The sequence below is a fragment of the Syngnathoides biaculeatus genome, chromosome 10, assembly GCF_019802595.1.
Source record: "Syngnathoides biaculeatus isolate LvHL_M chromosome 10, ASM1980259v1, whole genome shotgun sequence".
Lineage (NCBI taxonomy): Eukaryota > Metazoa > Chordata > Actinopteri > Syngnathiformes > Syngnathidae > Syngnathoides > Syngnathoides biaculeatus.
The window spans coordinates 5,910,923-6,040,918 of NC_084649.1; the positions used below are offsets into that span (position 1 = coordinate 5,910,923).

The 129,996-nt window shown below is 41.9% G+C and overlaps 2 protein-coding genes and 1 non-coding gene across 6 annotated transcripts; 1 reads left to right on the forward strand and 2 right to left on the reverse strand.

The window, feature by feature from the left end:
- The first annotated feature begins 5,017 nt into the window (after positions 1-5,017).
- slc25a26 (solute carrier family 25 member 26) lies at positions 5,018-65,666 on the forward strand. 3 transcript variants are annotated; one of them, XM_061832019.1, is made up of 11 exons: positions 5,081-5,105; positions 5,509-5,618; positions 9,144-9,300; positions 9,515-9,633; positions 19,246-19,350; positions 20,263-20,310; positions 46,775-46,819; positions 51,167-51,236; positions 53,315-53,379; positions 55,519-55,592; positions 65,274-65,666. In XM_061832019.1, exons 2-11 carry the CDS (start codon positions 5,586-5,588, stop codon positions 65,371-65,373), a joined length of 816 nt encoding a protein of 271 aa, XP_061688003.1. In that variant the 5' UTR covers positions 5,081-5,105; positions 5,509-5,585; the 3' UTR covers positions 65,374-65,666. The 3 variants fall into 3 exon arrangements, with proteins under 3 accessions (XP_061688005.1, XP_061688003.1, XP_061688002.1); XM_061832021.1 differs by lacking the exon at positions 5,509-5,618 and having other exon boundaries at positions 5,018-5,105; XM_061832018.1 differs by lacking the exon at positions 5,081-5,105 and having other exon boundaries at positions 5,437-5,618.
- A 1,474-nt stretch (positions 65,667-67,140) lies between these two features.
- On the reverse strand, positions 67,141-113,420 carry lrig1 (leucine-rich repeats and immunoglobulin-like domains 1). Of its 2 annotated transcripts, none has more exons than XM_061832017.1 (18): positions 113,350-113,420; positions 100,954-101,025; positions 97,872-97,946; positions 91,968-92,105; positions 91,564-91,707; positions 90,364-90,507; positions 89,364-89,507; positions 84,176-84,319; positions 80,896-80,976; positions 78,695-78,766; positions 77,161-77,232; positions 76,870-77,033; positions 75,190-75,546; positions 74,162-74,443; positions 71,408-71,842; positions 70,706-70,840; positions 69,083-69,334; positions 67,141-67,916 (listed from the first exon to the last, which is right to left on the reverse strand). In XM_061832017.1, exons 4-18 carry the CDS (start codon positions 92,057-92,059, stop codon positions 67,705-67,707), a joined length of 2,730 nt encoding a protein of 909 aa, XP_061688001.1. In that variant the 5' UTR covers positions 92,060-92,105; positions 97,872-97,946; positions 100,954-101,025; positions 113,350-113,420; the 3' UTR covers positions 67,141-67,704. The 2 variants fall into 2 exon arrangements, with proteins under 2 accessions (XP_061688001.1, XP_061688000.1); XM_061832016.1 differs by having other exon boundaries at positions 112,450-113,413.
- On the reverse strand, positions 91,183-91,255 carry trnai-gau (transfer RNA isoleucine (anticodon GAU)). Its single transcript has one exon. It is a non-coding gene; the product is annotated as a tRNA-Ile (tRNA).
- Positions 113,421-129,996: the final 16,576 nt, after the last annotated feature.

Below are 129,996 nucleotides of genomic sequence, written 5' to 3' on the forward strand. Positions count from 1 at the left end.
CTGTGTGTACCGACCTTCGTCCGTTCTCCGACCAACCTTGTAAGCCTGACTCCTTGATCCTTCTACCTGCGTTGATTGTTTCCCCGTGAACCGACTACTGCCTGCCTGTTCGATCCCCGACCTCTGCACACAATAAACGTGTCTCTTCTTGAACTACCTTGTGTCTTCCAAGTTCCTGCATTTGGGTCCTACCTCTCGTTCCGATGGGACGTGACAGAACGAACTGGCCATCACAGGACCCAGCAGGAAAGACCCGGCGTCGCCGGGACCGACGCAAGGTAGACCATCTGCCGGAGGACCAAGCCTGTCCAATCCAGGTAGGCTCCCTGACGTCCTCCACTTCCGTGTCTTACGCTCCGCCAGCGAGGTATGAATACGTCCCGAACACAACCCGTCCGGCTCCTCATATTCTTCTGGACTCTGACTTTTCGGAATATGAGGAGGACCACGATTTGTTTGACCGGCTGTCTGAGTACGACTCCGATTATTCTGACTATGAATCTGCTCGTCCGATCTTTTATCCCAGTCAGTTTGTTTCACCTCCCCGCGTTTCCAGGACCCGAACGTCTTCACCCGGTAGTCAAAGTACAACAATCGGTACGAGGGAACCCGATTGGCCATCTACCCGGGACCTCCGCAGGGCGGCCAGAGGAGACACCCCGGCCGGGCGCTTCCTGGTGTCTCTCGCTGCGCGGCAACGAAGACACAGTCCTCCCACTCCTCGCCGGTAACGGTGAGACCGGCAGACCCGTAGCTGGTGGCGAGGCATCCAGCCCAGATGGAGGAGGTGCCGCCAAATCACGAGGTGTTCCGCCGCGAACTGCGGGTGGAGATTGAGCGGCAGAGCGCGGAATTGGCGGCTCTCACGGCCCAGGTCCGGCAAAGATTGGCGAACCAGCCGAGCTACGCTGACGTCGCAACGGCGACGGACTCACTGGTGACTCAGGTTCACGTTGCCGTGGAAACCGACCCGCCCCCTTGCCAAGTGCACGCCACATTGGGAACAGACTCGCCACCTCGCCAAGTGCACGTAGCTGTGGAGACTGACCCGCCTCCTCGCCATTCCCACGTCGAGGTTTTGGCGGTTCCGAGCAGAGCTCACGCGGCAGTTGGAACTGACCCGCTCCCGAGACACGCCCACGTGTCAGTTTCGACTGACTCCCCGCCTACTCAGGTTCACGTTGCCCTGGAAACGGATTCGCCACCGCGCCACGCCCACGTTGCTGTTTCAACGGATGCACTGCAAGCTCACGTGGCAGTGCGGACCGACCCGATACCGCCTCACGCTGCTGTCCAGGAGGTGGCGACGTCTCCACAGCCGCTTCTCGTCCGTGCTCTGCAGTGGCGACCGGCCCGCGGACGCTCCACACTCCTGCTCTGTCGGCGACTGGCCCGCGGTCGCTCCCCGTTCCTGCTCTGTCGGCGAGCACGTTCCTATCCAGGAGGTGGCGACAGTTCCCCAGCCGCCTCACGCTCCCGTCCAGGAGGCGGCGACGGGGTCGCTGCCTTCTCACGTTCCTGTCCAGGAGGGGGCGGTACTGGCGCCGCCTTCTCACGTTGCTGTCCAGGAGGGGGCGGTACTGGCGCCGCCTTCTCACGTTGCTGTCCAGGAGGGGGCGGTACTGGCGCCGCCTTCTCAAGTTGCTGTCCAGGAGGGGGCGGTACTGCCGCCGCCTTCTCAAGTTGCTGTCCAGGAGGGGGCGGTACTGGCGCCGCCTTCTCACGTTCCTGTCCAGCAGGCGCTGGGGAGTTCTGTGGAGCCACCCAGGAGCTGGAGAGACTTCAGGGTGGCGGTCATGGCTCTGGTCCTGCTCTCCATCATCTTCTTCACTCCTGAGTTCGCCCAGCCGCTTCAGGACCTGGCCTCTTTGGCGACCAATCCCTGGTCATCTTGCAACGACGGCGTGGGAGGTTCTCGTCTGGAGCAGTGGCCTGCCTCGCCGTTTGGTTCCTCACAGAGGTCGTCCGCCCGAATCGCCCCGTGGGGACCCTGGTGCTTGGCGTCCGGGTCGTCCTCCTGACCTGTCCGCCCGGACGCCTCGTGTTTGGTGGCCTGGATGGCCACCAGTCTGGGGTTCGGGGGGGGCGTGCCCTCCTCCGGACCCCCTTCCGCCCACCCCTGCCTGTGTTAATTAGTGTCTGTTCTTTTTCGTTTAGGCACGTCTGGGAGCCATGCCTTTGAGGGGGGGGGGTACTGTCATGATCCTGCCGCTTCAGCACGAGCTGTGCGGCTGCGCTGATTGGGAGGCACACACCTGTGCCTCATGCGGCCTGATCATCCCCCGTATATATAGGACCCGGTGACGACTGGTCCTCCGCCAGTTCGTTGAGCTTTATGTCCCGTTCCAGCACTCTCGTACTCCTGATTGATCCTGTGTGTACCGACCTTCGTCCGTTCTCCGACCAACCTTGTAAGCCTGACTCCTTGATCCTTCTGCCTGCGTTGATTGTTTCCCCGTGAACCGACTACTGCCTGCCCACTCATCCGTTCTCTTCGCCCGACGTCACAACTACCGCTGCTGCACCGGACTGCCTGTTCGATCCCCGACCTCTGCACACAATAAACGTGTCTCTTCTTGAACTACCTTGTGTCTTCCGAGTTCCTGCATTTGGGTCCTACCTCTCGTTCCGATGGGACGTGACAGTTTCATGAAATTTAACCCTAACCCTAACCCAACCCTGATCAACATGATGATCATGAGGATTGATGAGAAGCCGATGAAGCCACCGGAAACTAAAATCCCCTTCATGACCAAGGTTGCCAGACTACAAAGTCAAATGAAAAAAAGAACAGCAGACATCAACTCCTTGTCATGTTATTTCTGAAGCAAAGGGATCAACCAAAGAGACACATATCCTCTCACTGAAGATGCTTTTTGAGAAAATCAGGGCCTCCTTTGGGGTTGTGAAAGGTAAAAATGATATCCACACAAGTACAAGAATAATAATTGGCTACTCTTCAAAAGTTGAAGGGCAGAGTAACATAACTTCTTTGTTAACGGGTGCTAGAAAAAATGACTTTTTGCAAATTTACATTTGGAATAATTTGTTCCATCCAATATGTTTGTAATGTAACAATGCAAAATACAATAACTGAAATCAATCAATTTTAACATTTTCAAATCATCAACATCATCAAAAACAATGAAAAGCCTTTAATGTCATTATGTGCTGTGCATACAACAAAATGATGAGTGCTTCTCCACATGGTGTCACAAAACACCGGTATGGGGCTGAACACAAATGCAGGACTCCGAGACGTGGGCATGATGTTAGGCAGTTTTTTGGTTCGCCAAGAAGTCTGTCGCCACCGCAACGTGGATGTGGCGTGGCAATGAGTCAGTTCCCACTGCGGCATGAGTTTGGCTCGGTAGCAGGTCAGTTGCCATCGCAGCGTGAGCGTGGGTCAGCAGTGAGTCTGTTGCAACCGCGATGTGGGTGTAGCTTAGCCGGTTATCCAATTCCCACCGAACCTGGTCCATGGGGACCTTAAGTTCGGCACTTTGCTGCTCTATTTCCACCCGCATTTCGCGATAGAAGACCTTGTGATCCTTACGTCGCTGCACCTCGGGAGTTGCGGACCCCTCTTCCATCTGGGCTGAAAGTCTTGCCATCAGCTCCGGTTCCACTAGGTTGGTCGTTGCTGGCGAGGTGTGGATGGACGATGGCGCTGTCTTGGTCGCCACGCAGCGGGAGGCACAAGGGGGCACCCTGCTTGGACGCTGCCTTGTCGGCCGTGGTGGCTCATTTTCGCCGCCGAGGTGGCTTATCACGGCACTGGGCTGGGCCGCTTTACGACGTTGTCTTCGCTCACGGCAGACTGCGCCATAAACAATTGTATTTCGCTGTCGCCATCGGCGGTGTTGTTCATCGCAGACCACGTTGGCGGCTATGAACAACCCTGTCGACAATGGCGCACTCAGCCGCATGCGATGACAACACCGTAATGCAGCCAGGTTCGGCACTGTGATAAGCCACCTCGACGCCGAAGATGAGCCACCCCAGCCGAATCCGTGACCGGTGGACACGGCGAAGGCTGCTCAGCCTGGCTGACAAGGCCGGCGGCTGGGGTGGCTTGTCGCTGCTGGCTGGGGCGGCTCATTTTCGGCGCCGAGGTGGCTTATCACGGTGGCGAGCCGGGCTGCCTTACAGCGTTGTCGTTGCACGCGGCTGAGTGCGCCATTGTCGGGAGTGTTGTTCAAGCCGCTGCCATTCGCAAGCTGACGTGGCAGCCTTCGCTGGCAAGGCGACGCAGCAGCCTCGCCGGCGAGCCTGACGCTGTCAGATGTGTACATCGACACATTTAGCACCCCTGACTTACGTACGCAGATCTTTTGTTATGTTCTGAGAAGATTACGTCGCCCCCCCGTCCCCACCAACTAGTATTTTTTTTTAGTAGCTCTATACACACCTACCTGTCATTTGGAATCCACAAAGCTCTCATCCATTGCACCTGTGCAATCCATTTTTCACGACGAACCGGGTCTCTTGGAAATCAACACATTTCATACGTGGATCTTTTGCTACGTTATGAGAGAGATCGATTACGTGGTCCGCCCCAAACTATTATTTTTTTTTAGTCACTGTATACACAGCGACCTGTTATTTGGAACCCACGAAGTTCTCGTCCTCTGCACCCGTGCAATCCATTTTTCACAACGAACAGGGTCTCTTTCAAACTTATAAAGCGTAATTGTGTTCAAGCAATGTCCAGCAATGCAATGAGCTGACATTTTGATTAACATGAAGGAACAAAGCGCTACCTTCCCAGAGGTAAAACTAATGGAAACAAACAGTCCACAAGGGGGCGCCGCTGTCCGTTACGTCACTTCCTGCTTCTTCTCGAAACCAAACCCCTGAGAGGATTTTCATGGCAGGAGTTACAAAAAGCTGTATAAAAAACACATTGGACCATATTTGCTGTGGGTTTTTCCATTAATAATATACCAAAAATCATACGTTTGACGACACTTGACCTTTAATTAATTACAGTCCCAATGTGAAACAGCTGTGAGGGGTGACAGGTATCACCGCCCAGGTAGGTGGCGTGGCCACGCCCTCTTGGCAGCAGTGGCCAAGTCTTGCCCATGAGACATAGCGAATACGTGAGTAAAAATAGACGAGCATCTTAGGTAAAAACAACAGATAAAATATTTAAATCAAGGCACAGTTATTACTAAAATAAATAAGTGGGCATAATGTAATTTTCAGTTTTATGCTCCCTGTCCAGGCTTTGGTAGAGTATTAAACCAAACAAAAATGCAGTTGCATAATATTACATTACAGTACTGTTATGTTCAGTGTTTTGAGAAATTCAAAAGAGTCATTTACTTTTTTAAATGTTTTAAAATACATTAACAGTTACTTCCATAACAGTCCGTAACAGTTGCGACGAGACTTTCCTACAGTTTTGTAGAGTTTCGTGTCATGTGACTTTAGACGTCATGACGTACACGGAAGTATTTACGTCAATATGGCGGCGCCCTTGACGTCGTGTTTTTATTTCAGTTTTCTCTTAAACATGACCATATGTTAATACATTGCTGCTCTGCGTGGCGGACGACAGGAAAAATTGACAGTCGATAATGGAGCAACGAGAGTTCATCGCCTCCCTTGTGGTATGAATTGCTCAGAACTTTTAATTTTGATAGTCGAATCTAATAACTCATAGCTTCGAATCGAGACCGGAATTTTCAGTAACCGCGACAACACAAAAGTAAGTTTCATAGTGGTTCACTCTCCATATATATTAGCGATACTGTAGTAAATAATCTTGGCGCAGGGAACCGCAACATATTGTTTTAAATAACATTTTTCAGGGTCAAGCTTATCGCAATTGTAGAAGTTTAGATAAAAATGCACAGGTATGGTTACAGGATACAACCCGAGGACGATTTGACTGTACAGTTTCTCACCTTAGTCAGATTCCACACATATGACATAGATATGATGTGTTGATGGATCCATTGAAACATTTTTACGTGTTTTGGTATTGTTACGTCATCAAAATGAATAAGAATATCTATCAGTAAAAATATCTCTAAAAATATACTAGCATTGTAATGATAATTGCCCTAGTTTTTTCTCTCTCAAATATCTGCGATTTGAAGGACAAACATAGTAACGTACACTTGCTCACATCAGTGTGTTTTAAGGGGGATGATCCTGTCTCATGCCCACAAGACCCAAATGACCTTATGCCGCTGCATTGCATTGCAATACTGTTTACTGACGTCACTATAGTTAGTGAGTCTTCAGAAGAGCAAAGTTTTTTCCACAAGGTGACTAGTGACTTTTTCTGGTGTTATTCGAGATTTTTTTTAGGCTTTTCAGACTCCCACCTAACAGTAGTCAATGGTGGTATTCACATATATTTATAGTATATTTATCTCTCATTCTTATTTGTGCATGCAGCACTGCATCACCTAATTCAAAAATGATACTTGACATGATTCGACCCATGTAAGGGTTAGGCTTAGAAAATGGATGGATGGATGACTTCACATGTTTCTGCTTAGTCCAGCTATAGCTTAAAAATGGCTGCTCTTTACCCAACCTTGCTTCAAAGTTATGGGTGGAAAAAATATGCAAGAGTGACACTATGTAAATTACCCTTTTGTGGCACAGGTTGGAATTCATAATGGCTTGGAGTAGATAGTTGTCAATCACATAATTGGAATTTGTTTGTCTGCCATGTTGGAACTCCACATTGGGGGGATATGCTTGGCTTGAAATGACAATCGACAAAGTTGTGTTCTTTTTTTATAATCAGTTGATATCAGCTGTTATAAATTTTCCAATTTCCTTAGATGTGCTAAAAAGTTGACAAAATCTAATAAATATAGAATGAATGAACAACAACAATCTTTAATTGATTTTTGGTTGTTTTTTTATGATAATGCCTTTCTGTAGTGGTGGACAGTTTAATTTGGATACCAATAAAATCAAATGTGTTTCGCCTGGTCCTTAATGTCTTCCTTAAAGAATTGTACGCATCTTACAAATTCTACCTGGGTAATCAAACACATTAGCACAACTGTCTTCTTCTTTTCCTTTCGTCTTGTCCCGTTAGGTGTCGACACAGGGTGTCATCTTTTTCTATCTAAGTCTATCTCTTGCATCTTCCTCGCACGTCTTTCCTCACAACATCCATCAACCTTCTCTTTGGTCTTCTTCTTTTGGTCTTCTCCTCAGCACCCTTCTACCAATATACTCACTCTCTTGCCTCTAGACATGTCCAAACCATCGAAGTCTGCTCCCTCTCACCTTGTCTCCAAAACATCCAACTTTGGCTGTCCCTCTAATGAGCTCATTTCTAATTCTATCCAATCTGCTCTCTCCTATTGAGAACCTCAACATCTTCATTGCTCTGGATTGTTGACCCTAAGTATTTGAAGTCGTCCACCCTCCCTATCTCTTCTCCCTGGAGCCTAACTCCACACCTCTCATTCACTCACGCACACACACACACACACACACACACACACACACACACACACACACACACACACACACAACACACACACACACACACACACACACACACACACACACACCACACACCACACACACACACACATGTTCTGTTTTACTTCAGCAAGTCTTCATTCCTCTCCTTTCCGGTGCATGCCTCATCTTTCTAATTGTAGCACAACTGTTTGTATTCTAATTTATTAAATAAAAGGGCCCTGAATTTCAAAATAAGATCAAATCAGTATTACATGTTCAAATGAATTGCTTAACTTCTGAATGATATAAACCCCCCTCACCTAAAAAAGGGACACAGTTATGTGATCATATGGGTAGAAGCAAAATTGTGCATTGTAAAAATGTATTGTTTTTGTAGAATTTTCATGTTCTCCCTGTGCCTCCATGGCTTTTCTCTGGGCACTCCAGTTTCCCCCCACATCCTAAAAACATGCATAATAGGTTCATTGAGGACTCTAAATTGCCCATAGGTATGAATGTGAGTGTGAATGTTTGTTTGTTTGAATGTCCCTTGCGATTGGCTGGCAACCACTTCATGGTGTATCTTTCCTCATGCCTGAAGATAGCTAGGATAGGCTGCAGCACTCTTCACCCTTGTAAGGATAAGAGGCCTAGAAAATGGATGGATTATACATAGGTAAAAAGGTTTTCTAGAATTTCAATGTTAACCTTGACTGTGCATATTATACATGGAGTATTATACATGAGAAATTATGGATATGTACAATATACACTAGAGATTTTTTTTTTACTGTTTTTGGGGCAGAAAGTTGTGCATTATACATGAGACATTGCGGCTCATCAGTGTAATTGAGTCATTTTAGTATTAAATACGCCCTGTGATTGGCTGGCAACCAGTTCAGGCTGTACCAAGGCTCCTACCTGATTGTTCCTGCACTCCTGCGACCCGTGTGAAGTCGGCTCTGAAAATGGATGGATCAATAATATTAAATACTGCCACAAATATGGCAGACACTAAGCAAAATATGGATACTCAAATTAACATAGTCAAGCAATGATGAAAAAAGATTAACTTCCTAATTTGAAGTTTTCCGTTCACATTCCATCTGATGCACTCCTTTTTTGAAATGTCACCATTGAGGAGGTATGAGACTGAGGCAGCGAACATCCCACAATTTAAGGTAACTCATGGAAAATTTGCGATGCTTGAGCTTCCTTCCTCCATGCTGGAGGAAATTCTCATATATCAGTCAAAAAAAAATTGTTAAAAATTAAAAAGTGTGCATTCTAAATACGTAGGTATAGGCGAAAATGGGGAAATAAACTTTCACATTTTATAAATATATGGCACCACCCTGAGGTATTGAAAAAGGTGCACACTTTCATTGTTGTATGCCACCTAGAAGTTATTAAAACAGTGTAGCCTATGCTTTCTTTCCAATATGGGTTACATATGACTGAATACATGTAGACTTGTGCTCATAAATCTATTTATTTGTGAAGTGCCGGTTTTTAGCTCGTGGAAAATTCTCATTGCTTGAGCTTCTTTCCTCCATGCTGGTTTAAGACAAGACGTTGTTGATATGATAACTTCCACGTCATCCTCAATGTTATGGGGAGTGAGGAGCTAGGAACGATGCATTGAAGAGACTTGAGATCCACTCAAAGTGTCAATTTACCCTCATCTTACCTAGGCTGGAGGGTGTGCCGGAATATGTGTGGATCTCACCCTTTTCCCCCTGGACACCATTAAGACCAGATTGCAGAGCCAGGAAGGGTTCTACAGGGCTGGGGGCTTCCGGGGTATCTATGCAGGGGTTCCATCTGCTGCACTTGGCTCATTTCCTAGTGGTAAGACAGAGATGGTAAATTGGTGATTGTATTTCCTTATACTGCACAGCGAACTAAATCTAGCCTGCTGCAAATGGACATTATTTTATGTTTCTTGCAATGAAACTTACAAAAACACAATCCTGTCTCATTCAAAAGTAGTGAGACAAATTGAATAATGGTATTGGGGTTGATCATTGGTCTCAAAGGTCTGTTTGGTTTTGCTTGGTTCCAGCGGCTGCCTTTTTTGTCACCTATGACTGTGCAAAGTCCCTCCTCGGTTCTGGTGGAGTGCTAAAAGAACCATCAGTGGCTCCAGTCTCACACATGCTTGCTGCCTCTTTGGGTGAAATGGTAAGTGTGACTCTCCTGCCTTTTGTTTCCATACTGTTGTAAAATATTACTTTTAGGTAGCTCAGTTGTGGCTATAGGCCATTGGGTCCATCTGAGTGAGTTGCTTCCTCTGGGTTATCCCTGCATCTGCCCCACCTGCTGGCTAAAAAAAGGATTATTGAGTAAGTTGTCGGCTCTGATACACCCAGACTCGCCGGTGACTTTAATTTAGGAGCAGTGGAAATTCCTCAGATCATCCTCTCTTCAGTCATTCTCACTAGGCCTCTGGTATTTGTATTGGCATAAAGTATGGAAGTAGAAGGATAGGGGATAAGGAAAAGGGGACGCCCTCCTGCTATATGACAGTCCAAGGTTTTCAGTATTCATGACTTTTAGATGGATGTTATTTACCCAAGTTTTGCATGTTTATGAAGCAGGGTTATTCCCTGTCAGTCTGTGTCCCTGTGGTGTCTCACACTGTTGACGCTCACATTAGTGCAAATTTAGTCAAAACTATCATTATAACAGAGCCATCACTGCAGGCGAGCGTCACCTAGAAAAATTGCACTTTGTTTCAACTTTTTGTTCATGGCTGAAGTGTGAAAGCTGGGGCTGAATTTGGGACTAGCTTTAACCCATTTCCCGCTGTTCTGGATTTGAACACATCAAAGATTCAAATCCTCATTGTGGAGCAGAGCAGTTTATGTATCCCACTAGCGTCTGACTTGCGCTCTCTTCAAAGAGAGTAATCTTAGAACTTTGCTGTGAAAAGACTACTTTACTGCTTCGACGTAGCCAAGGTCTAAACTATGATGCAATCACAGACACATATTGTGTCTTCAGGCATCATTATTAGTCTGTTTTTAAAGTTATTGCACTGAACGCCTGTAACAAGTGTGACAGCTTGACAAGCTTGAGCTTGTGTGGATGTAATAAAAAGTGTTAGTGGAACATCTGTGTGTGAGGAAAATGATCAGTTGGGTTAAATTAAAATTTGAGCATGTTAGTGCGAAATGCACCCGAACTATGCTGCAACAAAATTCAAAATGCTGATTAAAGTTGTGTACAGGACACTGATGGGTAAATCTGTGCCTGAATAACATTACTTACAATAGCTTTATAATTTTCTTTTCATGGTAAGCAAGTTTTGTTTTGTTATTAACATGCTAAAATTCCTAGCTTGGAATATTCTATTTTTCTTCTTTTTTATTGGGCTTCACATAAGTTACCCCTGCCAATTACATGGTGAAACACATCAATTACAACCAAAACAGATTTTGTCAAACAAAATAACCTCACAATATAGGACTGATTTGATGTCAATTAAAAAAATCAAAACAGCAAAATCTTTCCCATTATGATCCATCCATTTTCTTAGCTGCTTATCCTCGCAAGGGTCACGGGAGTGTTGGAGCCTATCCCAGCTGTCAACAGGCAGGAGGCGGGGTACACACTGAACTGGGTGCCAGCCAGTCGCAGGGCACATGGAGACAGACAACAGTCACACTCACAATCACACCTAAGGGCAATTGAGTGTCCAATTAATGTTGCATGTTTTTGGGATGTGGGTGAGTCCCCGGAGAAAACACGTATGCACGGGGAGAACATGCAAACTCCACACAGACGCTTTACAGCCGCTGTCACTGTGCCCCGTACTATGATGATAGTTTTACAACAAAAACAATATCGTCATTTGATTTCTTGTCTATCTATGTATTTGTTTTTTTAAATAAGTAATTATTTAAGGCGGCACGGTGCGCAACTGGTTGGAGCATTGGCCTCACAGTTCTGAGGCCCGGGATCAAATGCCGGTCCGGCCTGTCTGGAGTTTGCATGTTTTCCCTGTGCCTGTGTGGCTTTTCTCTGGGCACACTGGTTTCCTCCCACATCCGCAAAATGCATTAATTGGAGAAGCTAAATTGTCTGTAAGTGTGATTGTGAGTATGAATGGTTGTTCGTTTATGTGTTCCATGTGATTGGCTAGCAACCAGTTCAGGCAGTACCCTGCCTCCTCTCCGAAGTTAGCTGGGATTGACTCCAGTGCTCCCATGACCCTTGTGAGGATAAGTGGCTCAGAAAATGGATGAATAGAAGTAATTATTCAAAAAGATGTGGATGTATCATCACATTAAAGTGTATGGAATGTCGAATTTCCAACATAAATTATCTTATCTAGACAAAAATATATGTTCAACTGTACCATAAAAGCATAACGTTTTTGATGTTTTTACCAAAAAATATAAGTCTTTATGAATTAGTAAGTGAACTTTAACCTAGTTTCCTGTGTCTGGGAAAACGTGTGTGGCTGACCTCTGACGTCACGACAGGTACACACATCGTACTGCAGATAGTTTCTCATACAGCAACAGGCAGATCATCGTCCTGTACAATGAACGGCCGTGTGGTTGCGTACCTATTTACTAAATACGTGGCGTTTGCATAATTTTAAAACAAGACTGAAAACTTCGTATATGCATTCAGGATATCGAAGCCTTTACTATTTATCAGTTTATAGCTAACTAAACCAAACGAGAACTGAACAAATGCTTACTACTCTTTGTTTCCAACACGAGGCATATCCTGCTCCCTGCATGCTCGGCACTTTCTTTATGGCCAGCTATTTCGTCTGCATTCAAACGTGTGTGCTGTCTAAATGGCTCAAAGTGATAAACTGTAACGCCTTTGTAAAGCTTGCATTCTTCACCATCTTCATGGGACCCTTCAGAATAGTGTTCATCCCTCGAAATATCGGAAAATTCATCGCTGTTCTTACAATATATTACAATGCTCGCCATTGTTGTCACCGGTTCTGACGTCACATTCCTACTCTGCTGTGTCCGCTTTGTTTTCATCTGTTTTCGGCGGATCCGGCATTGTACGATAATTTTTTGCCGATAATCGAAAAATATAAGTTTCCTTCATAACGGACTTTGTATTCAAATTCTGCATAAAAAATGTATAACATTAGCAAAAAGGTGCATTAAGGACCTACCATTCACTTTAAGTAATCAAAGGGCACGTAACCTATAAGGTCATTTTAGTTAAATTTACTGGAAAACCGCAGAAAACTTATACATTTGATTCCTCTGGATCAGTGTCTATTCTCAGAAGGCACACTATTGTGTACAGACGTGCACACACACACAGTTGAAGCCAAAGGTTTACATACACTGCAAAAACACTCATTTAATTTTTTTAACTCACTGTCTGAATTCAAATCAGACTAAACTTCTCCTGTTTCAGCTAGATAATAATAGTAGTAATTAATAAATAATAATTTTCCCACATATTAAGTGAAGCTGGACAAAATCCAGCAACACCCATCTTTCCTGGCACACTAATGTTCCCTGGCACCATGATTGTGAATCATTTACACACAGCACTATTAAAAGGTTTAGAAACTCCTTGTCATTTATAACTTGAGCAATTCCAAGTATTTGACCTTTTATTATGTCCAGAACTGTTAGTCATTTTTTTTTTACAACTAATTAATTAATAACTGGATGAATTATTTCTATACTAACATATTTGTTGGGTGTCGTAACATCTTCTTTAAATAAAAGTGTGGTCTAATGTACTGTAAACAAAAGTGTTGTGTGTGCTGGGGGCACGCTGAAGAATTTATTGGGAGAAGCTTTTAGGGGTTAAAACGGTGACAAAAATCCCCCCTTAAAAACCTTTTGTGCGACAGTGACTGTGGGATGCTTCCATAAAGAATGTGCAAGATGATGGTGGCTAACAGGCTCTTGCAGGCTGTTATCCAGCTATTAGATTGGATTTATCTTCATTCCCATTCTCGCGACATCTGGTGTGAAAGCTCATTTGTCAAAGGTAGGCAGCGGCCTTCTTTCTCAAGCTCGCCACCACTCCACCGCACCATCCCCTTTCTTTTATGAAACATATGTGGGATAGTGTACATGAATATTTTGTTTGGATTTTTCAGCAGTAAAATTGGCAGCTACTTGAAGTTGCCACTGAAAAATAATCCATCCCTGCCTTAGAGCAGCACTGTCCCCTGCGATTTTTTTTTTTTTTTTTTTTTTTTGAGAAATGCAATGTCCTCATCGTACCTTGCTTTTTTTTCTTCACTTATCCTCCCATCTTATTTATTTATTTATTTTTTCCTGTATGGTTTATGGATATAATGTATGAAGTTCAGAAAGGCCGTACCAATTTGTGTCCAAATAGGTTAAAGTTTTCTTCCAGGAGGAAATAGTCAGTTGTCCTGGCAATTAACATAGCTTCCCGTTTAAAGTTTATATTCTATTATAAATGAGCAATTAAATGTAGACACCATAATGTAATTGGCTTTTAAAGACTGTTACCTTTTTCTCCTGTTTCTCTGTGCCAGTGGGAACATTTGTCTTGTTTTATAGTTTTGTCATGATCGGATTCATAGTCAGAAAGTGAAAGTGTTAAACCAAAGCATTACAGGACACTGGGGATGTTGTGACTGTATGCACTGATGTATTGGTCATGCCAATAAAGTTCCGAGTCTATTTTAATTTTCCAAGGCTAACAGTGTTTTGCCCCTCATTGACCATCAAATTACTTTGTTTGGGGCCTGCATTGGAAATTCAATTTCTGGTTCACCATGTCAGGCTGACAGTGGGAGGCTGCAATGTCATGCAGTTTTGGCTTTTTTTTTTTTTTCCCTTTTTAAACACTGCTGCTTGGATGGTTGAGGGAATTATATGTGGGTATTTTGTTTGGTTTGAACAGGAATGAGAGAGAGAGAACGAGGTAGTCGAGTCTGTTTTTGTGACATTTTTCTACTTGCATTTATGTGCTGGCAATTTGATGGTTTAAAGCGGTGTTTCACAACCTTTATTGAACAAAGTGCACATATTTTGCATTACAAATTTCCCAGAGCACACCACCAAGCAATAATGTCAAAAAAAATGAAACGTTTATGTATCTTCTGCCTCGTGGAAGAACCTGTAATTATTCTGCCTCTCACGGTAAATTGTTGGTCTGGATAGATGAACAATGATACATTAGTAGTAGTTTATAAATAATCATTTTCAGTCCATCCATTCATTTTCTTAGCTGCTTATCCTCACAAGGGTCGCGGGAGTGCTGAAGCCAATGTCAGCTCTCATCAGGTCAGGAGGCAGGGTACACCCTGAACTGGTTGCCAGCCACTCGCAGGGCACATAGAGACAAACAATCAATTGCTCTTACAATCACACGGATGGGCAATTTAGAGTGTCCAATCATTGCATATTTTTGGGAAGTAGGTGGAAACCAGAATGCCTGGAGAAAACCCACGCAGGCAGGGGTAGAACATACAAACTCCACACAGATTGGGCCTGGATCGAAACCCGGTCCTCATAACTGTGAGGCCAATGAGCTACAGCTGTACTGCCCATTTTCAGACCAATGAATAGCACAAACCAGTGCAATCTGTAGGCCAGTCCCAAGCCCGGATACATGCAGAGGGTTGCGTCAGGGAGGGCATCCGGCGTAAAAACTGTGCCAAACAAATATGAGCGTTCATCTAAAGAATCCCATACCGGATCGGTCGTGGCCCGGGTTAACAATGCCCGCCCCCGGCACTGCCAACCTGCAGGGCGTCGGTGGAAATTCAGCTACTGTGGGTCGAAGACAAAGAAGAGGAGGAAACCAGATCTGTCGTCAGAAGAAAAAGAGGAATGCACAGATCCTACAACTGAGTGTAGGGACTTTGAATGTTGGGACTATGACAGGAAAAGCCCAGGAGTTGGTTGACATGATGATTAGGAGAAAGGTTGAGGAAGGTAGTAAGGCTAGAGGTTTAGCAGCAGGGTTTAAATGTAAACGGAATAGATGGGAATAGAAATGGAGTAGAGGTTATTTTAAAGGAAGAGCTGGCTAAGAATGTCTTGGAAGTGAAAAGAGTATCAGATCGAGTGATGAGACTAAAATTTGAAATTGAGGGTGTTATGTATAATGTGGTTAGCGGCTATGCCCCACATGTAGGATGTGACCTAGAGTTGAAAGAGAAATTCTGGAAGAAACTAGATCAAGTAGTTCTGAGCATCCCAGACAGCGAGAAAGTTGTGATTGGTGCAGATTGTAATGGACATATTGGTAAAGGAAACAGGGGTGATGAAGAAGTGATGGGTAAGTACGGCATCCAGGAAAGAAACTTTGAGGGACAGATGGTGGTGGACTTTGCAAAAAGGATGGAGATGGCTGAACACTTATTTCCAGAAGAGGGAGGTACATAAAGTGACCTACAAGAGTGGAGGTAGAAGCACGCATGTGGATTATATTTTGTGCAGACGATGTAATCTGAAGGAGATTACTGACTGTAAAGTAGTGGTAGGGGAGAGTGTAACTCGACAGCATAGGATGGTGGTGTGTAGGATGACTCTGGTGGTGGGTAGGAAGATTAAGAAGACAAAGGTCGAGCAGAGAACAATGTGGTGGAAGCTGAGAAAGGAAGAATGTTGTGTGGCCTTTCGGAAAGAGGTAAGACAGGCTCTCGATGGACAGCAGAAGCTCCCGGAAGACTGGACAACGACAGCCAAGGTAATCAGAGAGACAGGCAGGAGAGTACTTGGTGTGTCTTTTGGTAGAAAAGGGGAGAAGGAGACTTGGTGGTGGAACCCCAAAATACAGGCGATAGGAGTACATTGAGATGCGATGTAGGGCAAAGATAAAGGTGGCAAAGGCTAAACAAGAGGGGCATGAAGACATGTACACCAGGTTGGGCACGAAAGAAGGAGAAAAGGATCTCTACAGGTTGGCCAGACAGAGGGATAGAGATGGGAAGTATGTACAGCAGGTAAGGGTGATTAAGGATAAAGACAGAAATGTGTTGACTGGAGCCAGTAGTGTGCTAAATAGATGGAAAGAATACTTTGAGAAGTTGATGAATGAAGAAAGTGAGAGAGAAGGAAGAGTTGAAGAGGCAAGTGTGAAGGACCAGGAAGTGACAATGGTGAGTAAAGGGGAAGTCAGAAAGGCACTACAAAGGATGAATAATTGAAAGGCAGTTTGTCCTGATGACATCCCAGTGGAGCTATGGAAGCAATTTGGAGAGATGGCTGTGGAGTTTTTGACCAACTTATTCAACAGAATACTAGCGGGCGAAAAGATGCCTGAAGAATGGAGGAAAAGTGTTCTAGTTCCCATTTTTAAGAACAAATGCGATGTTCAGAGCTGGGGGAATTATAGAGGAATAAAGTTGATGATATTGTGATATGCAGTGAAAGCAGGGAGCATGCAGAGGAACAATTAGAAAGATGGAGACATGCACTGGAAAGGAGAGGAATGTAGATTAGCCGAAGTAAAACAGAATATATGTGCGTGAATGAGAGAGGTGGAGGGGGAAGAGTGAGGCTACAGGGAGAAGAGATTGCAAGGGTGGACGACTTCAAATATTTAAGGTCAACAATCCGGAGCAATGGTGAGTGTGGTAAGGAAGTGAAGAAACGGGTCCAAGCAGGTTGGAACAACTGGGGGAAGGTGTCTGGTGTGTTATGTGACAGAAGACTCTCTGCTAGGATGAAGGGCAAAGTTTACAAAACAGTGGTGAGGCCGGCCATGATGTACCGATTAGAGACTGTGGCACTGAAGAAACAACAGGAAGCAGAAATGGAGGTGGCAGAGATGAAGATGTTGAGGTTCTCGCTCGGAGTGACCAGGTTGGATAGGATTAGAAATGAACTCATTAGAGGGACAGCCAAAGTTGGATGTTTTGCTGACAAGGTTCGAGAGAGCAGACTTCGATGGTTTGGACATGTTCAGAGGCGAGAGAAGGAGTATATTGGTGGAAGGATGCTGAGGATGGAGCTGCCAGGCAAAAGAGCGAGAGGAAGACCAAAGAGAAGGTTTATGGATGTGGTGAGGGAAGACATGAGGGCAGTTGGGGTTAGAGAGGAAGATGCAGAAGATAGGCTTAGATGGAAAAAGATGACGCGCTGTGGTGACCCCTAACGGGACAAGCCCAAAGAGAAGAAGGATAGAAAATGTACAATTTTTCACATCACACCTGATTAATTCTCATATGTGTCATAAAGCATTTGTTAGGAATCACTGTTTTAGGGCCCATAAAAGACAGTAGCCTTCTTCCTCATATCTAGTCTGAGAACTGCAAGCCCAACCTTTTTCTTGTACTGTTTTCCTTCATTTATATTAGTTTTCAGTGATCCAAAACAGTCTTTAGTAATGCTCCCAAACAAGTCCCAAATAAAAAGTGTCCCCAGTCGATTTAATATAATCCCTAGCAATTTCTGTCTTCACTTACAGTGACAGGAGAGGAAAGGGTGTCTCAACTTCAAGCACCCCTTCCAATTTTGTCAGTAATTACTTGTCATGGACACTTTATTTCTATTAATCCTCCTTAGTTTGATCCTTCGGAGAATTGGTTCAGGAAAAACATGGCATGCAATGTATTATAAATGGTTACTTGACCAAAGCGAGGGTAAATGAGATAAGATGAATGCATCTGACATCAGAAGGTCTGGCGTGTGGATATTTGTCCACTTGGTGGTGCTGGTGCTCCATGTTCAAAAGAGTAAACGGCATATTTGGTAGCCCCATGGTCAAATTCACTTTATGGTACCATATAGAAAGAACAAACAATAAAAAAAATACAGTTTGACTTTGAGTCAGTTGTCATACAACAGCTGTGTGTGGTTGCACACTCATCATGTCAGTTCTACTTGGTAATTAAAGACCTGTTCCCAAACCACCTTTTTGTCTGGCTGTGGATGACTGAATTGAGCCCTCGAACAGCTGTTAGTATAGCCTTTATCTCCAAATTGGGTTTAAGAGCTATATCCTCAAGGGACAATCTCTTCAAACTTAAGTTGGTGCTTGAAACTAAAAAAGGAGATGAAGCACAACCGTAGTTAATTTTCATGGCAAGTCCTTGTGCATTCTTTCCTCCATGCAATGGTGAGAGTGAAACTGGCAGTTAGGCAACTGTTTGACTGACTGGAGCCACGGCTGGAAAGCTGTCCACCTATGGGTCCCACTCTGATTTAAGATAAGTGGGAAATCAAGTGGGCCTTGCCTGTTTTTAGAGTGGTGGGACTTAATGAAGGGTTAGGTTAGGGTTAGGATCTTCACTATCTGTTGGCAGCCCATTTTTGTTTTTGACGTACGGTTGATGAGTTTGAACCATTGGCCCTGAAGTGTGTTTGTAGGTTTCCCAGTTTAGCTACATGTTAGATGGTAGCGCATGTTGTTTGGATACAGACATTGTATTCCAGGTGACCTTTTTACCTGTTGACAAGGTGCAATATCTACTGTTTTTTTTGTACATGGTAATTGACTAAAATCTGGATAAAGCACCTTTTTGCCTGCAAATGCTCATTTGGATGGAGCACAGTAGTTGAGACGCATCCACAACCTATAACCATGTACTGCAGGACGAACTAACTACATTTCTTTCTGGTTCACTTCCGTTGGGGCAATTTATTTCTACATGGAGTGCTGCATGCGACTACACAATATTAGTCCGTGTAGGAAAATATATCACTGCAAAATGTCGTGGCGGAGATTATGCTTTGACCTTTTTTTAATCACATTATTTGATACAATTGAGTAATTATTGCAGGCATTCCACTGCAAACCTTACGTGAGATCATTGTTGAGTAAACCAGAGTTTAAAATGAATTTGTTTCTTCTGTCCTGTAGGTGGCGTGTCTGATCCGCGTGCCAACAGAGGTGGTAAAGCAGAGGACACAAACGTCTCCTTCATCCAGCACATACCACATGCTTAAAGTTGCACTCAGACAAGAGGTACAACTCTGGAGGCACTTTTTTTTGTTTTTACGTCAAGAAAAATGGTTAAGTGTCCAAAACATACCGTCATTTCTCAAGTATAATGCATCCTGAAGTATAATCCGCACCCCCAAAATTGACCTAAAAAAAAATCAGGAAAACCCTTCTACCAATGTACAATGCGCACCACCAATTTGTTGCTATCCATATGCTAAAAATATTAGGAATTATCTGTATTTATATATTGTTAGGTTTGTACTTGTATTGTTTTTCAAAAACTGTCTGTACAACAATCATTAATAATAATCATTGTGCATGTGCTGATGTAGCAGTAATATATAACTTGGAACAGGCCACAGGACATGCTTGTCCTGGGCCCTGTAATTGTCACAACAGAATTCCTCAACAGACAAAATGAATGCTCAATGATGGCATAACATTTTATTCATACTGTTGAAAACCCATATTATGACAGCTTTAAAAATAATAACTATTAACATTTAACTTAAATATATATTTTATATATTTTTTGCATTAAATATTTGTGCATAATCGTTTGTGCATAGTGCAGTTTATCCTCTACATTACACAACCTTGGCCAAGACTTCAAAAGAAGCATCTAAATTATCTCCAATCTGAAAAATATCCACCGTAGCTACCTTTGGTGCATCACTGTGGAACTCATCATTGGTGACTTGGTAGTTCCGGTGCTTCTCTAACCCTTTTTTTAACACTCTATGTACCTGTATACGACTATACAGTGTGATTGTATTTTTTATTTTTCATCCATACCTAAATATAATGCGCACTGTTAACGTTTAGAAAATATTTTTGTAAAAAAATTGCGCATTATTTTTGAGAGATTACGGTAGTTTTTTCTTGGATTTTGTTTTATATATTATATACATATTTTTCTGTCTGATTATACAGGGTGTTCGAGGCTTGTACAGAGGATTTGGGAGCACAGTTCTCAGAGAGGTGGGATTATATCTTGTTTTCTTATTCCTAATATTTACACTGAGGGCCAATATTTATTGCTCTAGGGACTCTATTCATTGTTGTTTTTAGTTTAAGATGTTTTACTTGTATTTAATTGAGTTGCTATTTCTGTTTACTGAATTTAGCACAAATTCTAAATTGTCAAAACTAGTTTTAGAAAACTGTTTTACCTGGATACCTCTTATTTCTGATGGAAATTATGATCAATGATTTTTAAAATAGTTTTACAACACATTCATCAAAATACTTTAACATTAAAACTAGTTTAACTTATTTCTTTATTGTATTTTAATATAAAAAATGAAAAACTTGATGACTTCTTTTAAGACATTTTCCACCAAACGTAGGCATTTGATTTCCAAGTTTCTGGAGTCTAAAAAGGCTCCAGATAGTCAAATCTAACTTGATTTCACTTCCAGCTATACTGAGTACATGAGTAAGAAAGTATGAGAAACAAAGAAGTATATGAAGGTGACACTTGTCTTTCTGTCTTTTTTTTGGGAGGGTGGGGGTGTGTTGAGTTGAGAGAGAGCGTAATCTAGTCCCCTCCACTGTGCTAGCCTGTACTTATTTTCTGCCTCACTAAACTGATGTTATTCACGCAAATTCCATCTGGACAGCTGGGGGGAAAAAGGACAACAAGACACCGTGATTTCTCTGAGGGACTCAGAATAAATGAATACATTTGTAGTGTGGCGCACAACCTACGTGCATACTAACACAGGCAGATGAATCGCAGCGGTGGCAGCAGGGATATGTGGCGCAGCAACAGCAAGGGATCCTGTGTGGTGATTGGCTTTGACGTTTGTCAGGAAGGTAATCCATTTTCTCTGTGCCCCCTTCGCAAGCCCCCCATCTCCCTCCTTTGGCCACTCTGTCAAGATACGTTTGTGCTATGGCACGCCACTTTCCTCTCTTGCTCGCTAACTAATTGGGGTCCTACCTTTGCGATATATTCATTACATAGCCTTCAGAACTCATTCCTGATGGGCATGATACCACATTAAGGAATGATGCAATGGGGCCGAGCACAGGGATTGAGTTACTGAAGTAGGAAGGTGGTTTGTGTTATTTGGGACTGAACCCGTGTTGGTGCAAATTCGGATCATGGTACCTGCAAACAAGTTTTAAACCACTGTGTTGGTCCATGATTAATTTTAGATTCAACAACCTTTTTTCCATTGCATGAATTATTTTCACAACTGTATGCAATCAAGCTTAAACATAGTCCACCAGACCTATTATCGATTCATCCATTTTCCCCTGCTTATCTGAGGCTGTACCCATGATCTCGTGCCACAGCTCATGACTATCGGTGAGGGTAAGAACATAGTTCAACCAGTAAATTGGGAGCTTTCCCGTTCAGCTCAGCTAGACCGATAGTCCACGTCACTGCAGACACTGCACTTATCCGCCCATTAATCTTGCAGTCCATCCATCCATTCATCCATCCATCCATTTCGTTCACCACTTATCCTTACGAGGGTCGCGGCGAGTGCTGGAGCCTATCCCAGCTGTCAACGGGCAGGAGGCAGGGTACACGCTGAACTGATTGCCAGCCAATCGCAGAATCCTGCACTCCATTCTTCCCTTACTCGTAAGCAAGACCCCAAGATACTTAAACTCCTCCACAGGGCAGGATCTCCTCCCTGACCTGCAGAGGGCACTCCACCCTTTTCTGATGGCTTCAGATTCGGAGCCGCTTATTTTGATTCTAGCCGTTTCACACTCTGCTGCAAACCGTTCTAGCGAGAGATGAAGATCACTGCTTGATAAAGCCATCAAAACCACATAAATCATCTGCAAAAAGCAGCGATGTCATACTGATGTCACCAAACCAGACCCCCTCAATACCATAACTGTGGCTACAAATTCTGGACATAAAGGTAATGAACAGAATCTATGAAAATGGCACCCTTGGTAGAGCCACAAAAGACATGTAGACTGCTTGGGCAAACTCCCATGGACCCTGCTGAGGGGGTAGAGCTAGTACAAGGTCAGAAACAGTGGACCAGCTCTAGGTAGATTGATGACACATGTTCCCTTGGGTGTTCAGTTGAAAACATTTTTTAGGTTGCAACCACTACGAAAAGTTTGCCGAGACTGGGATTGCGTCACTACACACGAAAACTTATTTTTCACAATTGTTGAGACTTTTTTGTATTATAAAACATGATGTATATGCCCAAAGCCTGTCCTGTTCAATAGCTTTTGCCAATCAGTATGAGTGTGGTAAACTTCACTTCTCCAGTTTTAGTTTGCACTGAACATTTATTTGGAATGCCACCTCACAATTCATGGTTTGAAACAGAAAATGGACAACAAAGACGGCAATGACAAAAGATAACAGAATATAAACAATTGGAACGACAACAAAAGACCAATACAAAATGACAGTGAGATATAGACACTTTCCCCCCCAAAAATCTGAATATTCCATAATTACATTCAAAAAGTTAGACTTTCATAGATTACAGATTCAGGACTCACAATTTAAACAATTTCAAGTATTTATTTATTTTTACAGAATTTGAGCTTCCAGCTCATGAAAATCAGGAATTGAAAAATGTTAATACTGTTAAGAAATCACCCCAAATATTGCAGGCCATATTAACCTTTTAATGATTATTTTCTGTTTGGAGATGATGTCACACAATAATCTACAAACCACAAAGCATCTGCATAGGTTTCCTGAGGTGTCATAACAGGACATCATTGATACCCCCCATAGGACGAGTAAGCCACAAACGTTCATAGCTCAGGAGGCCCGACTGTTAACACAGTGATGTGTTCAAGCTTGTCAAAGGAAACTCTAGTGGAAGTTACAAAATATGGCAGGAGAAGATGGGCCAGGAAAAGACATTATCATGGGCTTCAGACAGAAGATTTAAGAATCTAGTAGGGATCCAGAAAGAGTGGAATGAGGCGGAAGTCACAGCTTCAAAAATCACTACATTCATATGCATCTGGGAGATGGGCTACAACTCTCAGGTTCCTTGAGTCAAGCCGCTTCTAGATAGGAAATGTCTTAACAGGGCCAAGGAAAAGAAGGACTTGACTGTTGGTCCAAGGTCCTCTTTTTTGATGAAAGTAAGGGTTCGGAGGAAGATGGGTGAAGAACAGAACCCAAGCTTCTTGAGTTCCAGTGTGAAACATCCACACTCAGTCATGATTTTGGGTGAAATGTCCACTTGCAGGTGTTGGTAAACTCTCCTTTCTTAAGTCGAAGGTCACCGCAACAGCCGACAAGAATATTTTCGAGAACTTCATGATTCCTTCTGCTGAGGATCTGTATGGAGATGCAGATTTCTTCTTCTAGCAGGATCTGGCCCCTGGTCAGACCGCTAGAAGCACCAAAACCTTGTTGCATGCACATGCCATCACTTCACTTGACTGGCTGGGTTTGTCGTTGGATCTCGCCGAATGTATTATCAGAGGAAAATGAGGGGCACCATACCCAAAAACAAAGAAGAAATCTTTGCTTCCATAACTCCCACAGAAAGCAACAGGTTAATTACCTCAATGCCACAACGCATCCAAGCGAGTGATTAAGGCAAAAGGATTCCCAACCAAGTATTGAAGATTAACATCTGATTTTGAAATACCATATTTTGATTGGTTTAAGGTGATTTTTTTTTTTTTTTTTTTGGGTACAAAAACTGAGAAATAAACGATTTTTTCACAGTATTCACAGTTTTTGAACTCCTGATTTCCTGGGTATTGTGAGCTGGGAGCACAAATTATGTAAAAATAAACAAATACTTAAAATTGTTTAAATTGTCCCTGAAAGTTTAAACTTGAACTTTTCCATGCTACTCCATTTCTTTAGGAAGGGTCTGTAGTTGTGAAATACTCTCGTGACCAGCTACAACAGTGACATTAACAACAGATGTATTGCCAATACCATATTGTACACCCTTAATTACCCACCTTCTGAATGTTTAGTTCAAGTGGGGGGAAAAAAAAACAACTTATCACAGCACAAAGTTTTGTGAAAATTCTATGGCACTTTTCATAAACAAACCAACTCCCTAAAATAATTGACACCACTGATTTGGCCTGACACCATGAGTTGTACGTTTTGTATTCTCTCATTATACCACAAGGTGTCAGGCTAAGATCAGTGTTGTGCAGTCTGATTTTGCTCACTTTAACACTTTGCTCTTCTCTTCCCTCCACATTTCCCTCCCTACCTTATCACACTTAAGTTTGGAGTATCAGCCAATTCAGTGATTATGTGCCCTCAGATTTTTATGTAAGTTTTGTTAGGTGACGTTCAATTTGATACAAACTGCACCAATTTAAAATAGCGTAATGAGTCAGAGATGAGCTATTACATGATTTATTGATGTAGTGGGTATGATAACTGTAGCTGGAAGTGAAACTGACAGTTTCAGGCACCTTGAACCCCAGATGATTGACTATTGAGTGCAGTACTCCACACTATTTATCAAGTTCCTATACATAGACAATTATGATAGCTATGCAGCAACGTTAAAGCAGCTAAAATGTCTTCCTGTGGTCTCTTTACCCGGTTAAATCCTTCATCAGGTGTATTCCCAATGCGTTTGAAAGCTTACCCATGAATACTTTTGGTGAGACCTGGGAACTCATAGAACACAGTGGCAGCCTAACTATTTGTGAAATTGGAGAAAATATCTCTCTATATGTATCCTATCTTCATGTGTCCTTTGGTTAATCTTTTAGAAATGACTAACATTTTAACAAACTTAAACTTATCAGATCACAGCGCAACAGTATTCTTTAATTAATTATTCCAATTTAGCAGGGGTTAATTAAAATAAAATGACAATTTGTTTCCAATGAATAATTTATGGTGTACTCTGCTTTAAAAGAAAAAAAAAAGATCTCTTAATCTCTTAGTATATATTTTTGTGTTTAGCATGTGCAGCTTCAACCGGTGCAATGGTGGCTACGTGTTGTTATATATGCTGCGTTACAGCTGTCATACAAAGCCATGATAGGGGGCTCCACTTCTGTTCAGATGCTAAAACGATCCCACTCAGCAAGCATGAGATTCAAACTCACCCCTAAATGTCCTTTTCAGTCAAGGCACTTTTCATCATCTGTGCTGTAGCTTGAAAAGGAAAGCTGATAATTACTCATGTCCTCTTTTCTATGCACACTGTTACATACATTTTCTTTATCCACCCTCATATGACCAAGATGAAGCAGAGAACGCAAAAAAAGGAAGAATGGAAGTGTTTGGGAAGGGAAATGTGTTTTTCTTTAACACACTCAAAATGACTGCTGTTGGACTCATGCAAAACAATTTGTGCCTGAGTTGTTGGTGATGGCAGGGGAGGTTACAAGCGTATGTGCTACTGTCTTACCTTATCTATAGTGATGAGTAGCTTGATGACCTGTTGACTTTTGGTGATAAAGTCCTTGACATGACTTGACCTGACGAAGTGTGGTTGAGTGCGTTTCTGTGATCTGCAGTGACAATATGTGCATGTGCCATTTGTTACTCATAGTTTTTTGAATCTCTGTATGATCTCCACTGTGTAATCATTGTACTTACCAAGTACAATATTACTCCAATGTCATGTCTATGTTGTTCACATTGGATGAAGGTCATATTTCCACAGTAATTGGTGTCATTGTATTATAAGATGGACTAACCAATGCTATAGTCAGAAATTCTTTTCTTCAGGTGATATTTTGGCTTTTGGCCCAGTTTATATTGGAGTGCCTTTTCATTTCTTGTTGAAAATTGAATCCTAAGTATTCCAGACCTGCCTGTTTAATTTAGTAGATTTGTTTCCCTCTCAATTCCGGCAAAGTTGACAAACCAAAGGTTTTCACTGTTGATGTAAATGAGTGTTTCATATTATTACTGATAGCAATACTGCGCATATTTGAGTTCTGAAGTATCAAGGATGTTCTCAGGGTGTTAGGGAAGGCAAAAAATCATGAGCATCTTGAAGAATAAATATTTGCATACTTCCTGTTACATTACATGGACTAGACACGAAAAAAAAAAAGCAGTTTGTGATGTTTGATTAATAAACTGAACAACTTGGCATAAAAACCTGAACAAGAAAAATGGATAATTTTCAGATTTAGTGCTGCAAAATTGTAACTGTTGAAACAAAGAAGATATTACAAATGGTTTTTTTCCCGTAACCTAGTATTATCGTTGTTTTTGTCTTAATATGGTTAAAACAAAATAGACTGTCCCCCACCCTTCCTTCCCAATGTTCTAGTCCATCTATTTACTGCCCATCTGCAGACTTGATTCAGGAATATGAAACAAAACTTTTGTCGTGATTGTGAGGAAAATGACGCAGCAGCCTCAGTCCATACATTCTAAAATGTTACTTCCCTTAACAGTTTGTATAACTGGACCAGATTAACCTAAGTCTGTTCAGAAGAGAGGTGAAATGAAACGTTTTGTAAGACCACCAGAACAGTCCAATTGTGCTTGATTCAATGACCTGAGAATATACACGGGCCAGAGATTTAAGATCTGCTTTGAACACGAGGTCAGAAAAATACCAGTTACCAGTTTATCAGTTGTTAATGTGAGGTTGCTACTTTTATGGAAAATAGTTTTTGTGTGTGTGTTTAGGTGCGTGGGTGGTTGCAGCTGACTAGACAGCACATCTGCCTCACAGTTCTCACACAAATCCCGCTCTTGCCTATGTGGACTTTGCATTTTCTCCATATGGCTGCATGTTTTTTTCCGGTTTCCTCGCACATCCAAAATATATATACAGTGTACTGCACTCCAAAGAACCATTTTCAGAGTTAGGTCCCTCAAAATAAAGAAAATGAGAAAATACATTTTAAGTTATACTGAAAGTGTCAAAAATTGGCAAACAAATTTGGTGGACAAAAAAAAAATCTGAAAAAGTGAACCTGTAGTGCAGAGTATGTGGGGCTCCATTCTACACCACTCTGTTTGGCTCAACTTGTAAATTTGTAATTCTGACTCAAATATCAGTGCCTCACTATTTATAAAACCCCACCAAACGTCATTAAGTGTCATCGTTGATTTGGTCACTTGAAAAGATGGTGGTGTTAGTAGTGTTGCTTTACCAGAATCCAACACTTCTAAGATTGACTCCTTTTAACATTGGATAACTGATGGAAAGGCCTCTTGTCACATTAATTGTACACACACATCATTCACATTGGTGTTTCTGAATTTAGACTGATTTTTTTCCTGAGCTGACACTTGACCAGAGAATAATAATACATACAGTTCTTTTTAGTTGCCTTTTTGCATGTTCACATGTGATTTTTGGCTACATTAACTTTCAGGGTATGTTTTCATTGAGAACCTTCGGTCCATGTTTTCTTCTCGCATCTTTTGTCGTGTCAATTCATGCACAAACCTCTGATGTCCTGCACATGTTTTTAATAATGTCTGGCAAGAGAGTTGTGGTAGGTGGAGGATGTTTACTGGGGGGAGGAAGTTTGAGAATGGAGAAATCAAGACCAAGAGTGTATTGAATTTCATGTCAGAGGAAATTAGTTTCAGGAATATGCCTTTATTGGTTGGAATTTAGTGGCAGCAAATTAGATTGAAGGTTATCGGTAATCCCCGCAACAGCAATATGCAAAAATAATGTTTGAAATGAATGTCTGTTCCACTTGAATTCAGCACACATATAACATGATACCAAGTAATATCAGTTTGTTGACCATAGGGAAGGTTTTTAGTCTACAGAACTTAAAAAGCACCTAGGTATTCAATAGTGTTTTTATTATTTTGCTGCTTGTCTCTTTTTCTACACATATATAGACATCTTGATTGACCCTTTCCACAGACACTGACATTTTTAATCAAATTGGGCATTTATCTTGTGTTTAATTCGATCATATTGAGTGGAGTTGTGTTGGTAACAGCCGTTATTCTCCGCTAGTTATTTGAGTCTCTCCAGAAGCGGCACCTGCTCTGCCAACACACTCCAACCTCCCACCCCTCTTTGCTCAGTATATGCATGCCCCTGTAACCTCTACCTCAACCATCATCTTGCTCACAGCAGGGGCACTAATGACCCAGAAGCATCTGGAAGAAAACGCCTGAAAGTCAAGGGGCACTCTGTGATGTCACTGCATAATGTCTAATGGAAGAAAGAAATATAAAGTGTCAGTCGCAGCAAGAGCATTACCTCTCTCAACCCCAGCTGAGGTTAGCAGTTCAAACCAATTTGTTTCCCTTTCATGGCACTGGCTGTGTAGGAGTTTGACTGCTTGAGGGGTTTATATGTAATTTTTTTTAATTTTTTCATTTAAATTACTCTACAAAAGTCAAAGACAATCACTATTTCTTTCAGCATTGACTTAATATTTTTTTTCTTAGTCCGTTCAGTATAAATAGAATACAATTAGAAACCGTACACATCTAAAAAGGATTTTTATTTTTATCACGCTATGATTATGCCTATTCAGTGACATGAAAAATGTTTGTCGGGGGAGGGGGGGTTCCATCTGGAGGGCCTTTTTAACAGCTGCAGAACCCAAGTGTACTTCAGCTTGAGATCACAAACTAATGGCTGAACATTCTCCTTCAGGACTTTCTGTGAAAGAGTAGAATTCATGGTTTCCTCAATCACAACAAGTTGTCCAGGTCCTGAAGGAGCAGTGCAGCTCAAGTCCGTCACATTACCACAACCATGTTTGACTGTTCGTATGATGTTCTTTTTCAGAAATGCTGTGTGACATTAACACCAAAGACACACACATTCCAAATGGTTCAACTTTTGTCATCAGTCCCATTCCCTTTGGAATCTTTCAGGTTTTTTTTTTGTACATTGCATAAAATTGAAATCAAAACTATTTTAGAAATATGGAAATTGCAAATATAAATAATTCTGGAAGTGATTTTTTTTATGGAATGACATTGCTCACCATTTGTTGATTTCAAGGATTTTGTGATATGAGTCCATTTTTTTCTCATGTTTATCAGTTTTAAAGCAACATATTTTCAACCTGACCTTTCTGCTGCTTCATCTACCGTTGCCGTTTTGTGAGGGGTTTGATTTGTCAAACAATTGACCTTTGTCACCTTTTAATGACTGATAGGTCAGATACATGCCCAATGAGTGTACATACGGCACCTGCATCGAATATGTATCCGATTTACTCTATAGGCACATACTGTATGAAAGAGGTCTGTGTTGGATGTGAAAATATTAACCTAAGCGACAAAGCTCTGATGACAGTCATGCTGGTTGATCAATTGTTAGACTGAATGGCTGGAATATTTTGTAGAAATATTTGTGGTCCCTTTTTACTTTAGTAAAGCTCAACTTCTTTAAGAAATTACTAGTTAGGGTTTTGGCTTTCAGATAAATATTTTCCAAAATAAAATAATTTGCCAAGACCCTTCCCCTTATTTTGTCCAATGGGTTTCTATTTTACCCATGTTTGCCTTGAATAAAGATGTAGTTTAGCATTACATTGTGCTTTGCCATTCTTTAGGCCTGCAACAGACACATTAGGCCCATACGTGTTTTTGTTTGCGTGTGTGTGTGTGTGTGTGAGTGAGCATGAGTGAGATGATTTCAAACTGCACTGCCAGTGAAGACTTCTCTCACCAGATTTGGTTGTTTCCAGCTGTGCTTCTAATTCCCAATGGATTTTGACGTGTTATGAAACCACAAAAATAAAAAAAAAAAAAACATTGCAGTTGGCCCTTAGGGTCGCTGAAACAATTGTCATTGCTGTGGGCGCTGGTTCCAGAACAAATACTGTATTGCGTATGGTTCATGTCTCTACTCGTCATCCATGTAAGGATTTGTTCAATTTATTTGTTAGAGAATGTTCATATTGTACAGATTGGTACTGCTTTTACTTTGTTCCCTCTCTTTTCCTATTAAGGCAATTTCTTGCCCAGTTACTTTTGTTTTGTTCTAGTGTCACACTTTTGTCATATGTCCATAAAATGCCTTGCGAAACACCACCACTTGCATGCAAATACTCTTAGAGGTATAAACAAAGTTTTGCATGTACAGTTAAAATTCAAAATATTTTAAATCTCTAAAATGATAAAGATTAGCAGTGCAACTAACAAGTCTTTCCACTACTAGTTTTACTCATTATGACTTTTGGGATGTACTCTTTCTTTGTAAATTACACTCTTGTGTGTCGTGTTAAAAAGTCAACTTATTTGACCACTAATATCAATGGGTTGATTTGAGTCTGTGTTGAAGCCCTTTGCTCAACTTAGGCTCACTTATCCAAGCTAGGTTTTTGCTGCTGGCCCTGCCAGTTTTGATCTGTCATTTTAGGAGAGCTGGTACCTCAATTACATACGAACCGCTGTTGATTTTTTTTTTTTTTTTTTTTTTTATTTATTTTTTCTTGGCCAAGGCTACGTGAGTGTGGTGTTGTGTTATGTGTTCTTTTTACCTACAATGAAGAAAAAAAGTATTTGAACACCCTGCTATGTTGCAAGTTCTCCCACTTACAAGTCATGAAGGGGTCTGAAATTTTCATTGTAGGTACATGTCCACTGTGAGAGAGATCATCTAAAGAGAAAAATCCTAAAATCACAATGTACGATTTTTTTTAATGTTTTATTTGTGCGATAGAGCTGCAAATAAGTATTTAAACACCTGTCTATAAGCTAGAATTCTGACCCTCAAAGACCTGTTTGTCCCCCTTTAAAAGTCCACCTCCACTCCATATATTATCCTGAATCAGATGCACCTGTGTGAGGTCGTTAACTGCATAAAGACACCTGTCCACCCCATACAATCAGTCAGACTCAAATTTGTAACATGGCAAGTCCAAAGACACCAGAGACAAAATTGTACAACTCCACACGGCTGGAAAGTGCTATGGAGAAATTGCCAAGCAGCTTGGTGAAAAAAGGTCCACTGTTGGAGCAATCATTAGAAAATGGAAGAAGCTAAACATGATGGTCAATCTCTATCGGAGTGGAGCCCCATGCAAGATATCGCCTTGTGGGGTCTCAATGATCCTTAGAAAAGTGAGGAATCAGCCCAGGACTACACCACAGGACTTGGTCAATGACCTGAAAAGAGCTGGGAAAACCGTTTCCAAGGTGACTGTTGGTAATACACTGAGACGTCATGGTTTGAAATCATGCATGGCACGGACTGAAGGTTCCCCTGCTTAAACCAGCATATGTCACGTCCCGTCTTAAGTTTGCCGATGACCATTTGGATGATAGAGGAGTCGTGGGAGAAGTTTTTGTGGTCAGATGAGACCAAAATAGAACTTTTTGGTCATAATTCCACTAACTGTGTTTGGAGGAAGACAAATAGAGTTCCAACCCAAGAACACCATCCCTACTGTGAAGCATGGCGTTTTTAACATCATGCTTTGGGGGTGTTTTTCTGCACATGGGACAGGACGACTGCACTGTATTAAGGAGAGGATGACCACGGCCATGTATTCTGAGATTTTGGGGAACAACCTCTTTCCCTCAGTCAGAGCATTAAAGATTGGTCATAGCTGGGTCTTTCAACATGACAATGACCCGAAGCACACAGCCAAGAAAACCAAGGAGTGACTCTGTAAGAAGCACATCAAAGTTCTGGTGTGGCTTCGCCAGTTTCCAGAGTTAAACTCAATATAAAATCTTTGGAGGGAGCTGAAACTCCGTGTTTCTCAGCGACAGCCCAGAAACCTGTCTGGTTTAGAGAAGATCTGTGTGGAGGAGTGGGCCAAAATCCCTCCTGCAGTATGTGCAAACCTGGTGAACAATTACAGGAAACATTTGATCTCCGTAATTGCAAACAAACGCTACTGTACCAAATATTAACATTGTTTTTCTCAAGTGTTCAAATACTTATTTGCAGCTGTATCACACAAATAAATCGTTTAAAAAATAATGCATTGTGATTTCAGGATTTTTCTTTTTAGAAAATCTTTCTCACAGTAGACATGCACATATGATGAAAATTTCAGACGCCTTCATGATTTCTAAGTGGGAGAGAACTTGCAACATAGCAGAGTGTTCAAATACTTATTTTCTTCACTGTATTTGTGGAAGGGAAATCACAAATTAACTTGCATGGCTTTTTTTTTTTAAAAAAAAAGGTTGGACACTCATTTATTAATTCACATTCTCAAACTCACACACGTACACACTATGCACTATGTACTAAATATGAACTTGTATACTGGGGGGAAAAAAGAAGGGTCATTTGCACAAACACTGCACACAATGCTTGGAATACTGGATGTTGTCCTCAAGTGAAATGAAGGAGTTCCTCTTTTAGTTATTGAGAAGTCTGAGGGGTACCCACAATATAAAAAAATTGTGGAAGTGAATAGTTTGTGCGCTTAGGTTTTTTTTTTTTGAAGATACTTTTTATTCATGTCAGTGATACGTGGTGAGGTTGAACACAAGATATTAAGGTGTTATGAAAAGAATGATGAAGTAAAGAGTTTTTGTTTTCCATTTTTAAAAAGTTCAACATGCATATCGCGTCACTGAAACATCTGTGTTCATTATTGTATTAAATGTGACTCTTGCACTTCTATAAAATGACAATCTTCCTGTTTAGAACAACAGAAAATAAGTGAGACACTTATGTTTTAGTTTTTAGTTTCCAAGATGAAGTAGTCACGCAAACAAGTGGTTAAAATTTTTGTAAATAATTCTTCATAGTGATTAACCGCTAACTGCCACCATTTTTATCTCCTGGGTTGAAACAGTTTAAAACTTTGCCTCTCTTTTAGTGCTTATCCTGTTTTCAATTTTTTTATTTATTTATTATTATTTTTTTTTTCAAGATTGGTTCTGATCTATGACCAGCACTTTGTTTCCAGATATGGTTGTATTTAAAGTGTTTCATAAATTAAAGTTGAGTTGCTGCCAAATAAAATTCAGGTAATATGCACGACATGGGTATCTATGTAGGTGTACAATTTGATGGTCTAACATACTGTAAGATTCAGATTGTTGTGCATCCTACATTCACACTAAGACTCTTATTTAGCAACTCAGTACACTTAGTCTTCAAAGTGGAGATGGTGCGTTTTCATTGAATCCAAACTTGCAATATTAACTCTTTGGACTCAATAGCTAGTAAGACAGTTTGATCGTCTTAGGGACTCTCTAGCAACCGTCTAATACCTCATTTACCTTTTTCTCTTTGTTTGACCTTCAGGCATACTCATAGCTCTCATCCTGTCATCAGCTTAATTGGTTAACCCTGCAGGGTTCCTGTGTCATGTCACTCTTTCATTCATTGCCCAATATGCACACTGCCACTGATTCCTTCTTGGTGGTTGACAGATCTTGAAATGTTATATCCCTTTGTTGAGTTGCTTTATGAGCAATATGTAAAATAGTGTACCACAAAATGATGCCCACATGCCACCAGGGCTTGCATTAAAAAGGCATCTGGCCCTTTATTTGTAATACATAGTTGATGAAGTGTTCTGTTTAATGTAAATTATCAAATTTATATGTCATGGTAATTCTTGCAGGTGGCACGGTGGTTCTGAGGTCCTGGGTTCAATCCCCGGCCCGCCCGTGTGGAGCTTGCATGTTCTCCCCGTGCCTGCGTGGGTTTTCTCCCAAAAACATGCAACATTAATTGGAAACTCTAAAATTGCCCCTCAGTGTAATTGTGAGCGCGGCGGTTTGTCTCCATGTGCCCTGCAATTGGCTGGCAACCAGTTCAGGGTGTACCCTGTCTCCTGCCTGTTGACAGCTGTGATAGGCTCCAGTACTCCTGCGACCCTTGTGAGGATAAGCGGTTAAGAAAATGGATGGATGGATTGATAATTCTTGCAGAGAATAGGGAGTTGTCTGCTTTTATCTATTCAGTATCCATCACGTTTGCATTGAGGCTACACAAAGCTGCACACAGGTGGGAATCCCAAAAAAAAAAAAAAAAAAAAAACCTGAAACATCACTAATGCGGCACAAGCATTCTATAGTGTTACATGAAAGTGTTTCTCTCCTGTTTATGGAGTTAGTATTTTATTTATTTATTTATTTATTTGCTGGACTATTGTTTGTAACCCTCTCAATGCCACCTCATCTTTTAGTTAGCTCCCTTGTCTCTTCCTCTTCTTCAAAACAAGTCCTAAATTGTTGTAAGTAATACTGCCCCATACCGAGGTCGGTGGGGATGCGATAGCTTTTTGGCGACTGAGGACAGTGGTTTGAGTGGCTTATGGGAAATGTGCTGCTTAAACCTTTTCTCCAGCTTGGCTTGTTGAAACATGCGCACCCACGCACACAGAGTGCAGCCCTTGGCATTCAAAACTGTCAGGTGGAATTCCTCAGCAAGTGCTGTCAGACATGTTCTAGTTCGTACAGTATAAGGAAGTTGGAAAAGGCTCAGATGAGTGATTGCTCATTGCTGAAGGGTGAACACCCCTCACAGTTACACTGTAAGGGTTCTAAAACGGCCCCTTGCTCTTGCTGCAGGAGGGATAACCTCTAACTCAGCCATGACACATTTGTTTTTTGAGAAAACACAGCTCAAGGCTCAATGCTTTGTATTCATTATGCATTTGAAAACTCTATATTCAGCACAGTGATTGGCAATTTCAGCTAGCCTGTTGTTTTACTAGCTGCTGTTATTCTCTTTCTGAACTTAGAACTAGAAAGTGGCTCCAAGTGAGTCGCACATCAGTATTCCATCCACTGGAACAAAATCTGCGAGTGGATGGCGGGGTCCACCTTGCTTCAATGTGCCAGTTCACAAACTCTGTACATCACCTGAATAACATGCATTTTTTATGGTGTTCATTCACTCGTGAGTTGCTTGGCTGCAATATAGCCGGGGTGCCCAGTGCCTCGATCGTGATCCGCCAGTCGATCTCCGAGGCAGTTGCACCCCCCCCCCCCACACACACACACAAAAAAAAAGAAATGCATCAGTCTATTGTCCATCTCATCGCTTGTTTCAGGTGTGACCAATATGTTGATCACGTGGGTATATTGACTGACATGCAGTTTGACCAATCCTGGCCTCTTCTGAAATGTCACTGCGCATGTGCACATAATGGTGTGTTCTAGGAAGCTGGCTTCCTATTTACCATCTGTCTCTTGCTTTTTCCACAGCAGTCGCTGTGATATCTAGACTATTGTTCTGCTGTTGTTTGCACACCTATTGAGACCAGCCTACAGTTTGCACTGGCTTGTGCCCCTCATCGGAGCATTACAAATCTTACCACTTGTATTACAAATCTTTGCCATACTCATTAACCCTTTTAAAATGATGGCTCACTGGTGACAGCGCGCGTGTATGTGAAATTACTTTGCGCAGTTGTAATCATCCAAACTGTCCCTGCACGCTGTAAAATTATTATGTTGCTTTCGGGATTAAAACCATGGTAAAAATATTTTTTTAATTCTTTCACTATTTATAAATTGAATGCAACTATGCGACAAGTGTGGTGATGTCAGTGTGGCTGGAAGCAAAACTCAACCTCAAGCTGAATCCTCCAGGTAGGACCTCAATCATTTAAGGAGCATTCAATTTTGTCCTACCTACATTTCCTACCTGTTTAGTAGTATATTGTGATCTACGGTATCAAAAGCTGCACTAAGATCCAACAAGACCAAAATGGACACCTTTCCTAAGTCAGTATTCAATCTTATCTCATTTAGCACATAGATAAGAGCAAATTCAGTGATAAGTTCAGAAACCAACTTGAAATTTGTCAAAAAGCCAATTTAAATTCCAGAAATTGGTGAGTTGATTAAAAATAACTTTCTCCACGATCTTGGCTATAAAAGGGAGTTTGGAAGCGTCCAGTGCTCTGTTTTTTTTAGAAGAGGCTTAACAGCAGCTACTTTAAGAGCTTTAGGAAACTCGCCAGACTGAAATGAGCTATTTATTTGTTGCAAATCAGGTAGCACTGATTTTACAATAGTTTTGAAAAAGTCAGATGGTATTGAGTCAAAGGAGATCGTTGCTGGTTTCAGCTGCTGGACAATTTTATACAGTTCTTTGGTCAAGTGTATCAAATTCTGACATGGTAATAAAGCGTTCCCTGGGTGGCTTCAGATGTCATATCATTGTATAATTTTGGTGATGTTCTGATGACATTTAACCTGATGGATTGCGTTTTTTCACAAAAATAACATTCAAACTAATTGCACTTATCAGCTGTTTTGCTTTCTAGAGCTTTCTGATTCAGGGGGTTATGAGCTTGTCAATCACAGCAAAAAAATGTGAGTATTTTTGAGGTTGTCACTGATGATTTCAGAAAAACTGTTGCTGTCCAGCCCTGACTAACTCTTGGTTAAAATTAGAAAGACAGACACTGTCTGCAGAGAATTTTCCACCTTTAGAGGTTTGGACACAGGCAGCAGTGCATTTCCAATCGGTTATGGAACAAAAGTAACGAAATAAACAGCAGAACATTCACACACAACCTGCTGTTTGCCACAACTGATGCTGAGTTAATCAACATGCAAGGTGGTTAGCCAGTTAACAGCTAGCCAACTCTACACTCACATTGATTCCAACATCAGGCCACAGACCAGGCCTCCCCTTCTAAACTTTCTAATTTCCAGATTATAAAATGCGACTTTTGTTACATGCTTTCAACCCAGAGGCTTATGCAATAATGCGGCTAATTTATGGATATTTCCTAACAGACGCCAGGGGCGCTCCAGCAGAAACTGTAAGAGTGAGACAGTTGGAATATATGTTTCGAGGAAGACGCTAGTTTAATGTAACTTCGCACTTTGTGCATGAATAAAATTAGCATCAACAGACCCTCATCATGGAAAATGTAAGAAGAAATGCATGTGACACAGCATTTAAAGTCAAAAACAATCTAGCTGGCCAATAAAGAAGGAACCAGAGTTGCTGCACATAAACTTGGCATAAATGAATCGATGGTGAGACGCTGGAAACAGCAGCGGGAAGCAATGTAAAAAGATTTCAGAGGTAATAAAAGCAGGGTAGCCTGGGCTGTGTTTCTGCTGTGTTACTGCTGCGTTTCAGGGACTGTTTGGAAAGAAAAGCTCAGGTATATTATTAAAACTGTTAAAACTCTTTGTGTATTGTCTTTCTTTGTAAATATCTCATTTCAATTAAACTTATTTCTGAAGTATAACTTGTAAGTGCAGTAGCCTATTTGATATAAATTTCACTCAGTCCACATTTTTATGTTTGAAGTTTGGCAAAATGATTTGGGTTGTTTGGACTCATATTTTAAGTTTTCAAAATATTATGATTGTCCTGTATTTACACATTTACACCAGAGGTCACCGTTTAACAGTGTGTTTAAAAAAAAATAATAAAAACTTGTGCCCAAAGGGGGGCGCCCCCCCCCCCCCCCCTTTGAACCCCCCTACCTCCCCCGAAGACAGACATTTTCTGTGTTTTACCAAATTGGTCATTCTCATCCCTGAAAAGTCCAGCTCCACTCCATGTATTATGCTGAATCAGATGCACCCGTGTGAGGTTGTTAGCTGCACAAAGACTTCTGTCGACCCCATACAATCAGTAAGACTCAAACTTTTAACATGGCCAAGACCAAAGAGCTGTCCAAAGACACCAGAGACAAAATTGTACAACTCCACATGGCTGTAAAGGGCTACAGAGAAATTACCAAGCACTTTGGTGAAAAAGGTCCACTATTGGAGCAATCATTAGAAAATGGAAGAAGCTAAACATGATGGTCAATCTCTATCGGAGTGGAGCCACATACAAGATATCACTTCGTGGGGTCAATGATCCTGAGAAAGGTGAGGAATCAGTGCCAGGACTACACGACTGGACTTTGTCAATGACCTGAAAAGAGCTGGGAGCACCGTTTCCACAGTGACTGTTGGTAATACACTCAGACGTCATGGTTTGAAATCATGGATGGCACGGAAGGTTCACCTGCTTAAATCAGCATATGCCAAGGCTTGTGTTAAGTTTGCCAATGACCATTTGGATGATACAGAGGAGTCATGGGAGAAAGTTTTGTGGTCAGATGAGACCAAAATTTAACATTTTAGTGATAATTCCACTAACTGTGTTTGGAGGAAGATGAATGATGAGTTTAATCCCAAGAACGCCATCCCTACTGTGAAGCATGGGGGTGAATGCATGGGTGTTTTTATGCACATGGGACAGGACGACTGCACTATATTAAGGAGTGGATGACTGCGGCCATGTATTGTGATATTTTGGGGATTAACCTCTTTCCCTCAGTCAGAGCATTGAAGATGGGTCGTGGCTGACCTGAAGCACACAACCAGGAAAACCAAGGAGTGGCTCCGCAAGAAGCATATCAAGAATCTGGCATGGCCTGGCCAGTCTCCAGACCTAAACCCAATTGGGAGGGAGCTGAAACTCCATGTTTCTCAGCGACAGCCCAGAAACCCGTCAGATTTAGAGAATGTTTGTGTGGAGGCGTGGGCCAAAATCCCTCCTGCAGTGTGTGCAAACTTGAACAACTACAGGAAACCTTTGACCTCAATTGGAAAGAAAGGCTACTGTACAAATGTTAACATTTGTTTTTCTCAGGTATTCAAATACTTATATGCAGCTGTATCACACAAAAATATCGTTTAAAAGAATCGTACACTGTGATTTCTACTTTTTTGTTTTAGATTATCTCTCACAGTGGACATGCACCTATGATGAAAATTTCAGACCCCTCCATGATTTTTAAGTGGGAGAACTTGCAGTATAAGAGGGTGTTCAAATACTTGTTTTCTTCACTGTATGTTGTTTGAGCTGTTGTGTTGCATAAAGCAACAGACGGTTCATTTTGGTGTATTCATGTCAAAATAGCTCTCCACAGAGGCGTTCGCAAAGCGGAGTTTCCACCAATATGCACATTCAGACAATCAGATATGTCCAGAACCGGCCACATTCTGAAGGAAGACTGAAAGATGTGTGCTTTTGTCATATGGAACTTTTTCTAAGAATGTAAACAAAGGGCTAAACAATCAGAATGGTATCCAAGATAAATAGTGAAACTTCTTAAAATTAGGGTTAGGGAGCTCTTTTTATAGATGAGAACAAAGATACACTAGTGTTCAAAATAATAGCAGTCCAATGTGACTAACCAGATTAATCCATGTTTACAGTATTTTTTTTTTTTTTTTTGAATGCTCCATGTCCAACAAGTTATCAGTTGGTGCATTAGATTCTAAGAAAACCAACAAGACCCAGCATTCATGATATACACCTGCTGAGTCTGAGTCTTTGATGATGCAGAGTGAAACTCTCCACTGGTTTGGCTCTTGGCTATCTCTTCTGATTATTCTTTGGACTACTCTGGCAGAAATCATGCTGGGAGCACCTCAATGAGTCAAATATGTGCTGGTGTGATTGACTTTCCACTTATGTACCATGGCTGCAACCGTGCTCACTGGAGGGTTCAGAAACATAAATATGCGCCTGTAACCAATGCCCTCAGCTTATGCTCAGCTCAGTTATGTTTTGCAACACTTAGTTCGCAATGGTTTTGAGACAGCTCTCTGCTCATACCCATCATGAGATGTCATGACTCACACCTTGGCAATGAGACCGTTTTTAGCCCATCAATAGGATTGAACCATCAGAAATTCCTTTGCACTGACGAGGATTGGATTGGATTTGATTGCTGTTTGATTATTGATCAATTTTACGTGTCTTGACTTCTCATGCTTTTTTGAGACTCCTTCTTCACGTGTTCAATATTTTTTTCACTGTGTTCTAGTGACGTGTCGTATACTTATTTCAGCCACTTTATATTGTCAATCATTTTTGCAGGTCTGTGTGACCTTGAAAATGGAGCTGCCCAAAACACCTACTGTGTCTCTGTTGTTTTCTGACTATCTCGTTTCATCACATCATGAAAGTTTCTTATCAAACAGTCAGTCCATCATCGTACTTTACTGACATGCCGTAGGTGGAATGTTGTTGCATCAGAATGCTTCCGTGAGTATGTTTGCAATGTGTGGATCTATCAAAACCTCTACAAACCACTGTTCAAATGATTGATTTTTGTGAAAATGAGATAGATAATTTAATAACTTTTTTCATTGTTTATGTGACCTGTAAGATCTACACTTTAAAAAAACATTCAGATAGGTGTAAATAAAAATAAAGACAAAATGTGGTGATACAAGTTGTCACATGCTTTTATAACATTAGGTTTTTGTTCAGAATTAACCAATCACATGAAAAATCACACCTACCACCATTTTAAAGTGCCTCTGATATACCCAAAATAAAGTTCAGCTTGCCTTGTAGTCCTTTAATGACATTTTTGTTGTCAAATATTTGCCGCACACCAAGCAAAGTGTCAAAAAGCAGCTGAAGTGGACCAACACAAAAATAAAAATAGCATGAAACTCTTTGCCACATATCAAATGATTAAGTACCACAGATTAGATCGATACAGTACAACGGATAAACTGCAACACTATATTGGGTTTTGAGGCTGCACAAACAAAATACTGTAGCATACCATTTTAATTGAGCCACACCCACTGGAAAAATACACGATGCACAGCTTTTATAAATCAGATATATATTTTCCGGGCGTGTAGTCTCTGCTGTTGAAGTACACAGCTGCAGGAAGTCAATGAGATGAGCAATCATTGACAGTTCTTCGTTGATGCCTAACCTGATACTCCGCGTGGTCAAATCTTCCAAGGAGTGACGCGCCGAGGGATTCTAACAGTCATTTTATGATCCATTTTGTAATTATCACACCAACATTTGTCTTCTTCTCACCAAGCCTCTTGTTCATGGTCTTGTAGCCCTTTTCAGTCTTGCGCAGGTCTATAATATTGTCCTGATGTACTTGGAAGATTCAGTGGTCTTGCTCATAATGGAGAGATTGGTGTCTGATTGATTGATTGATTGATTCTGTGGATAGGTGTCATTATACAGTTAAGAAGTTGAGATGGGTATCTCTCATCAAGTTAACGAGTTTAGATTAGGAGTTCTTTGAAGCGAGCCGTGACGTAACTCAGACGTCTTTGTTGTTGGTAGGGGATCAAATACTTATTTCAAGGTAATGGAATGCAAATCTATGAGATTTTTCTGGATTTTCTTTGAGATATTCTGTCTGTCACTATTAACGTGAGCCTACTCATAATATTATAGACCGCTCATCACTTTGTCATTGTGTGAATTTACAAAATCAGTGAAGGGCCAAATTATTTTTCTCCACTTTACCCAAGGTGTGCTGGGAGTGTCCGGTCTGGAGTAGGGTTCAAAATAATTTCCATGGCATTAAATATCCCATGGAACAAAAAGAAGACAGTCATCATCAAGTGCAGAAAAACTGGTACAAGCAGTGATGTTGCCAAGAACTGGAGGCCTCTCCAAAATTGATGAAAAGAAAATGGGTCAGTTTGGCTGCCTAAAGGCCAAGAGCAACATTGGAGGAGCTTCAGAAATTTCTGGCAAGTCGTGGCTGGTGACCTGTGACAACAATCTCCCATCTACTTCATTTGTCTGGGCTATATCATAGGATGCCAAGACTCCAGCTTTATCTTACCAAAGTAAGTAAATAACATTTAAAAAAAAAAAACACTTAATCTTCCAAATGAATGTTGGAAAAGAAAAATTTTAGGCCATGAATCTAAAATATAATTTTGGCACAAAGACTGCACTTTACAAAAAATAAATATATACTTACTTACAGTGAAGCGAGGTGGAGGCAGCATCATGCTTTGGCACACTTTTTCGCAAACCTGAGGTGGAGGGATTTGTGAACAGCCTTACACAGTAGTCCATGTTTGCACAAAACTCGGGTTTTTGCTTAAAACAAAAACAGTCAGGAAGAGCCTGCTAGAACATCTGAACTGTATTTGAAGTTAAGATGCGCGGTTAATGATGGCAGTTGTGTACTGATTCCAATTTAATGAGTTTGAATGTTATTGATTTATACTATTAATACAGGCAATTCGCCAGTTATAAGAGGGTGGGCAGGCTCACTTGAGCAACCACACTGTTTCAGGTGTTTATTTTTATGTCCGCTCTTTATTTTTTTTTTTTTTTGCGTTAGATGGGTTATAGGTCACTGTAATTGTGTCATTTTTGGCAATAGCATGATTTTTGTACTGGGGTATGTCAACATATGAAGTGGGTGTGGATGTGGGTGCTTGGATACTGGTATTGTTTTCTTATCATGTTGTCTTATTAGATAAATGTGGACTTAAGTATATAATAGTTTGGTGTTCACATGGCCTACATTCATTCGACTTCTTGACATTGGCTGCTGCTTGATGGGTTTGCCATGTGACTGCCATCTGGATTTTTAGAAAACATTTCTCCACATGCAGCATGTCTCTTCTGTTTCCTCACTTTAGTGTAAAGATATTTGTTCTATGATCATCACATTTGTTGTTGATGTTAATCATCAATGATCTTTGTGACATTACACAACATCACATTGTTTCTCACACACTGCTTATCCCTCTGTGAAAGAGTTGGATTGCATATGGGGCTACAGTTGTATGTATACGTATGGCGTGGTGCAATTGGAAACTACTTAATACTGCACCATCAGAACTGTTATCTTAATTCTCAATCAACTCAAGATTCTTTTGAATCAAGTTTTGTTAGGTCATTTTGTAAATTCAATTTGAAATTCCTAATGCTATCAAACTCATGTGTTGGATTTCAAATCTAGGGGCTTTTTGAAATTTTTGACAGATGGATTTTCAGTGACCATTGGGTATCACGTACTAACATCGGATCCAGCTGCATTCTCCGGCTCATGAATCATTTGCTCCACATCTGGTGGCAAGCGTGGAACAGACTCAGCAAATACTTGTTCGTGATCTGTTTTCAAGGTTTGACTTTCTTTACTTAGGTGGAGTTTGGTTGGTGATTGTCATTCTCAAATTTTGAAGGGAATGTATGGAGAAAATTCACTTATTTACAGTACATACAAAACCAAAATGAAGTCAAATCAAGAGCTGTATCACAAATTACAGTCTACCTCTGGCCTAGAATAATAATGCTTTTTATATAGCCTGACACTGACTGACAAAAAAATACAATTCATTTCTTATGATACAGTTGTAATGATACTTTTACAATCTGTGGGTGTACCAAATGTTGTTGCTAGCGAGTTCCACCCAATCTTTAAACTGTTTTTTCATACCAGTATTGCTGAACACTAGACAAAGTGAGATGCTGCAGTACTTTTTCTGACACATGATTAAGCATTTCTCTTGGTTTTGTCGGCCATTCATTTGTAGCAACAGAAAAAAAGGCAGAACATTTAAGGATAAGATATTTGAGGAAAGAAGAGCTCTTAACTGTTGGCTTGGCCATCTGTACATACTGTACACATTTGTCTACTTGTTTCTGTCTCAACAGCCATTATCTTGCCTTGTTTCTTTTAAAACGTCATCAGTATGCACAAGCTGCAGTATGACCTATTAAAAGTCATTTGTCAAATTGCAGCCCTCTAGCTTGTCCTACAATCAGGCTCATGCAGAATATATTTTGGCACGTGTTTTTCTGCCCTCCACTGAGCGCTTAAGGACCTGTGACAAGCTGAAGCCTCTCGGAATACTAATAAAGTCCTCACTAATACAGTTGGCAACCACACTTTGTACACACAACCTGGAATTGTGTCAACAGATTGACGCAGTCCCACATCTCAATGTGAACCTGATATGCAACCTGACGGGAAACACAAGTGGCCCTGTCACGTTCGATCAGCCACAAAATGTGTCAGAAGTATGTATGATGCGTCATCTTAGACACACATGACTCAGATGACGTATGATCGAGTCTCATGACATTTGGATGCAAAAAATGTAAGATAACTAACCGTATGCAGGATGGCAGGTTTGTGGGAGAGTCATTTTTTCCATTTCCTAGCCATGGAATCTTCTCCTTGCAAGCCAGCCGGATGACATAGATGTTTGAGGGCTTTGGGAGCAGATGGAGCTGAGCTCCTGGAACAGAGTTTTTAATATGAAGCCAGGATGCAGAGCCTTATTTTGACAGGGTTTTTGCCAGAATATATGCAGCTTTACACAATTTCTCTTCATTTAGAGATGGATCTGTTTTTATTGTAGTCCATGCCAATCAACTATGAAGGATTTGGACCCAGTCCAGTATTTTAGCCAAGTCTGTTGAGGTTTAGAAAGGTCTGATTTTCAAACTTCAAGATATTATTTCTTCGTCAAAGCAAGAATCGTACTCAACGCAAGATGACCATGGTTGTTGAGATCTAAGAAAAAAAAATCAGTCGTTCTTCTGCTCTTTACCAGGACCTTTCTGATTTTCTTGGGAAACGAAAATGTGTCAAGAAATAATCCAAAATAATTCCAAGAAAATATAGTTGTGTTAAAGAAGAAAACTGATTCATATGGAGTACTCTGCCTTACAACTCAATGATCAAAATTTGTGTGATTGGTTTTCTCTCTTTGACACCAAACCAAACCATAAATCTGGTACTTCTTTTCAAATCCATTGCAGAACCCATTTGTCTTTGATCTTGTCACACCTTGAGTGTACTGTGTACATCCATCCATTACCTCTACAGGTTATCCTCACTAGGGTCGGAGGCCAATCCCAACTATGTTTCGGGAAAAGGCGCGTTACACCCTAAACATATATCGCAGTGTACTGTTTAAGTATATTTTTGTTTTGTAGCTTTTTTCATCTAATTTAGTTGAAGTGATAGAAGTAATGTATAAATCTAACACTTTTCTCTTACTTAATCAAAGCCGTTACTACTATTAGTAGTATTATTAATTGTAATGTTAGTATTATATCATTATATTGCAACTGAATTCCACAATCTGTGTCTCATTAAGTCAGTCTCTCTAGTCCTTGTCTCCTTTTCATGGAACATTGCGAAACTCTTTGGGGTAGTAATAAAAGACAGGTGCACTTTTATTCTTTTTAAAAGTTCACTCTCATCTGCTCACAGCTGGAAATCGGGGGTGGGCATTCATTCCTCATATTGTATTGGCTGGACACCAACAGACCTACATCTAATAAGATTGTAAATCCTCTCTAAGGAGTGACAGAATTTTTTGGTCTGCCTGGATAGGACAGAGTAGCCTGACAACAGTATTTATTTTACTGTAGGTTTATGTTCAGACTTTATCCACAGAAAACATTTAAAACTGCACAAATCTTATAGCCTGTAATATAAGATGAAAGTGTACTGCATTTAAGGAACTGCCACACACCCAGAAGTGTTAACTACGTAATAACAATCAATCAGGTACCTGATACAGACTGTGTGTAGCACCCCGTCCATGCCCTCATGGTCAATAATTAACCCACAATGCAGTGTGCGCTTAACATGGCAGTCAGTGCTTTTCTTAATAGGTAAAAAAAAAGAAGTAAAAACGATCTCGGTTTTTACGAGGGAAAATAATAATAGTGTGGCGACAGCGAATCTGTACATTTCTTTGCAATGTTATATTCACTACCACTTCAGTGTCCATTTTATGATAAACGGTTACCTTGCAGTCATTTTCCTCAATACGTTTGAACGGAAACTAACAGACAGATGGGCCGCTGCTTCTTCACGTCAACAACTACAAATGTTTGCTTGGTAAGAAAAATTGTTGACTGAATATTAACTATTATTGGTTGATAATGTAACTATTATACGATTACATTTCTGGATTGTAACATGTTACTGGCGTCACTGCAAGCTGATGGAAATGAGTGGTGATGTTATAGCGTAAGTCTACTAAGAAACGCACACTGACCATTTAACTGCCGAAAACAACACCTAACTCTCTAAACTGAAGCGAATATTATTCCTCGAGACAGTCATTTGTTATACTGATAGAGTGGGGACATTCTTGTTGAGCTCAGTAAAATCACTAAACTGTTACTGACCTGCTCCTGAACTTGCTTTATTCTGATTCTCAAGACAAGCACATTACTGAAAACCACCTTATTAGGAGTCACTATGACATTGTTATGCCTGTAAACCCCCAATTCAGCTACAAACCTTGTCAACTACAAATAAAGCTCCAATTAGTTGTAAATGCATCGCAAAGCTCTTGGAAATTGTTCTTTTCTGCACTCGGAGAGCAGATGGTGTAGATACACTGAGTTTGACTATGTCCAGATTGTTTATATGAGGTCAGTTTGCTTGGGACCAAGTGTTTAATTAGCTCATTGAATGGCGTAAACACAGTTGTGCCGTTGTAGTCTGATGAAACAGATTTGAGCAGAGGCACAGATGAATGAGTAATTTACCCCAGTTGCTGTGATCACACAACAAAAGGATCAAACTTTTTTTTCCTCTCTCTCTCTGTTTTACTTTTTTGGTCTTCCTTTCCATCGCTGCAAAACCTACAGTGCATGATGGGAGTTTGCGCATGGTCGTACACATGAAAATAGATGCTGCTGTATGTTTTGTGCAGGATTTTCCTTTTGACTTGGTCTCTCCAATGATAAAAAGTCCTGTGTGCTGAACAATTCTTTCCTGGAAGGAATGGCGCAGGCTGCTGCTGATTTGCAGGTTAACGGGTTTTGAACACTACTGCAGATGTTCAATATTTCAATCTTGTGTTTTTCAGATTCCATTCTCTCTAGTCCAGTTTCCACTTTGGGAGTGTTTAAAGGTACGTATTATGTATTTGCTTTGCTTTTCCTCATACTGTACAGTATGTTAACTTTGCTTTGTTTCCTTTTTGCATACATCTAATGCAATATCACTCAGTATCATCAGTAATGGCCAGTGATTAATACCCATGTGATGTTGTTCCATCCTGGTTTAATGGGTTCTGCACCTGCCACCATCCTAGCTCACAATTCATCACAAGTCTCTCCCTGGTTTTTCTTTTTCAATTATATTTTTTAATGTGTTCTCTCACCCGTGTTTTGTCCTCTCTCCCCTTTAATAGCATGGGTCTGGACACATTAAAAACTGTTTCTCTTTGAAAAGATGTCGTTTCGTCGGGATGACATCATGTCTCAAGGGGCCTGAGAGGCGCACAGTCTAACATTCCATGGATCTTAGGGACTAATGGCTCAGCTAATATTCCCAATTGTGTGTGTGTGGGTGTGTGGGTGTGTGGGTGTGTGTGTGTGTTGGGTGGTTTTTTGGTGTAGGTGTAGGTTGTAGGTGGGTGGGTGGGTTTGCTTTGGGTTTGTTAGTTTCTGACGGTTGGATTTTGGTATCCACCACTGTGTCTTTGTCCCTTCGTTGAAGGACTTCTCTTTCTGGGCCCTCCCGGAACCAGGACTGGAATCTCCATCTCCTACTGTCATTCTATTTTCTGTTTAAAAAAAAAAAAAAAAAAAAATATATATATATATAATATATATATATATATATATATATATATAATAATTGAAGTTACTGGTTCTATTTTTGATGAAAGAAAAGGATACAATCAGTAAATAATATCCAGAAGAAAATGTTTGTAGTCTCTAAAATAGAAGAATTTCCTGAAAAAGATTAAGTGAATCTTAACTATCATAAATGTGCAGAAATGAGTTAAGCATAGGCCATTCATCTTCTCCACCACTTATCCTCACTGTCACAGGTGAGCTGGAGGCCATCGTAGTTGACTTTGGACGATGGGCTGAGTACACCCAGAACTGGTACAATTTTGTGATAAGACGCACTACATTAGTACTGATTATTTATGCTTAATATACTCCATTAATTTGACTTAAAACACGGAAATGTATTTTCAGTGTGAGTGAACGCTAGTGTATTTATGATTGGCTGTTTTTGGAATGTCGGAGGAAACTGGAGTACTTGGAGTTGAACCGGCGACCTCAGAAAGGGAAGTAAAATGTGTTTACCATTTGGCAGGCATGTTAAGCATAATAAGCATTCAAATGTTTAAAACTCTTCCATTTGTAGGTATAAGGTGAATGTGCTTCATGTCACAGATGCACTTCGCAACATTCTTGCAAGCCTAAAGAGCAGCTAACTGCATTAGAATAAAAAAAAGCTCAAACATTTTGAATTCGGACAAACATTTTGGTACACCACTGGGGGATGCATGGATGGATGGATACTAAAATCAAAGACAAAACACACTCAGTTAATTTCCACAGAAGTAAGTTCTGCTGCTAAAGCTCATCCTCACTCACTCAGCAAATCCACTGAAAAGGTTGCCGGCGAGACAAATGGGATAATGCAAGAAAGCAATTCCAGACTTAGCAGTATTAAATTCGAAATCTGTACTGCAGCGATTTTGCATTGTTGTCAGGAGGGAAAATGTCAGCCAATGAACAGCATACCAGATCAGAGTTTATGGTCCTGTCTCAGCCTTGATGAGTATCGGGAGTGATGAAAGGGGCCGGTTCCGGGGAATGGGTCCCTGCAGCTGTGCAACCTCCCGAGCGCTAGGGCCTGAAGTGGTTCGTGAAAGACAAACTAATGGGAGAGTTTAACTAAAAAAAAAAAAAAAGATGAACAAAGGAATAGGACATGCATAGGAGATTCTCTTCAACTACCTCGAGAATTTTAAATGCATTTGCATGGATAGAGTGGAAATACTGAACAATTTGACTTATCACAAGTTCAGTTGATACACGTACACTGACACTCCCTGGTTTCACCATTTTTCCCTTGCAAAATGTTGCTCTGAACTGACCCGTTTCCAGCAAATAATCAGTATTCTCTTCCTTTGTTCTTTGTACTCCTATTACTCTTCTAGAAACGGTTAAAATATTTGGGATTTGGTCTAAAATGTGACAAAAATTTTAGCTGACCAACATAGATCAACAGAATTGCTCTGATTTTGGTTCTTGGCCATGTTCCTAATTTTCCAAGCCAGAAAGATGTGCAAAGATTTGAGACGTGTATGTATTTGTGTGGCATCACGCTTCTGTTCAACTGTGGGTTGGTAATGTGCTGCATGATGGTTTTTCCCAACTGTTCTACACAAGCCAACTCAGGTGCTGGCAAAGAGGAAAATTGAGAAACAACAGCAATATATGACTTGATCCAATGGAAGAAGACGAGGGCAATTGAATGTGTTCATTAATATAGTTCAATAATGTAGAACATTTGGCTCTTTTTAACCTTGAATTTTTTTTGTTTTTATCACAGGGTTAGGTAAATTGTTAAACAGAATTACTTAAAAAATTATATGAAAACGGATTAAAGCGGCTCAGAAAATGGATGGATAGATTTAGTTTTTAATTTATTGCACCACACTAGGGATAAGGTGAAAACTTCCTTGTACAAAATGAAATATAGTGATAATTGCAAGATTACTTACTTTTATCAGTCTGCTTGAAACCTGCCTGTGAATATTCTCATTCATCCAGGTCATGCCAGATCAGTGAATAGATCCAAAATGTTCTGGTTGTTGTAGAAAAGGAGTAGGTGCTGTCCTAACTAACCTGTTGTACTAGTTAGTTAAGAGACTACAGTGGACTGGGCCCACCGTGATTAGCAAAAATCTGTAAATAAGTAACGGTCATTATAATTACTATTAAATTATTTTACTTTTGGAAAAAAAGTTTCATAATGAATCGGGAATAAGCAGCGGTTGGGGTCATAAAGGCACCAATAATCAGGGGATCAGGAAAAAAAAAACTGAAAATAAGTGGAGGATAACGTGATGGGTTCCCCAAAAAATTCTGAAAATACGTGAAGCTCTGAATCCTGGACCAAGACTGTGTACGTCTACTGTACCGGAAACCTATAAACACATTCATGTTTTGCACACAGGCCTATCAGCCTTTGTGCGGACATTCTGACCCTGACACAAAAGTTCGAAGCTCACTTGAGTTGGTTTTCCCAGCTTTTATCCTCTGATTTAAAAAAAAAAAAAAAAAAAAAGACAGAGATCGCACAAGCAAGGAATCCATCAGCCTCATGCCTTTTGATGTAGGAAATGAATTTTTCTTGCTTGACCATCGAACAGAATGTACATAACACATCCTTTGCATGCGCGCACACACAGACTTATCATTTCCTGTTTATGTGCATGTGTGCTAAAGAAATGCACACGCACACACAGACAAATTTAAGGAACACAGTCTTTTGTGATGGCCCCATGTGTGAAATGGGAGGAGAGAACATGCAGAAGATTAACTTGCAGAAGAAAGAGGTGGAAGTGGGAGATCTAAAGAAAATAGTAATTGTCCATGTGCTCGCTCCATTGCTTTCCCTGACACATAATCATAGCTCTCGGTGCCCAAGGTAACCCAGCTGTCCACAAGTATTTTGCACAAAGGTCGACCTCATATAGACTAAACCCTTGTCGCTAAAACTTCCAGGGGAAAAATCCAAGCGAAAAAAATACCTGTTCTTCATGTGGTGTCTGAAACATTCATTTGATATCAAGGCAAGGCCTGCATTGTCTCAAGTAATTTTGAGAACTTTTTAAATGAGTTCCACTCACTTCTTTTTGAAAGTAACTGAGGTTGACATGAAATACTGCACACTAACCAGTCATTACTTATAGCGTGGTACACCTGCCCAATCATGAGACCCAGTATAAGAGATGGAGCAAATATTTGACTCTTACATAGACAACAAAAGTAATGAACGTCACAAAGACTTCGGTCCACTGGTATTTTCACAATGTCGACATGGTCCACTATACTCTGAATCAATGCTTTCTCCTTTGGCCAATCTGACACACTGTCACAAAAGTTTGCAGAGATTGTTTTGTGCGAAGGTTTTCTAAGTGACATATGCCTATTTTGTTACAGATGGTGTAAAATAATTACAAATGGAAATACAGGGCCATTTAGATTTTGGGTGCTTTGATTTTGTCACTACAATGCCTGAAATGGCTAATAGTGAAAGGAATTGCAAAAGTAGTAAGGTAGCACAGTTTACACCTGGATGAATATTTTTTCAAAATGTTTATCACAACAAATGACTTCTCACTTTGACCCTTCCATGTTTTTCCCCCCATTTGTCTGTTCTTTCATTATTATCCTTCCTCACCAACTCTCTCTCAATGTCTCTCGACTTTTCTCTCTTCCAGACTCAGTGGTCACAGAGGCGAGGTCACACGCTCCACTCTTGGCAGGCTGCTGTATGCGGAGCTTTTGCAGGTGCAGAGGATTATGGGTGCTGCTTTGGGAAATGGTGGAAGGGGAGGGGTGGTTGGACAGGTGAAAAGGTGGCTGGGAGGCCAATGTGGACAAGTCTTGTGGGTTTCCACCGAGCGGAGTCCTGCCGCTAAAGCTCACCCTCAGTCACACAGTAAATCAACTGAAGAGGTTCGCGTAAAGACAAATGGAGAGAAAACACAAGAAACCAATTCCAGACTGAACGGCATTAAATCTGTACTACGCCGAATTTGCGTTCTTTTCAGGAGAGAAAATATCAGCCAACGAAAAACATACCACGTCAGACTTTATGATCCGCTCTCAGCCTGTATGAGTATGAGGGGAGATGATAGGAGCTCGTTCTAGGGAATGCATCCCTGCAGCTGTGCGACCTGCTGAGCACTCGGGCCTGGAGAGGTTTGTGAAAGACAGGCTAGTGGGAGGGTTTGCTGAAAAATAAAATGAATGAAGAAATAGAAAATAAGAGTACAGGATCTTCAACTACAACCTGAACAAGCATTGTAAATTCATACTAGATAGTGGGAATATCGAGATTCACCCATTTGTGTAACCAGTTAGCTAGTTAATCATCTTTCTTAGTTGCTCTAACTATTATATATTATTATTATATAGCATTTTTACATGAAAATGTTTGCGTTGAGCAAAGGAATATGCTACAGAAATTCAGTATTCTTTTCCTGTCTGGTGTGTTTTAAATTCCCATTTCTGTTCTAAAAACTATTGTGAGTCACTGTACAACAAACGTAGTAACAGAAATACAGGACACTTTTGCAGACAAACAGAGCTCGAATTGGTCTGATTCTTCTACGTGGTCATGTTCTGAATTTTACCACCTCATAGCCCTCATTTAAAACTTTCCCTTCGCCCAATGAAAACAATGGCATATACCCATAACATCCACATTCCTGGTTGAGTGGGAGTATACCAGCGGTAGATAGTTTTTGGGAACAGAAAGTCAGTAGGCACAGATTATGAAAATGATGCAAACAATACTAAGGAATATAACACTTTTCCACACGTTATATATTTTCAATTGTCAGCTCTTGAATGCCAACTGGTTGATCTAAGTGGGCCACTGACCCATGTGCCCCTATTGCAGAATCACCGAGGGTACATGGTTTCTCTCCATAGTTCGTAGCAACTTTGAAAACAATATTTGTTACTCCAATTCAAATGGATGTTCTGCTGTCAGCAAAAGTGCATTATGCCAGATTGTTGCAGTCATTTTGTTTAAAAAGCACAATATGAAGGAGTTCCTTTATAACTGAACGTGACTTATTCTGTTGCTATGATAACAGCCTAAAGGGGAAAAATGCAATAATTAAAAATACACTTTAGTGGCATTTTATAAAGTGTCATGAGGAGGTATCAAGAGCAACTCATGTTTATATTTGCCTACGAAAGAACTTCAGTTTCCAGGAGTAATCTTTGGGTTTCAATGCCTCCCTGGCATTAAACTTCCCTCTCTCTCGCTCTCATTGACTCAAGTTCTTGACTTTGGAAATCCTTATGCAGCCATGTTTAATTATCCTAAATAGTGGTCGTGACCTTGCTTGAACCAGCAGACGATGAGGCAGGATTACACTATTAAGGGGATTTAGGTCTAATTGTCACCTTTTTTCAGTTAAGACAAAATTCGGAATACTCCTAAGTAGTGGCAAAGACATACTTTGAAGTGAAGCTTAAACTATGAAATAATTATAATCAGCAGTTTTCACACTATCGTATCACTACCACCAACACTACTATAGCTACTAATACTACAACTAATACTACTTCCACCACCCCTACAAGTCTCATGTCATCACTTGATTGCGTGTCGCCCAAGGGAGGATTGAGTCATTTGGATTAAAAGCGTGTCTGCTTTTTGTAAGGTAGCTCCCAGATGGATAATAATATCATCTGCAGAACACCATGACGACGCTTCATTGTTTATGGCTTCTTTAATACTGTATATTGCTTTTACTGTGGCAGCGACTACGGCTCCTTCTGTAATTATTTTGTATTGAACACTGTACCTTTTAGCGTGGCACTTGACTAACATTTGTTTATCACTGTAGGTGCGGTGGCAGCACTTGTTACCACTCCTCTTGATGTTGCAAAGACTAGGATAATGCTCGCAAAGGTATGCAAAGGTTTCTTGGTCTCTCTCTCTCTCTCTCTCTCTCTCTCCTCTCTCTCTCTCTCTCTCTCTCTCTTCTCTCTCTCTCTCTCTCTCTCTCTCTGTCTCTCACACACACAGATGCGCGCACACTTTTTTTTTTTTTTATACAATCCTGTCAGGTGATGCCTTGCAGGCTGCAAACTGAATGAGGTAGAACCAAGACACTGAAAAAGACACAAACACACACAGCATTAGTGGATGGTTTGTGTTAGAGGGGAGGACCAGAGAAGACTGCATCAGAAGAATTTCCCTCTCAAGGCTGCTTGTCTCTGAGAGGTGAAGCAGAAGTTTCCATGTTTAACTCTTCACAGGACGTCCTCTTATGCTGGACACTTATGTACACACGCATTGACTAGTAGCTTCCCTCTCTGAGCCCCCTCTTTTCTCCTCTTTGGGCCTTGGCTTCATCCAACTGTCTGGCTATGCTCCTTGTTCTTCCCTGTGTGTATTTATGGTAATGTGTTCAGACTCTAATCAGGCAACACACACACATTTGCAGTTGGTTCTTGGCTCAAACAGAGCGTTCCAAGCCCTCTCTACCCCCAAGTTTCCAGCTCATGAGATACTGGAATTAACAAAGAAAAGTCTTGATTTCTTTCAACAAAAAACAATTTACTTGAAGGCAATCACTTTGCACCGTTGTGTAAACAATGTGAAAAGTGGCTGCTCTGATTTCCCATCAGCATGCTATCACACACACCACATTTGTTTTTGTTACATAAACATTTTTTCAGCTTGTCCCAACTACGTACTGCATTTCAATCATGAAAACAGTTGCCATCTAAGTGAAAAACCAAAATGACATAGCGAAAGTTGGAGCGTGTCCTGTTCAAGATAGTAAATGTCGCAGACACATTATGGCCATAAATCAAATTGTCAACCCCAATACACAGAGTAGTGTATAAAAAATGCACGAGAGGAAGAAGATGATCACACGCTGCTGTTAATACTCTGAAGTAGAGGGCGACTTGCCCTGCACACTGCAAGGGAGAAAGTTCATCTGTGACCTTGTTCAATATGGTGTTTGGATAATTAAACTGTATATAAATGTCATTTCCATTCCGATGTCATTTCAGATTTTTTTTTTTTTTTTTTACCTTCAACTATGGAATGACTCATCGCAGATTAAACTTTTTTAAATGTCGAACCAGCCCAAAAACGAAAAAATCGATAGGGCTAGACAAAAGTGGGAAAGTAGAGAAGAGGCTTGAAGCTGATTTTGTGAAACACAGCTGAATGTTTGTATCCTCCCGGAACTCTATGCCACACGAGTAGCACCGACATGCAGAGTGACTTGCTGCGGCTGCTACAACAGTCATTTCTGCCATTCAAGTCACAGTTGATGTAACATTTGGAAAATGTTCTCCAAAGGAAAATATATTGTCTTATTTGATGTATATGGGATGTTTTATTTGAGTTCCGGCTGCCTCTTCATCCAACTTTCCAAAGGCAAAATGTCTGACAAGGAGAGAAAGGGGGTGTTGGTAATTGTGATCCTTCAGCCATGTGATACCAAATTGAAAAATAATGGACTTTTTTTTTGTTTTGTTTTGGTATCCTCTCACATGGATGAAATGTGGGAATCTACCTTTCGTTCCAGTAGATGTGGTCGTCAGGATTCCTAGCAGACGCTTCCCACTGTTTCTTTCATGCTCAGTGACCCACACACATACATACTGACTTTCCGTCTCTCTGCCATGTGTGCTGACTTCATCCTCACCACCCTACAGCGATGGATGCAAAACTCTCCGGCCGGCTAAGCTTTGTTGTGTAAATAAGAAGCACTAGACTGTAGATGTCTGTGTGCGTGCAGTGCACACTGTGCACATGAGCTTTTGTCTGTGTGTGTGTGTTTGTGTTTGGCTGTACAAATGGCTGACTGGGTTCTTGAGTAGGTGTTTGGCCACGTGCTGGAGTCGTCACCTGGCTGACACAGCTGCCATGAGGATAAAATGGTACCGAGGAGGGTAGATGAAGGAAGCTCAGCTGAGGAAGACTAAACAGTGTCCCTCTCTGAGGATCAGGAAGTGAAGCAGACCTTTTTATCCATCATCACACCTCTATTTTCTGTCTCACTCTCTGTCTTTCTGTCTGTCGTAGGCTGGGTCAAGCACGGCGAGCGGCAACATCCCACTGGTGCTTTGTGATGTGTGGAAGAGTCGAGGGCTTACTGGGTGAGTGTGCAAAGGCCGTCAATGGCTGTTTTAATAGTAAATAGTATCCAAGGCACCTTTATCCCAGCTCCTTTAGAAATGTCCTTCCTGACATGATTTGCTCTCACTTGGCCTCGTCCCTCATGTAAGAAAGTTTAAAAACAGACAGAGGCCTTGCTGTGAAAGGGGGTGGAAGTGTAACCACAGCTGAAAATCCTGGCGTACAAAAGATTTTTCTGCCAAGTCTTGTCGCTGATTTATGAGGACGGTGTTACAAAGGTCAACTGGAAAGGTTTATTTGCTTTATGATGTGTTTATGTTGCTAGTCGAACAAAAGGCTCAGTCTAATAGGTCACTTAAAACTGCCAGCACGACTACCGAGCTCGATTCACTAAGCCCTGGTCTGGAGTCTGTTTCCGCCACGGGGGATGTACAGTAGGTGGAATGGTTACAATTCCTTCATATGAGTTGCAACAGTGGAACCAGGCAACCAAGAGAAATACAGTGCTAAAAAATAAACAACCAGTGGAGGACATTCAGATTTGTTCTTTCTTTCACTTGCGTCTGTTTATTGTTGAAGGGAAGCTTTGTTTGGATTGGAGGGGGCTGACTTGTTTGTCATATTTCATTTCTGTTTTTACACAGAAGTGATCATCCTGTATCAGCCAATCAAAGGACTGCACCCCGTTGGTTACTTGCTACTGTACTCTAGCCCTGGGGTGTCTAACATGACATGAGACTTTTTTTTTTTTTTTTTTTTTTATCCTTCAACTTTTGACATTGAACAACATAAATTTTGTACCAAACCAAAACAAATTGAACCGGATTACAATATTGCCTGCATTCAGTATTTCCTTGAATGCTGGCCTCTACTTTAATAGAAGCCATGTCTCAGTAAGTCACCAGATGTGTCTCAAATATATGCTAACCCAAGGAACAACCGATGACTCAACCAGCTAGTTGTAAATGATCTTTACTCTAGTGACATTCCGATAAGGCGGTACATTAATACAGTGCAGTTTGATATGCTTCACCGTGGTTTGGTTCGAGTGTGTCTTGCAGATGTGTAGCTGATGGCACATCAGTTTAGCAGATACCACATGAGCTCTGTAACATCATAACGAGCTCAGCATGGGTCAGTATGTCTCAGGGGATAGTCGTCTACCAACCCTTCATCCCCATGAGCATGGCGCATGGTGTACTTGAGCAAGATACTGACCCTCCCCAGTTGCTCATGATGTTCCATTATCATGACGGTGAAGAAGAAGACTGTGTTAAAGGACTAACTCTACATTTAGGGAAGAACAGGACTATAAAAGTTAAAGCCCATTTACCATATAGCATGTAACTCTCCAGTGTACTCAACAAAGACGATAAGAAACACAATGGGCTTTATTTCCAAGAGCAGCTTAAATTATAAATAGACAGAAGTAGGTTAGACCAGGTTTTCAATCTGCACGGTTGTGGGAGTTAACTGACTTCAGTCGCCACCAAACAAAGCGGGTCTAGCTTCTTTCATTCCCTTTAATGTGCTGCAATAAGTCACGCATTGAGACATCGCTATTTGGAACCGTAACTTGTATGTGACAGAAACATTGTCACTCCTCTCGGCCTGTGTGGCATCGGACAATGTGACAATGTGTAAATACAGCATACAGTAATAACCATGGGCGACTTATATATGTCTACTGACCTCACCTCACCAATATTGCATTTATAAATTGCAATATAAATGTTTTTGTTTTCATCATTTTTTATTTTATTCAGTAGTAATACGTCTTATTTTTAAAGTTACTTTATCTAACCAAAGATATAAAATTTGCATTTTTTGTCAAGAATCAACAAGTGGGACACAATCGTGAAGTGTAAAAATTTATTGGATATTTTAAACTTTTTTTAACAAATAAAAACCTGAAAAGTGGGGTGTGCAATATTATTCGACCCCCTTGTATTAATACTTTGTAGCACCACCTTTTGCTGCAATTACAACTGCAAATTGCTTGGGGTATGTCTCTATCAGTTTTGAACATCGAGAGACTGAAATTATTGCCCATTCTTCCTTGCAAAAGAGCTCGAGCTCTGTGAGGTTAGATGGAGAGCGTTTGTGAACAGCAGTCTTCAGCTCTGCCCACAAATTCTTGATTGGATTCAGGTCTGGACTTTGACTTGGCCAATCTAACACCTGGATACGTTTATTTGTGAACCATTCCATTGGAGATTTGGCTTTATATTTTGGATCATTGTCCTGCTGGAAGACAAATCTCCGTCCCAGTCTCAGGTCTTTTGCAGACTCCAACAAGTTTTCTTCCTGAATGGTCCTGTGTTTGGCTCCATTCATCTTCCCATCAATTTGAACCATCTAACCTGTCCCTGCTGAAGAAAAGCAGGCCCATCCCATGAGACTGCCACCACCATGTTTGACATTGAGGATGGCATGTTCAGGGTGATGAGCTGTGTTGCTTTATCACCAAACATCGTTTTGCATTGTGCCCAAAAAGTTCAATTTTGGTTTCATCTGTCCAGAGTACCTTCTTCCGCATGTTTGGTGTGTCTCCCAAGTGGCTTGTGGCAAACTTTAAATGAGACTTTTTATGGACATCTTTGAGAAATGTCTTTCTTCTTGCCACTCTTCCATAAAGGCCAGATTTGTGCAGTGTACGATTGATTGTTGTCCTATGGACAGACTCTCCCACCTCAGCTGTAGATCTCTGCAGTTCATCCAGAGTGATCATGGGCCTCTGTGCTGAATCTCAGATCAGTCTTCTCCTTGTTCAAGGTGAAAGTTTAGAGGGACGGGCGGGTCTTGGTAGATTTGCAGTGGTCTAATACTTCTTCCATTTCAATATGATTGTTTGCACAGTGCTCCTTGAGATGTTTAAAGCTTGGGAAATCTTTGTATCCAACTCCGGCATTAAAATTCTCCAGAACAATATCTCGGACCTGCCTGGTGTGTTCCTTGGTCTTCATGTTGCTCTCTGCACTTTAAACAGAACCCTGAGACTATCACTTTAAACAGAACCCTGAGACTATCACAGAGCAGGTGCATTTATATGGAGACTTGATTACACATAGGTGGATTCTATTTATCATCATCAGTCAACATTGGATTATTCAGAGATCCTCACTCAACCTCTGGAGTAAGTTTGCTGCACTGAAAGTGAAGGGGCTGAATAATACTGCACGGCCTACTTTTCAATTTTTCATTTATTAAAAATGTACGAAATATCCCAAAAATTTCGTTCCCTTCACGATTGTGTCCCACTTGTTCATTCTTGACATAAAAAAATAAAAATTCTATATCTCTATGTTTGAAGCCTGAAATATGGCGAAAGGTTGAAGGGGGCCGAATACTTTCACAAAGCACTGTAGGTCAGTTTTTCTGTTACCTATTGGTCAAGTTCTGTTGGAGTGATATCACTTCATCAAACTTTTTCCAGTCACTGCACCCATGTGACATTGCACTTGCAAATCTGCACAGTTGAACATGAAAAATCACTCGCTTAAAATTTGTTACGAGAAGAAATACATAGATATTGAAAGACGTCACTTATTTTGTGTAGTCTTGAACAATGTTCTGTCTCAGCTGTGCCACTGCACAATTGCGCACTTGTCGCATACTAAGCGCACATGAAAACATGACTGACCACACCCATACATTTTTCAAATGTGAGTGACTGCTTTTCTATCATACTATACAACAAAATCAGTGAAGTACAATTATTGTCGATATGGGGTCAGACCGATATTGCTATGTGGCAAAACTCAAGGTTGCAACATCTGAATCGAATCGGAAGTGAAAGCATTGAATCGGGACATCTCTGGCTTTGTCACATACATCAGGACTAGTTAGCTGGGAAGTCTTGTTTTAAGTCTGTGGTGTGTCTGTGGGCTGAGGTTTGGCTGGCCTTTATGGAAGAGGCTCATTCCTCTAACAGCAGTAGTAACCAAGCAGTAATGTGGAGGCGAAGCCCTTGATGGTGGTTCCATCTTCTTTGTTTTAATGCACATGTGCTGTTTATGTAACTCAGAAAGAACAGACGACTCAAAGACATCAAGCGAGAGTAAGAGAATAAGACGAGAGAGTGGAATTGATACGCAAAAGTGAGTGTGTCATCGGCTGAAGGGGGTGCCATTGCACCGTGGAGCCAAAGGCCTGGGGGTTCCACTCGGGCATGGCTCGTACAAATTGCTGAGGCTTTAAAGCAGTAATTATGTTAATGGCCCCAATTGCGGTGTAGTGACGCTCCAAAATGCTTCCATGTGTGTGGCGTTCCCCAGAGACCTCAGGCGAGGAGGCAGCAGCACGGCACAGCAGACGCTCTCGGGAACCACAACAGCAACCGGCCTAACAAGCTTATTGTACGGCACGTCTTTCTAAGAAGACTGGAGAAATGTAAACATGTTGTAACCATGAAATCAGGCATCAGAGATAATTCACAGTTGGGCGGCACGGTGAGTCAGTGGGAAGGCGTTGGCCTCACAGTTCTTGGGTCCCGGATTCAATCCCGGACCCGCTCGTGTGGAGTTTGCATGTTCTCCCCGTGCCTGCCTTGGTTTTCTCCGGACACTCCAGTTTGCCTCGCGACCCTTGTGAGGATAAGCGGGTAAGAAAATGGATGGATGGATAATTCTTAGTTAACAAGAATGATGAATGTAATCCACTGACCAGCCACTTGCACAATTTAACGATACAATGATGTCATGATGGCTATGGTAGCCCATTTGCCCAAAACAGAGTGGGCCATGCAATTTTGGCCTCCCCCCGCTGCGTTCATCTTGCTCAGTTTTCTCACAGTCTATCACTTTGTCTATGACTGGATGAGGGGTGGCGAATCCCAAAAGCTCACAGGGAAACTCCCAGACCGTCACATCGTGATCGGGTCCTGTCACGTTCTGTTGATACTTTCCATGGACAAAAGCTATTCTGCCGGGTCCGGCACCGAAGTTGGCGTCAGTGTGGGGTCACATTTCTACTGCTTCTCAATAAAGGTTCAATAAACAACTCAATAATCCACCTATTGTACCAAAACATACAAGAGTCCAGAATCAGAATACCTCACAAACACACTTTCAGTATGAACACAGATCATTTTCCACTTGAGACCTTTTGAGTCCTGGGATACACATGTCCTGGAATCAATGAGTCCCAACTCGGGAACAATGAGTCACTGCAGCTTATCGTTACAGAATACAGATACAGTAATCCTCCGCTACTTCAGTTCTTTCTTTGCTTTCTAGCCATATTGCAGATTTTTTTCTTCTTTATTTTTTTATACTGTTTGTACAATATTTTCGTGTTATCCATTGCGCTTGCTCGCTTTCAGTATATTATATGTATTTGGGCCTGTCATGACAGCAAACCTTTTAGGACATAATGTATTTTCCCCCAAAACTATCAGGACATGATATGGCTGTTTTTCAAGCCGCTGATATAATGATTGTAGAGCATAATAATTAAAGTACATCCATTTTAAGAACAATTCACTTTTATTCCAGTGTGAAGAGTAATGAACGTTAACAGTTTCATGTAGAATTAAAAAAAAAAAAAAAAAACATTTTGGAAAATAAAACGGACTCAGGCTCTGTTTACAAAAATTGCTCTTCAACAAATATTAAAATTTGGCACAGAGGAATAAACAGCAATTATTGCTTTAACATGGTCACTGATGGTGTAGTGGCACACATCTCTGACTTTGGTGCGAGTGGCGTGGGATCGATTCCTGCTCAGTGATGGTGTCTGTGTGCCCTGCGATTGGCTGGTGAGCAGTTCAGGATGTAGCCTGTCTTTTTCCCGAAGTTAACTGGGATAGGCTCCAGCACTGCCGTGAACCTTGTGAGGATAAGCAGCTTGGAAAATGGCAATATACTGCCAATCAAGTTTCCATTTGGTGAAGAAGAATTACCTTAATAACCTTAATAACATCACGTGTACATCAAAGTCTGTTTGATTCAAAATTTCTCCTAATTTTCAAAAGTCAACTGTTTGGTCAACATGTTGAAATGGCTTCATCTCTTACAATAGTGAGTAAGGTTAACATGTGAGCATATGTGCATCATATATGCTGTCACCTTTTTATTTGCATCGTTCCACAATTGACAGCTGATGGGAAAACGGGAAATGTGTAACCGTGTTTTTTTTTTTTTGCTTGCATCTGAAGAACTTGTTTAGTCAGGATTTAGTCACCTTGAGGTTTTAAGCTATGCTGTCTTTGTTATGACGTCATACAAATGCAATATGGCAGCTCGACGGCGTTAGCGAGATAGCTGGGTTCAACAGGCTTAATCAAAATGTTCCGGTATCGTCACAGTGGCTTTAGACTTTGGAATTAATACCATTTATGCTGCTCTCGAACTGCAGCTACCGGATCACTGTCAGAAAACGTCGTTTCATGTACACAAGTGCGTGCATTTCAATACGTATGCAGTCAATCAGACAGAGCTTCCCAACTCCGCACTTACGCTGATTTCGGCTGATAATTGGGATTTCTTTTGGGTGATGGGGTGATCGGTTTTTAGCTCATAATATGCCAATCTGATCGATGACGTCGTTGATCAGCTCTGAGAAAGACATTCAAGCCAGGTCGCTGTCGTGCACAGTACATTTTTAAACTGTGATTTGAACTCCTTTCTTTGCATTTTGCATCACTTTTGGGAACGAAATGTAATTATTTTTGGGCCCGTATACAGTGCAGTACACGGGAACGGGCCCACCAATCAAGTTTTTTTCTTCTTTTTAAAGTCTCTTGTGTTCCTCTCCACTCGGGTATCACCGTGAAACTATATTTAGGCCCGGTCCTCAGGAGAGGCGATTTGGCTCTTAGTTGGGGAATGCCAGAGTGCAGCAGCGGCTCAGATTGTGATGTCACAGTGAGTCAGAGTGTGCAGGGGAGCTGAAGAAATTATTTGAACTCGGACATCTGAAGTCCGCTGGTGGGCCCAGTCATTCCCAGACATAAAATGTTATTCTAGATGAGACAAAACAAGATTGATTAAAGATAAAAATGTAGCCGAAAAAAGACCATCGCAGAGGGGGTTTAAATATGCTGCTGTTTACGTCTGGAGTAAAGATAAGTGATTATGCTCGTTCATGTTCTGCAAATTTCACATTGACCTACAGCAATATGGTGTGCTTTGTTTTAATATTTCTGATTATTTGACATGCATAGGTAACAGCTCACGTGCCATCTTTTCAAATCCCTGACCGGAGATATTTGGATCGTAATATCGCTGAATCATTAGAATGGCTGGGCTTCATCAGAAAGCTTTTCAATTATTTAATTTCATTGTAACCCTTTTATACACATGCATGGATTTCCAGTTCAAAAATGTGATTTTTTTTTTTTTTTTTTTTTTTTTAACAATAAACTTAACGTCTGGAACCCTGCCATACCTCATAGATGTGCATGCTTAGAGCAGATTGTATGTTCTTGGTGTCCTCCACTGAATGTATAAATGAATGAACATAGTCTTTGATCAGGATCAGTAGTTTTTCCTATGATGGGGGTTTCACCTGGCCACATTTATCGCGTACCTGCTGCTAATGCGGTCAACAGCAATTGTTCATAAAAATAAGCCCGGTTGCAGCAAGAATTTCTAAAGTTTATTGCTGCACATGTGGAGAAAGCAAATGCTGTTCCCATTAAAAAAAAAAGATACATAAGTGAATTGAACTTTAATTTTACAATCTAGAAATTGTATTATTTACTGAGATTATTCGTCATGATTTTCTCATTTATTTTTATATATGGTGGCACGGTGGATCAACCGGTAAAATATTGGCCTCGCAGTTCTGAGGTCCCGGGTTCAATCCCGCCCCCGCCTGTGTGGTGTTTGTATGTTCACCCTTTGCCTGCGTGGGTTTCCTCCGGGCACTCCGATTTCCTCCCACATCCCAAAAACGTGCAACATTAATTGGACACTCTAAGTTGCCCCTAGGTGTGAATGTCTCCATGTGCCCTGTGAATGGCTGGCAACCAGTTCAGGGTGTAGCCCACCTCCTGTCCGTTGACAGCTGTGGTAGGCTCTGGCCCTCTCTGCGACCCTTGTGAGGATAGGCAGCAAAGAATATGGATGGATTTTTATTTATTCCATTTGAATGTAGAATATACTGAATATGTTGCAATGGAAATGTTTTCTTTGGTTTTGCAAAATTATTTTTCTGTATTATTTGTATTTATTTCATTCAATTGTAGTTGTATTATTGTTTAAAGTTACTTAATTTAACCCATCGGTAGATTCTAAATGGGTTGGGGTTTTTTTTTCTTACACCTACTGTTGCTGATTATTGTTCTTTGTTTGAATATATCGCTTTTCTAATATTGCATACTACAAAATAAGTATCGATTATTGCTGATATCGGATTGGACTGATATTGATAAATTCACGCGATCTGGCTCTTGACGATCACTATGGCACAGAGACGCATAAAGGAAGGGCCCCTGGGGGGGGGGCGATTGAATCCAAATCCCTAAGACAGCTGTGGGAAACTGCGATGAGCTTTGAGCATCCTTTGACCTCTGGAATACACACACACACACACACACAGCATTTAATTTAGCGACCGAGTGGTCTTAGGGGTAGTGGTGTAGCTCGTGTTCCGGAAGGATTTCAACCCGCAATTTGTTTGGTGTCAGTGGACCCTGATTGGTTGTTTTATCCGCTGCTGCGTGGCCAACCTGGAGAGTTCCAAGAAGAACTGAATTTTTGGCTTGTCTACTTTAACAATTGTAAACTAGAGAGTATGTTATAATGGAAAGTAACATGTATGCCAATTACCTGGAATATAAGCTTCAACATGCACTAATAGTGTGACCCGCACACACTTTTTATGGCTTTGGGCTTGTCCCAATGTACACTACGTTTCTTAAAACCACTTTTTTTTTTTTTTACATTTTCGTTTATGCTTTATCTGTTTTCATAAACTCGAGTGCATAGGGATTTTGATTTTTTGGGGGAGGGGTGCTAGAACAGATAAATGGCATTTAGATTCATTTTTATTAAGGAAAATACACAAGCAACAGCAGATTCACGTAATTTTTTTTTTTCCTTTTTTGGAGGGGGGTTGGCGAATCCCAAAAACTCTATTATTAGTTATTAATTATTATTATTAGTATTATTAATTATTCTATTATTTATTTCACATGCACATTTCACATTCATATTGTTATTATTATTACTCTTATTATTATTATTAACTCTATTATTATTCTATTATTATTATCTATTACTCTATTATTCATCCCCACTTATTCCAGAATTTCATGGGGAGTTAAAAGAATAAAACCTAAAAATAGAATGTTCAATGCAATTGTCATGGGGTCATTTACACATGACTTTTCAGTATTCACCGTCCAGCTCGGTTCCCCTCCCCCTGTATTTGATATCCATGTTATTTGCGTTACAAGCTTGGTCACTGAACAAATTAATCGACAAGTCAAGGTACCATTGAAGGGTGGTTGTCCTTGTCGCGCTGAAAAGTGGCATGCCTATTCAGCCTAAGCATTTGTGCACACGCTCTGACTCATGTTTGGACAATGCTGTTCTTGTGGCGATGCAACATTTCAGGCCACATAGTTCTTTCTCTATTTTACAGTTTGACTGAGGTACGGCACGTCTTAACACTCACGTGCAATTCCTGCGAGGAGCAGCAATTTGTAGTTCATCAGATGGGCTAAGATTTATTTAAATTTTTTCCCCCTGCAGGCTGTTTGCAGGCAGCATACCGAGGATGACCTTTATCAGCATGGGCGGTTTCATTTTCCTGGGAGCCTACGAGAAAGCCCGCCGGACTTTGTTGTCGTGAGCACAACCTCGACGTCTACGACCGTCCGCATCCACAAACCACAGGCGGAGCAGTGAAGAAGGAGTCTGTGGACGTAGCACCCGGCGGCTTCCGTGCTCCAAAGAACTGGTGTCGGCAAGAAGCTGGTGGAACACTCAATCAGTGGTTTTGACAACCACTTCTTTAAACACATTTTTACAACAAATGTGGTGTACGAGAGAAAGTGGATGATATGTTTTCTACTCTTGAGTTTTCTAGGGTAGCAAAGGGATGGAAAATGGAATATACTATCAAAGTAAATTCTAGCCAAGTGTTGCAAAGTGTGTTTTTTTTTTAATGGCACAACTGTGAAGCAGCTGTCCAGACAACTACTTCAATAAGGTGATACAATCATATCTAATTATGAGTCAATACGTTGTGTTGCAGAAGCTTGTTTCCCCCCAAATTATACAGGCGCCTCCCTTCTGTTCCCCATCGTCATTTAACCAGAAAGTAGCCTGCTAACTAACAGCAAACAAACCCAAATGCCAAAATGGATGATTGTTTTTCCACATTTCATCCTTGATTTTTGGTGGTCTGCACTCTACTTGGTGCTTGGTGTTTTAACGTGTCATGGTGGACAGACCAGCATATCTTTCAGTTTTTTTTTTTTTTTTTTACATCTGCTTTATCTATTGTAATTTAATAGTAGACATCACCCACATCTGGTCATTTTGCTGTCCATTGGCCAGTATGTTGAAAGCATGATAAATCCAGTTCGGGGTAGTACAGTCTATGTAAGACAGATGCCACACAGGTGGGATTGTTTGCCAGGCTGTTGGACAACATTTGTCAGCATGTGCGCACCAATCGTCCAGTGGCAAACGTCCATCTGGAATGCGCGTTGACTGACCCCCAGTCAGCTCTGACTCTGTTGCTAATATTTTAAACAACCCGAAGAAGGGGGGATGCCTTCTGTTTTTGGAGCTTCAGAAGACATTCCTGTTGGGGAAAATCAGCTATGCATGTGTGTATGTGTACTTTGAAGATCAAGGTCTTTTGGTTCCATGTCTACTTTGCATGCTCCATTAGAATTGATGACTCCTCTATAACCTGCAGGACATGTGATCTGTGTGCTACACGCCAACTCGCCTGCCGGCCGTGTGACTCAAAACAAAACACACCTTGATCCTGTTTAGAAAAACAAGCACGAAGCCAGTCTAAAAGCCAAATCTGATTTTATTAGACACTTCAATACCATGGCAGACACTTCACCATATTTTTAATGCTGACATTCAACGTGTTTTAATAAATTAATGTTGAGCTACACTTCTAGTTTGTCCCTTTTACCCGCTACACTGACTGTGATGGTAACAGGTTATTGCTGCCATCCAGGGGACTGCGCATGCCCCCGTTTACCTTGATGGGGTCACAGTTCAGATCAAGGTAGTGCTGAGAACTTGGCTGTTGCTTACAAAATCACTTTACAGTAGTAACACAACATACAACAGTCACTACTTACTTTGTTAAGCAGAGAATCCGTTCAAATGCCACGCAGATGACAACCTTTGGAAGTGGCGACAACCTAAAGTCAAGATGCAAAGCTTCTTGTTTGACAAAAATACTACATTCCCGCTGACAGACATCATGTCGTGACCACGTTGGCAGCCTCCAACAAACTGGCACACCGACGTGGTTTCCACAATAGGCTGGTCCTTCACACACCATCCATGAATAATGGAAGTAGTAATAATCATTTGGCTGTGACTGGTAGCAGAGAAAAGAAAACATTCAAGTGCAATCAAGTGTTTTGTTTGCAATAGTGTACCAGTGTCCCTCCGTAAAAGTTCATATACGCTATTATTAGACATTGTTTTCTTTGACCATGCAATAAGGCACCGCAGCTGACTGTTGGTAAAAGCTGAAAAGGGTCTTTTTTTTTGTTTGTTTTTGTTTTGTCTTTTGAATAAAAATAAAAATACTATCACTCTTTTCTTTATCATGCACATAAATCCAAATACTCTTTTGGAAAAGATATCCTATAAGAAAACTCTGAAGTACAGTCTGCTGCCCCTCCACGTTCACATACTGTACACAGTTCCCTACATTTATTTGCCGCAAATGCAAGTCACATTTTCTGGAGCTAAAATTCTTACTAGTCGCCTCCCAAAAGAAGGTTTTAAACTATGTACAGCACATACGCTCAGATGGGACGCCACCCACACAAGCTCCGCCTTCAAACTCCGGATTTCCCCCTCGGCACTCCAAGATCCAGGAGGCTTGGGAGCGCTTCGCCTCGACATGAGGTAGCAGTTTATTTCCCAGTGCAAAGAAAGACAACTGAAAAAAATAAAATAAAAAAGGTTCACGGAGCTACAGCGAGTTCACCGCTAATCGCTGGCTCTCCTCAGGGGGGGCGCTTTTGTTGGGCGAGGCTTTTAGGGTGTGTCTGTTGGGCAGCAGAGTCTGCCTGAGCTCAGGCTCGCAGTCACTATCGACGTTACCTCGACTTGCCAGCGTCACGGGAAGGTGGAAAGAATCCTCCTGTGACTTGTACGCAGACGGTGCATCTTCCATTTTCCTCACTGGAGAAGTCAAGATGCAGAAGAAATGAGTCAGCGACAAAAAAAAAAAAAAACGAGAAGATGCACTTGTCTGTGTATAACAGTAGACCTAAGCAACGTATCCGGCTTCTCTGACTATCCCTTACAGTCTTCATGAAATAGGAGGTGAAATATGCAATACTTTTACTTTGTACAAATTTAGACTTGCCTGCCCTGTGGGACCGCGTTGTTCCACAACATGCCAGGCAGTGATGCAATGCAATTCAAAGTAATTTCGTGTAATTTGCCGTTTTTCAGATGCGCTGCTCCCACAATATGTGCCTGCAAATATTTGTGGATGTCGTGATGTGGCGATTCTTTTTTTGTTTGTTTTCTTTTACATGATATTTGATGTAAAAGGTTTAAGTTTGATTGATTGATCAAATTAAATAGCCATCCATTTCCTTCGCCGCTTATCCTCACAAGGGTCGCGGGGGGAGCCTATGCCAGCTGTGTACAGGCAGGAGGCGGGGTACATCCTGAACTTGCTGCCACCCAATCGCAGGGCATATTTGAGACAAACAGCCATAATCACACCTAGGGCAATTTAGAGTGTCCAATTAATGTCGCATGTTTTTATAATGTGGGAGGAAACCGGAGTACCCGGAGAAAACCCACAAAGGCATGGGTTAGGGTTACTCTCGCAAACTCTACACAGGTGGGGCCGGGATCAAACCCGGACCCTCAGAACTGTTAGGCCAACACTTTACCAGCTGCTCCACCGTCCCGCCTAATTAAATATACAATGTTTAATTCATTTAATGCTAAACGTTACTGTAAAGGAACTCATCTGGAACACTAGTAAGCATTTTGAAATGGCCCTTGACGACCTTTCCGGTTCATCAATATAATTTCCAACCGCTGTTATACAGTACATGCAGTGCTGCACTGAAGGTGACTGCGTACTTGGGGCCAAGTGCTGTGAGAAGAGTTTAGTAGTACGCAGGACAAGCTGAGGCACGTGATTTAGCGTTTGCCAGCAGCGCCCACTCACCCTCGCAGCTGAGGGCAAGCAACACTGTTACACTGCGAGTGGGCTGCTCTGAGCCAATCAATCAACAGTGACTACCTACATTATACACACAGACATTTGCCCCCATATGCATTCTTAAATTCCACTCAGTGTCTGCGGGCAGTCTTTTCTTTACCTTTTTTATCGCACAGATTCATTTGCAGCACGCTATCGTTGTCAGAAATTCTTCGAGCGTCCTTTCGAATGCTGTTGGAGAAGGGTGCCGTGTGCTCTCCCGGGTGGCAGTGAGAGTAGGGAGGGGGGGCATGGTGCTGATGGTACTCGCTAAGTCCTGCCGGAGCAAAACACTGCACCTGGTAGTCTGGGTCCTTGGAGTAGTGGTCATTGCTCTCCATACAGTCTGTGCACATGACTGAACCATTGAAACCTGCAAAAATTGAAGGAAAAAATTAACCGTACGCAGTGCCGATAAAAATAAAAGTTGGGGGAGGTGTTGAAATGGGTTCGGGTGGGCATTTCAACATTACATTTCATTGCACAAGCCAACTGTAACCAAATAAAAGTAACGAAAATGGCCATATAATCTAGGGCACGGGTGCCCAGACTTTTTTACCCTAAGATCTACTGTTCAAGCAGCTAGCCCCTCGCGAGCTACCAACGACAGTGTGTGTGTGGGGGGTGGTGCTCCCAAACTGTTTTAAGGTTAATGTTATGTTGCCTCCTATATTTAAAATACAAAAATAGCTTTTTGTGCACCGTATTGTCTGTGCTTTCATCCTGAATCAGTCTGTGCCAAGGTGGAATTTTAAAATTACACACCATCTCATCCTGCACTTTCTACTTTGGCTTCAGACCAGACCTTTCCCACTCGAAAAAGAGAAAATCTCGACCAGTTTAACCACTTTTTCTTCACATACTCCGACAGTCATTGCATATTAAAACAACATTAACATCGAAAGTAAACATAAGCAGCATGTTTAGCTCATCTTTGCTCTATGTTGCCCAGACTGTGTTGCTATAAAACACATTGATGGGCAGTGTAAGTATTGTAACATTTGTAACTATGAGTGTACATGTTGAAGAGCGGGAATAGGGGGGTGGGTTTAAGGCAAACTAGGAAAAAGAAAATGTGGCGGAGCAGCGGTTGTTGTTAGAGAAAGTTCCGTGTGCTGCCTAAAAGAAATCAGTGGCTTCTTCTTTTCATTTTTTACAGTATGTATGTGAATTGTGCCATTGGATGTAACAACCAGTCATCTCTCACTCATTGAATCACATTGCAAAATGCCACCAGCTGTATGTTATACTTTCAATTTCCATTGGAGTTGGTTTTTTTTGCGCGCAACGCAGAATATCTGCGAAGAAACTGCATCAGCAGTGCACAATTGTGCACGCGTGCAGTTTAGAGGGAACATTGGCTGACGTCTTTTTTTTTTTTTGGCACGCTGTCCCGTGATCGACCAAGACTGCCTTGCGATCGACGCATTGAGCACTCTTGATCTCGGGTGAGGAATGAGCACACCTCATTACGGAAATGAGATTAAATTAAATTCAAGGCATTCACACACTACTTTTGTTTGCTTTCTGTTTTTACAATAGCCACCAAGCAAATTAAAGTAATTAAAGTTACTTGCATCTCCAGCTGCCACATAGCTAGTTCCAGTGGAAACTTGTGGTAATGTAGCATATATTTAAATATTTAAGAAGAAATAAAACTTTACTGGATTGTTCAAATAGTTCTCAACCATTAAATCGAGTTTTAGAACGATCTGAGATGACGGTCTGAAGAGTCAGCAGCTACCTGTCGAGTCGAGGATGTGTCCGTTGGCCTGAGGTCCGCTGGCAGCCTCGACACGGATGCACACGTCTTGGCGCTCGGACAAAGTTCCCTGAGAGGAGAGGTAGCTCGGCACGTCAGGAGGAACGATCGTCTCATCTACACAAAAACATTTCACAGACGTTAGGAGGGGGGCGTTGTAATTACAGTTGCCCCCAGGGGGGGATGACTACAACGGGTGACTGGTTTGGAGTTAGCATTTGGTCTATAGAAGTAAAACAAACTGCGCAGCGTTTGGCTAAATAGGAGCAGATATAATGACAGATTCAAAATGAAACAAAGTTTCAATCTTTTCTTTTGAGAAATTACAACATAAGTAGTTTTTCTTGTTTTATGAAATGAAAGCTGCTGAAGTACAACAGTTGTGATGAATTAGCAGTAATAATGTCATGGGCGTGGCTCCATCTGCAGAAGCAGTTTAAATGCCGCGAACAATGCCACCTTTTGTACTGTCACTTTTTTAAACACGATGAATACTGACAAACCAGAAGACATGTATAATGTAATGTTTTTGTCCTTCACCTCTGTTCTGTGTGCCCCATCATATAAAAAGAGCACCAATGAATTTGCTTGTCATCATTTTTATGGCTATGACTGCATGTGAAAGATTTGACAGATTTGATCTTAGAGGCACAGTTTGCGTCTGGACTGCTCAAAACGACTCACCTGTGTTTGTGACACTGCAATCCTCGCTCTTTTTCCTCGTTTGGTAGATGATGCACACCCACACCAGGGAGGTCACCACGATACTCGTCACCACGGCGATGACAACGATGCCGACGGTGACCGTGCTCAGTCCGGCTGACGCGGCGCAGGGGCTGCGGCGCTGAGTGACCAGCAGTTGGCTGTGAGCGCGCTCCGTGCCCAGTGTGTTGGACATCAGGCAAGTGTACCGGCCGGCGTCCTCCAGCGACGCGGCGCCGATGACCAACAGCTGATTGCCGGGGGTGAAGTGATGGCGGCCTGAGGGGCGAAGGGGCTGGTCGTTGTGTAGCCATGTGATGCGGGGCTGGGGGCTGCCCAGCGCCTTGCACTGCAGGGCTACCGTGTCGCCCACGACCACGTTACGATCCTCCAGGGCCTGGGCCAAGTGCGGCGTTTCTGCAAGCCAAGAGGGAATTGAGTTTGTGAATGCATTCAGGTTTTAACCAGCCAGCAATCCATTTAGACATCCCAAATCTGTGCATCATTGGTTCTTTTCCATTTTCCCCCTTGAAAATCAACAAAGTGATTGCTTGTTTTTTTTTTTAAACAAAAATTGGAAATAATTTCTAAAAATCCTATTTTAGGCTCAAATGGGAAAAAGAAAATGAACTCAAACAACAGGTCACAATACTGAGTTTGGTCAGGTTTTAGTGACCTGAAAATTTGCTAATAAGCAGCAGTAAATATAAAGTACGTTAGCTTGGTAGCTGCCTTCATAATTATATCAAGGACAAATATTTTCCTCTGTTCAACAGGTGGCACAATTGAGAACAGTTTCTCATTTACTATGGAGAGCTCGGGGCAATTTAGGCCTTATTGTCTGCCCAAAGACACTGCAACAGTGGACAAGGGGAAACTGGATTCGAAGAGCCAACTTTTCGCTCAGTGGACGACCCGATCTACCAACTCAGCCACAGCCCCCAAATACCGTATGTTTGAAAAGTTATAGTATTGGGCGTCATCTAATGCAGAAGCGATGCATATGCTGCAGTCAGAACCATTTTAACAATGTTTTCTTTCCTTCCTTCCACTCTTGTCTATTTGCACTACAGCGTACTCACTCAATTTCTGGGGTCTTTCCCCCTTCACCGAGAGGAAAAAAAAAACAAAAAACACACACACACACACAGTTCCTTGTGTATCATTGCAAATTGGTTGGAAGAGAAATGAATATAATAGCATTGTTAAAGCGATTTGCCCCAGGTTTCATTGTTCTGTGTGACTATGAATGAGCTAAAAACAAGGCAATCAGAGAAATGAAATCAATTGCCATGTCTTCCTCCAGATTCACACATTTTTCCCCCTTTCAACATTACATATTTGACCATATTATAATATAGTTCATGGATCATCATGTCGGTGATGACTGAGTGTAGCAGCGAAGCAGCTAACGTATCATTGGAACTGATGTTCGTTGCTAAGTGTCAAAGTAAACATGACCAATGACATGCTAAACGCTTCAATAGTTCTGAAGTCAATTTTTTGATTGCATATATTTGATGGAAGCCAAAAGTTGAAATTTGAAAAATGTTGTTTTTTTTGGTTTTGTTTTGTTTTTTTTATTTCTGGTTAAATTTAAAAAAAAAAAAAAAAAGTCCCTTTTTACTTTTTCAATTGTGACACTTAGAAAACCTGAGATACATAATCTGACATCCATGAACATTATTAAACAGACACATTTTCATTTAACACTAAGAGGATTTCCAGAGGGACAAAAAGCCTCCAGAGAACAAGCCTTCTAGTGTTTCCCCAGCAACTAAATGTACTAGTGAATGCTGCACATTGAACCGTGTACGTACGCACACTGAGAACTCCCTCTCACAGTGGGACGCACAGAGATTAAGAGATCTCACTTAACCCACTTCAGTCTTCTCTCTCTCTTGCTCTGTCTTCATCAATCTCTCTGGCACTCTCCACGTCTCCTTGAGTTCTCCACCACCTCTACCTTTACCGCCCCACACACACCTTTGCAGTATTGTCTCAAGCTCCCATTTTTACTCGCCAACAATTTTCTAGCCCCTCGAAGGCCACCCTAACCGCCTCAGTGTCCACCCCCCTACCACCACCACCACCACCACCACCACCACTCCACCCCAGACCCAAACCCAAACATCACACATTCAGTCAATGAGCAGGGCTGCTTGCGTCTATATTTTGCTTTGTTCAGTGGATTAGTCCTCAGCGACCTCAGCCTCAAGTACATTCCAAACGACAAAGCACCACCAAAGACCTCTTTTAAGGTCAACCCAATGAAAAAATATTCCCGTTCTTTTCATTTCCCAACAAGATAACTATGAACAACAATGATCTTAGTGAGCTCAGTTTGGTTTGTAGCAACAAGGAAGACCAGCCAATAAACTGAGAGCACTCAGGCCTACAGTGAAGCAGCCATGACTTGTTGCTCCCACACAGAGCGGAGGTGTAGTAGTGGGGGTTGTTTTGGAATGTCGAACAAACATCCCTCTGTGAGTCGCTCTTCCTCCCCCAACAGCCCCCTTTGACCCCAAATAGTGGCCTTTGGCTTCTGACCCGCAGCAAGGCCACAGCTGCTGAGGAAAAGAAAAATATAAAGCTGGCCATTCTATGGCTTCCCACATGAGAGCTGAGCTATTTACAAGAGCTTGCTTTTAGAGATGTGGGAAAACGATCCACACTGGTTAACATTCAAGTTCTAACCAGGTCCGTGCGAGCAAAAGCAAATGGAGTGATAGTTACCTAGTACAGTGAGGGTGGCGTTAGCAGACACCGTTCCCGCTGTGTTTTTGGCCGTACAGCTGTACATGCCCATGTCTTCCGGCTTGACGTCCATGATAAAGAAGACGTCGTCGTCGGGCATAACATGCATTCGGCGCTCGCGGGCGGCGGGGAAATCTGTGCCCCCATCCTTCTGCCAGGCAATCTGTGGCGCCGGGTGGCCCTCAGCGGCGCACTCCAGCCTGGCGGTGTGGCCTGTTCTTATGGTGTTGTCCCTGGGAGTCTTCAGGAAAGAGGGCAGAACTGCATACAAAGCAGACCAAACGGCTTCAATCAAAACCAACAGAGACAGAAACACAGCCATGAAAGTTTTCACAAAAAAAAATTCTCTCTCTCTCTCTATCTCTCTCTCTCTCGAGAGAGAGAGAGAGATCTCTCTCTCTCTCTCTCTCGAGAGAGAGAGAGAGAGAGAGCTCTCTCTCGATCTCTCTCTCTCTCTCTCTCTCTCTCTCTCTCTCTCTCTCTCTCTCTCTCTCTCTCTCTCTCTCTCTCTCTCTCTCTCTATATATATATATATACATACACACACACACACACACACACACACCACCAAGATGATAGACAGAAGAATAATTCTGTCATAACAGCAAAGACAGATTAGCAGAGTGCTTGAGAAATGGATTATAGATTCTGTCGTGGACTCAAATCAATTTGTTACAAATAGCAAGAGAGAAAAATGGTCTTTTAAGTGAAAGTGGAAAAATTCAGCATGACGACTAAACTCAATCGAACCTTTGTCCAACAGAACAATTGAAAAGCAGAGAAGTGCAATGTCAGCAAGCGTGTTATTTGGTGGGAGTAATGAAATCACACATTTCAACAGATAAATAATTGGCATGTTTTTGGTCCACAACCATGCTGTGGTTTTGCTACATCAACAAAAATCCCGACGACAGACAGAGAAATACAATGGCTTGTGCTGTATTTTCTAGTCAATATTATTACAATGACATCTACCAATATATTAAACATACGAGTAAAAACCTTACCATTGACAATGATGCGGGCCTTGTTGGAATAAGTGGAGCCAAAGTGATTGGTGATGATGCACTGGTAACGCCCCTCGTGTGCGAAGGTGACATGTCGCAAGTGCAGAATGGTTGTGTACTCCATCACCCCACTGGTGCCTCCTCCCGCCCTGTCAGGTGTGGAGCTTTGGTGGTCAGCGCGCACGTGTGCGTAGTTCTCCGTTTCGGCATGTCGGAGCAGCTCGTGGTCCTTGCGCCATGCGAAGGTCATAGGGGAGGAGCTGCTGCTTGCGGCCGTACAGGTGAGACGCACATTGCTGCCAAGGACTGCAACGCTGGTTTCGGGCTGAATGGTGATCTGGGGCTTGGGAAGGTCATCTAAAAAATAGATAAATAAATGAATGGATGAATGGATGAATGAATGAATGAATAAGGGAAATGGGAGAAAAGGTAAAGAGAAAATGGGGTAAAGACAGGAGACAGTTCGAAACAGGGTCTTGCATGCAAAGGGAGTTTACATAAATACGAGGGCTCCAACTAATGATTCATGAGCCTACAACAAATTTATTTTATTGTGATTGATTTTTCAGCTAATTTCGGACAATTTTGATGTGTTGCATACAAATATCAAATTGGTTTTGCTCAATCGGATCAGCTTTTTGAATTATGTCCTCATTTTTGTTTACATGTACAATTTGGCTTTTAAGAGGTTCAAATTAAGGGTTCCAGCCCTGATTTTTGAACACTGGTGACTTTAGGTATCCTTCAATTTACAGGGCTTACTTTCATCAGTCTATTAATCAATTCACACAAAGCAAAGTTTGTAACATTTGATTAATAAAGTGTAAATCCTCAGCATAAAAATAGATCCAAACAAGAGAAACAGATGCTATTTTCAGATTCAGCAATGCAAAATTGTCCTAATTTAGTTGAAAAAAAGAGACAACTGGAAAAAAAAACAGTTATTTTAGTAATGGATTAAACTGTCGATTATTTTTTCATTTAATTAATGAATTGGATAAAAAAAAACTATTTCCATCTCTCCATTAAACATTTCCTCTGGCTGTTGAATTTAAATATATGTTAACATGGAGAACTGGCATTCAATGAGTTAAAAATCAGGACAGGACCGCTCAGAAAGTGCAAAAACAAATTATAATTATGACTCAGTTGCTTGTTTCAAAGTAAAGGCAAATGAGTGCAGATTTTGATCAAACACTATCAGTCACTTTCATGGAGGACCACCAAAGTTTGAATTTTTACTGGTGAGTTTGAGAATTTGAACAATTTTATGTTAAACAATGTCTATAAACGACCGATCAAGTATCAAAATAGCTGGCTAATTTGATCATTTACACGCTGTGGCGACCTCGAAAGGGACAAGCCGAAAGAAACTCACTATTAGTTGTCAACTAATCAATTGCTCTAATATGAACATAAGATTGAAAGTAGGAAATTAAATCTTAATGTAAGGTAGAGTAGACAACATTTCCAGGAGTTTTTTTTTTCTCTGATTTACTATACATTTAACTTCTTCGTCTTATTATTATTTACAGTATCCAAGAAGATATTTTCAAGGGTTGACAAAGACTGTTGTAAAGCAAACTGGAACGTCATTTAAAAACGGCAAAAAGCTACACATTCACGATCCTTTTTGCTCTAGCATAGTTGACAATAAAAAACGGCAATACTACTACTCACCACACACAAAACTGCTAGATGGAGCATGAAATACACTTGTACCCTTAACACTCTCAGGGTAGGCACATGTGGCATCAACACCACTCTGTAAACCACGAGTCACCAACCACTCGGGCAGCCAGTGGAGCTGGCAGTCGCACAAGAAGCTGTCACTCTGGATGAGGCTGTGGAGGAGAGGCCAGAGCTGGATATTTGCTTTTCGTGTGGATTTCAAATAAAGCAGGAGCATCTTGAAATGTGCTTTAACAGCTTGTGCATGTTTGTGCACTAAATTATGTGAAAAGTGCTCACAGGGTTTTGAGGTTCTTCATCCTGCTTAAGGCATCAGGCTGTATGGAGCGAATAGCGTTCTCACCCAAGTTTCTGTGGGAATACAGCAGCAAAAGTCAACAATAACCCTCGTGATGCAAACGTCATTGCCATCATAGCCATACTAGGAGATACAACAGAATCCGGGTGTGTATGTCTGAAGATGGCTGTGAAAAAACTTGTGGGAAGTCTCAGTCCTTGTAGAGCGCACCGTATGTTCTACAACTTAGCACCGGGAAATCAAAGTTGAAGTTGTGGTAGGCTATCAAGAAAGAAGCAATTGTGCACTTGCAATAGTTTCTTCCTTTACATTAGAGTTGCAGACCAAGGGCCCGGGGGCCAGATCTGGGACACCAAATCATCCCTGAAGCAAATCCTGTACATCTACTTCCTGTTTCTTGCTAAAATCTCTCCCAAAACTTCAAAATGTCCACACTTATGCTGGACTTACAACTCGTGATTTTCAAAAACTGAAAGTAAAAAGGAAATTTAAGAAGCTTTACGGGAGTCACAGTGCCCCCCCTTCATCTCGAGCCTTTATTTTAATGTAGTAACCTCAGCAGTTTTAGAAGATTGAGAATGTCATTATTTGCCATGTATTTTCTAAGACTCGGCCTGATGACAATATCAAACATTTGATATCATCACGTCTTTTAATCTTTGCAGTGATGTGACACAACCAACAAACAATAGATGAGGTATAACGGAACCAGGAACCGAAAACTTTGCAAACAGAGGGGTTAGGGTGAAGTCTCTGAAGTTAGGATGTGATTAAACTCTAGAATTTGAGATGACACTTTTCCACTTTTCGTGATTCCAGTCATGACTATATTTTCGATGATACAGTATATATTTGCTTTAAAAAAAGGAATATATATATATATATTTTTTTTTTTTTTAATTAATTTTTTTTTTTTTTTGCAAGGTTTTTTGTTACTAAAACACTTGTAAATTGAACGATCGATGAGCAAACTTTCTATATTCACATCTGGTTGCTCAACAATGTGTTGTATATGTGTGTGGAATTATATGAAGCCATTACATATTTACAGTGGATGCCCGCTGTTTGCAGGGAATAGGAACTGTCACAGATGGCGAACAGCTAAAATCCAGATAATTGACACACATTATAATTGCGATTTTCAAAAAAACATGTAAACCCTAAAAATCGAATAAGCACACCCAAACCACCAATATATACTTCCATGGTTGGTTCCCCCCAAAAAGAGAAAAGATTTGAAAAATTGTTGGGGAAAAAATATTAAAAATTGAAAATGTGGGTGCCTAATCGCCAGTATGTATGTAAGTATGGGTCCATGAGATATAGTTTCACAGTAATAATGGCCCTCTAGGGGAAACAACTACAGTGTGGCTGGCAACAAAAATGAGTTTCACACACTTGTTTGCATGAATTAAGCATCTCTTTGCCAGCTACTCTGGCAAAGTCACCCCCTTTTTCTCAAACTATAGGATCTCTCTCCATTGTGAAGAAGACAAAGAATTGTGGAATACTCACAGGTGCTCCAGGCTCTCGAGGCCAGCGAAGGCTTTCTTGGCCACAGACTTAATCTTGTTTCCAAACAGAGTTCTGCCATTCCCAAACACAAAGGACATTGATAGATGAAGAGTGAGGGTTTGGGAAAGAATGGGGAGGAGAGAGTGGAATACAATTAGCTTAGCACAATCTGATATGGGGGAGAAGGACAAAATGGTGGAAGTTGAAACTGTAAAGCTAAAGGTAAAAGTGTGTGAATGTGTGTTTCTGCATGTAGTTAAACAAGTGAAGCTCTTTCCAGCGCCACTATTTTTGTCTTTTGATTAGTTGACTACACAGTACGACAACGAGTTCAAAGAAAAAAGCTTAATTAACAAGTTTATATTTTGTGCCGTCAACTGAACTTAGTGAATTTCTGCCTGATGAACGTTACTGAGAATGCAGTCATACTGGTGCCAAAGAACAGTTTTCGTTCGAAAGTTTTTGTTAGGGTCCTCCTGGAAAAACCCGTCTGAACACGTACATATGAGCCTTCAGATGTCGGCAGATAGGAACCAATTTAGTGCAGCCACACAGCTGCGTTTCATGGCAGGCACGTCACAATTGTGTGAGAAGGTGAGGTGCGTTTAGGGAGACTGTGTAAATGAGTGGTTCTATATAGTAGCCTTGAAGTGGAAAACCCACCAGCAATTAACTAAACAGAAGGCCAAATACAATATTTTTAAAATACAGTAAATAACTTAGCACAACGGCAAATTAAAAACATAAGCCCTCCCTGTGCCTGCATAGGTTTTCAGGCCATTCAAGCAACACATTTTTCCTCATGTTTTGAGATTGTAGGGTGAAAGTTGCAACTGACTACTCGTATGGCCTGAAAGGGTAGCAATAATGGGAAAATGAAATGTCAGTATTTTAAGGGTAATAGCCCTTGAGCAACAGATGGAGAGGAAAAACAAAAAGGAACTATGAACCAGTTCATTTTTGGAGTGGTGAACTGAAGTTTGCACGAGTTCGCTTGGAAAATCAACTTTCCTAACACTGTATCTATATGTGTGTATTTGTATTTGAAGAGTTTGTTTTCAAAACGAGACATAGGCATTTTTTTCAGATTTACGAAACTCGCGCCAAAATTATCCATTCGGAGCTGGATAATTTTGGCGCGAGTTTCGTAAATCTGAAAAAAATGCCTATGTCTCGTTTTGAAAACAAACTATTTGTATTTGTGTATTTGCTAACATCAGACAGACTCAGTGAGTTGGTACTCTCTTATTTGGAGCCCTAATGTGCCTTTCCACCGTGGGCTCTCCCTCTGCCCCCTCAACCCTCATTTGGAGGAAGCGAAGGGAAAACACAGCTAGTTGGTTCATAGTAAAGTGTTGGATCACATGTGACCAAATAGCTCCTCTTGTATGCATGCCACATGACATCTATATGACCAATTTAAAATAATGTCTAGTAATCATTACCATTGCATTCTAAAATAATGCAGCAAGTTTGGGTGTCCCTGTGTGTACGCTTTGATGTTCCACCACCCTTTTCTGTTTCTCTCCATCCTCTCCCTCCCATGGCTCAGCTAACCAGGCTTTGGGTGGAGTGGGCCACTTACACCAACACTTGACAAAAGAGGTAGGGGTCAGAGTGTGGGGCATGTGAGGCGTTTGATTTTGATGACTGAATGCAGCCCTCAATTTCACCCTCTCTCAGCTCTTAACAACAGAGAGTGTGAAAGCAAGGGAAAGAAGAGTGCAGGCATGGAGTAAAAAAAATGGAACTAAGCCTATTGGGGAGTGGACCCCTGCCAGTGTGAAGAAAGAGAAAGAGAAAAGAGCCTTTCTCCTTTAGCAGTGCACACACTGGGAACCATCTTGGCTGGACATCATTTTTTCATCCTGCAGGTTCATTACTAGGCATTACTGCTCAAAGCCAGCACCTACTGTACTCCACATCCCAGGAGACTTCTCAACTCATTTCTCAACTTTTCACATTGACACATCTTGCCAACTTTGTGAACAGTTGTCCTTCATCTTGAAAATATGAAAGCACAATTAGTGTGGAAAGTATGTTCCTAAGAGTGCTGAACTTCAAATTAATTTTCATTGCACATCTAATACAAAATGAATAAGAATGTTGTTATCTTCCGCAGGACCACGAGGCGAAGAGAGACTGATAAAAAGAAAACTGCGAAGAATGAGAATTAAAAATGAGGAAAATGAGTTGCTCACAGCTTGCTGAGGCTATCTAATCCGGAGAAGGCCCCGTTTGTATCCTCTATTGTGCCTGAGATGTCGTTATGGTCCAGCTCCCTGCAGGGAATGAGAAAAGACGGTTAGGATAAAAACACTAAAAGGAGGGAAGATGAGAACAAGTTCACAAAGACTGAAGCCTTTCGCAGCTTTGGCACAGCTTCATCTTCAAGTCATGGGTTTGCACCCCTCACCTCCCGCACACCTGGTCTAAAGAGCCCGCTGCTTTACTATGCCAACCAAGTGGATACTTTCCTTAGCGAGGCAGACGAACATGCATGTGAGTGTTTGTATCAAAGCAAACGCACTGGAAAGCACAATTCATGACATTGCAGAGGATCTGGCAGCCGCAGTGTTTTGTATTGGGCCAGACAATTGGGTCTGTTTGTCAGACATCAGCACATATCACATTGCCAAAAGTCTGGATGGGGTTATAGAGCAAGCTTAGCAAATGTTGGGCGAAGATAGAATAGGCTTGGTGAAATAATGGCTTATTTTTGGGTGGCATTGGGAGTTCCTTCACACTTGTTGAATGTTTTTCCAGTTGCTTTCTCTCACCTTACAATCGAAACTAATGGTCCAAGAAGGGAATAAACACTTCTATACTAAATCATCTTTCAAACTTGAAAAAGACCTTTGAGGTTGCTGGCCAACCCCACCCTCCCACCATCATCTTCACAATAACATAATAACATGCTTCCCATGCTTTGCAGCCCCCCCATCCCCCTTGTTCTTTTCATCCCCCAATGCCCGTCAAACTGGAGCTGCCAATTTCCTCCTCTTTCTGGCTGGCTGGATGTGAATGGCTGTTGGCTTGTTAAAGCAAAGCCAGTGGTGGGGGCTCAATAGCAAGGGACCACAGTAGGAGGGAGCGAAGCGTTGACAGGCGGGGGCTATACTATGGGCCAACAACCAGCGTGGCCGAATAAGGGAGTATGCAGGCTTGTTTGGAGCTTTGACACCCCACTGCAGATTTCGGTGTCATGCCAGCTCAGCCAGCAAAGCAGGCCCAATTAAAGCTTCCCCAGCTAACTTTCAGGGCCCAATCTATGGCCATTCCCCCTTCCACTGATTAGATTAGGTCTGCCCCAAAGACACAGGATGAACACAGAGGACAAGAGAACAGATAGTGTGTGCGTATGAAAATAAAAAGGAGAATTGCCACGGTGAGGACGAGACTGTGCCGGCACGACACTACCATGCTCGATCACTCGGACTGTGGTCACCAGTTTTTCTTTCTCGATGTTCTGGGTTTCAATGTCTTTTTTTTTGTTTGTTTTTTTTTTTTAAATCAATGGATGAATTAATTTTTTTTAAACATTACATATCCATCCCTTTCAAAATGTGAGTGCGGGAAATCGCACAATCTGGTTACCGTGTGATCATCACAGAGCTTTTAAAGTAATAAATTCTGAATAATTTCAGAAATAATAAAAAATAATTTAGCTTTAGAATAGAACACGGACCCACACACAAAAACAAATGTATTCTATCCCCACAACACAGAAAGAACTGCAACACTTCCTCGTTTTTGCAAATTTCTACCATCATTTCACCCTCAGACTCATTCCAGACACCCGAGAGTTTGTTCAAGCCTGCTCTGTCTACACCCGAGAGAAGCCTTCGCACATTACACCAGCTGTTCTGCTGTACCCTTTCCCGATTCCAAGTTGCCCGTGGTCTCACATCGCCGTGGACTTTGTCAGCCCCCCCCACCCCACCAAGGTAACACAGTCATCCTCACAGTAGTAAATCGCTTTTCTAAATGTGTCCACTTTGTGTATCTCCCGAAACTCCTAGTTGCCCTGGCAATCGCTATAACATTTGTGTGAAGTCTACCTCACCTGCATTGTACTAGTCCCAGTATTGAGCAGGCTACTCTCATAATTACAGCCCTCCTATAGCTAGAGGTAAAAGCATTTATGTTCATGATCAATTATACTTCAGTGCATACATTGACACATTCCTAATACTAATTATTTACATATGTACAGGTACTTGTATTTTTTTTTTAATGGCAGAACGCATCGCACGACATAGCAGCTCTCTGCATATCTGCTCTATTTGTGTGTACTGAGTTCAGTTTGGCAAATAGCGGACAGTTGCGCAAAGATTCCAACTTTGCTTGTTTTAAGCTGTTTATAGACACTCCAGTTGAAGTTTACTCTAAAACTAAATAGATAACAAAAAGTAATTACACATTGTATATTTAATACGCCACATATGGTTTACAAACATTGCCGTCTTAATGCTAACGCACAATGTAAAACACCACCGATGGGCTATCGAAAATGAGCATGAAGGTCACTGTCATCTTTTACCTTAAAACAACAAAATATTCACACAGACGATGTAGGAACACATGCAAAAAGGTACTAAAAGAAAAGTCATACTACAGCATATATTCTGGCTACTTTGTGACCATCCATTCTCAGTACCGTTTATTCTGTTCAGGATATCAGGGTGCTGGAGCCGATTCAAGCTCATTTTGGGCAAAAGGCAGACTACAACGTGAACTGGTCCCCAGTCAGTCACAGGGCACATATAGATAGAGACAACAACAACATTCACATCATACAGATTTGAACCTGTGGCTGTAAACAATGTAGAATTTGCATGGAATATCAAATCTATCTATATGGAAGTATTCCTCCGTCTTCCTAATCAACAGATACTGCTATTTCTTCATCAGATGAGGATAAATCTGAGAAATCAACACTGGCCATAGTAGCGTCCCATCGCAATCGACCATTTGTTAGCGCGCCTATTACATCACATCCGAGCAGGTAGGTCATGTGACCCGCCAAAATGGCAGCTCCTATGAAAATCCGTAACTGCTGATAAAAATCTTCTCAAAACACCATTAAATGAGAGAGGATTAACATCACATTTTCAAGATACAGTACATGTGACATGACCTGTTGAATACATTGTTAATACAAAGCATCAGAATTCCCCTTTAAGTAGTAATCATGCAACACCACAAAGAGCTAATGAAATTAGTTGCCAGCACCTTTACTGATCGATTATCAATTTTATTGATTCATCGTTCTAGCCATAGATCGTACTTATAGGGTCTTACTACACTTAATATGCTTACTGTGTTACAAGAGCTTAACTAATATTAAAACATATTAGCTTTCACTGTTCCCATGCGGCAGATTGCCTTATCATCAGCTAGCGCACCACATTTGCCGGTATGTAGGGGTTGTTGAGTGATTTCAACTTGCTAATGGTAGATGAGGGGGTACACACTTACAGGATGCGCACAGCCCTGAGGCCTCTGAATGCTCCCTCGGCAATGTGGCTAATTGAGTTGTGCCCCAGACGAAGAGTGTGAAGATCCCCCAGCACAGCCAGACTGCCTTCATCCAGACGTGTCAAGTTGTTATATGACAGATTCCTGGATGGGGAAGGATTCAGCGAAACACAGAAAACAGGGAAAAAGGAGTCAAAGAGAGAAATGGGGGGAACAAAATTGTTTTGTGTGAGATATGGACGGGATTATAGAACACATAAGCAAGGTGACATTCTATTCGCTTTGTGGCCTGTTGAAAGTCTATTGGCTACTAAACCAGGTGCGCGACTATTGTGATCCTTACCCTATCACTGTAAATCAAGAGCAAAATCATAGGAGACACTCAGACTCTAAACAAGGTTCATAGAAAAAAAATTACATTCATAACACTCACTAATTGTCTTTTTGAGGCCCACTGTGGCCATTAAATGTCCAATAAAGTTACACTTTTTTTTTTTTTTTTTTGCCAAACAGGAAAAGTAGAAGTTTAAAGTAAACTGGAAAGTTTAAATGGGTGGGTCAAATACTCTCATTAACACCCCGGATTAAAACAGAGCTACAGGATCACTATTACTTGTGATTTATGTACCGCCAAGAAGACAGCAAAGGGTACAATCAATCTTTCATTGACATGCTTACAGGATATGACCCTAAGATATCAGCAGCAAATTTACATCCAGGCCATCTACCGCATAATCTTGTCTAACTGTTAGACGTTAACAAACACAGAAACCCTGGGCTATCTCACAGTTAGCAACGCCGGGCTCAGCAAAGCACTATACATATATCACTGCAATTACCGTTATGTCAACAGAGAAGGGGAAGGCTCTCAGCTAATACTTTGCCCTTAAGAAGACAATGAAGGTAAACGTGAGCCTTCCATTTAATCACCACAACACAACTATCAGATAATCTCTCACAAATTTAGGATGAAATTACACCCCTAGACTTCCCAGAAAAAAAAAAAAAAAACTAAAACAGTGCCAATGCTGTTGAGTGCAGGTTTAATTTTGGAATAAACAAAATTATTCTTGAAATATTTTATCATATTGAGTGTTAAAGCCCTGTCATTTAACCCTTGTTAATGCATTAAGATAATATTGGTTAAATGTACCTAAAGTGAAGGTCTGTTGATACAAAAATGATAAAACTCACTTTAGGCATTATGATAAGCTTTGTTGGAAATGTTTGTTATCTATAATACTGTAAGCAGTTGGTTAATTTTGGGTAAACTACAAGCTGGAGCTTCATCCATTTTCCATCCACCCATTCATTTTCTACCTCTTCTCCAGGTCGGGTCGCGGGGGAAGTAGCTTCAGCAGGGATACCCAGACTTCTCTTTCCCCGGCCACTTCTTCTGGCTCTTTCGGAGGGATGCCGAGGCATTCCCAGGCCAACCGAGAGACATAGTCTCTCTAGCGTGTCCTGGGTCGTCCCCGGGCTCTCTTTCCGGTGGGACATGTCCGGAACACCTCACCAGGGAGGTGTCTGGGACGCATCCGGATCAGATGATGAGGGTAGGAACGTAGATCGACTGGTAAATTGAGAGCTTCGCCATTCGACTTCGCTCCCTCTTCATCACAACGGACCGATACAAAGGCCGCATCACTGCAGTCGCTGCACCGACCAGTTTGTCGATCTCCCGCTCCATTCTTCCCTCACTCGTGAACAAGACCCCAAGATACTTGAACTCCTCCACTCGGGGAAGGTTCTCATCCCCGACCTGGAGAGGGCACGCCAACCTTTTCCGAATGAGGACCATAGTCTCGGATTTGGAGGTGCTAATTCTCATCCCAGCCGCTTCACACTCTGCTGCGAATCGCTCCAGTGACAGCTGGAGATCGCAGCTTGATGAAGCCAACAGAACCACATCATCTGCAAAGAGCAGAGATGCGATGTTGAGGCCACTAAACCAGACACCCTCTACGCCTCGGTTGCGCCTACAAATTCTGCCCATAGAAGTTGTGAACAAAATCGGTGACAACGGGCAGCCTTGGCGGAGTCCAACTCTCACCGGAAACGTGTCCAACTTATTGCCGGCAATACGGACCAAATTCTGACAGTGGTCGTACGGGGACCGAACAGCCCATATCAGGGGGATCAGTACCCCATACTCTTGAAGAACCCCCAACAAGATTCCCCAAGGGACTTGGTCGAACGCCTTCTCCAAGTCCATAAAACACATGTAGACTCGTTGGGTGAACTCCCATGCACCCTCGAGGATCTTGCCGAGGGTGTAGAGCTGGTTTAGTGTTCCACAGCCAGGACGAAAACCACATTGCTCCTCCTGGATCTGAAATTTGTCTTCCCAACGGACCTTTCTCTCCCGCACCCCTGAATAGACCTTACCAGGGAGGCTGAGCAGTCTGATCTCCCTATAGTTGGAACACACCCTCCGGTCACTCTTCTTGAAAAGGGGGACCACCACCCCAGTCGGCCAATCCAGAGGCACAGTCCCCGATGTCCACGTGATGTTGCAGAGGCGTGTCAACCAGGACAGCGCCACAACATCCAGAAACTTTAGGAACTCTGACCGAATTTCATCCACCGCTGGGGCCCTGCCACCAAGGAGCTTTTTAACCACCTCAGTGACCTCAACCTCAGACATAGAAAACCCCGCCTCAGAGAACCCAGACTCTTCCTCATGGGAAGGCGTGTTGGTTGAATTGAGGAGGCCTTCGAAGTATTCTCCCTACTAACTCACAACATCCCGAGTTGAGGTCAGCAGTACCCCATCCCCACTATACACAGTATTGACAGTGCACTGCTTCCCCTCTGAGACACCAGACAGTGGACCAGAATTTCCTCAAAGCTGTCCTGAAGTCGTTCTCCATGATCTTATCAAACTCCTCTCACACCCGGGTTTTTCCCTCAATGACCACCGAAGCTGCATTCCTCTTAGCCAGCCGGTACCGATCAGCTGCCGCAGGAGTCTCGCAGGCTAAAAATGCCCATGGGACTTTTTTCATTTCAGCTTGACAGCAACCCTCACCCCACCAATGTGTTCTGGGGTTGCCGCCACGACAGGCACCGACCACCTTACGGCCACAGCTCCGGTCGGCTGCCTCAGCAATGGAGGCGCGGAACATCATCCACTCTGACTCAATGACCCCCAGACCTCCTAACCCCCAGAACGTGAGCAAAGTTCTTTTGGAGGTGGGAGTAAAAATCGCTTCTGACAGGGGAATCTGCCAGCCGTTCCCAACAGACCCTCACGATACGTTTGGGCTTGCCCCGTCGGACCGGCATCTTCCCCAACCATCGGAGCCAACTCACCACCAGGTGGTGATCAGTTAACAGCTCCACTCCTCTCTTCACCGGAGTGTCCAAGACATGAGTCTGAGACTGATGACACGACTACAAAGTCGATCAACGAACTGCAGCCTAGGGTGTCTTGGTACCAGGTGCACATGTGGACACCCCTATGCCTGAACATGGTGTTTGTTATGGACAATCCGTGATGAGCACAGAAGTCCAATAACAGAACAACACTCGGGTTTTGATTGGGGGGAGGGGGGGGGGCATTCTTCCAAATCACACCCTTCCAGGTCTCACTGTTATTGCCCACGTGAGCATTGAAGTCCCCCAGCAGAATGATGGAGTCCCCAGAGGAGCGCTTTCTCTAAGGACTCCAAAAAGGGTGGGTACTCTGCACTGCTGTTTGGTGCACAAACAACAGTTAGGACCCGTCCCCCTACGTGAGGGCGGAGGGAAGCGAGCAAGCAAACAAATTTATTTGTATAAGGGATATCATACATGAGATACTGTAACTCATTCTGCTTTACATGATTAAAGGCATTTAAAAACAAAGAGATAAAACATTTAAAACGGGATGAAAACAATAAAAATGACAAACAAAATATTAAAAAAAAAGAATTAAAACTGCACACAGTGGAAGTAATATGATCAAAAAGTGGACATATTCTAAAAAACATGAGAAAAAAAAAAAGAGGAGTTTTCAACCTGGATTTAAAAACATTCACACTTGGGGCTGACCACACCTCTGTTGGCAACGTATTCCATTTGTGTGCAGCATAATAACTAAAGCCTGCTTCACCATGTTTGCTTTGGACTATGCACTCCACTATTTGACCTGAGTCAGTCGATCTCAGAGCTCTACTGGGTTTGTATTCTGTAAGCATTTCTTTCATGTATTCAGGACCTAAATCATATAGTGATTTATAGACCAGGAGCTGAACTTTAAATCTATTCTAAAGCTGACTGGAAGCCAGTGCAAGGACTTTAGGATTGGAGTTACTGTATATGCTCTGACTGCTTTGTTTTGGTCAGAACGCGAGCTGCAGCATTCTGAATTAGCTGCAGCTGTTTAATACTCTTTTTTTGGGAATCCAGTCAGAAGACCATTACACTACCCTCTCATCCACCAGGGTAAACCCCAACGTACAGGACCCGAGCTAGGGGGCAATGAATATACCCACACCTGTTTGGCGTCTCTCATAGTGGGCAAATCCAGAGTGGAACAGAGTCCAACCCCTATTAAGAGGACTGGTACCAGAGCCCAAGCAGTGCGTAGAGGTGAGTCCAACTATATCTAGTTGTAACTTCTCAACCTCACGCACCAACTTGGGCTCCTACCCTGCCATAGAGGTGACATTCCATTTCCCTAGAGGTAGTTTCTGTAGCCGAGGATCAAATCTCCAAGCTCCCTGCCTTTGGCCACCGCCCAGCTCACAATGCACCCGACCTCTATGGCCCCTCTCAGAGGTGGTAAGCCCAAGGGAAGGAGGACCCATGTTACCCTTCCGGGCTGTGCCGGGCCGAGCCCCATATGTGCATGCCTGGCCACCAGGCGGTCGCCTTCAAGCCCCACCTCCAGGTTTGGCTCCATAGGGGGGCCCTGGTGACCTGCGTCTGGGCAAGGGAAACCAAGATCCAATTTTTGTATTCGTCATAGGGGTTTTGGAGTCGTACTTTATCTGGTCCGTCACCTCGGACCTTTTTGCCATAGGTGACGCTGCGAGGGGCATGAAGTCCCAGACAACTTAGCTCCTAGAATCATCGGGACACACAAACCCCCTCCACCACGATAAGGTGACAGCTCAAAGAGGGATTCAACCATTTTATTACTTTTTTTTTAACAACATATGTCTGCTAATTCTGTAATTTACATTATATTTCTTGTACTCACAGTTCTCGCAGCTTCTGGCAGAACTTCCAGCCATCAGGATTGATACGGGTTATTGAGTTGTTAATGAGGAAAAGCTGCTGAAGAGAAGTCAAGCCATACAGGGAGCCACTGTTTACTTCGGTCAGGCTGTTGTAGTCCAGGTGTCTGTATTAGAAACAATTAAGCATTACCAATATATTCAACCAGATATTTCAACAAGCTTGATACAGTGCACTGATGATAACAGGATGTTGCTTGCAAATTGGTAAATATAAATTTCAGAAGTAAAAAGTATTGTCTATTACAGTATTAAAGGGGAAATCCACTGGTTTGCATTAACAATGTATCCAATAGGTCATGTAATATCTACTCTATTTTGACAATGTGATGTTAAATCCTCTCTCATTTAAGGTTCCAGGGCTCAGGAAGTGATCACTTGCCCAAATCTGCCTCCAATTGGCTAGCACTTAAAGAGGATTTGTACTTTTGTATCCCTGTGTGTGGAAGGTCTCCACCAACACACGCACGGGAAAGTTAACAGTTTATAAACCATAACCACAGCAGCACACATCAATATTCAGGCAGTGGTCAACTTTGGCAAACTCATTTCCAGGGTCATTTGATTGAATGATAAAAATAAAGAAAAAAGTAACAGATGAGCTTCATGGCATCAGATTTAAAACTGTGACAAAGCCCAACGTTTTCATGATAAATTGCAGGGACTAATTGTTTCCAGACATGTGTATCCTGGGACTCACATAGTCTCAAGTGTAAAATGATTTATGTACTTGTATGTCAAAACAATAAAAATGAGAGGTAAAACATAATTGTCTAACTAAAAATCCTACAAAATACATTAAGGAACGCTCCCAAAATCAGATGTGCACTTTCATATTTGTGAGAAACTGTTTAATGCACGTTGGCTGGTTCAAATGACCTTGTTAAAAAAAAAAATCATTTTTGGTTACATAAAAAATTTCTGATTATTCCTTGTGTTTCAAGTCTTCCCACTGATACCTACAGGACTTTCATTTTGGCAAGATCCCAGAAAGCACCATCTGTCAGCTTGCTGATGCTATTTCTTTGGAGCTTAAGCACCTCCAAGCTCGAAAGACCCTGGAAAGTCAAACCTTCAACTTGACGGATACGATTCCTGTTGAGTTCACTGCGGGTTGGAAAGAATACAAAGACAAAATATGGAGAAATTTAATTTAAATTCCCACAGACAGAATGACTATTCAGATCAGTCTCATACAATGATGGACTAAGTTACAGATGAACAATACAATCCCCACACGCACAGTGAATTCCTTTAAAGTTAGAAGGACAATAACAGAGTGAACCACTAAACCACCACAATAGGGCTTCGGCAACAAAAAAAGAAGAAAATGAATCACATTTATTGGAATGCACTTTCAAATGGATGGCATTTCTGTGGGACTACACAGTAGCCTTCCCAAAAAGTAGGCACCTGTAGAACCGGATTGAGCCAAAACAGCTTAGACTTCCAATTATGAGAGCACCTTTCGTCTTTGGGTTAGAAGTGTGAACCATTAATATATTAACTAAGATAAGGAAAGGAAGTTCAGCTAAGTTAATATTATGTGGAGAATGAACTAACGAATTCAAGAACATAGAAGCAGTTAATAAATCACCAATAATATTTACTTTACTTTACTTTGTTAAATCCAGCCACTAAAGGTACAGTTGTTGTTGTTTTCCTTTCGGCTTGTCCCTTTCGGGGTCGCCACAGCGTATCATCTCAGATGAACGCATATATATGTTTGGCACAATATTTACGCCGGATGCCCTTCCTGACGCAACCCTCCTCAGGGAGTGGAGGCCCCAGTGGGATACGAACCCACAACCCCTGGTTTATCAAACCAGTGCTCTAACCACTGAGCTATGGGGCCTCCTCTAAAGGTACAGTATTATGTTAAAAACATTGAGTTTGAGAATCATCTTGATCTGCCAAGTATGTCGAAAACACAAGGAACTTAAACAACATAGCACCCAAACACTTACTATTGTTCTTTGTTAAAACAGGTGATCTATTTTTAATCCCCCCCATAACCATAAATTAGTGAGGGATTACATTCTTACATTTACACCAAATGTAATAAAGTATTTTTTCTGAAAGGACCGTTTCTGACTGATCCAAATAAATCCATGTCTTTACAAGCACACTATGTTTTTTCAAAATAAATCCATAAGTACTCACAGCTGGGTGAGCCTTGGGAGCTGGAATGCCCTCACAGGAATCTGACTGACACGGTTTCGGCTCAATCTCAGGACCTGGAGAGTAGAGCCGAGATGGTCCAGTGCTCCCAGCTCTAATGTGCTGATCTTGTTGTTGCTTAGGTACCTGAGGACATCCAAACACAGCTGCACTCTTAATACGCACATAAGTCTGGGAGAGGCCACATTTCTTCTTCTTGTCAGTTGGATTACAAACTGCCATTATGACAGTGCAAATGGTAAAACTATGAGTATCATATCAACATTGTACAGTTTAATGACAATGGCTAGAAAAACGGCTACTATGTTACCGCAGATTTGACTTAACTCAGTGTCACTAGTCCAGGTGCCTTTTAATGAGTATTTTGATGTCCCACAAATACTTACAAATCTCTAATCTGAAGGCCTGCAGGAAAGGAGTGTCCTCGTAGTTCAGTGATGTCATTATTGCTTAGGTCCAAGGTTTCCAAAGAAACCATGTCTCTTATCCGTATCCCCTCAATACTCCGGATTTTGTTATGGTGTCTGGGAAATAAAAAAAAAAGACACATTCACTGCATTATTTGAGGCATGCTTCAAGATTTTGCTGAACCAATGTTTAGTTTCTGAGTTTCTTTCAAATCTATGCAGTTGACCAACTTGGCACCTGTAAAGTGGTATTCAAGCCCAGAACAACTAGACCACGAAAATAAAATCGATTAAGATTTTGAGCCTTGTTACAGTCGCAGGAGACAAGAAGAAGGGTACAGCTTGGACTTTTTGCCAGTCAACCACATGGCACATACTGCATAAAGAACAACCATTCACTGTCATCTTGACATCGTGAGTCTTTAATTAACCTTACATGAATAAGAATATCCCACACAAGAAGGATAGAGGTGAGACATTAATTTAGCCCATCTTCATACTCAAACAAGCCTCACAATATTTTGAGTTTTATTCCAAGAGTTGTATGTGCTGAAAAAGCTTTAAAAAAACAATTAAAAATAAAAAAGGAGAGAGCAGGTGTTCCACCACTCAAACTCTGTCAAAATAAGGTCAATCATCCTTCCTTTCTAGCCTATAGCTAGTCAATGGGCACACTCAGCCATTGACTGGTGAGTGGGAGTTGGGACATGGTTGGGGGGGCGGGGGGCGCACACAACAGTACCCACCTGAATAAACACGGGCAGAAATGGTTAAGGACGAACCGTGCAAGCACACAACACAAATAAGACAGAGTAACACACAGTGGCTACTTTGACCACAGAGCATGAGTGGATGAAATGGGGAAGGAGAAAAATAGGGGATAGTTAAGAAGTGAGGGAGGGTCAACAGCTGGTGACCTCTGCTGGGAAAAACAGATCAGGATCAGACTGGTGGAAGAGATTGACCACTCTCGCTCATTCCAGTTCCGGCACTGAAGCACCCACCCACGCTCACTCCCTCCCACAGTTGAGAATCCAGCTGTGCGTGACAGAGAATGCACTCAACGTGTTTGAAGTTGGGACAACAATAGTAGCATTTATGAAAAATTTACTGGCTGTCACTGACAGCCATGATCATGATGCAACCATGACAAGTCTGATAAAGAGGGCCTTGGTTCGCTCTTGTAGCCTTTGATGTCAAAGAGCTTTTTCCCTCTTGATTCTACTTAATTCTAAATCTCATTAACATGGCCCATCAACTATCTGATTACCCTGAGTCCAGGTCTTTTTGACACTTCTTTTGATGTATGCAACACATTAGCCGTTTCAACTAGCAAGACCATTCTCTAGTTTCCAGTCATCTTTGTGAGGAATGAGTAGATTAGTAGGTCCAGTGACAATGGCCAAAAGGACAAAAGGGAGAATTATTTGAAAATCTTTTCATCCATAGTGCACCAGCCCAATATAATTTCGCATTCCAAGCTGTATTGGAAACTCTCTTTCAAGTTGACATGGTAGACGATGTGTACTGATGAGAACGTCAGATGCTTTAAAGTCAATATTATTGCTGTTGAGCAGGAACTCTCTATGCCCAAATATGCATGATTAACCAGGTTAAAGTTTTGAAAATTGCTTAAGAACAAATATATGAATGTTCTTGAATGGTCACGTCCCTCATTCTGTATTTGGTGGTGGTGGTGACGCCATCCCCCTTTAAGCAATTTCATATCATGACCACCTGACAAAAATTCTGCCCACTTTCGAGCCATCCCACAGTAAACCTCTAGGCTCCGCCCAGCTCTTCATAATCCTGTGTAGATTATTTGTGGAGGCAGCACTGATATTTTTCTTGCAGATGCACACTCTGCTTTTGAATTGTCAATGCGATCAAAATGTGTCTGCATTTTGCTTCTTTTCCTGCTTGCGTTTCTTAAACTAGAGTATTCTTCAAATTCGTTTGAGAGTCTAAGTATTATTGTAGTCTGTTCTGTCTTTTCCCACTCTTCTTTCAACTCTTCGTGTGAGTGACGTATAATTGTGTATAATAGCCACCAGTATGATGACCAATAACGTGCATGCACCTACATCATGGAGTGCAGTTTGTGACGCCACTCACTGCTCTGCGTTGCAAGAGAGAGGCAGTGAAGCACGTCTGTCATTAATGTCTAGATCAGAATAGAGGATTTTAGCCCCGATATTGGCCCCTTTGCTATTGCGGGTGAGTTCCCAGATCTTTCACTCATATATATATATCGGAACAACAAAACTTCTTCTAGTGCAGTAGCTTTCAAACTTTTTGGGGCACAGCCCCCTTTTTGGAGTTTGACTTTTTCCGCCCTGATTAACTCCCCAACCCCTGACGCCGCTTGAAATTTTCTCCAACTGGGTGGAGGAGGAGGCAAGCACTGAAACTTGGAAACCGGGGGTGGGAAATTGGAAAAACTGTCAAGTGGGATGGGGGGCAGAAAGAAACTCCCCATCATGATGCTGCACCCCCCAATTTGAAAACCACTGTTCTAGTGTGACATAATCCACAAACAACGATTTGGCCTTGCAGTCGCCCTACGATACCAAAATTAAATGTCTAAAGTTTGATTTTTTTTTTCTATCTTTCGTGTTGTGTGACATATGAATGACAACTGTCCGACATACAATTGTACCTTGATATAGGAGTGCGTATTGGAACCAGCATATTGCCTCCCGTGCTTTCCCTTGTCAACATACAATACAACGTTTACTGAACCTTCAAAGCAGCTATCCATTGTTTTGACAACATGTCGTCGCCATGATAGCAGTGGTTGCCAAGATTTTATGGCAGTAGTCTGGAATAGTGCAACTGTGAAAGACCAAATTTGTCTTGTAGTGTGACACAGCATATGCAGTAAAACATCACTGCAGATTTTTTTTGAGACACAAAATTGAAAAATAATGTGTCCAAAGGGAGCGCATATACTCTTGAGCCCTGGTATGAGCGTGCATGTTTTCAATGACAGCCAAAAAAAAAGGGAATATTTTAGCATCGGAAATGAGCGATTAAACAAGATTTTCAGGCAGGGTCTTCCTGACGTTAATGTGGTACACTATATTATTGCAAATGAAGTATACAGTAATACCAATGTGTTTGAGAACTAATGAAAGATGCCATTTTTGGGCTTTACTGGAGTCATTTTGAAGATGCAAGGATTACGCTTAATAGTGACAATTGAACACCTTGACACGATGCACCTTTACTGGTTTTCTCTCTTAAACATAGGCTCATCTCCGCCGCGGAAGTGGATCGGATGAGGAGGCGGTTTGGCCGTGATCGCATATCATCTGAATATGGCTCGAAACAATAAGAATGACAGTTCTGCAACTTTGCGCATGGATGACGCGCTCTCCGCTCTTATTTTTTCGTATAGACATTGAAGTGAATAATGGTTATGTATTTTTCATTATAATATTTATTTTAGAATGTTTATAGAGATGACACTTGACCTTTAAGCCGTTCACTTTTGGAAGAGGGATCCGAACATGCTGTGTCATGTTTGGCTTGTGCAGAGCCATCCATACTCGACAACCACCAACTGTCACAGATAAATGTCAATGTTCATGGGACACAAAGGCGCTTTGGCCTTTTGAGAACATAAATTTGCATTTCTCTTTTTTAACATCTAACATGACCCTCCGACAATGTCCTCTACCGGTACACTATTTCTCTTTCATGAACCAGTGATGTCACCCTGATCTGACACATCCCTACCATCGCTTCCTCCTCATTCTCTGCCCGGGCTTGTTGTTACCATTTTATTGTAAACTATGTGACAGACAGCTGCAGCTGCAGGTGGTTCAGTGGGCCTTCACTTCAGCTGTGTGGCTTTGTAAATATTCAACCCTCCCTCTAGCCGCTTCTCCTGTCAGACACATGGGCCTTTCCCTGGCAACAGGTTTCAAGTCAGGACAAAAAAAGACAACCGGTTTATTTGAAGGCGTGTTAATCAATGGTTAGAGCAAATCAATTGGTCTGTTCTGTACAAAAATGTATGTCAAATAACTGGTCAAAAACATTGGGGTGGCACTGCACAAGTGCCAAAAATATAATTCAAATGGTTACGGAAAGATGTAAAATTGTTGCATTCATAAAATCTCAAAACATCTTCCCATCTAAAGCAGAAAAACTCTGACCAGAAAAAAAGCGTCAGGATCAGTTCTGAAAACAAGCAGATGACTGAGAGCCGAAGCGTCTATAACTAGTGCAATGGTCAGCACTGAAACAAAATGATCACCAGGAGTGTGACAGGAACAGCAGCTGCAGGCTATCAGGCAGGCGGCCCACACTCTATCTAGCAAGGTGTGAAGAAAATTCAAAAGTGTAGCTCATGATTACCAAGACTAGAATGCGTAACAAGAATGTTCATAGTCAAACAACAAGGACTAGTTTCTAATTGCAGGTTTGTAGTTAATCTAAGAAGATCAACAACGTCTCCAATCCAACAATTGTTAAAAAAAAAAAAAAAAAAAGATAATTCCGGCATCATGGCTCTACAAAGTTTAGTTGTTACCTCAAAAAACCTTATTTGTTAATGCTTGAGTGACTTACATACCTTGAGACATTCTTGAGAAGAAGAAACTCTGGAAAATCTCTAAATTTAAATAATTTATCATGTGCTGCAAAGCAATGCAATAAATTGCCGGCAGAAGTGACGTCAGCTCCAAGTGTGAATCTATATAAGTCTGGGTTAAAAACTTTTTTTCCCCCCACATGCTTTTTAGACCATTTATATTTTTAACTCCTCTTTCTTGCACCATGTGTTTTAATTGTATTTTTGTTTTTCCTCTTTGTTTTCAGTGTTTATAAGATGTTTTTCCTTTGTTTTCAAATGTTTTTGTCTTGTAAGGCACATTGATTGGGTTGTGTCAATAAGCATTGCTACTAAGCTAAGCTTTTATGGAATACAAACCCAGTAGAGCCCTACTAGCTCTGAGATCGACTGACTCAAGTCAAATAGTGGTGCGAAGAGACCAAAGCAAACACGGTGAAGCACCATTTAGCTATTATGCTCCAGACAAATAGAATAAGTTCCCAACAGAGGTGATGTCAACCCCAAGTGTGAATGTTTTCAAATTCAGGCTAAAAATTCTCTCACATGTGTTTTAGAGTACATACATTTTTCAATATTTCTTGCACTGTACACTGTTTTAATTGTACTTTTATTTTTGAATGTTTTCATTTCAATGTATTTGAAGGCTTTCAATAATGTAAAGCACATTGAGTACCTTGTGTATGAAATGCGATATACAAATACATTTGCTTTCGCTTTGTTTAGCAAGTGTTAAAATATGTCTCATTTGGCAAAGTAGATCCAAAAATCATGCAAAATCTATTGTATGGAAAAAGAACTTTCTTTTTTTTTTTCCATTTTATATACATAAGCATAAGGCGGAATTTTGGCTGGTGACTGGTCGATTGACAGGATTTTGGACAAGCACATACTGACTCCCAAATAAGGTAGTAAATCTCTGGTGAGATGCCAATGCAGGCAGCCCCCACAGGCACTATTTCACAAGTCAGGGGAGCCAAGTTAGGATTTACACAAGCAGTCGGTGCAAGCAAGCAGCTTGCTCACATAACACAAATGTTTGGCTAATAGCGTTATATTTGTTAAATGCAAGAATGATAGCCAAAGAACTCAAATGGAAATCTCATTACTTTTTTGTAATATTTTCGTAATATTCTACTTTTTGCAGTTTGCCTGATACTGATGCTGTTCTAAAACTGACATGTTAAAGTATTTGCATCCTCGATAGATGTCATTAGACTATTTCAAGAACATTTCAAAGAGGCCAGTGACCTAAGAATACAGCAACGAAGAGGCAGATCACTTTTAAGTAGGGCCATACTCACAGGTACAGTGATACAATCCTGGGAGCTGCCTGTCCCAAATCTGGTAAGGAGGTCAGCTCATTGTGGTCCAGCCGCCTGAAAAGTGACAAGAGCACAGTACCTGGTCAGTGAGAATACTTTACAAATATATTATGATTGACATTGGCTGCTGTTCATTACATCAAATAATCTGAATATTTCAAATGACTTAAAATTTAAAAACACACAAATAAAGCACAAATGACATATGTTGAGGAGGGTGCGACTGACTGACTGGTTGGCTCGACAATGTCACCAGTGGATAGAAACCTTTCCTTCTGGTACAAGTGTGTACGTGTCTTTTGTTGTGGTACTGAGTGAAACTGAGCCAAGTCCTCTTTTCGCCATATAAAATATTTACAAGGCCAACATTGGCTACAGTATCAAGTGATGGAGGAAAGGCTTAATATAGAAAACCACCACTTATTCTCAATCGGACTGAGTTCAAGGTAACACCTACGAGGAAGCTACTAGGACAACCACAAACGTTACGAGTTGACAAGACTGCACCGCAAAAGCAACAGCTACAGTCCTCTGAGCTGAATGTATGGGCTGGGAAAGAAAATGAAATGAAAATTTAGAATGAAAACTACTTCAAAGCACTCAACAGCATTGAGATGGACATCCGAAATATAGTGTAAAACTGATCATCTCTGGGTTATTTTGCTGAGATCAAGCTGATCCCAAAGATTAAGTCAGTTGTGTCTCATTTAAAGTTGACAATTTCTGTCAAGGTGCAACCAAATATCACCTCGCTATTTGTGTATTTCATGGGCCCTATATTACTCAAAAAAGAAAAGAAAAAAAGACTGGGTGTGGTAGTGCAACCAGCTTTGTGTTATTGGTCTTTCATGGTACTTTGGTGAAAACAAAAAAACACAGGTAGGCTAATGCTATCTGTAAGTTCCAGAAAATCTACCTTTGTCTTTCTGAGATAAATATTTCCGAAAATAAGTTTTAATTCCAACTTCAATTGGCTATATTCAACAGTGTTATAGTGTTTAGTTTATAGTATTACAGTTAAAACATGAGATTTTTGCATTTTGTATTTTGAAAGTGTTGCAAACACCATATTTTTGGCTGTCAAATGCATTTGCAGTGAAGGAAATGAGTATTTGAACACCCTGCTATATTGCAAGTTCTCCCACTCAGAAATCATGGATGGGTCTGAAATTGTCATTGTAGGTGCATGTCCACTGTGAGAGAGATAATCTAAAAATAAAAATCCAGAAATCACAATGTATGATTTTTTTTAAAGATTTATTTGTGTTATACAACTGCAAATAAGTATTTGAACACCTGAGAAAAACAATGTTAATATTTGGTACAGTAGCCTGTTTGCAATTACAGAGGTCAAATGTTTCCTGTAGTTGTTCACCAGGTTTGCACACACTACAAGAGGGATTTTGGCTCATTCCTCCACACAGATTTTCTCTAGATCAGACAGGCTTCTGGGTTGTCGCTAAGAAACACGGAGTTTCAGCTCCCTCCAAAGATTTTCTATTGGGTTTAAGTCTGGAGACCTGCTAACCCACGCCAGAACCTTGATATGCTTCTTACAGACCCACTACTTTGTTTTCCTGGCTGTGTGCTTTGGGTCATTGTCATGTTGACAGACTCAGCCACGGCCTATCTTCAATGCTCTGACTGGGGGAAAGAGGTTGTTCCCCAAAATCTCAATACATGGCCGCAGTCATGCTCTCCTTAATATAGTGCAGTTGTCCGGTCCCATGTGCAGAAAAACACCCTAAAAGCATGATGCTACCACCCCCATGCTTCACAGTAGGGATGGTGTTCTTGGGATGGAACTCATCATTTGTTTTCCTCCAAACACGGTTACTGGAATTATGACCAAAAAGTTCAATTTTGGTCTCATCTGACCACAAAACTTTCTCCCATGACTCCTCTGCATCATCCAAATGGTCATTGGCAAACTTAAGACGGGCCTTGACATATCCTGGTTCAAGCAGGGGAACCTTCCGTGCCATGCATGATTTCAAACCATGACGTCTTAGTGTATTCCCAACAGTCACCTTGGAAACGGTGGTCCCAGCTCTTTTCAGGTTATTGACCAAGTCCTGTCGTGTAGTCCTGGGCCTATTCTCACCTTTCTAAGGATCATTGAGCCCCACGAGGTGATATCTTGCATGGGGCTCCACTCCGATTGAAATTGACCATCATGTTTAGCGTCTTCCATTTTCTAGTGATTGCTCCAACAGTGGACCTTTTTTCACCGAGCTGCTTGGCAATTTCTTCGTAGCCCTTTCCAGTCGTGTGGAATTGTACAATTTTTTCCCCGGTGTCTTTGGACAACTCTTTGGTCTTGGCCATGTTAAAATTTTGAGTCTTACTGAGTGAATGGGGTGGACACGCGTCTTTATACAGCCAACGACCTCACACAGGTGCATCTGATTCAGTATAATACATGGAGTGGAGGTGGACTTTTAAAGGCAGACTAACAGGTCTTTGAGGGTCAGAATTCTAGCTGATAGACAGGTGTTCAAATACTTATTTGCAGCTGTATAACAAAAATAAATTGTTAAATAATCATACATTGTGATTTCTGGATTTTTATTTTTTGAGTATCTCTCTCACAGTGGACATGCACCTATAATGAAAATTTCAGACCCCTCCATGATTTCTAAGTGGGAAAACTTGCAATATAGCAGGGTGTTTTATTTTCTTCACTGAACAAGCATGTCTTTAATTGTGCAACCTTGTCATAGTTGAGTCAAATTTATTCTTGTGGTCTTGGTCTTGTCCCGGTTTCGACTCATTTTAGTTTTTATCTTGTCTCGGTCTCAGCTTGCCTTGGTCTTGGGTTCCACTCGGTCTCGACTCCTGAAAGCCATTGTCTTATCTTGGTCTCTGTAAGTTCTGGTCTCAGGTAAGTCTTGGTTTCAGGTAAGGTGGTTTAGAACACAACACCAGTACTGCCAGTACTAGGTAGTTATGGCTCTATCACTCACTCTTGTTTGTGGTAACCAGGCGAATATTTCAGGGGGTTTGGTGAAACAGATTTCCTTATAAACACTGTGAATGTCTGCTGTGCATGGATACTTACAACTCTCTTAAATTGGCTAGGTTGACAAACACTTCTACGCTGATGGCAGTCAGCTTGTTGTGGCCAAGATTTCTGGAAAAACAGAGGTGTTGAATTTATTAAGAGTTATGATACTAATTGAACAGTTAAGATACTAATTCGAAGACATGTGTTTTTATTTTTTTGCTTTATTCAATGCCATTTTCACAATTAAACCCCTAATGAATAGCTGCAGTCTGGCCTCATGTGTAAAGAAGGCTAATTAAATTTAAAAACAAGAGCAAAAACATTGAGTTCAATACAAGCAGGTCAAAATCAATACTACCAATAGAATGACTCTCTCCCCTTGCTCACCATGCAAACAAAAGAAACAGTCCATTTATCCGAACAATCAATTTGCACTTTAGTCAAACAGATTTAATAGCAGGCAATCAATTTACAGAGGATAAGTGATTTGTTCAGCGCTATAGATACCTCAGACAACATAAGAGGGGGAGGAGGTGCTCCATGTAGGGACTGATGCCAAATTTCCCATGCCAACTTCATCAAATTAATTTCACACGTAAACAAGTTTCACCTATAGTAGGCTATCTCACACCCATACACACACACACACACACACCCTGCTTTGCTGGCGCATAGCCTGTTGGCACAGAGATGGATGCAGTGAGAGGAGTGTTTGTGTTTACTGGTGAGGTTAGGCTGTGTAAAACAAAGGGAATCCACAGATCCTAATCTGCCTCCTCCATCCCTCGATCCATATGTGAGCTACTGACCAGGAATGTTTCCCAGGTTTGCTGACAGATGAATTCTTGTTCGGGTACACTTCTACCTGATGCACCACATTCCTCATCCTGTTCCATGAGGAAAATTGGAGGCATTGTGTAACTACTGCTATTCAGGATTTGGCTAAAATGCATGTAACTAATTTCTTGTAGAAAACGTTTTTGAATCCAAGTTATGAGTCCAACAAAACATTTTTTTAAACTAACATTTAATCCATAAAGCATTTTTTTTATGTCTTCTGGGCTTGATTGCGGATAATGACAACTTCCTTCCACGTGTTTCTCCTTTTTTGAGAAGGTGAAGAGGTAAGAGCAGAGCATACCTCTGCCCTGCAGGCACAGGCCTGACAGGGAAGTGTACATGTGTCTGTTGTGATTGTTTAATGGGGGGGGGGGGCTCTTTTTGTGGTCTAGCTTGCTAAATTGTCATCCCCTGCAACAGGAGGCAATTACCTCGTTATGGTGGAGCTATGTGGGGGAAAAAAGGGGGGAAAAAAAACTATCATGCAAGAAGCTAACTGGGGAAAAAAAGAAGAAGAAAAAAAAACTATCAGGCAACTTTCCTTGAGGTTGCCACTGCCAAACACATCCATGGTTGCGGAACAAAGAAAAACTGATGCACTGGTGCTAAAAGCCACAGCAAACAATCACCATTCCTTTGTTTGTGTACATGCCTGCATACACCCTTTTCTCAGCCAACTGTGGCATGAACTCAATAAGTGTATTTATCTCTGCTTCATTCAGCCTGATTTATTTTCTTCCCTATCAGATAAGGTTTGTGGCAATTTAACACCTACTGTATGAGGGTATGGTGATAACAGTAGTTTGCCTCCCTCTTTGCCTCCTCCATTGGGGAGTGAAAAGGACTCGGACTCAGTGTCCAGGACAAAGCATTTTTAATGCTTTTCAGATTGTGGGTCAGCAATTGCTTCAAAGGGAATTTGAAGTCCAGGGATCAGATGCCAAGAAGTCACTTGACTGATTTATGGGGGAGAACAAAAAATGCCATGTCCTTCCTTATAACCAACTCGGAAAAGTTGTATATTTCCGAGAGGAGCAGACACAGGGATTAAACATGGTACACGCTGTTAAGTTGATTTAGTTCTTGAAAGCTTCAAATACTGTATTTTTCTTTTGTGTGTGTGCGTGACTGGTTGACAAAGTGCCAATTGTTGAGACTTTTCAACATTTTTGTCTAACAACAGGCTTTTGACAAAGTATACCAGTCTTTTATGTTTTACATGGATATGTTTTCTTTAGTTTTAAACTGTAACAACTTCACATCATCATTAAAATCACAACCACAAACTCCTTTATCTCCTATCTTGGAAGAGCAATAAAAAAAAAGTGAAGTAAAACTGCAAATTGAGTATGACTCAATATCTTTGGAGTTAAAATGTTAGTCTGCCAAAAGACAATTTGAAATTATTACTTGTGAGTCATAACTTGTGCAGATGGTTAGTTATAGTCCAGTTCATTTCACAGTGTAGGTCACAATTTGTCATTTTAAGTGGCCAAACTGTTAGAAGGATATAGGGCTAATCGAAGACAGAGTCAAACTTGCCCACTGAAAATATTTCAAAGTAAAAAACTCAATGTAAGCTAAGGCCAGTCTGACAAAGAAAAATATAAAGATAAATGGAGCTCATCAGCTGCACATTGCAGCTTATTTGATATATAAAACACATTAACAAGCTTTAAATGAATGGCTGCTAAGGGACTAGAGGAAATAGGAGTAAAAGGATGATGTCATAACATGACATGATGCTTGTTAAGTCAGGACAGCGTATGGGAGGGGAAAAGCAAAAGAGCATAGACTTAGACAAACGCATCCAGCAGTATTACTCTTCCTATCATAGATAACCCCTCAATGAAGTTTGCTCACCCAGTGTTAAATGATGTAAGTCACGAGCTTCTTTTTTCAGTCCCATAGGAGACAAAACAACTTAAATGTGCTTATAGAATCATAAAACTCATCAAATAACCTGTCAGACAGATACACACATACATGCAAGCAAACACGCACAACATACAATAGTTTCTGTTAACAGGGTCTGGTTTATAGCCAGAAAACTGCAGTGAGAGTGTACACAAAAGCTCTCAGACATCATTTTACCTACCAGTTAAGGCTCTTTCGCACTGCACTTGGTGAGGGCTCTGATACCCTCATCTTTCCCAATACCTATGTGTGCGTTGAGGGAGTGTCAGCGCGTTTTGACGTGACAGCGAGCATAAATGCAGAGGGCATCTGACGCTCAGCATCGCATCATGGATAGAAAAATGTCCTATTCTGGAGTGTCAAAAAGCTCCTCCAATGGGAGCGGGGCTGGAGGAGTGATTTCTGAGAGCTATTTTTGGTGGACTTGTACTGTAGACGTCAAGGACGTAATAATAATTGCGGTGTGAGCTTTGGCTCCCTAGAAAAATAAAATACCAAGATGTCTCGGCAGGAGGCTTTCAAACTCCCTTTCAAAGGTCCCTGGTCAGCCAGAAAAAACCCTGACCTCTGAAACACTGAGTTCCAACATTTGCAATTGTTGTGTCCAAAAAGAGTACACTTAAACATTGTTAGCATGCAAGCCATCAAGTGTTTTAGCATGTCGGTTCGGTACCATATGATGGCGCTTACGAGGCAGTGAGGAACAATAGCATTTCACATCTGTAAACAGGGGTGGCATAGTGACGTAGCTGTAAAGCGTTGGCCTCACAGTTCTGAGGACAAGGGTTCTATCCCGGCTCTCCTTGTGTGGAGTTTGCATGTTTGCCTGCGTGGGTTTTCTTTGGTCACTCTGGTTTCCATCCCAAAAACATGCATTGATTGGACACTCTAAATTGTCCGTAGCTGCCATAGATGCCCGTTGACAGCTGGGATAGGCTCCAGCACTCCCGCGACCTTTGTGAGGATAAGCGGCGAAGAAAATGGATCGATGAATCTTTAAACAGAAGCTTACATTGCCCCATAGTACCTACACAGGTGGTGTGACACACAGTGTCACATCGAAACAAAAGTTAATCACACCACAGCCATCAGAATAGCATAATTAGTAAATAAAACAAAAGCATGACTAAAGAAATAATGGACACAAAACATGCACTTTAAACGCTATTTACATCCTCCCAGTATGTTTTGCGGCACTATGGAGGTCCAGAGAGCTGGGGTTTTCTCTGCGCACTCTGGTTTCCTCCCACATCCCAAAAACATGTATTAATTGAGGACTTTAAATTGCCCATAGGTGTGACTGAGTGCAAATGGTTGTGTGTTTCTATGTGCCCTGCAATTGGCTGGCAAACAGTTCAGACTGTATCCTGCCTCCTGCCCGAAGATAGCTGGGCTGCTCCAGCATTTCCACAACCTGGCTCAGAAAATGGATGGATGGATGTACATAACAAATTTTGGAGCAACATATGCTGCCATCCAAGCAATATTCTAGAGACGTCCCTGCTTATTTCAGCAATACAGTACCAAGCTGCATTCTGCCTTTGTTCCAAAAGCATGGCTTCATAGTAAAAAAAAGGGAGTACTAGAATGACCGGGCCCCCAGTCCAGAACAGTCTCCAATCGAATATGTGTGGTGCATTATGAAGTGCAAAATAAGAAAACCGAGACCCCAGGTTATTAAGCAACTGAAGTTATACATCAAGCAAGAAATATATAATGAACCAAAACACGAAAATGAGCCTTTTACTGCCATGTTACAGTCACTGTTTGGAAACAAGGTACAGTATGTAAATAAATATTTACAAAGTCTTTCTATATCAATATCTTATTTCACAACCTACTGGTACGTAGGGTATATATCAGTAGCGTATGGTCAGGGGCAACTAGTATATGTGGGTGAAAAACGCTACAGTGTCGGCGCGGTTTATTAACCGGTGCGCACTGTCGTCCGGAAAATATGGTAATTTTATTTTAAAGGGATTCAAATTAAACTGTCAAGCATTTCAGAAAAGCATTATCACTAAGCAAAACATAACCATGAAGAAATGAATGATCAGTCATCAGTGGTAATTAAAAAAATATACATTTCACAAATTCTGCCAGGGTATGTAAACTTATGAGCACAACTATACATACAGTATATGCAGTTATATGTACCCTTGTCATATTGGTAATAAAGTGAAGGCTACACCTTCTTCATAACCTCTAAGTAGAGGTGGCATATCGGAATGAACGTGTACAGTTTTTTCATATCCTCTAGATGGTGGCATACAATTATAAAATGTGAAGGTTTTTCCAATGTCCCCTATACTCATGTACAATGCATATAATGTATATTGCCCATGCATAGTTTCGAATTTGGGGTTCACCTGTGAAGACCGCAATAATCCTAGTTACAGGTATAACCTAGATTATAATCAGGTCTCCATGGGGGAAAAGGAAGCAATTGTGAAGCTAAGAGAAGATGGAAATCTATTATAACCAATTCACATTGGCCACAGAAAGTACAACCATTTGTAATGCCCTATACTCTAAGTAATAGATATTGAATAAGTAAAACAATGAAAATGTGCAGTTGATGATTGGGTGTTGCAAGTGGTGTAAAGAAGGCCACACCAGGAGAAGAGGCTATACCAGAAGATTATTAACAGGAAGAATATCAAGACCAAACTGAAATTTACCAAAAAGTAAAGAAACAAGCCACATAAATTCTGGGATAAAGTTTTATACTGTAGATTGATAGTACAAATATTAAACTAGATTGAAAAACTTGAGCTTCTGGTAGCAACATGAGATTTGGTCTGATTGGAATGGCCTTTTCAACCCAAGTACAATGCAGCACAAACTTAGAAAATCACATTAATTATGCTGGAGAAATTTATATTTTGGTCAAGAAAGAATGAATGGCCATTTTGGGGAAAACCTTTTCTGATAAACTGATAACATTTTAGTTAAAAATATCTATCAATCACTCGCACTATCTGAAATCCCTTGACGTCGACACTTCAAAACTACTGTTTCAAACAGGACGACTTGCCCTAAACATTTCACTGAACTAATACAGATGGAATATAATTGGTAAGAATATTTCTTGTACTTAATAAACGGGGGGTTGTGCTGTTTTTTTATGAATTTATTTGTTATGGAGGATTTTAGAGGTGGTTGAAATGCTTAGTGCATGTTTCTTTTTTTTAATTCCATAAAGATGGTGGCCATTTGGCACATTGCTACTTTAAGAAATAAATGATCTGGTGAAGATCTCAAACAGAGAAGATCATTTGTAAAAAGGCTGTGGTGAAAGCCTGTTAAAGTATCACAGAGGGAAAAATACAAAGCTTTGGTGATGATTCTGGCTCAAGGTTTGATGCAGTTCAGGTGTAAGATATTAAGTAAGACATTTGCTCTATTTTGCCGTAAGCCCTTTGAAAATATTTTTTCTTACTTAAAAATATGTTTAGTTACAAATAACTAAACTCAGGATGAGACGAAGATTTAATCTCTTGGAAATATGAAACTCTTGTCTCATGTTCACCTTTTCAAAGTAAACTTAAATGTTTTCAGTATGCTGCAAAAAATAAATAAATAATTTGAAAGGGGAGAAGAATTACTTTCCATCTCAAGTTTTTAAGGTCACTGAAAAATAATTTTTCCTCTTGAAAATGTGCCCAAATGCGGGGGATGACACGAAATTAGGTGTCTGGTTTGGGACATGACATTACGAGAATACGTATTTATAACCCCATGCATTACGCATGCTCCGAGCCCCCACACAACGCAGGAAAAACTGTTGCTCAAGCCTTTGGGATCACCCAGAGTGGGACAGCGAGTCTGTTTCTTAAATTTTCCAAGGCAGGATGTTGAGCCACATCTTGGGGCCATGTGCACTGGTGCTTTGGCACACAGACAAGGGTGTACAAACAGACAAATTTGGGCAAAAGGGTCCGCTGTAGCCAGCGGCAAAGCACGACCTTGTGACCAGTCTGAATGATGCATGCTTGGTTACCCAAGATGAGAACATTCACGCTAGCCATACAGCTTTCATACATTCAATATATACTCATTGTCCAAGTGCACATTCCTGCACGTAAACACAAAGCACTATACAGGTACATTAAACCCCAAACTGTAGCATGATAATGTCAGAAATACTAGCATTTCATCCACATTCTACTCCCGAAATCCTATTCAGGGTCGAGTTACAGGAACACTTGGAAGAAATTAAGGTCCAGAAATAATCTTAGAGAATTATTGTCTGCTTCTGAGGACTTTGTTATTCTAATTGGGCAAAAACCTATGGAGATTTTACATTTCTGGTCTAAAGGAATGCACATTTTCTGGAGAAAAGTTGCCTTGCTTGCACTTTGCTTTCAAATCTATCCAGGTCACACTTTTTTCAAACATCCAAACGCTTACCAGATGTATAAAATTTATAAATGATTACTTGATGAAATCAACATTGTATACAGACTTTAGCGGAGAGGGAAAGAAGTAAAAAATAATTTAAAATTAAAAAATATCTTTACATAACACCTGTCTATACAGCTGTTTGATCATCCTCTCCAGTGCATGGCCATGGAGTCCAATCCATATTCTCTTTTTGTTTTGTTTTTTTTAGAAATTATTTGTATAGAGTAGCTCTACCGTAACTGTTCTGCCAAAGAGGAAATGTTCTACAAATATGGCCTTAACTTATGTTCAACAGGAAACGGGTACATTTACAATGCCCGCTAGTTTTACAATGCAATGTCATATTAAATAACCTTATGGAAAATAAAAAGTGAAGAACAGCTGATGAAAATCTGTGCCAAGGATAACATCACCGAGAACCCTCTCTGATGCTTAAACTATGACTAAAACATCTGCCAAGAAACACGCAGCGTACACAGCAAGGAAAACTATGGCAATAAACAATCTTGGAATATAATCTCTCTCAATACCACTGCTTTACAACGCTGCGTAGTGTGAAATTGGCCTGAAACCACAAGGGTTATAAGCCTTGGTTAAAGCTACTCTTGTTGCTATGTGTCTATTCAAATGTTCATCAAGAATGTTTGTATTTTTCTCTTGTGTAGTACCGTATATTTATCTTGGCAAATGTTCCATGTAAACCAAATACGTGATGGGATCAAAACATCCCTAGAAATCAAGCCATTTCTGACATAGTGGCATTCAAGTAGCACCACAAGAACATGTATGCCAGTAGTTGAGGTTTCTGACCAATGAGAGGTCTTTTCCCAACAAGTGCGACCAGCCTGAAGGCCCAATTGGTGGCGAACCACAGCGATGACAAAACACTTGCATGCTGGAGCCTGAGAGAGCTGCTCCCGCCGTCTTTCCCATTACTAGCTCATATTTCCCAGTGGCCTGGTGATCTGTAGACCCAACCTCTGCCAACTAGTCCTCACCAGGCCACTATCAGAAAACCACCAACACAAATCTATTTCCAGAGGGCAGAGGCCAAAGCCAACTGTTAAAGATGATGTTTACTCATAAGCCTACTCTGTGAGGTTTAGAGCTACGATTCGGGATAAGTAGCAGCAAAGCATGCCAAGCACATTAGGGAACTTGGGAAACCACTTGGGAAATGCTGGGCTACAAAGAGGATCATTCAGTATTTGGCTTCCGCTGCCTTTAGACCAGGCTTTGTTTAGGCTGCTGTTGCTGTAGTGCAATGGTTTTCAAAATGGGGGGCGGCGCAGCGTCATGACGCTTGGGTGGGGGGTGTTTCAGTGCCCCCCCCTTCTTCGTGACAATTTTTCAGTTCCTCCCGGTTTACAATTTTCAACGCCAACACCAACCCAACCACCCGCATGCTCAAAAAAGTTTGAAAATCACTGTTGTAGTGGAGTAGTAAACTTTGGAAAGTACAATAAAATGCTACAAAAGACTGTACTTTGTGTATTGAATAAAGTACACAACTATGAGAAATCCCAGAGTCTGACAGAAACTGCATATCTGCTTGATCACAAGCACAACACAGAAATCACAGTCAAAAGGAATAATCTTCATGCTTTTCCTTATTACTTGAAAAATCCCATTATGTTGGTGGCACTGTGGGCAAAGTGCTTTTTATACACATTACTGTGGCTGAAAATAAGATGAGGCACCTCTCCTGAGAGACAATATGTGACTGCATGAGAGGAAAACCTGCTTTGAATGTCATTATAATATCAATTGGACACAAGGAGTAAACAACCATTTGTTAAATGTCAGAAGCACTGTTCAAAATGGGAAGAGTACAAGTGACAAAGAACACTAGATGGAATTTAAGGGAGTGGAATGACCTCCTCCTTTGTCAGTTCCATCATTCTTTTGACAGCTGCGTTGTAGAACAGAATTATTTAAAAACGGGATTGTAAGATTATTTGGACTACTGTGAAGCAGTAAAACTCATTTCTCCACATGTGGCAATGCAGTACAGGTGCATCAGAAGACATGCCTGCTGTCAAGAGTGGGTGTGTACACAGCACAAACACAAACTCTCTAAATTTACATTCGTAAACATTTTGCTTTTTTTTTCTTGCTGCAATTCAGGATATCCCAATCAAACCTTTTCACTTCCAATTTGATACCGATACTGCAAACTTCAATTGTGGCCAACACCAATGTCAGTCCAAGCCAACCACAGCAATATTGATACATACCTTGCTTATTTTTGTAATATGGATCTGATATCAGCAATAATCGGACATACTTTACTTCTTTTGTAGTATTAGTACTAGTACTCAAACAGGGAAAATAAATCTACAACAGATCCACGCAGGCACAGGAGAACATGCAAGCTCTTCACAGGCTGGGATTTTAATCCCGGTACTCAGAACTGTGAGCCAGATGTGCTAACCAGTCGTCCGCTGTTTCTCCCTCCATTTAGTAAACACCAAAATACTAAATTTAGTGAAATCTCTCTTCAGCTGTTTGGTTTTTGCTTCAACATTCATCATACAAGGTTAACCAGCCAGCCATATGAGGAATTCGGTCATGTGATTTTGTAGACCTTGCAAACTGAATTAAGTTTCCATCCACAACACAACAAAGTACAATTATCTCTATTTAATAAAATTCATTGAATGTACTTTACTTAAACTAAAATGACTTGTTAGTATGAAGTGAAGTGAAGTTCATTTCAGGTTACCTGGAAACATTTGCTGTGCCTATTCTGTGTATACGTAACATACAGTTTAGCATTACATTGAGAGTCTAATCAGCCGTCAAATGTAAAGGAACATATAATAACTAATTTTACCACGTTTTATCTTGCATGCATATTATTGAAACGTCAACTGATAATTTGTCTTGCACTCCAACTGCAGATATTGAAAGGCCTCTCAAATTATTAGAAAAAAAAGTCATAGTATTGTTTTACTATACTACAAACTAGGTAATTTACCGAGAACTATATTTAGGTGAGTAAAACTACTTCCTTGATGAAAACCTTAGATTACCCTTTTGTGGTCGGTTATGGTCATAAGGACTCATTCGAAGACTTAAAGAGTAGCAAAGTTATTCTCTCAGAGTTGCCTGCCAACATCTGACAGTTTCAAGTAGAGAAATATGCATGTTAGTGGTTTTAAACAATGATGTAAAGCTGTAAAGTATTTTTTTTCACTGAGACAATAAAACTTGGATTGATAATGTTAGAGCCGTACAATCCCAAACCAAATGCAGCTGTAATGATGAGACACTTTGCCAACATAAGTTGCACACCTTCTGGACACAACCATGATATAGTGTTTGCGTACACATATACAGTACTCAATAAACACTTGGAGTGTTGTTGGACTTCAGTGGCAGTGTTGTGTGAACTGAGACAAGTACAGTTGCAGTTTTTGAGGGGACTTTTAAAAACTTGCATTTACCTCTTGTGAGAGGGAAACAAAGTGTCTAACCTGAAAAAAAAAATTTTTGGGTAGATCACTTGACTATCACAGCAATTAACAACAACAAAATTTTCTTTCCAAGTTCCCCTTCATAGATATTCTGCTTAATGTAAAAATGATAATAATGTGAGCGATATCTGACAATGTTCAACAGGAATTATGTACTGTGTGATAGAAAATACCATCTATTTTCATCCATTTTCTCATTGTCAATTTCACGCAAAAGATGAAAACGTTGAATTACTGGTAAATCAAATCATTCCTGAGAGGAAATACAAGGACATGATTGAAGGCTCATATTTTTACATTTCAAATATGGTTAAAGAGATGCTGAGGTCTTGATACTATTCTTGATAACTCCCTTCTATCTGGGATTATGCGTCCATTTCAAAATAAAAACACGACTGCATTCAATAAGTAATAATAACTATGAGCCCCCTTGAGCACATTATTTGTCTTGCTGCTGAAGTGAAGTCTGCTGTTAGGATAATGCAATTTTAAAAAAAAAGGTATATGTGCAGATTCTTTCAGCCGCTTTTTAGATGAGCTCGCTTAAAGTACAATGCAAAACAGCATCTGGGGAGGGTGCAGTGGACAATCCATTCACAGCAGTACTACTGCAAATACGGTATGACATTGGACCTGCCTGCCTTGGCCTCTTGTTAAACACAAATTAAACTGAATATTCATCTTCACGTCAGAAAGGTTGCAGCAGACTGCAGTATTATAAAGATAATGACTTCAATGACAGGTGCTTTGCCGCCGGCATAACCTTAACCTACCATACAACTTGATGTAATACCCCCCTCCCCTCCCAAACAAGACAATAGATGCTTTTCAAGTATCCCATAAGCCGTTGTGATTCAAGCTATAATCAAGTATTTGGATGAATTAAGTCATTAAGTGATTCACTTACAAGGAAATGGTTCGGACAGGCAGATCTGCAGGCGGAGCTGTCTGCGCCAGACTACTGCAGTCCACAGAATCTCCATCGCACGTACAGTTCTGGGCACACTGAATCTCGGAACTCCATCCATGAGTGGTAAAAAGTTCGAGTGAAAAAAATACATAAAAAACACAGCGAGAAGCACATCCAAAACGTCCCGGGGACGCCGCCATTTTGTATCCAGTTTTAAGAGCGCAGCGAAAACAAGATTAGTGCAGCCTCCGATAGTTTAGACACAATTTCAATCGTGTAAAGAGTTTCATTTGAAGTGCACTCCAAAGCAAAAAAAAAAGTGGTCATGTAGGACAGAGGTCCAACTTTCTCTTCGATGTCCGACGCGCGCTTCGAGTCCAAGGTGAGCCACCGATCGCTAAAACAAAAAGGTCAGATTGTTGCACTGAAAAGGAAAAATTCTTAACCGTCCGTGTGGAATTCTCACCGTAACCAACAATTTGTGTGACATGTTTGCGAACGTCAAACAACAACCCCCCCAAAATACGTTTAAATGGCACAGTGCGCTCGGTTCGCCGGAGACATGACAATGGCAAACCTCACAAGTTGCAAAATTAAAGCCGCTTGAAAAGTTAGCAATGTCCACATATTTTTAATGTCCACCGCACAAATCAAAGTGGAGCCACAAACTTCGTCCGCCTTAAAATGACTCCGGCGTTAAGTTGAACGAAGCAATGCGTCCAAATCTCAGTCTCCACTGTTGAAATCCAACTTTGAAAAGGTCCCCAAACTCCGATAGAGAACCGGGTCCGGCAGACTACAATCACAAAAGCTACACAACCCAAGTAATGCTCTAAAAAGTAGCGTCCCCCTCCTTTTGACCGTGTCCCGTCACCATGAGTTTGTCCTCTGGCTTACTTTTCCTTTTTTTTTCTGGTAGGTCAGTGTAGTCCCACGTTGGAAGCGCAACAGTGATTCCGATAGCCTCCAACGGCTCGTTGCAATTGGCCGCTTGTAAATGACGTCAGCGCAAAGCCCTGACCTGATTGGGTAGTTTGGGTTTTCCCGAGCACAGTTGAGTGGCAGCGCTGTGAGCCGCTGTCAGTCAGCGGCGTCAAGGGCCGCCCAAGTTTCCCACCCCGGGGTGTGAAACCTCAAACGGCGCCTCCTCTCACTCACTCTCGCTCTTTCGAAAAGGGGCCGCCGGCTCCGGAGACAGCCGAGCTAATCACTTTATAACAAGCCATAATCACGAAAACCGGTTTCGTATGAGGACAAGAAATAACCCCTCAAACTATGGCTGTGGTTATCGTGCCACGTTTAATAGGGATTTTAAAAAAAGTTCTTATGTTTGAAGAGTTACATATTCCTTTCCAAATATTAGCCCTACACTTATTTTGTAGTGGTGTGACCTTAACGATTTATAATTACTTAACTACTGTAGAGGGTTTTTTTTTTTTTTTTTTTTTTTACGTATCTGAGTATTTGTTTTATTTGACAACTCTATGAATACTCCCTACATTTGAAAAATATATCTATGCTTTCTGATCTTCAAAACTTTGTCAAATGTTTGCTCTTTTCAACCTCCGCATAAAACGAAATGAAAAATGAGAGGTATAAGTCAACCGCAGTTGAGATCTTGATTGATTGATCTAGGTCTTGGGTACTGATAAGATGGAAAAACAGAGTGGGGGGAAGTGTCAAGGAGGAACATGAACCAAGGAGCACTCAGGAAGATGATGCAATATATTCTATGAATCACAATGGATGGCTTTATTTAAGAGAAGGGAAAAAAAACATTAATTAGATGATATCCGCTCCAAAATCATTTGTGGAGAATGCATTTTCTTGTACTAGCCAAAAAACCACCCACACTTGCATGAAATCAGATTCTCAACCCCAACACTCAACCCCCCCAAATAAAAGTTAGAAATAAGTAAATTGATCATGTGTGTTTATGTAACTTGTACTTTGTTAAATGTTTGTCTTATTTATATCTCACGTTACATGTATGCTACACTTGTTTTTTGTTTTTTTTTTTTTTTTTTTTTTTTTTCAAAAAGAATTCTGACCCTGGGTTGTGTGCCACAAGGTGACATCCCGCTTAGTTTTGTCATATGCTACTTGGCTTACCTCTTCTGAAAGCCACAAGAGATCCTATCCTTCAACCGCAATGAGTAGAAACTTTGACATGACACTGTTGTCAGCAAATTAGTGGAATTAAAGTTTATAGTAAGTTATTGTAAAAACCTTTAAACGTCTAACAGTGTTTACTTCAGTAAGGAATTGAATTAATATTTCTAATTTTACCAGAATATATATTTTTTACAGAAGAATCTGTACTTTTACTTACAGTGAAGAAAATAAGTATTTGAAAACCCTGCTATATTAAAAGTTCTCCCACTTAAAAATCATGGAGGGGTCTGATATTTTCATCGTAGGTGCATCTCCACTGTGAGAGATCCAGATATCTCAATGTATGATTTTTTAATGATTTATTTTTGTGATACAACTGCAAAAAAGTATTTTAACACCTGCCAATCAGCTACAATTGTGACCCTCAATGACCTGTTAGTCCACCTTTAAAAGTCCACCTCCACTTCATGTATTATGCTGAATCAGATGCAATTGTGTGAGGTCGTTAGCTGCATAAAGACACATGTCCACCCCATACCATCAGTAAGACTCAAACTTGTAACATGGCCAAGACTAAAGAGCTGTCCAAAGACACCAGAGACAAAATTCTACAACTCCACACGGCTGGAAAGGGCTACGGAGAAATTGCCAAGCGGCTTGGTGAAAAAAGGTCCACTGTTGGGGCAATCGTTAGAAAATGGAAGAAGCTAAACATGACGGTCAGTCTCAATCGGAGTGGAGCCCCATGCAAGATATCACCTTGTGGGGTCTCAATGATCCTTAGAAAAGTGAGGAATCAGCCCAGGACTATACAACAGGACTTGGTCAATGACCTGAAAAGAGCTGGAACCACCGTTTCTAAGGTGACTCTTGGTAATACACTAAGATGTCATGGTTTGAAATCCCGCATGTCACGGAAGGTTACCCTGCTTAAATCAGCACATGCCAAGGCCCATCTTAAGTTTGCTAATGACCGTTTGGATGATACAAAGGAGTCATTGGAGAAAGTTTTGTGGTCAGATGTGACCAAAATTTAACTTTTTGGTCATAATTCCACAAAACATGTTTGGAGGATGATGAATAATGAATTCCATCCCAAGAACACCATCCCTACTGTGAAGCATGGGGGGTGGTAGCATTATGCTTTCGGGGTGTTTTTCTGCACATGGGAAAGGACGAATGCACTGTATTAAGGAGAAGATGACCGTGGCCATGTATTGTGAGATTTTGTGGAACAACCTCTTTCCCTCAGTCAGAACATTGAAGATGGGTCGTGGCTGGGTCTCTCAACATGACAATGACCCAAAGCACACAGTCAGGAAAACCAAGTAGTGGCTCCATAAGAAGCATATCAAGGTTCTGGAATGGCCTAGCCAGTCTCCAGACCTAAACTCAATAGAAAATCTTCGGAGGGAGCTGAAACTCCGTGTTTCTCAGCGACAACCCAGAAGCCTGTCTGATCTAGAGAAAATCTGTGTGGAGGAGTGAGCCAAAATCTCTCTTGTTGTGTGTGCAAACCTGGTGAACAACTACAAGAAACGTTTGACCTCTGTAATTGCAAACAAAGGCTACTGTACCAAATATTAAGATTGTTTTTCTCGGGTGTTCAAATACTTATTTGCAGCTGTATCACACAAATAAATCGTTGAAAAATTATATCATATTATATAATATATTATACATTGTGTCTCTGGATTTTCTTTTTAGATTATCTCTTTCACAGTGGACATGCACCTACGATGAAAATGTCAGACCCCTCCATGATTTCTCTGTGGGAGAATTTGCAATATAGCAAGGTGTTGAAATACTTATTTTCTTCACTGTAAGTACAGAGTACAGTCAGTACTAATCTGATCTGCAACAACTCTTACTGCTGATAAGACTAGTACTACAAACACGATGCCCGTGTGAAACATAGAATGTGCCGCGACCTGTGTAATCAAAGTGCAACTCCACTCCCTGGTGCACCAGTGAACCAAAGAGTCCCAATTGAAAAGTTTAACATGGCCTATTTTAGGGCAAATGCAATGATCTGGCAATGCAACATATTTGTCTACATCATCGCAGGTACTGTGAAACAGAAGATGAACAAGAAGATTTTAAGGGCTAATAAAACTATTTGGTTGCCTGTGTGATTGTTTTGTATTGGTCCCACATTGCATTGCCATTAATCATGCTTGCAGGGACATAGGCATCCACACCTGCACCACTGCAGGCACTTCAGTGGGAGAGTTCCTTGTTCCTTCTCCAAAGACCGGTTTCACATTGCAATGCAAGTCTGAGTGAGTACAGCGGCCGACAGGTGATGCCGCCATCTCTCCCAAGCAAATTGTGTGACTTCATTGGGCAAGAATGAGACACTTTGTAAGGTTATGTCATGAAGCCATTTCATTTAATGTACAGAAGTTGTAGTCTTGATATACTGTACACTACCCTGTATTTTGAAACTCACAGCACCAGTGAACTTGACTCCAACATACTGTCAGTCCAAAATGGTTTGCTTAAGGCTGTACTATTTTCATCAGAGTGCATTTTGCAAAAACGCTTGTATTTAAACAAGCTCTGAAAAGAAGTAATAATTTATGCATGTTTTGAGCATTACGATAAACAAATACCATAGAAGATAATGTCCAATGCTTACATATTTGAGGTATTCTCTTATTCATCTCGTCAGTGTTTACAAGCAACATGAGAGGAAAACTCCCACCCCAGTTGGCCTAAATATGCTAGTTGCAGTATTTAGGTGCTCTTACAACGGATGGATCAGGTGCTGTGGGATCTATTTTAAGGGAACTGTTGGTATGATTTATTCAGTGTGTGACTTGCTTTTAATACCTTAGCACACAAATAACTAATTGAGCAGGCCACTAGGTTGAAATTTTGACCAGTATACCAACTGTAGAGCTCTGCACTCTTGCATATTACACGTACTGTACATGCTGGAAAATAGAACATAAATTCTGTCACCAAACATGCTCATTTTCCATTCAAATTCCTTGTGGAATTCAGTAGCACGAAACAACCTTCTGAGATATTTTCCTCAAAGCTCCAAAATTTCACACGGCACTGTCTTGAAGTGATTTTTACAGATTTATAACCGTTATGAGCCCTGCAAAGAATTTACATGGACAGGAATGCATTAACACCATCTGCTACCATAACTTGTTCGTCTCCACTCATGAACTCCATGGGCTTTTGTTTTTGCTGTGTGAAAATGTGACTGACGAGATGAGTGGACGTGTGCCTACCATGACAGTGCCCTGTAAAAGCGATAATAACTGCACCAGTTGAGCCCTTGTCCATTTTGTTCATGGACGTTTTTGATGCTAACCTTTTTGGGGTTTTCACTGTTGGAATAGACATCCTGTACTATTCTCAAAAATCAGTCTCCACAGGAAAGCAGGCATAAAAAGGTGTATGCCACTCAGGTACACACTTTTTTGGGGGGCAGCCAGAGAGACATCATGATGTCAGGTAGATGGTTGATGGATGTGAAAGGCCTGAAGGGGATTCATCATGCTTGTCTTTCTGGAATCTTCAAAGATAACAAACCATCTGCTGCAACGATTCATCAACTATCAAACAGAGAGGCGTGAAAAACTGCCAACTGGCCATACTGGGACTGGATAGCTAACAGGTGTTACAGGAGCATGGAGATTCCTCACTAATAGGAAGCAGAAATGCTTTTTTGTCAATACCATGTTCTCGCCCGGCTAAGCTGCAGTCCAGATGTAGAGAAAGGTACAATGAATGATAACAACGTTTGTCATGACACCACTTATGGAAATGAGTTAGGCTTTGTTAAGCGTTGAGCAAAATTAGACTTTGCATACAGCTTTAGCCTTTGCCATGTCATCTCTAAAAGTATGCTGGGACACAATGAAAAAGCTCAAGATGGCTAGTGGTAGCAGATCTGCCACACAGTTCTGAGATTCTAGGTTTGAATCTCGGCTCCAACCATCCCGTGTGGAGTTGGCATTTTCTCCTTGTGCTTTTTTGTGAGTTTTGTCTGTGTACTATACTCAAGCTTCTTCCTACATCCCAAAAACCTGCATGTTAGAGACTAAATTGTCTATTGGTCTGAATGTGAGTTTGACCAAATGAATGTCTATACAGTATTTGCCCTGCGATTGGCTGGTGACCAGTTCAGTATGTACTCCGCCTTTCGTCCAAAGTCAACTGCAAAAGGCTCTCCTGTATTCATGACCCACAAGCCATATAAAAAAATAGTTGTCTGAGTAGTACAGTACATTTACAGTACTTTGTTTTTTCGATGTCTCGTCAAGGTGAAGCTTTTACTAAGACATTCACTGGTTTGCAAAATTTCCTCATTTTTTTTTAACCTTACTTAACTACTCGAATGCGGCAAAATTTCCAAAGCTCTTACAGCACAACACAACCATTTTTGTATAAATTAGAAGATTACTTTTAAAAAATATATACACTATATAAAGCTCTATGAAGTATTGAGTCATGAGATTGTACATATGTACCTTCTTTTGTGGACAGAGAGGATATCGCAGTATCAGGTTTCACAGTTTTGAAATTTGAACCTCTCGAAAATGATCCTAGAGTAAATTTTGTTAAATCTTCACCATGTAGGTGGAAGGCTTTTTCCCATAAAGATCCCAGTATTGTCTAAAAACACTGGTAACATTAGCATGTGGTAGCAGTTGACCATAATTTGCCATTGATTTCTGCACAGTCTGTTCAAAGAAAGTTTCTTGATGAGCTTGAACTGTGGAGTCACAAGAAAAAAAAAACATCTGAAAAAGTGCTTGAAGAAATGATCTTGGTGCTGTTTGACACCTCAGCACCATTTGCAGGTGTCCAAACATTGCATTTGCTGACCTCTCTTCTCACAATATCCTTATTTTCCATGCCTCAAAACTACAAGTGTGAGATCAGACGTGCAGTTGATCGAATGAGGAGAACTTTTCTGTGCCAATTTTCTGTCATAAGTTAGACTGGTATCTCGGTGTCGCGATGGCAAGTGATGAAAGACACGCCATTCCGCAACCCTAACCTGACCTGTTCTATCACATGGTGGGTGTGGGCAGAGGTGTTCTCCCAGTCTGTTATGCTAACAGTTTAAGCCACAATGAAGGTATGCATTGTTGAAAGTATGAGCAAAATGGCGGTTAATTTCCATGTCTTTTCAGCAGGTGTTTACTTGTGTCAGCACTGCGCTGACAAAGTTGAAACAGTGAAGCCGTACACGGACGGGCAACTTCTGCATATTTGGCTGTGTTTGTTTTAATAAGCCTCGTCAAAAGGAAATTTCATAAGAGAAGTGATGGCCTGGAACTGTTTTTGTTCCATGCAAGGAGAGGAATGTGCTTGTTTCAATCTTTGAAAGGTGACCTCTGTGGTGTACATCCGTGGCAGCCAAACATCATTTTGTCTGCCAGCACGCTTTGTTTCTCTGTTTTTACTGCAAACGCATTTGAACTACCAAGGCGTCTCAAACTTGCTCACATAGGACTTTTGTTGACAATAAAATGACTAATCGCTGACCCAAGTGCCCATTCTTTCATTCGAGCGGGATGTTTTAATATGAAGGCTTATAAGATACTCTGCTTTTAAATATTTCAAGTTTAGGTGTTTCTCTAACTTCAAATGACATTGGTGGTTTACACAGGCACAGCACATTTAGACAGCTACTGAGTGGTGTAATTAGCCAGCTAAATTGGAGTGACTCAAAAGACCAAATTAAATTAGGATCTTTAAGGACGCCATAGGCCAGAGGTGGAAAATTCCATTGAATTAAAGTAACTATATTTTTTTATTTTACAGAGGGCCATATAGCGTCTCTTGTGTTGTGTATGTTTATTACCATGTTATTACACATCATTACTTTATGTACTGTAATAAAAAATTACTGTATATCGATATAATTTCATAGACATCAGTATTAGTGTTCACTGATGGCGTGTCCATTTACTCACAGATCAGAGAAGACGTTTCCCCCCAAAACAGGTTTAATCCACGACTTCTGTTCTGAAATGCATAACTACAATGATTAAGAGCTGTAGTGCGCTGCATGCACACTGGAACATTCAATAGAAGCTTTATTTATGACAGACTTCCTTTTATATATTCAAAAAGAGGAAGAAAAGCACTCAGCATGCTGAGATTGACATTCCATCAGTGAGGGGGGGAAACTTTTCCAGAAACCTGCTTCACTCGCCACTGAGACTTCCTCATTAGTAAAGGCTTTGGGAACACTTGTATGGCAATGTGCACTACAAAGAGGAGTGGGGGGACGGTCCCTCTTTTTCCCCGGTGTTGCCTTGCTCCTGACAAAATAGGCCCTTAGTGAATAGCGGAGGCTAAAGCGGAGCTGAATGAGGATGGAGGAGTGGGGCTCGCTCATGCAGAGAGTTCCCGGCCTGTTCTATACCTGCTTTGGAGAAAAGAGCGACCAGCTGCTTCTGCTGAGCTTTTTCCCTGGCTTCAATAGAGACATTGTGAAAAGAGCATGAACAGGGAAGCTGTAAAAGGAGGGAGTACGGACTTGGGGAATGTTAAAAAAAAACAAAACAAAAAAAAACAAGTGTAGTACTGGGAAGCAAAGGAGCTACAGCTTTTGCATATTGTTATGCCCCGACTGTGCATTCTGCTCAATGATTTCTTGCAGTACAGAGAGGAGCAGCAGCTTACTTTAAACAATCATCATGGAAATTAGCAAATTATAATGAAGCAGTTGGTGACCCCATTGTATGGGGCAGTTGAAAGGGGTGATTGACTCTGGAGCTGGGAACTGCGGATGTGGGTCTATACAGCGATGCTGAACCTCAAAGTGAACGTTCTTAATGGTTCCTTTACATATTAACAACGACCAAGTTAAAACAGTTTAGGTTTTCTTTGCTGTTTGTAAAGTACAGTGGACAAAGATGAAAATGATCCCTGTTGCAAAAACAAAAGAGAATGTTGTAATATACATCCCAGGCCAGGCCAGGAGTGGATGACAGCACAACTGCTTTAATTCGAAACCAACTTTTGAACAATAAACTGCATATGAATGAGTTAAGATCAAACTCTCTTCTAGAAACAGCATTGTGGTGAATGTACTTCACTGCACAAGCTTTAAAAGTAGAAATGTGGTGTGTACTGTTGTTTTGCGACTCAGCCGTCCTCTGATAGAACACGTAACACACCATAGTCTTCTGTTTTCACATACTACACGGCTTATACTGTAAAAATAGTGTCACTTTCAATAGTATGAATAGTATAAATGTAAACAGCCCATGTGGAAGGTCTCCAGAAAAAAAAATATATTTTTATAATATTCTCCTACCTTTGCATCGTCCTATAAATATCTCCTGTGTCTAAGTGTTCTGTTTATGTTTTTTTTTCAATGTATGCCTTGTTTCCTTTTTCCAATGGCTGCCATGTTATCAGAGGTGAGAAGACTAAAGACCAAATATTGTACTCAAGTAAGAGTTCAATAAGTACTTTATCAAAACATGACTCAGGTAAAAGTAAAAATTAATCATCCAAATATTTACTTTAGTAAGACTAAGCAAAGTACTCCATGAAAAAAACAACTTAAGTAAACTTCTGAGCAACTTCAGATTTTTTTTTTAATCAAGGCATCAAATGCAATTTAAAAAACAGAGAAATAATACTACATGGGAATTGACATACAGCTGGCACCAATGTTTAAGTCCCCCAGAAACAATAACACATACCTTAGCCCTACAGAAACATTAATTCATTTTCCATTATGCTTATCCTCACAAGGGTCACGGGACTGCTGGAGCCTATCCCAGCTGTCATCAGCTAACCCCAAACTAGTTGCCAGTCATTCGCAGGGCACATAGAAACAATTTAGAGTATCCAATTAATGTTGCATGTTTTGGGGATGTAGTAGGAAACCGGAGTGCCCGGAGAAAACCCACGCAGGTATGGGGAGAACATGCAAACTCCACACAGGCGGGTCCAGGATTGAACCCGGGTCCTCAGAACTGTGAGGCAGACGCTCTCACCAGTCTCCTCACCGTGCTGCCATGGAAAATGTTCCTTAAAGGCAATGGAAGAGGAGTCTTTCTGTTTGTATGAATATGTGTGTGGCTGTCTTTCGCCAAGGACTACTGGGAATGGCGAATGCTTTTAAAAGTACAAGTTAAATTCTTTTCAGGGATTACAAGACCCTTTTGCCAGTCACTTCGGCTCAATCAACTTGCAAGATGTACTGTATATTGATTTATAATACCCATAGTCAGGAATTGTGTAAGTTATTAATGAACAAATACATCATGGTAAAATTCATTATATTGAAAAAAATAATATATTGGACAGGAACGAGTTGTTAGCGGCTAACCAGCATGTTTAACCAGCAGTTTATTCCAGAAGGGAAAACAACCAGATAAAGTGTGATTCGCAACTTAAACAAATACCCAACATTTTGACATTACATGCTCGTCATGACATGCCTCAGGAGTTTACAGTTATGGTCGTTGTTGGCGTACTCATGAATCCTCGGGCTAATGCAAATAAAGCTGCCGACATCGATGCACATCAAAACAAACATTTAAATAGCAAGCCATTCCACAGGCAATGAGTCTGCCTCTTTCATAAAAGGCAGAAATTTGACCTGCTTCTACCAGCTTCTTTCTTTTGTTGTTACTTTTCCAGATTGGTATGGATGAATAACTCAGTTGTGAGTGTCACGACCCATCGATACGGAGGAGGATCCAAATGCAGGACTCCGGAGACACAGAAGCAGTTTGGGAAAAGTGTTTATTCAGTTCAAAATCAGGGATCAGGCAGACAGTCAAGTGAAGCAGCGGTAGTCAGGACGTCGGGCATAGAGCGCAGGTTCGCGGGCAGGTAGGCGTCGGTACATGGGAGATCGATCACAGAAGGCAGGAGTATCAAAGACGTCAAGCTTACGGGGTCGGTCGGAAGACAGGCAGAGGTCGGTACATCAGGGTTCACGATCAAGAATACGGGAGTGCAGGAACGGGGTATGAGTTGCGACGATCTGGCCAAGACCAGTCGTCCCCTGGGTCCTATAAATATAGGGTTTAATGAACGAGGACGAGGCGCAGGTGTGGGCCTCCTGATCAGCGCCGGTGTGCTGGGACCCGCCCAGCCAGGGCTGTACCGGCAGGACCATGACAGTGAGAGTTGGAATAAAGTCTAATGATCACGTTGCCGTTAAGACAAAAGCAATCTTGGTTCCCCTATTACCGATATTGCATTTTTTCTGCCCTGTGTTCTTCCATCCATTCATCCATTTTCTTCGCCGCTTATCCTTACAAGGGTCGTGGAGAGTGCCGGAGCCTATCACAGCTGTCCACAGGCAGGAGGCCGGGTACACCCTGAACTGGTTCCCAGCTGCACTCACAATCACATCTAGGAGCAATTTAGAGTGTCCAATTAATGTTGCATGTTGTTGGGATGTGGGAGGAAACCGGAGTGCTCGGAGAAAACCCATGCAGGGAGAACATGCAAACTCCACACAGATGGGTCCGGGATTGAACCCGGGACCTCAGAACTGTGAGGCCAACGCTGTACCAGCTATTCAACCGTGCCGCCGAAACTTGTAATCTTAAAACAAAAAATACATCAATGCACATTTCATGCAATAAAATGTAGTGTACAGTACTGCTGTGCATGACACTATGTTCAAGAGTTTTAAAATGTGTTTAAGAGTACGCAGAGTGTTTATAAGAGGATGGTAGACATTAATAACAGTGTAGGGAAGATTAGTTATGTTTCGGGTAGGTCTATACAACTTTACAATGTGTATAAATAACAACAATAATAAAAAAAACAGTATGTGGTCCATAAACCTGGCAATAAACCAGGGATTGTATTCATGTACTTTGTCAAATTGCACCTTCGCCATTGATGCAAAATCATACACTGTAAACTTGATCTTTAGGTTATCGTGGTACATTGACTTATGAGTTTTTGTTGAGGGAGATAGTCTGTATGCACTGTATGTCAAACTCATGTCTTGACCCGTGACTGAAAGCAGACGTCAGTTGACCAGAACCGGCCACTTGTCATTAATTCATCAGAGACAACGATAAAACTATCACCCATACACCCACCATGTGGGTTACATTAACATTCTCCTCCACCTTGACAAATGTTGAAAGCAACACAAAACACATTTACGCAGGCATTTGGCACGTTGTTAAATGTTCAAATTTTGGTTATTTGTTAGTACAGAAGACTTGATCTTCTTTCTTCTTTGCCTTTCGGCTTGTCCCATTAGGGGTCGCCACAGCGTGTCATCTTTTTCCATCTTGGCCTATCTCCTGCATCTTCCTCTCTAACCCCAACTGTCTTCATGTCTTTCCTCACCACATCCATCAACCTTCTCTTTGGTCTTCCTCTTGCTCTTTTGCCTGGCAGCTCCATCCTCAGAACCCCTCTGCCAATATACTCACTCTTTCGCCTCTGAACATGTCCAAACCATCGAAGTCTGCTCTCTCGAACCTTGTCAGCAAAACATCCAACTTAGGCTGTCCCTCTAATGAGCTCATTTCTAATTCTATCCAACCTGGTCACTCCGAGCGAGAACCTCAACATCTTCATCTCTGCCACCTCCAGTTCTGCTTCCTGTTGTTTCTTCAGTGCCACCGTCTCTAATCCGTACATCATGGCCGGCCTCACCACTGTTTTGTTAACTTTGCCCTTCATCCTAGCAGAGACTCTTCTGTCACATAACACACCTGACACCTTCTGGCAGCTGTTCCAACCTGCTTGGACCGGTTTCTTCGTTTCCTTACCACACTCACCATTGCTCTGGATTGTTGACCATAAATATTTGAAGTCTTCCACCCTCGCTAGCTCTTCTCCCTCTAGCCTCACTCTTCCCCTCCACCTTTCTCATTCACGCTCATGTGTTCTGTTTTACTTCCAGTCTAACCTCATCTGTCAGCCTATCCATTACCACTGCAAATAGGAAGGGGCTCAGAGCTGATCCCTGATGCAGTCCCTCCTCCACCTTAAATTCTTCTGTTACACCTAAGGCACCTCTCACCATTGTTCTCCTGCCCTCATACATGTCCTGTACTATTTTAACATACTTGTCTGCCACACCAGACTTACGCATGCAGTACCACAGTTCCTCTCTTGGTACTCTGTCATAGGCTTTCTCTAGATCCACAAAGACACAATCTAGCTCCTTCTGACCTTCTCTGTACTTTTCCACTAGCATCCTCAAGGCAAATAATGCATCTGTGGTACTCTTTCTAGGCATGAAACCATAGTGTTGCTCGCAGATATTGACTTCTGTCCTGAGTCTCGCCTCCACTAGTCTTTCCCATAACTTTATTGTGCGAATCAACAACTTTACTGCTCTAAAATTCCCACAGCTCTGAACATCTCCTTTGTTCTTAAAAAATGGGAACTAGTGTACTTTTCTTCCATTCTTCAGGCATCTTTTAGCCCGCTACTATTCTGTTGAATAAGTTGGTCAAAAACTCCACAGCCATCCCTCCAAATTGCTTCCATACCTCCACCGGTATGTCATCAGGACCACCTCCCTTTCAACTTTTCATCCTTTGTAGTGCCTTTCTAACTTCCCCCTAACTAATCATTGCCACTTGATCCTTCACACTTGCCTCTTCAACTCTTCCTTCTCTCTCATTTTGTTCATTCATCAACTTCTCAAAGTATTCTTTCCATCTATTTAGTACACTACCGGCACCAGTCAACACATTTCAATCTCTATCCTTAATCACCCTTACCTGCTGCACATCCTTCCCATCTCTATCCCTCTGTCTGGCCAACCTGTAGAGATCCTTTTCTCCTTCTTTCGTGTCCAACCTGGTGTACATGTCTTCATATGCCTCTTGTTTAGCCTTTGCCACCTCTAACTTTGCCCTACGTCGCATCTTGATGTACTCCTTTCGCCTCTCCTCAGTCCTCTCAGTGTCCCACTTCTTCTTCGCTAATCTCTTTCCTTGTATGACTCCCTGTATTTTGGGGTTCCACCACCAAGTCTCCTTCTCCCCTTTCCTACCAAAAGACACACCAAGTACTCTCCTGCCTGTCTCTCTGATTACCTTGGCTGTAGTAGTCCAGTCTTCCGGGAGCTTCTGCTGTCCATCGAGAGCCCGTCTCACCTCTTTCCGTAAGGCCGCACAACATTCTTCCTTACTCAGGTTCCACCACATGGTTCTCTGCTCTATCTTTGTCTTCTTAATCTTCCTACACACCACCAGAGTCATCCTACACACCATCATCCTATGCTGTTGAGCTACACTCTCCCTACCACTACTTTACAGTCAGTAATCTCCTTCAGAATACATCGTCTGTGTCATGATCCAGCCGCTTCAGCACGAGCTGTGCGGGTGCCCGCGCGGCTGCGCTAATTGGGAGGCGCACACGTGCGCCTCATGCGGGCTGATCATCCCCTGTATATATAGGACCCGGTGACGACTGGTCCTCCTCGAGTTCGTTGAGCTTTATGTCCCGTTCCAGCACTCTCGTATTCCTGATTGAACCTGTGTGTACCGACCTTCGTCTGTTCTCCGACCAACCCCGTAAGCCTGACTCCTTCGATACTTCTGCCTGCGTTGATTGTTCTCCCGTGTACCGACTCCTGCCTGTCCGCTCATCTGCTCTCTCGCCCGACGTCACAACTACCGCTGCTGCACCGGACTGCCTGCTCGATCCCCGACCTCGGCACGTGACAGAACGAACTGGCCAATACAGGACCCAGCAGGAAAGACCCGGCGTCGCCGGGACCGACGCAAAGTAGACCGTCTGCCGAAGGACCAAGCCTGTCCGATCCGGGTAGGCTCCCTGATGTCCTCCGATTCCGTGTCTTACGCTCCGCCAGCGAGGTATGAATACGTCCCGAACACGACCCGTCCGGCTCCTCATATTCTTCTGGACTCGGACTTTTCGGAATATGAGGAGGACCGTGATTTGTATGCCGGGCTGCCTGAGTACGACTCCAACGACTTTGATTTTGAGTCTCTTTGCCCGGCTTTTGATCCCAGTCAGTTTGCCCCGCCTTCCCGCGTTTCCAGCACCCGAGCGACTTCGCCTGGTAGATCCAAGTGCACCTATCGGTACGAGGGAACCCGCTTGGCCATCTACCCGGGACCTCCGCGTGGCGGCCAGAGGAGACTCCCCGGCCGGGCGCTCCCTGGTGTCTCTCGCTGCGCGGCAACGAAGACACCGTCCTCCCACTCCTCACCGGTAACGGTGAGACCGGCAGACCCGCAGCTGGTGGCGAAGCTTCCAGCCCAGAGGGAGGAGGAGCCGCCAAATCACGAGGTGTTCCGCCGCAAAATGCGGGCGGAGATAGAGAGGCAGAGCGCGGAATTGGCGGCTCTCACGGCCCAGGTCCGGCAAGGATTGGCGAACCAGCCGAGCTACGCTGACGTCGCAACGGCGACGGACTCGCTGCTGACTCAGGTTCACGTTGTCGTGGAAACCGACCCGCCCCCTTGCCAAGTGCACGCCACAGTGGGAACAGACTCGCCACCTCGCCAAGTGCATGTAGCTGTGGAGTCTGACCCGCCTCCTCGCGATTCCCACGTCGAGGTTTTGGCGGTTCCGAGCAGAGCTCACGCGGCAGTTGGAACTGACCCGCTCCCGAGACACGCCCACGTGTCAGTTTCGACTGACTCTCCGCCTACTCAGGTTCACGTTGCCCTGGAAACGGATTCGCCACCGCGCCACGCCCACGTTGCTGTTTCAACGGATGCACTGCAAGCTCACGTGACAGTGGGGACCGACCCGATGCCGCCTCATGTTGCTGTCCTGGAGGTGGCGACGTCTCCACAGCCGCCTCTCGTCCGTGCTCTGGAGTGATAGTGGCGACCGGCCCGCGGCCGCTCCCCGTTCCTGCTCTGTCGGCGACCGGCCCGCGGCCGCTCCCCGTTCCTGCTCTGTCGGCGACGGGCATGCCCTCACGTTCCTGTCCAAGAGGTGGCGACAGTTCCCCAGCTGCCTCACGCTCCCGTCCAGGAGGAGGTGGAGTTGGTGATGCTGCTGCCGCCTTCTCACGTTCCTGTCCAGGAGGTGGCGACGGGGTCGCTGCCTTCTCACGTTCCTGTCCAGGAGGGGGCGGTACTGGTGCTGCCTTCTCAAGTTGCTGTCCAGGAGGGGGCGGTACTGGCGCCGCCTTTTCAAGTTGCTGTCCAGGAGGGGGCGGTACTGGTGCCGCCTTCTCAAGTTGCTGTCCAGGAGGGGGCAGTACTGGCGCCGCCTTCTCAAGTTGCTGTCCAGGAGGGGGCGGTACTGGCGCCGCCTTCTCAAGTTGCTGTCCAGGAGGGGGCGGTACTGGCGCCGCCTTCTCAAGTTGCTGTCCAGGAGGGGGCGGTACTGGCGCCGCCTTCTCAAGTTGCTGTCCAGGAGGGGGCGGTACTGGCGCCGCCTTCTCAAGTTGCTGTCCAGGAGGGGGCGGTACTGGCGCCGCCTTCTCACCTTGCAGTCCAGGAGGGGGCGGTACTGGCGCCGCCTTCTCACGTTGCTGTCCAGGAGGGGGCGGTACTGGCGCCGCCTTCTCATGTTCCTGTCCAGGAGGAGCTGGGGAGTTCTGTGGAGCCACCCTGGAGCTGGAGAGACTACGGGAGGGTGGTGGTCATTGCTCTGGTCCTTCTCTCCATCATCCTATTCGCTCCAGATGGCTCCCAGCCGCTTCCTGACCAAGCCTCGGTGGCGACCAGTCCCTGGTCGTCTCGCAACCACGGCGTGCGAGGTTCTCATCCAGAGCAGTTGCCTGCCTCGTTCTGGTTCCTGCTTCACCGTTTGGTTCCTCACAGAGGTCGTCCGCCCGAGTCGCCCCGTGGGGACCCTGGTGCTTGGCATCCGGGTCGTCCTCCTGACCTGTCCAACCGGACGCCTCGTGTTTGGTGGCCTGGATGGCCACCAGTCTGGGGTTCAGTGGGGGGCGTGCCCTCCTCCGGACCCCCTTCCGCCCACCCCTGCCTGTGTTATTATTGTCTGTTTTTTCGTTTAGGCACGTCTGGGAGCCGTGCCTTTGAGGGGTGGGGGGGTACTGTCATGATCCAGCCGCTTCAGCACGAGCTGTGCGGGTGCCCGCGCGGCTGCGCTAATTGGGAGGCGCACACCTGCGCCTCATGCGGGCTGATCATCCCCTGTATATATAGGACCCGGTGACGACTGGTCCTCCTCGAGTTCGTTGAGCTTTATGTCCCGTTCCAGCACTCTCGTATTCCTGATTGAACCTGTGTGTACCGACCTTCGTCCGTTCTCCGACCAACCCCGTAAGCCTGACTCCTTCGATACTTCTGCCTGCATTGATTGTTCTCCCGTGTACCGACTCCTGCCTGTCCGCTCATCTGCTCTCTCGCCCGACGTCACAACTACCGCTGCTGCACCGGACTGCCTGCTCGATCCCCGACCTCTGCATACAATAAACGTGTCTCTTCTTGAACTCCCTTGCGTCTTCCGAGTTCCTGCATTTGGGTCCTACCTCTTGTT

What these genes read in the sequence shown, in the direction of transcription:
- slc25a26 (XM_061832019.1), top strand. Translation starts at nt 5,586, where the DNA reads ATGGAGCAACGAGAGTTCATCGCCTCCCTTGTG. An exon ending in CTAGGATAATGCTCGCAAAG is followed by an intron (nt 53,380 to 55,518) that starts GTATGCAAAGGT and finishes TGTCTGTCGTAG; the next exon opens with GCTGGGTCAAGCACGGCGAG. An exon ending in AAGAGTCGAGGGCTTACTGG is followed by an intron (nt 55,593 to 65,273) that starts GTGAGTGTGCAA and finishes TTCCCCCTGCAG; the next exon opens with GCTGTTTGCAGGCAGCATAC.
- lrig1 (XM_061832016.1), bottom strand. Translation starts at nt 112,652, where the DNA reads ATGGCGGCGTCCCCGGGACGTTTTGGATGTGCTTCTCGCTGTGTTTTT. An exon ending in TGCCAGAAGCTGCGAGAACT is followed by an intron (nt 84,320 to 89,363) that starts GTGAGTACAAGA and finishes TTCCCCATCCAG; the next exon opens with GAATCTGTCATATAACAACT. An exon ending in CTCGAGAGCCTGGAGCACCT is followed by an intron (nt 77,233 to 78,694) that starts GTGAGTATTCCA and finishes GTATTCCCACAG; the next exon opens with AAACTTGGGTGAGAACGCTA.